At 45.5% G+C, this 144,179-nt stretch overlaps 2 long non-coding RNA genes across 2 annotated transcripts; both read left to right on the top strand.

Moving 5' to 3' along the window:
• The first annotated feature begins 12,421 nt into the window (after window positions 1-12,421).
• Window positions 12,422-83,233, top strand: LOC147343163 (uncharacterized). Its single transcript, XR_015157159.1, has 2 exons — window positions 12,422-12,719; window positions 82,632-83,233. It is a non-coding gene; the product is annotated as an uncharacterized LOC147343163 (long non-coding RNA).
• Window positions 83,234-120,331: 37,098 nt separating this feature from the next.
• On the top strand, window positions 120,332-122,354 carry LOC147343164 (uncharacterized). The gene is made up of 3 exons (XR_015157160.1): window positions 120,332-120,460; window positions 120,590-120,683; window positions 122,140-122,354. It is a non-coding gene; the product is annotated as an uncharacterized LOC147343164 (long non-coding RNA).
• The last annotated feature ends 21,825 nt before the right edge of the window (window positions 122,355-144,179 follow it).

A 144,179-nucleotide genomic window follows, 5' to 3' on the forward strand; every position in this document is an offset into this window, starting at 1 on the left:
TGCATTTTGGACTCTTTTGTTGACCATGATGGCTACTCCATTTCTTCTGAGGGATTCCTGCCCGCAGTAGTAGATATAATGGTCATCTGAGTTAAATTCACCCATTCCAGTCCATTTGAGTTCTCTATTCCTAGAATGTCCACGTTCACTCTTGCCAGCTCCTGTTTGACCACTTCCAATTTGCCTTGATTCATGGACCTGACATTCCAGGTTCCTATGCAATATTGCTCTTTACAGCATCGGACCTTGCTTCTATCACCAGTCACCTCCACAGCTGGGTATTGTTTTTGCTTTGGCTCCATCCTTTCATTCTTTCTGGAGTTATTTCTCCACTGATCTCCAGTAGCGTATTGGGCACCTATCGACCTGGGGAGTTCCTCTTTCAGTATACTATCATTTTGCCTTTTCATACTGTTCATGGGGTTCTCAAGGTAAGAATACTGAAGTGGTTTGCCATTCCCTTCTCCAGTGGACCACATTCTGTCAGACCTGTCCACCATGACCCTTCCGTCTTGGGTGGCCCTACACGGCATGGCTTAGTTTCATTGAGCTAGACAAGGCTGTGATCCGTGTGACCAGATTGGCTAGTTTTCTGTGATTATGGTTTCAGTATGTGCCGTCTGATGCCCTCTCACAACACCTACCGTCTTACTTGGGTTTCTCTTACCTTGGACATGGGGTATCTGTTTCATGGCCGCTCCAGCAAAACGTAACTGCTGCTCCTTACCTTGGACGAATGGCCTCTTCTGATCTTGAACGTGGAGTAGCTCCTGTCTGCCCTCCTGTGCCCGTGCAGCTGCCGCTCCTTGGACGTAGGGTAGCTCCTCTCGGCCTCGCTTCAAATTGTAATTAGCAAATGTAAAAAGTGTTCAATTTTCTTAAATAAAATGTCTTAAATGTTATTTTCTGAAAATTAAATCTTATCACATCATTGTAAACTATACTTCCAATTGCTAGTATTCAGCTCTCATCTAGTTGCTAATATAAAGGATCCATGTTCTGCATCAGACACGTTACAGTTAGACCTACAAAGACACCAATTTTAAGATGATGGGAATTGTGAGATTTTGCACCAGGTTCCCCAGCTGCCATGTGTGATTGTTGCGAATACCATGTTAATTTTTGAGTGTCTCCGGGAACAGGAATTGGAACAGGAAGAGAAGCACTGGAAACAGATGAGTGCGTCTACCGGGAAATGATAATTTCTGCTGCAAGAATCTGTTCAGTCACATTGGCCGAGGGGAAGCAGTTGACATGTTAATTTGTCTTTGCTCTCACCTGCCTGCATCTGCTGCTCAAACCCTCTCTGTGATCTGAAATCCTGTCCTGTCTCTAATCAGCAGCCACGGTAAAACTCAAAGGCCTTCGTGGCATTTGGAAGCAATGAGTTTCTCTCTTTTTCCCAGAGACCATGGGCAGAGATACAGAGATGTGATGGAGAAGCAGTTTCCTGGGGCCTGAGCCATGTTAGTTACAGACAAGATGTTTAGGGTTATGAATGAGGCTTTGGCAACAAAGAGCACAGATCCCAAGTGACTGCAGTGTCCATGGGAGTGTTAACAAAATTGCTTTTTTTTTTTGTATTTATGAATGAGGAGCCATCTAGGTCACAGGGCTCAGAGCAGAGTCCCTGAGTTTCCTGGTAGCATCAGTCATTCATATGGAGCAAGACCTAGTGATGCTTTCCCACTTGAGAGTGACTCTTCTTACCTCCTGCTCGCTGCCCCATCCCAGCTCTGCTCAGCCCACTTTCAGGGTGGGCTCTGGACAGGTGTCTTCCATCCAGGGTACGTTCATGGGCCATGGACCAGGAACAGTTCATTTCTGTCCTGGGATGGGGTGGGGTGGGATGGGCTGGGAGGTGGGAAAGAGGTTCAAGAGGGAAGGGACATATGTATACCTGTGGCTGATTCATGTTGATGTATGGCAGAAACCCAAACTAAGTAAATGAAAAAACAAAAGCAAAAACTTCTTTTTGAGAGTCTGACAGATGGAGACAGAATTTCCTGCTTAGAATGAGCATATAAGCAAAAACTGAAAAACAGAGGGATTGCATGAGAGACTTCCTTGGTGATCCAGTGGCAAAGACTCCATGCTCCCAATGCAGGGGGCCCAGGTTCAATCCTTAGTCATGGAACTAGATCCTACATACTGCAACTAAAGATTTCACATGCTACAATGAAGATTAAAGATCCTGTGTGTCTAAGACCCAGTGCAGCCAAATAAATACTTAATTTAAAAAAAGAAAATGCAAAGTGAACGCATGAGTCCATTGTAAGGCCCACACAACATTTTGGTGCTGTGTTAACATAACCAAGGGTGGTAGAATTCCACGTCTAGCCTTGTAGGATGAGGGCTGACTTCAGTCCTCTCTGATCACCTTGGCAAAGTCTTACAATTTGAAAAGACTCCCTTCAGTCACTTGGGATCTGTGCTGTCTCTTGGCCACCTACTGCATAGACCTGACTTATTGGAAAAGACCCTGATGCTGGGAAAGATTGGGGGCAAGAGGAGAAGGGGATGACAGAGGATGAGATGGTTGGATGGCATCACGGACTCAATGGACCTGAGTTTGAGCAAACTCTGGGAGACAGTGAAGGACAGGGAAGCCTGGCATGTTACCGTCCAGGGGTGGGTCACCAAGAGTCAGACATGACTTAGCAATGGAACAGTAACAAGAAGTCTCTTACAAGTCACTTACAATGAAAACACGTGACTGTGATACCTTCTGCTGTTCATCTGTCTGCTCTGTAAACTGAGCTTTGTCCTTGGTGACATTGGGTGCATTTAACAACAGGTTCAGACTCTAAGTTGTACTGTAATACAGTGATTCTCAAGGAGACCCCGATTTCTCCGGTTTCACTGATATTTTGATTGGATTTTCTTTTTAAGCTACCTCAGCCAAAAGCGTCTTCTCGCAAAAACAGTAGGTTCATTTCAATTCAATATTTCGCTTTGGACAATTGCTGGAATCCATTTAGCACCCCATATTGGAATGAGGGCTCCCCGGGACTCACATGCTTCCCACCCATTAGCATTTGAGGGAGCCTTGGCAGACAGACTGAGGTCAAGGGAAAGGCAGACCCCCATGGTCAGTGGAAGAGCAGAAAGCTGGTGCCTTCAAATTGTTGTAAATAGTGCTTTGCAAGCCATATGCTGCCCGAGACTGTATTTGCATTGTGTACCCGGCCTCTTGCTATCAAACACAGGAAGACACAACACTGGACAGAGGGAGATAGAGGCCCCAGTGAACTCCAGAGTTTCCACCATCCACCTGATGTTGACCGGGTGTTTAGTCTGGCAGAAGCTCAGACCAGAAGGTCATTTTTGGGAAACACGACAATGTCTTGTGTCGTGGGTGTTTCAGAAGGTAAGGAGGCTCTCTTTGCACCCTAAAGCAGAAAAATATTTGGACTTCTCCTGCCCGACTAGATTTTTCCTCTAGGAACTGGTGGGGCCCTGCAGGCCAAGCCCAGGTTAACTTCAGGGGCTTCTCTGGTTAAGCGCCTTACAAAGCTGAAATCCTGGGGTGCAGTTTTGGGACCCTGCTATGAGAAGATGTGGCTGAGACACTATAGCAGAGGCCAACCTGGAGCCCAGGGGTGCCTGATGGCCTGTTTTCCCAGGTGGGTGGGTGGGTGGCCGGCAGGGTCCTGACAACCCCAGATGCACGGTCATGGTGGGTTGGGGAGTGGGTGTCACTTAGCAATGCTGCTCTACCCGAGTCATTGCTCTGTGACTCTGAGGGACTCTTTCCCGATACAAGTTCGGTGGAGCTAAGTTTTTAGCTGAGGTTACCCTGTGGCACAGGTGAGAGAGAAAGACCCTTTCTCTGGCTGGAAGACAGCCCCTCCTCCTGCCCCGGCCTGAGAAGTGAGAGAGGAAGAGGAGGAGACCCTCTCCTGTGGCCTGGCCACACTCACCTCCAATTCACATGGATTAAGTAGGAGCTCTGTAGGGTCAGTCAGAGGGTAAGTGCAGGTTTGGTGTTCTGGGAAACCTGAGTTTTAAGTCTAGTATCTCAGTTGTTTGCCTTCTGTGCAGCTTGAGGTAAATTCCTTAACCTCTCTGAGCCTCAGATCCCTTACTCCTCAAATGGACAGCTGAATGAAGTAGTAGTGTGGCTCACAGTAGGAGCTGAGTAAAACGTAGTTGCTTTTCCTGCGTCTCCATCTTCGAGCTGGCCAAAGCCCATGGGCAACACATACTCCCCACCTCTGAAGTGTGTTCCTGTCCATCACAGACTCAAGGACCTTTGGCTCTAGTGTGAGTCACATGGACAGCCCTGCCTGTCTCTTTGAGGACAGGTGTGGCTCAAGAGTCCACCTGTCACCTGATTCTCTGCCAGGCCAGCTCAAAGTCCATAGCTTCTTTAGTGCTTGGGGACCTGGAACGCCTGTGACCTCATACCCTCGTATCCATGGCACTTGGCTTTGTCAGTATGTGTCATCTTGTCTGATGCTCCTGCTCTGCAGGTATCCTCCTCCTGCACTCTCCCCACCCCCCCTGCCTGCCTAGAGTCACCAGAGGAGACAAGAAAGAGGGTGGAGAGCAAGAAAGCCTCCAGTCTTCTTGACCTCAGCTAAAATCTCGGCTCTGCTAGTTATAAGCTGTGCAGGGGTAGGCATGTCCCTGAACTCCCAAGTCCCAGCATATCCTAGTCTGAACAGCAGGAATACTAATTCCTTCTTGGCAGGAGTGTTGTAAATATCAAAGGCAGTGACTTATCTGGCACTTGGGAGGTATTTGATAATAATATCCTTGTTATTCAGAGCAACGTTCTCATGCCCTTAAATCATTTTCTTGAAATAATTAGAAAATCGGTTCTCAAACTGTGGCCCCAGACCGGTAGCATCAGCATCACCTGGATCTTGTCAGAGATCTGCATTCTCAGGACCTGCTGGGGGGTGGGGGTGGGGTGGGGATGGGGGGCACACAGTCTGCTTTCATAAGCCCTCCAGGGGATTCTGATGTGTGGCAGAGTTAGAGAGCCTCTGAACTAGAATGTCTTTCAAACCCTCTCATGTCTTTCAAGGTCATTTCTTTGGCCTGCCTGATTATGCTCACTGGCTCCTGCCTGTGATTTGGGAAGGATTATAATTCAAGGGTCATCAAGGCTGGATTGATACCTGCAAGTTGAGAAGGGTATCACCTACCTCGATGCAACAGAAGGGCTCCAAAATCCTTGAGCCATATCCTCCTCTTGGTGTAGACAAGGGTCTTTGATTAAGGAATCAACATTCTGGGCTTTGCTTTTCATTCCCCAACACACATGCACACACACACTTTGCTTTTCATTCCCCCAACACAGACTCACACAAACACACACACACACACACACAAACACACACACACAAACACACACACTCTGGGAAGGCTGCTCTTCTGTCCCTGGGTAGCAGAACTGTGTAAATTCTGTGCTGATTTTTCTCTTCCAGCCTGAGCAAAGCTTCTTCCTCTTATCTTGGTTCTTTTCTTCCGTGGAAGGGACAGCCAGAGCTTGATGGATAGGTAACCAGCTAAGTCTTCGGTAGGGTGTATTATGAGCATAGATACCACCAGCGAGGGCGGACCAGCACTTTGCCTGAGCCCAAACAGTGTTATTAGTACCGAATGGAGGCTGGAACTGTAGGAGAAACCGGATGCCTTGGTGTTGCCATGTTCTGTCAGGCTGTCTTCCCAAGGATGTGCTGATTTCTTTCATGTGGCTTGTTATCATCATGCTCACAGAATTGCTGGATGGGGGCACATTCAGGCAACTGGCACAAACAGCACTTGATTTTGGGGTCTCTGACCAACTGCCCTTCCTGAGGATCTACTAGGTGCCAGTCACTCCACAAGGACTGTGAAGTATTTAGAGTCTGGGATGGCCTCTGTTTCTAAGAACAAAATATTTCAAACAGCTCCCCTGAGTTTTTCAAATATCCAAATATTTAGCATCATACATGAATCTGGCCTGAGTGTGAATCCTTACTGTTTCACCCCTCTTTTCGGAGGCAGTGTGATTTTGGAGATGAGGGAGACCTGAGTTTGTTGGATTTTGGTTCTGCCACTCACTAGCTATGTGACCTGGGGAAAGTTACTTAACGTCTCTGAGCCTCAGTTCCCTTATCCCTCCAATGGAGCTGAGAATTTTTGCAGAGCTGATGGGGAGATTATGAGAGATCTATAGTATGGTGCCTGGCGCATACTTATGGTAGGTGATCCATAAGCTGTAGTTGTTCTTTTGGAGTTTGCCTCTGGGCAAAGCATTAGAAAGATAATATATGTCATCCCACAGAAAAATAACTTTGAAGTAACTGTTTGAAAATTTTAATGGAAGAAAGATGGAAAAGCTTTCAGAACTAGAAAGCAGAGGTCCCTCCAGCAATGTTTGGGCTCCTCGTTTCATCATCTCTCCCAACACACCCCACTGGTACGTCCTGTAGGGCACTCTTTCTGGACACCAGGTGAGGGACGTGTGCCCACAACTGAGCCCATGAGCCATGGTCCAGCCTGTCAGCCAACTGTGGAACCGACTCAAGATGCTGAACTTGGCTGCTGTTTTCCTCTAGGAAACGTTTGCCTGGAACACTGACTGACGACGCCAGGAGCCTCGGCTGGCTGAGCCAAGAGTTCTAAGAACTTGTTCTTGACTCTTCACTGGGATCTCATAGGTCAGGTCATTCAAACTTTTCAAGTTCCACGAGAAAGGCATGGGAACAGAGCGACTCCCCCAAGGCTGATGGCTCAGACACGGGACTGGCCCAGAGTGGATGTTTGCTATTCCTGAGAGTGCTCAGCAAACCAGGCTCTGAATACAGACTTAGGAATCAAGTAAAATCGAATGGGCTCTGCTTAAATATTAAACACTGGCAGAATAAACCTGTAAAATATTTTAGATTCTTTGTAGCACGGTGACCTTTTTCTATTTCCTTGACACTTTTTCTGGCCTGATTTTTATTGTCGTATAATACACTGAACATAAATCGACTCTTTGGACCATTTTAAAGCATACAGCTCAGCAGCATTAAGTACATTCACACTGTACTCGCCACCATCCATCCGCAGAACTTGATCGTCTTCCCAGACCGAAAGTCCGTCCCCGTGAAATGCTAACTCCCTTTGCCCCTCCTCCCAAGCCCTGGAAAAATTGACACTGTTTATTCTACCCAAACATTTTTTGTAAAGACCAAAGGGGGCTTCTAGAAGACAGTAGAGTGTGCCACCAATAATCCTCCCCTTCAACAAGACATGGAAGAACTCTGTCTTCTTAATACCAGGACCTTTGACCCCCTCACATAGAGCGATGAAACAAAGGCTCCAGCACAGGCGGAAATATTTTGCCTCTCTGGAGTCACCCTGCATGCCTTTATTTTTGCCCTTGCTGAAAAGAGCAATAATATAATGTTTAGAAAAGAACACTTGCAAAGAAGAAAGACTTGGAACCAACCTCCGTCTTCCTGAGTTGTTGACAGCTGCTATTCAGTGGAACCTCAGTGGAGACAAAAAGAGACTGCAGCATTGTTTTGACACGAACATTGGAAGTGGCTTCCTTCCAGAGCTTGGCTGATTTAGGTACCTGGATCGGCGGCCAGAGCCTCCTGTGCTGTCTTGACTTTTTCCCCATGGCGATTGTTGATGCAGCTGTGGAAGGGTCTGGTGTGTATCCTGAATCTCCAATTGCTTCCTTTGTTTGGAGTCAGATGTTTCTAGGTGCTGTCACTGTGTCTTCCTGACGCGGTGCCTGCTCCATTTCTACGTTTTCTCTGTGTCGAGGAAAAGCGATTATTTCCCTGTTGAGAAGATGCTTCGGGCTTTCTCAGAATCCTAGCAGCAGGGTTGGCCAACACCTTGATTTTAGTGAAAGATCACTGAGATATGAAGATAGGAAGAATCTAGAGGCACTTAAGAGAAATTGAAAAAGGTTCCCCCCAGGAAGGGGTGTACCTCTACATCATTAGTTTCTATTTTTTTTTTAAATTGGTAATGATCTCTAGGTCTATCCATATTGCTGCAAATGACATTTTGGTTCTTTTTTATGACTGAGTAGTATTCCATTGTATCTATGTACGATATCTTCTTTATCTATTCATATGTTGATGCACATTTAGGTTACCTTCATGTCTTGCTGCTGCTGCTGGTGCTGCTGCTAAGTGGCTTCAGTCATGTCCGACTCTGTGCGACCCCATAGACGGCAGCCCACCAGGCTCCCCCATCCCTGGGATTCTCCAGGCAAGAACACTGGAGTGGGTTGCCATTTCCTTCTCCAATGTATGTAAGTGAAAGGTGAAAGTGAAGTCGCTTAGTCGTGTCCGACCCTCAGCGACACCATGGACTGCAGCCCACCAGGCTCCTCTGTCCATGGGATTTTCCAGGCAAGAGTACTGGAGTGGGGTGCCATTGCCTTCTCCAGCCTTCATGGCTTGACTACATATAAATAGTGCTGCAATGAACGTTGGGGTACATGTATCTTTTCCAATTATGATTTTCTCTGGATAGTCCAACAGAAATTAACACAACATTGTAAATCAATGATATTTCAATTAAAAAAAAATCTGGCAGTGTGCAGTTGGCTTGTTCTGAGCCTTTGATGCCATGTCGCTGACCTGCTCACCTGGCCTGGCTGCTGACTCACTGTGAGCCCCACTGAGTCATTTCACAGCTCATTTTCTGCCACCAATAATGGGCTAATAATGCCTGCCCTAGTTGTAAGACTCAGATGTGGAAACACATATGAAAGTGGTGTGAAATCATAACTGCTTTCCCAGTGAAATGCGGCCGGCCTTGCGGTGAGCCTTGTGCCAGCCTGTTGGGGCAGAGCCGCCCAATGGGGTGCCCAGCTATCAGAGGTGTGTGTGGAGGTGCTGAACCCCCAAGCCCTCGGCTGTGACTCATCTCCTGTGAATACTATCATTTCCTCAGAGGGCTGTGACAAATGACACAGATGACAAAAGTGACTGGGCAAATGCTGTCTGGGAGGCCGGGAGGAGAAGGCCTATGGGCACAAGAAGAGCTGAGATGGGTCCTGGGCCAGGGCTCCCATGACACACTCACTTGACTTATCCTGGTTCAAATGTCACTTCCTCCAGGAAGCCTTCCCTGAGCTCTAGGTATGTGGCCTGACCAACACTGCATAGGAATTGCTGGTTTCCAGTTTCCCTTGCAGTTCATAGATTCCATGAAGGCAGGACCATGGATTCCATCTATCTCCACTGTAACAGTAGTTCCTCAAATACTGATAGTTTTCTGGTATCCCCACTCAGCCACTCCCTAGCTGTGTGACTTCAGTTTTCTGATCTGGTGAAGGGGAATTGAAGTCACTCTCATGAGATCAGAGTGAGGACCGACAGAGCTGGTGGCACAAAGGCACGCCTCCTGAGAGGTGCTCTGATAGGGATCCTTTCTTACCCAGGTCCTGGAGGTGCCTGCCTGGAGAGACTGATGTCACTGTGCTGGCGTTCCTTCTCAGATTCTAACTCCTGCCACCATATTTGTTCTTCACCAGCCTTTCCACTATAGCTTCAACACATAAATCCTTGATCATTGTGTGCTCAAACAACGCAACCTTGGGGCTGAATCCTTCAAACCTGTGTTTACTTATGTCACCAAATTGAGCAATAGGGTTTATGGCTTTCTTTCATGGGACAAGGACATTTGACCAGCAGAATTTGGGAGGTGTGAGCAGTATGTAAGGGTAAGTTTGAGTAAGTGTGTCTATACATAGACTTTCCTCATGTAGATCTAAGACTGGATTTATGGATTCCTATCAGGGCACCCCTGAGGGTCCACATGAGAAAGTGTCAGGCCAGGCCTAAGTGGCCTCATCTCAGAGGGCATAGGGACTTCGGGTCCAAGCTGGGGCTTAGGAGTCCAGGACATAGAGAGGAGAGGGGCTGCTGCCTGGGTGAGGGTCTGAAGCTGGGAACCACCGTCCCTCTCCTGGCCAAAGACAGGGCCACAGAACAGGGGAAATTCTGGAACACTGAGAGGAGGCTTGGGGCAGATCATGGATCTAGGGAAGGTTTGGGGACAAGCCTGACAAGGAATAGGGAAGGGGTATGGAGGCATCACTTGGAGCCATGGTGTGTGAGAGATCAGAGAGGGGCAGGGCCCGAACCACAGTCCCCAGGAGGCCACATGGTAACCCTCACCTGGGCAGATGTCATCAGGAGCCACGAGGTTCTCCCAGCTTTCAGGGTCCCTGAACGCTGTTAGCGCTCTACTGATGCCTGAATCCCATTTATTTATTTATTCATTGGCTTATTTAAGGTTTTAAAAAAAGTTAATGGAATATCATTGATTTTCGATGTTGTGATACCTTCTGCTGTGTAGGAAAGTGAATTTGTTATACATATATATGTATCCACTCTTTTTTAGATTGTTTTCTCATATAGGTCATCAGGGAGTATTAAGTAACGTGCCCTGTGCTATACAGTAGGTCCTTAGTAGTTATCTGTTTTATGTACAGTAGTGTGTAGATGTCAATCTCAAATTCCCAGGGTATGCCTCTCCCTTATCCTGGGAGTGCTTGGAAAGTTCTTGATACTAGGAAATCCACCAGTGGGTGCAAGGATCTGCCTCGTTGTCCCAATTCAGTTCAGTTCAGTCGTTCAGTTGTGTCCGACTCTTTGCAACCCCATGGACTGCAGCACGCCAGGCCTCCCTGTCCATCACCAACTCCTGGAGTTTACTCAAATTCATGTCCATTGAGTCAGTGATGCCATCCAACCATCTCATCCTCTGTCGTCCCCTTCTCCTCCCGCCTTCAATCTTTCCTAGACTCAAGGTCTTTTCAAATGAGTCAGCTCTTCACATCAGGTGGCCAAAGTATTGGAGTTTCAGCTTCAACATCAGTGCTTCCAATGAATATTCAGGACTGACCTGTTGTCCTGCTGCTAAGTCGCTTCAGTCATGTCCGACTCTGTGCGACCCTATAGACGGCAGCCCACCAGGCTCCCCCGTCCCTGGGATTCTCCAGGCAAGAACACTGGAGTGGGTTGCCATTTCCTTCGCCAATGCATGAAAGTGAAAAGTGAAAGTGAAGTTGCTCAGTCCTGTCTGACTCTTCGCGACCCCATGGACTGCAGCCTACAAGGCTCCTCCATCCATGGATTTTCCAGGCAAGAGTACTGGAGTGGGGTGCTGTTGCCTTCTCCTGTTGTCCTGCTGCTGCTGCTAAGTTGCTTCAGTCGTGTCCAACTCTGTGTGACCCCACAGACGGCAGCCCACCAGGCTCCGCCATCCCTGGGATTCTCCAGGCAAGAACACTGGAGTGGGTTGCCATTTCCTTCTCTAATTCATGAAGTGAAAAGTGAAAGGGAAGTCGCTCAGTCGTGTCCGACTCTTAGCAACCCCAAACTCCCTTTTAAAATGGCCCAACCTTCACATCTACCCAAGTAACCACCTCCCAGATCAGGACAGAGCATATTTCCCAGGTCCCAGCAAGTTTCTTCCTACTCCTTTCCAGGGAGCAGCCCCCTATCAGCCCTAAGGCCTCTGCTTTCCTGATTTTGATCACCTTTGATTAGTTTCACCTGCTTTTGAGATCTGTATAAACGGAATGGGCTTCCTGGGAGGCTTAAGCGGTAAGGAATCTGACTGTAATGCAGGAGACTGAAGTTCAATCCCTGGGTTGGGAAGATCCCCTGGAGAAGGAAATGGCAACCCACTCTGGTATTCTTGCCTGGGAATCCCATGGACAGAGGAGCCTGGCAGGCTACAGTCCATGGGGTTGCAAAGAATCAGACGGACATGACTTAGTGACTAAACAATAAAATTAAACAAAAGAAATGGAATGACATAATCTTCACTCTTTTGTGTTCAGCACTTGCATCTCCTAGTAGGAAACAGCTCTTCGCTGCACTGAACCTCCTCTGGTGGGTACCACCCACATCTTAGCTCACTTCCCGGAGAGTCTCCTCCCAGGCACCCCTCCCCCAGCCCTACTTCCCGCTGCACCCCTCCAGGTCCTTGTCATCAGAGGGCGGAATGTGGTGGCCACAGTGCCAGGGCTCCGCTGATAAACGTTGTCTCCAACTGTCCTCAGAGGAAGTGCCAAGAGCGAGAAGTACTGGCTTTTCTTAACCCCCAGAAGGGGAAGGCCATGGCCTGGAGTTTGGAAGAGGCAAGCTGGTGATGAACTTGAATATTAGCTCATGATCTTGAGAAAGTCATTTGACCTTCTGGTTTCCTCCTTTCCAAAATAAAGGGGTGGTTTGGTTTAGATGCTCTTTAAAAAAATTAATTAATTCAATCCCAGGGTGAGGGCTGCTGTTGACTGCAGAGAGATGGATTTAGGGGATGTGAGGGAGGAGATTGTGGTGGGAAATGCCAGTGGAGGAAAGCCAGGCAGTCATGGAAGCAAGGCGATACTGCTGAGTCACTTGTAGGGGGTGGAGCCATCACCATAGCCTCTCTCTCCACACACGCCAGCATAGGCAGCTGAACAATAGAGAGGGTGGGCCATCAAACGCCTGACGCACTGAACTACAGAGTAGGACCCCAGCCAGGGGGCCCCTCTATGTGCCTGATGCGCCGAACAATAGAGAAGGACCCCAGGCAAGGGAGCCCTCTAAGTGCCTGAACCGGCAGAACTACAGAGAAAGACTGGCCAAAGAGGCCTTCTGATCGCCAGCTACAAGAGACTCGAAAAAAACTCTGATAGGGCCATAACTCCTGCGGTGGAGGCAGTCTTGTGTCCTTGCACACTTTGAGCTGCCAGGGTCCCTGCAAACCAGGTAGCTGCACCATTTTCACGCTCAACTATATTTATTCCTTTGTTTGTTTTTCCTACTGTTCTTTCCCCCTTGCAGTTAATCTTTAATGCATATAAATCTTTTCTATCTACCTCTATTTAACTTTGCATATCAATTCTTTCTTTCTTTTCTTTCTCTCCTTTCCTCTCAACTTATTTGTTAGTTTTATTTTCATTGCTTTACTCCCCAGTTGGCACTTGGCTTTAGTTTTGCTTTTCAGTTTGTGCTTTAATTAGTTTTGTTCTGGTAGGTATAATTTTTGGTTTCCTTGTTCACCAGGTAAATCTATTGTACTTTATTTTTGTTGGACTGTTTTGATTTTGAGTATGGATGTATATTTATCTGTGTATATTCAGTCACACTTTCTATTGTTGTTATAAATGTCTGCCTCCTCTATGTTGGGCTTTTGCAGTTCTGTGGAGTTTTCCTTTTTGTTTTTTCCTTTTTTCTTTCTTCTTCCATTTTTAAATTTTCTTTTTTATAACTTTAATTTTTAAAAAACCTATTATATTTTTTATATATTTATTCCTTTGTTTGCCTTTCCTACTGTTCTTTTTCCCTTGCAGTTAATCTTTAATGTATATAAATCTTCTTCATATACCTGTATTTAACTTTCCATATCTCTTCTTTCTTTCCTTTCCTCTCAACATATTTATTAGTTTTGTTTTCATTGCTTTATTCCCCACTTGGCACCTGCTTTAGATTTGTTTTCCAGTTTGTGCTTAAGTTAGTTTTGTTTTTAACTGGTAAATATATTTTTGATTTCCTTTGTTCACAGGGTCAACCTACTATACTTTTGTTTGACTATTTTGTCTTTTATAATGGGTGTATATGTATATGTTTATATTCCATTATTTTAACTATTATTTGCCTGATTTTGTAACTGCCATTTGTCTGGGGTTCATCTTTGGTTTCTCGGTTTTGGATATTTGTTTTAATCTCACTTAATGCCATAACAAACCACTTGTGAAATCTTCACTCCTGACCAGAAATCAAGCCTGAGCCTTTGGAGTAGGAGCACTGACTCCAAGACCCTAGACTGACTAACCCAGTTCAATTCAGTTCAGTCACCCAGTCGCGTCTGACTCTTTGTGACCCCATGAATCGCAGCATGCCAGGCGCCTGTCCATCACCAACTCCCAGAGTTCACCCAAACTCATGTCCATCGAGTCAGTGATGCCATCCAGCCATCTCATCCTCTGTCGTCCCCTTCTCCTCCTGCCCCCAATCCCTCCCAGCATCAGAGTCTTTTCCAATGAGTCAACTTTTTGCATGAGGTGTCTAAAGTACTGGAGTTTGAGCTTCAGCATCAGTCCTTCCAATGAACACCCAGGACTGATCTCCTTTAGAATGGACTGGTTGGATCTCCTTGCAGTCCAAGGGACTCTCAAGAGTCTTCTCCAACACCACAGTTCAAAAGCATCAATTCTTCGGCACTCAGCTTTCTTCACAGTCCAACTCTCACATCCGTACAAGACAACTGGAAAAACCATAGCCTTGACTAGACGGACCTTTGTGGGCAAAGTAATGTCTCTGCTTTTCAATATGCTATCTAGGTTGGTCATAACTTTCCTTCCAAGGAGTAAGTGTCTTTTAATTTCATGGCTGCAGTCACCATCTGCAGTGATTTTGGAGCCCAGAAAAATAAAGTCTGACACTGTTTCCACTGTTTCCCCATCTATTTCCCATGATGTGAGGGGACCAGATGCCATGATCTTCGTTTTCTGAATGTTGAGCTTTAAGCCAACTTTTCACTCTCCTCTTTTACTTTCATCAAGAGGCTTTTGAATTCCTCTTCACTTTCTGCCATAGGGTGGTGTCATCTGCATATATGAGGTTATTGATATTTCTCCGGGCAATCTTGATTCCAGCTTGTGCTTCTTCCAGCCCAGCGTTTCTCATGATGTACTCTGCATATAAGTTAAATACACAGGGTGACAATATACAGCCTTGACGTACTCCTTTTCCTATTTGGAACCAGTCTGTTGTTCCATGTCCAGTTCTAACTGTTGCTTCCTGACCTGTATACAGGTTTCTCAAGAGCATGGTCAGGTGTTCTGGTATTCCCACCTCTTTCAGAATTTTCCACAGTTTGTTGTGATCCACACAGTCAAAGGCTTTGGCATAGTCAATAAAGCAGAAATAGATGTTTTTCTGGAACTCTCTTGCTTTTTCCATGATCCAGCAGATGTTGGCAATTTGATCTCTGGTTCCTCTGCCTTTTCTAAAACCAGCTTGAACATCTGGAAGTTCACAGTTCACATATTGCTGAAGCCTGGCTTGGAGAATTTTGAGCATTACTTTACTAGCGTGTGAGATGAGTGCAATTGTGTGGTAGTTTGATGATTCTTTGGCATTACCTTTCTCTGGGATTAGAATGAAAACTGACCTTTTCCAGTCCTGTGGCCACTGCTGAGTTTTCCAAACTTGCTGGCATATTGAGTGCAGGACTTTCAAAGCATCATCTTTCAGGATTTGAAATAGCTCCACTGGAATTCCATCACCTCCACTAGCTTTGTTCATAGTGATGCTTTCTATGGCCGTCTTGACTTCACATTCCAGGATGTCTGGCTATAAGTGAGTGATCACACCATCGTGATTATCTTGGTTGTGAAGATCTTTTTTGTACAGTTCTTCTGTGTATTCTTGCCACCTCTTCTTAATATCTCAGCTTCTGTTAGGTCCATACCATTTCTGTCCTTTATCGAGCCCATCTTTGCATGAAATGTTCCCTTGGTATCTCTAATTTTCTTGAAGAGATCTCTAGTCTTGCCCATTCTGTTGTTTTTCTCTATGTCTTTGCATTGATTGCTGAGGAAGGCTTTCTTATCTCTTCTTGCTATTCTTTGGAACTCTGCATCAGAGAGTGCCAGGCTGTGATGGCACAAGTGCGCCCGAGAGGAGCTACCCCACATCCAAGGTCAGGGGCAGTGGCCGAGAGGAACTACCCCACATCTGAGGTCAGTGGCGGTGGCTAAGACGAGCTACCCCAAATCTGAGGTCAGGGGTGGTGGCCAAGAGGAGCTAACCCACGTCCGAGTTCAGGGGCAGCGAACAAGAAGAGCTACCCCACGTCTGAGGTCAGGGGTGGCGGACAAGAGGAGCAACCCCACGTTCAAGGTCAGGAGGGGCGATTCGTCCAAGGTAAGGAGCAGCGGCTGCACTTTGCTGGAGCAGCCGTGAAGAGATACTCCATGTCCAAGATAAGAGAAACCCAAGACGGTAGGTGTTGCGAGAGGTCATTAGAGGGCAGACACACTGAAACCATAATCACAGAAAACTAGCCAATTTGATCACACGGACCACAGCCTTGTTTAACTCAATGAAACTAAGCCATGCCATGTAGCGCCACCCAAGATGGACAGGTCATGGTGGACAGGTCTGACAGAATGTGGTCCACTGGAGAAGGGAATGGCAAACCACTTCAGTATTCTTGCCTTGAGAACCTCATGAACGTATGAAAAGGCAAAATGATAGGATACTGAAAGAGGAACTCCCCAGGTCGGTAGGTGCCCAATATGCTACTGGAGATCAGTGGAGAAATAACTCCAGAAAGAATGAAAGGATGGAGCCAAAGCAAAAACAATACCCAGCTGTGGATGTGACTGGTGATAGAAGCAAGGTCCGATGCTGTAAAGAGCAATATTGCAAAGGAACCTGGAATGTCAGGTCCATGAATCAAGGCAAATTGGAAGTGGTCAAACAGGAGCTGGCAAGAGTGAACGTTGACATTCTAGGAATAGAGAACTCAAATGGACTGGAATGGGTGAATTTAACTCAGATGACCATTATATCTACTACTGCGGGCAGGAATCCCTCAGAAGAAATGGAGTAGCCATCATGGTCAACAAAAGAGTCCAAAATGCAGTACTTGGATGCAATCTCAAAAACGACAGAATGATCTCTGTTCGTTTCCAAGGCAAACCATTCAATATCACAGTAATCCAAGCCTATACCCCAACCAGTAATGCTAAAGAAGCTGAAGTTGAACAGTTCTATGAAGATCTACAAGACCTTTTAGACCTAACACCCAAAAAAGATGTCCTTTTCATTATAGGGGACTGGAATGCAAAAGTAGGAAGTCAAGAAACACCTGGGGTAACAGGCAAATTTAGCCTTGGCATACAGAATGAAGCAGGGCAAAGACTAATAGAGTTTTGCCAAGAGAACGCACTGGTCATAGCAAACACCCTCTTCCAACAACACAAAAGAAGACTCTACACATGGACATCACCAGATGGTCAACACCGAAATCAGGTTGATTATATTCTTTGCAGCCAAAGATGGAGAAGCTCTATACAGTCAGCAAAAACAAGACCAGGAGCTGACTGTTGCTCAGATCATAGACTCCTTATAGCCAAAGTCAGACTTAAATTGAAGAAAGTAGGGAAAACCACTAGACCATTCAGGTATGACCTAAATCAAACCCCTTATGATTATACAGTGGAAGTGAGGAATAGATTTAAGGGATTAGATCTGCTAGACAGAGTGCCTGATGAACTATGGATGGAGGTTCGTGACATTGTACAGGAGACAGGGATCAAGACCATCCCCATGGAAAAGAAATGCAAAAAAGCAAAATGGCTGTCTGAAGAGGCCTTATAAATAGCTGTGAAAAGAAGAGAAGTGAAAAGCAAAGGAGAAAAGGAAAGATATAAGCATCTGAATGCAGAGTTCCAAAGAATAGCAAGGAGAGATAAGAAAGGCTTCCTCAGCGATCAGCTAACCCTGCTGCTGCTGCTGCTCCATCGCTTCAGTTGTATCCGACTCTGGGCGACCCCATAGATGGCAGCCCACCAGGCTCCCCCGTCCCTGGGATTCTCCAGGCAAGAACACTGGAGTGGATTGCCATTTCCTTCTCCAATGCATGAAAGTGAAAAGTGAATGTGAAGTCACTCAGTCGGAGTATCAAATAGTGAGAACTCACACAAAGTAAACCACCTGAATACAAGACCCTGCATCATCCGACCACCAGTAAGCACCCTGTGCAGGATGTCTCATCTAAACAACAAACAAAACAAAAATACAAACCCAGTCATCAGTAGACAGGATTACCACCTCACTCAGCCTTGCCCATCAGAGGAAAAACAAACAAACAAAAACTCAGCATAAATTTCACCTTATACAAAGCTCAAACTGCTGGACCAGTCTTAGGAGGGCAGAACCCAAAAGGAAGAAAGAATTCAACTTTCTTCAAAGAAAAAATTCAACTTTCCTGGAAGCCTGGGAAAGGAGACCTCAGACACAATAACTTAAAAATATTGAAAAGGCAGAGAAATACTGCACAAATGAAGGAACAAACTAGAAACACAGAAATCCAAATAAATGAAGAGGAAATAGGCAAACTGCCTGAAAAAGAATTCATAATAATGATAGTAAAGATGATCAAAACCCTTGGAAACAAAATGGAGAAAATGCAAGAATCATTTAACAAAGATCTAGAAGAATTAAAGAATAAACATACAGAGACACACAACACAATTACTGAAATTAAAAATACTCTAGAAGGAATCAATAGCAGAATATCTGAAGAATAAGAACGAATCAGTGAGCTGGGAGATAAAATGGTGGAAATAACTTCTGAAGAGCAAGATAAAGTAAAAAGAATGAAAAGAGAGATCTCTGGGACCATATCAAATGCACCATCATTCAAATTATAGGAGTCCCAGAAGAAGAAGAGAAAAAGAAAGGGTATGAGAAAATTTTTGAAGAGATTATACTTGAAAATTTCCCCAACATGGAAAAGGAAATAGTCAATCAAGTCCAAGAGGCACAGAGTCCCATACAGGATAAACACAAGGAGAAACATGCCAAAACACATACTAATCAAACTAACAAAGGCTAAACACAAGAAAGAATCTTAAAAGCAGCAAGGGAGAAGCAACAAGTAACATACAAGGGAAACCCCATACGCTTAACAGCTGATCTTTCAGCAAAAACTCTGCAGGCCAAAGGCAAATGGCAGGACATATTTAAAGCACTGAAAGGGAAAAATCTACAACCAAGATTACAGTACCCAGCAAGGATCTCATTCAAAACTGATGGAGAAATAAAAAGCTTTTCAGACAAGCAAAAGTTAAGAAAATTCAGTACTACCAAACCAGCGTTACAACAAACGTTAAAGGGACTTATATAGCCAAGAAATACAAGAGAAGAAAAAAGATCTATAAAATAAACCCCGAACAATTAAGAAAATGGCAATTCAGTTCAGTTCAGTCTCTCAGTTGTGTCTGACTCTTTGCAACACCATGGACTGCAGCATGCCAGCCCTCCCTGTCCATCACCAACTCCCGGAGTTTACCCAAACTCATGTCCATTGAGTCGGTGATGCCATCCAACCATCTCATCCTCTGTTGTCCCCTTCTCCTCCTGCCTTCAATCTTTCCCAGCATCAGGGTCTTTTCAAATGAGTCAGTTCTTCGCATCAGATGGCCAAAGTATTGGAGTTTCAGCTTCAACATCAGTCCTTCCTATGAACACTCAGGACTGATGTCCTTTAGGATGGACTGGTTGGATCTCCTTGCGGTCCAAGGGACTCTCAAGAGTCTTCTCCAACACCACAGTTCAAAAGCATCAATTCTTCGGCGCTCAGCTTTCTTCATAGTCCAACTCTCACATCCATACATGACCACTGGAAAAACCATAGCCTTGACTAGACTGACCTTTGTTGGCAAAGTAATGTCTTTGCCTTTTAATATGCTGTTTACGTTGGTCATAACTTTCCTTCCAAGGAGTGAAAATGGCAATAGGAACATATATATCAGTAATTACTTTAAATGTAAATGGATTAAATGCTCCAACCAAAAGACAGACTGGCTGAATGGATGCAAAAACAAGACCCACTGTCTACAAGAAACCCACTTCAGACGTCAAGACACATACAGACTGAAAGTGAGAGGATGGAAAAATATATTGCATGCAAACGGAAAGCAAAAGAAAGCTGAAGTAGCAATCCTCATATCAGACAAAAGAGACCTTAAAATAAAGAAGATTACAAGAGATAAGGAAGGACACTACATAATGATCAAGAGATCAATATAAGAGGAAGACATAACAGTTGTAAATATCTATGCATCCAAAATAGGAGCATCTCAATATATAAGACAAACACTAGCAGACATAAAAGAAATTGAGAGTAACACAATAAGAGTAGGAGACTTTAACACCCCACTCACACAAATGGACAGATCATCAAAACAAAATTAATAAGGAAACACAAGTCTTAAATGATACGTTAGGTGAGGTGGATCTCATTGATATCTTCAGCACATTCCATCCAAATGCAGAAGAATACACCTTCTTCTCAAGTGCACATGGAACATTCTCCAGGATAGACCACATCTTTTCTCACAAATCAAGCCTCAGTAAATTTAAGAAAATTGAAATTGTATCAAGCATCTTCGCCAACTACAACACTATGAGACTAGATATCGATTACAAGAAAAAAAATTGTAAGAAACACAAATACATGGAGATTAAACAACACGTTTCTAAATAACCAACACGTTACTGAAGAAATCAAAAGGAAAATAAAAAAATTTCTAGAAACAAATGACAATGAAAACTTGACAACTCAAAACCTATGGGATGCAGCAAAAGCAGTTCTAGGAAGGAGGTTTATGGCGATACAATCCTACCTCAAGAAACAAGAAAAACATCAAATAGACAATCTAACTTTACACTTAAAACAACTGGAAAAAGAAGAACAAAAAACCCCAAAATTAGTAGAAGGAAAGAAATCATAAAGATAAGAGCAGAAATAAATGAAAAAGAAATGAAAGAAACAATAGTAAAGATTAATAAAACCAAAAGCTGGTTCTTTGAGAAGATAAACAAAATTGGCAAACCTTTAGCCAGACTCATCAAGAAAAAAAGAGAGAAGAATCAAATCAACAAAATTAGAGATGAAAAAGGAGAGGATACAACAGACAATGCAGGAATACAAAGGATTATAAGAAAGTATTATGAATAACTATATGGCAATAAAATAGATAACCTGGAAGAGATGGACAGATTCTTAGAAAAGTTCAATCTTCCAAGACTGAACCAGGAAGAAACAGAAATTATGAACAACCAAATTACAAGCACTGAAATTGAAACTGTGATAAAAAATCTTTCAAAAAACAAAAGCCCAGGACCAGAGGGCTTCACAGGAGAATTCTGTCAAACATTTAGAGAAGAGATAATACCTATCCTTCTAAAACTCTTTCAAAAAATTACAGAGGAAGGAACACTTCCAAACTCATTCCATGAGACCACCATCACCCTGATACCAAAACCAGACAAAGACAGCACAAAAAAAGAAAACCATAGGCCAATGTCACTGATGAACATAGATGCAAAATTCCTCAACAAAATTTTAGCAAACAGAATTCAGCAACACATCAAAAAGCTCATATACCTTGATCAAGTTGGGTGTATTCCAGGAATGCAAGGATTTGTCAATATACACAAATCAATCAATGTGATACACCATATTAACAAATTGAAAGATAAAAACCATATGATAATCTCAACAGATGCAGGAAAAGCCTTTGACAAAATTCAGCACCCATTTATAGTTAAAACTCTTCAAAAAATGGGCATAGAATGAACCTACCTCAACATAGTAAAGGCCATTATGATAAGCCTACAGCAAACATTAGTCTCAATGGTGAAAAACTGAAAGCATTCCCCCTAAGATTAGAACAAGACAAGGGTGTCCAATTTCACCACTGCTATTCAACATAGTTCTGGAAGTCCTAGCTACAGCAATCAGAGAAGAAAAAGAAGTTAAAGGAATCCAGATTGGAAAAGAAGAAGTAAAGTTCTCAGTATTTGCAGATGACATGATACTGTACATAGAAAATCCTAAAGAAAGTATCAGAAAATTACTAGAGCTAATCAGTGAATTTAGCAAAGTTGCAGGATACAAAATCAATACACAGAAATCACTGTGTATTTCTATATACAAACACTGAAAAATCAGAAAGAGAGATTAAGGAATCAATCCCATTCACCATTGAAACTAAAATAATATCTAGGAATAAACCTACCTAAGAGGAGCCTAGAAGTCTGCAGTCCATGGGGCGCTGAGGGTCGGACACGACTAAGTGACTTCACTTTCACTTTTCACTTTCATGCATTGGAGAAGGAAATGGCAACCCACTGCAGTGTTCTTGCCTGGAGAATCCTAGGGACTGGGGAGCCTGGTGGGCTGCCGTCTATGGGATCGCACAGAGTCGGACTGAAGCGACTTAGCAGCAGCAAGGAGATAAAAGAACTGTAAACAGAAAACTATAAGACCCCCCAATGAAAGAAATCAAAGACAACATAAACAGATGGAGAGATATTTCATGTTCCTGGATAGGAAGAATCAATATTTTGAAGATGACTATAATACCAAATGCAATCTACAGATTCAGTGTGATCCCTATCAAATTACCAATGGCATTTTTCACAGAACTAGAACAAAAAATTTCACAATTCATATGGAAACACAAAAGACCCCAAATACCCAAAGCAGTCTTGAGGAAGAAGAATAGAGCTGGAGGAATCAACCTTCTTGACTTCAGATTGTACTACAAAGCTACAGTCATCAAGACAGTATGGTACTGGCACAGAAACAGAAATATAGACCAATGGAACAAGATAGAAAGCCCAGAAATAAATCCATGCACCTATGGGTACCTTATTTTTGACAAAGGAGGGATGAAAATACAATGGTGCAAAGACAGCCTCTTCAATAAATGGTGCTGGGAAAACTGGACAGCTACATGTAAAAGAATGAAATTAGAACACTTCCTAACACCATACACAAAGATAAACTCAAAATGGTTAAAGGCCTATTGGTGTTTATTTAATGGTGTAAGACCAGAAACTATAAAACTCTTAGAGGAAAACATAGGCAGAACACTTGATGACATAAATCAAAGCAAGATCCTCTATGACTCACCCACAGAGTAATGGAAACAAAAACAAAAGTAAACAAGTGGGACCTGATTAAACTTAAAAGCTTTTTCACAGCAACAGAAACTATAAGCAAGGTGAAAAGACACCCCTCAGAATGGGAGAAAATAATAGCAAATGAAACAACTGACAAAGGATTAATTTCCAAAATATACAAGCAGCTCATACAACTCAACACCAGAAAAATAAACAACCCTATCAAAAAGTGAGAAAAAGACCTAAACAGACATTTCTCCAAAGAAGACAAATGGATGGCTAACAAACACATGAAAAGATGCTCAACATTGCTAATTATTAGAGAAATGCAAATTATTAGAGAATTGCTCATTATTAGAGAAATGGGTGCCTAAATTTTGACAAAGGAGGGATGAAAATACAATGGTGCAAAGACAGCCTCATTATAGAAAACTATAATGAGATATCATCTCACACCAGTCAGAATGGCCATCATCAAAATGTCTACAAACAATAAATGCTGGAGAGGGTGTGGAGAAAAGGGAATGCTCTTGCACTGTTGCTGCTGCTAGGTCTGCTAAGTCACTTCAGTCATGTCTGACTCTGTGCGACCCCATAGACAGCAGCCCACCAGGCTCCCCCGTCCCTGGGATTGCACTGTTGGTGGGAATGTAATTGATACAGCCACTATGGAAGATGGAGATTCCTTAAAAAAAAAACTAGGAATAAAACCATCATATGACCCAGCAATCCCACTCCTAGGCCTATACCTGAGGAAACCAAAATTGAAAGAGACACATATATCCCATGTATCCCACGGAGAAGGCAATGGCACCCTATTCCAGTACTCTCACCTGGAAAATCCCATGGATAGAGGAGCCTGGTAGGCTGCAGTCCATGGGGTTGCTAAGAGTCAGACACAACAGAGCAACTTCACTTTCACTTTTCACTTTCATGCATTGGAGAAGGAAATGGAAACCCACTCCAGTGTTCTTGCCTGGAGAATCCCAGGGACGGGGGAGCCTAGGGGGCTGCCGTCTATGGGGTCGCACAGAGTTGGACATGACTGAAGCGACTTAGCAGCAGCAGCAGCAGCAGCATGTATCCCACTGTTCATTGTAGCCATATTTATAATAGCTAGAACATGGAAGCCACCTATATGTCCATTGACAGATGAATCGGTAAAGAAGTTGTGGTAAGTATACACAATGGAATATTACTCAGCCATAAAAAGGAACACATTTGAGTCAGTTCTAATGAGGTGGATGAACCTAGAACCTATTACACAGAATGAAGTAAGTCAGAAAGAGAAACATAAATATCATATTCTAGCACATATATACGGAATCTAGAAAAATGGTACTGAAGAATTTATTTACAGGACAACAATGGAGAAACAGACATAGAGAATAGACATATGGACATGGGGAGAGGGGAGGAGAGGGTGAGATGTAAGGAAAGAGTAACATGGAAACTTACATTTCCATATGTAAAATAGATCTCCAACTGGAATTTGCAGTATGGCTCGGGAAACTCAAACAGGGGCTCTGTATCAACCTAGAGGGGTGGGAGGGAAATGGGAGGGAGGTTCATAAGGGAGGAGATATATGTATACTTATGGCTGATTCATGTTGAGGTTTGACAGAAAACAGCAAAATTCTGTAAAGTGATTATCCTTCAATAAAAAATAAATTAACTAAAAAAAATTGTAGTAAGACAATGACACACCAGAATATCTACATGCCTCTCATATATTTACCTATTTGATCACCTCTCTATAAATTAAACTAGTAAAGTACTGACTAGGGTGCAATAAACAATGCAATGTAAAAAAAATTAATTAATTAGGCTGCATCTGGTCTTAATTGTAGCATGTGGGATCTTCCTTGTGACACACAGACTCTCGCTGAGGTGCTCAGGCTTAGCTGCCCTGCAGCGTGTAGGATCTTAGTTCCCCAACCACAGATCAAACCCAAGTCCCCTGCATTGCATGGCGTATTCTTAACCACTGGCCCACCAGGGAAGTCCCTAGTGCCCTTTAAATTTCCTTTGGTCCACAGTCTGTGGCCCAGAGTCCTTCCTGCTCGGAACCATTGGTACACCCAGAACTTACATGTAGTTCTCAAGTGAAAATTCTCGGTTGAGAAAGTGTGTGTGCGTATCCCACCTTGAAGTTCAAAATTGCTGTAGACCTAATTTATTTTATACCCTGGGTTTGAAAAGCAACCTTTCGACAGCAGGGAGAGCCGACCTCCTTGCATTGATTGATGCGGGGCTTTTTAAATTCCATCTGACCTCCGGTGCTTGCCCCCACCCACAGGCAAAGAGCTATCTGGTGGTCTTCTCTATAGAAATTTCCAGAAATGGATAAAAGGACAATTCTGTTTGGAGAGTATTTTGATGTCTTGGTTCCAGGAGTTTTAGAAAATCTTCAGACTCTGAAAAATCTATATTTTGGGATTCAGTTCAAAATGGGGCTCTTGGGTCCCCTGGCGAGGAGGCAGACTGTATAACGACCATGCGATCATCAGCGGCCAACAGCGGGTGAGCTCCTGGCTGCCACGGCTCAGTGTTCCCCATCTATAAAACAGGGAAACAATTTCTGATTTATCTTGTAGGGTAGTCCTGAGCATCAGCTAAGAGAAAAGCCCAGAGAAAAGGCACTGTCACAGTGCACCAGATGTCTTTTAATAAACCTTGGCTTTGGTCGAAGGCTCAGCCTGTTGATCAATTAATTCTGGTTTTCGTTTCCTGTTTCCCCGAGAGCCTAGCGCTTTTCGAGAGTTTTTTCAACCCCTCTCCATAGCTGCCATCCCTCACCTTTTCTTTTTCTCTGCTCTTCTTTTGTCTCGAGCACCGCCCTTTCCCATCACCCCTGCTGCTGGGGGCAGGAGCCTTCAAACTAATAAGCACCCTTTTCTCTCCGCCTCCTGTATCCATGGCTCCCTCGCAGGAAATTCACCCTGCTCCAGCCCCGGGGTCTGATCCGGGCCCATCTCTTGGTGCCTGTGTGGGGCTGCCCCATAGGTCACAGGTACACCTGGACTTGTGTCCCTCCTAACTGGCTTGGGATGTTTAGAGCTGTCATATACGACGGCTAGATGGGGGCTATGATTTCTTCATGATGAGATCCAGACAAGCCAAACCACCTGCCTCAGGCCCCCAGACAGTGTGTCTCCAATCTATACTTTGCGTTAGCTCCTTAAGCCTTCAGTCTCTGATCATGTCACACTCGTTTATGTGAGTCTCTTTATTTGAAACTTGTGAGAATCCGGTCTAAGCCTTACACAGCTACTCAATCTTTAAAAAAAAAAAAATTATTTATTTGGCTTCACCAGGTCTTAGTCGCAGCATGCAGGAACTTTCGTTGTCACATGTGGGATCTAGTTCCCTGACCAGGGATTGAACCTGGGCCCCTGCACCGGGAGCTCCGAGTCTTAGCCGTTGGACCACCAGGGAAATCCTGCTACTGAATCTTTTTTATCAGATCGAACAGTTAATAAATATTTGTTGCATTTAATGGAAGTCTGAAGAAATAGGTGTATCATGAATGCTCTAGCATAGAAATTACTTGACCAGGCCTAGCCTGTGGCCACAGGGCATGGAACCCCTCATACCCTCCAAACCCCCACTTTTGAGTAGTACCTTCTGCCATTTTGTATAGCAGAGAAGGTTAAGGCCAACAGTGCAGAGAAGGCAAGGGGGTTAATCTCTATCCTCAGGCTTCTTTCTTTGCCTCGTGTGCTCCGAACATTCTGGAAACATTACCTTCAAGTAATCTTTAAATCAAAATGTCAACCTGCTCTTCATTCCCATTTACCGTGCTGGCCCCCAGGGATGAAACGTGCCATTTTCACAGGGGGCGACATCCTTCCTAACACATCTTCAGTGGGTGATTTCATCTGTGTAACATCCCTTGTACCAATGACAGGCTCCAGGATAATAGAGGCCTGGATCTCACCCTTTCATGATGCCATTTGGTTCCCAGCTTTGGAAACTCAGAATCAAAACATAACCAAAGCACGAGGGAACGTTTTCTGAGTTTAGCGTGACCTCCGGGTTCCTGGTGAACGTGTGGAGACTGTCACGCGCCCAGGAACCTCACTGTACCAGATCATTAGTTGAAACTGAAACCAAAAGCATTTCTGTAGAGCAGTAGGGCTGCGGCATCCTCTTTTCACTGACACTGAATGCAAAGGGACTCGCTTCCATGTCCAACATGGGATGGTGTCCGTGCTTCTTGGCTGTCTGTGTAAGACGGTCAGCTCAGTTCAGCAGCTCTCTGGGTTGGCTCAGAAGATGATGCTCTGGGTCCCCAGGTTCCCAGCAGTGTTGGGAAGCCGTATTTCCCTCAACCACCAGGCTCATTCATAATTTGAGACCAGCCAACTCCATCTTTATGGATCCACATTAGACATGAGGCTGTTCATTTGCTTAAAATAGAGATACAAGTTCCAGATGAAGAGAAAACTGCCAAGGGTTATTTCGCAACCTCCTTTAAAAGATCTGGAGTTGCCTTTCAAGTCATAGAGACACAATTTATTTATAAGGGTTCACCCCAAACAGGTTTCCAAAAATAGCGGGGCTGTTACACAGTCAAGGTTGCCTCACCACCAAGGTCCATGAAGGTTCAGGACATGGGGCTTTCCCCTGCAGAGGTGGGATCTTACAACTTCTGTGGCTCTCTCAGGACCTCTCAGGCTGCTACAGGACCTGGGCTGGAAGTAGCCTTCTTTGCATGAATATTGATAACATTGAACATTCCAGGTCAAGCCGGCCTCTCCATCTCCCTTCATGCTCCTCTTTGGAAGTGGACATACGGCAGGTCATAGGTAGTGGGGAAGAGAAAAGAGCCTTTGTCTCAGTCAGGGCCCACCCACCCTGCCCTTAGTCTGGGCTGCTTACCCTCTGTGGAGGGCTCCTTTCTGTTCCTCAGGTGTGTGGCCTTGGGCTCCCTGTGCCATGGAGCTGGCGAGGGTAGTCAGTCATCTGCAGATTCTATCTTCCCACCTATACCCTACTTAGCCTGTCCCCTTCAGAGGCCCCATGTCCCACATCACGAACCCCTAGGCTGTGGGGTGTCTTGTCAGGTCCCTGAGCAATGCTGATGCCCCTCCCCTCATACCAGAGCTATCAAGTCTGGGAGAGCAGAGGATGTGGGACAGTCTGCTGGTCCAGCCTCCTCTATTTCTCAGCAGGGCGACATCTGCTCTCCTTGCCTCCTTTTGTTTTGAAACAATGTGATCCTCTTAGAATACTTGCCATCCCATGTGTCTCAGTCCTTTCAGGTTGTAATTGCTAACAAATTATAGTAGACTGTGTGCCTTAAACAACAGAAATTTATATCTCACAGTTCTGAAGGTTGGGAAATCCCAGATCAAGATGCCAGCAGATTCAGTGTCTAATGAAGACCCGTTTGCAGGTTCGTAGATGACTGTCTTCTTGCTGTTTTCTCTTGTGGCCAAAAGAGGAGCGAATTCCTGTGTCTCTTATTAGGGCACTAATTTCATTCATCAGGGCACCATCATCATGACCTAATCACCTCCCAAAGGCTCCACCTCCAGATAACGTCACATTGGGGGTTAGGGTTTCAACATGTGAGCTTTTGGGAGGATGCATACATGCAGTCCATAACATCATGAGGCAGGTGGAGGGGTGTGGAGTGAAGGTACTTCATCAGAGAGTGAGGGCAGTTCAGGGCACAGAATGGCTAGCAGATCACCAAGGATTGCCTCCAAGAGAGGCCATTCATCTCTGAAGCTTAAGAGGGCAGCTAAGGATACCATTCAGTTAAGGGATAGCTAAATACAATCCCCAAGGGATGCTTTACCTGTTGCACTGCCTGTTTTCTTAAGATTAAAATTAAAAAAAATTTTATTTATTAATTTTTTGGCTGCACTGGATCTTGGTTGCTGCACTGGGTCTTCACTGTGCTTGGGCTTTCTCTAGCTGTGGTGAGTGGGGACGACGTGCTAGTTGAGGCTTCTCAATGCAGCAGCTTCTCTTGTTGCAGAGCATGGGCTCTAGGACGCATGGACTCAGTAGTTGCAGAGCATGGGCTTAACTGCCTTGCAGCATGAGGAATCTGGATCAGGGATAAAAACCTATGTTCCCTGCATTGGCAGGTCAGATTCTTGACCATCAAACCACCAGGGAAGTCCCTCACTGTCTGTTATGAGGGCTGGTCTAATGCTGGCCTAGCCCTGCATATGTATGGATCTGCCCTTGGGATGCCTAGTGTGTAACTGTTGATGCGTTCTGTGATGGTCTTTGGGTCAGAGGATTCCAGAAGTCAGATCTGGTAACTGGACTAGTCTAGGTGTTCATCTGTGCATTTCTTCCCATGTTCAAAAGACGTTTATTAGATACTTGCTGTGTGCTCTTGGGAAACAACATAAAAACAAACATTGGTTGCAGCCTTTGTATAACTCACAGTCTTAAAGAGACTACACGCAAGGAAACAGGTGTACTGGCTAGCTCTTGCTGTGTTAACAAATAACTGCAAAACCTCAGCAGCACACGACCATACATGTTTATATTCATGGATTTGAGGGTCAGTTGGGGTGGCTTAGGTTCAGTCTATAGGTCTGTGGGTACTGGCGGGGCTCAGTCCTTGCCATAATTGTTCATCTGGGGTCCCAGCCTAAGGGACAGCAATGATCTGGCAGTAGACTCTTCTTCTAATGACGATGGGAGTACAAAGGGGCAAGTGGAAACATGCAAGACTCCCAAGGCCCAGGCTCAGGACTGCTGTTTGGCCTTTCTGTCCACACACTTATGGCCAATGCAAGTCACATGGCCAAACCTAAAGCCAAAGGGTGGCAAAGAGCATCCGTCCATGGCTGGGCTATGGGCACAGGAAGGCAAGAACAAGGCTGATAGTGCTATGCACTACCACACGGGCGATGGCCACAGGAGCAGACCACTGTGAGACCTGGGAGTGGTGGTGGTAGTGGTTGGGGCACTAGGGCAGGCCAGCATTAATCTAACATTAACTATGTTAGGTTTTTGGGCTGGGGAAAGCAAGATCTCCCTGCAAGGTCTGTATGGGTGCAAGTTCCTGGCTTTGGGACCTCTGGGTGCCTATGGCTATGCAAATTCCAGCATGCAGAGGGTGCCCGGGGACCAGTGTGACTGTATTCTTCAGGGCCTTGGCATGCTGCATGGAGGGGAGCCCTGGATTGTCCTGCTCTTGCTTAGGGAAGGGCAGGCTCTTCTCCCTGGCCTTTCTCTTCACAGTGGTCTCTGGACAGCCAAGACGATTTTCAAAACACTGCTGAGGCCTGATTCGCCTTTTTCACTCTCACTTTCTTATGAGTGTACAGTGGAGTTTCCCATTGGCTTCACGATGGGGCAACAGATTGAATTCAGAAGGAGAAATGAGAATTGAACCTGGGTGTCCTGCATTGAAGGCAGATGCTTTACCATCTGAGCCACTAGGGAAGCTCTAATATAAATAACACAATTATATGATAAATAATAATTATATTATGAATGATAAATTCATAATAAGAGAAACATTAACTCAAAGCCTATGAAACATAGAGGAAGAATTTACCCTGAAAGTGAGGAAAGAGGAAGAAAAGACAGTGGTATTTAGAAGAAATAGCTTCTCTGGGGTGTGGCCCTGACCCCCCATCTGTAAAGGCTGGAGGTGGGTTTTTACAGCTGGTCTGGTGGTTGGTCATACAGGGGCCTCACCTCCACCAGTCTTGGTTTAGGCAGCATTCAAAATGACAGTGCTTTTTCCACCCTTGCTTATCCAGCCCAAGCCTTGGGGCACAAGCGTGTGTGATGGGGCTTGACTTTCCCTGACAGAACTCTGGTGGCTGCTTCTGAAAAGCAAAACACAAAGGAAATACCCGCTCTGTCCTGGACGGAGCAGATCAGCCGCCTCTCCCTTTGTGGCTGCTCCCTGCTGTCTGCTTCTGAGTAACTGTTTCTCTGGCTGATGGAGTGAAACCAAGAGACGGCTTTGACCTCGGTGTATTTATAGCCAGGAAGTAGGAAAGTATCACGAGTAAAACCAGAGAGGGGAAACCATACAAGGTCCCCTGGGGAACGGTTCGAGTTTGTGTAAGCGTGTGTATGTGTGTGAGAGAATGATTTGGTCAAAGTCTTGATTAGAAGGAAGCCTGCGTGGCTAGGTCAAGTGAAAGATCAGCATCTTTTGCCTGTTCTGAACTTAGTGTCACTATCTGTGAGATGGGACGAGTGCTTGTTCTGTGCGGCCCCTTTTGGGCACATGAGGGGGTGGAAGTGACATAATTGTAAACTGCCGTCAACATGAAGTGTTCTAGAAGGCTTCCAACCCAATAAGAGAAACCACAGAATTGCTGGCTGAGAGGGAAAAATATGTTTAAACATTAACAGTTCAACTATCTGTGGCATCCCAAGCCTTCTTTCAAGTTTCTCTTGTCATGATGTGTTAACAGCTGAGAACAGTCAGCCCTGGGGATGAGGAGCTTCGGTCCATTCGGCACAGAATGTCCTTGGCTCCCGGGCGGTTCTCAGACGGAAGCAGCTCTGAGTGAGACCTGGGAGGCCCAGCTGGGGGCAGCTCTGGGTGAGGGGCGGGCCATGCTGGTACTGGCAGGGCTGAGCCTTTGGATGGAGCTGGATGAGCAAGGAATTGAGGAGAGGAAGGAACCGGTCTCCAAGGGCTACAGAACAGATCTGTGCCCCTGCTCCTAGGAGGCTGGTGAGCACGTCTGGGCCTGGCACCCTTTGATCCCCCTTGAAACCGTGTCCCGTCTTGCAGAAGTGCAATGGGGGTAACATCTGCATCAGATGATGTCTCAATGCAGAGGTTCCCAGGTGGTGCTGTTGGTAAAGAATCTGCCTGCCAATGCAGGAGACACCAAAGATGCAGTTTCGATCCCTGGGTCAGGAAGATCCCCTGGGATAGGAAATGGCAACCCATTCCAGTATTCTTGCCTAGAAAATTCTTGCCTGAAAATACAGTTCACTGGGTTGCAAAGAGTTGGACGCGACTGAGCATGCAATGCCAAGGCAATCCAGCTTGGCTATAGAGGTACTACTTGGCGTGGAGGGATGGTGACCGTATACTTTTTTGCACAGCTGGGGTGCTATTTTGAAAATAAAAGGGGGTGCTGTTAATGATTACTCTGGGTAACGAGAATAAACTGAAATGGCCTGGGTATAGGGAGCATGTGGTCACTCACCTAGAGGTCATGAGAGACACGCAGCTTATCCCGTGTGCTTTCCCATGGAAAGGCAGCCAGCCACTCCCTAAGGGTTAGAGAAAGAGTCCCAGTGATTCCACCTGTGACAGGCTTGGCCAGTTCTTGTCTTGGGTTTTCCCAAGACAACAGAAGGGTTAATGGGAGGTCTGGTTTAGAGACCCAAGCTGGAGTCACCATAATCTCTCCCGTTTTCCCAGAGTTTCATACTTTTCAAAGACACTTTCACAAGATCTACCATTTGATGGGAAAATCTTACCCAACAGAGCAAGAGTGGATATGGTGGCTTGTCATCAGAGGGGTGAGGAACTAGAGGAGCATTTGAGCCCAAAGCCATCAGCCTGCAAGGAGTGAATTCATTTCCCAGTACCTGCCTGAGGGGTGGTTCTCTCCACTAAGCTGCCCATCAGGACAATGGCTAAAGTCCAAACGTCTTATAATGCATTTCTACCCAACTGGTAACCTTTTTATAAAAATTATTACTTACTTTTCTTATTTATGTTTTGGCTGCATGGGATCATTGTTGCTTGCAGGCTTTATCTAGTTGCAGAGACAGGGGATGACTCTCTAGTTGTGGTGCTTGGGCTTCTCATTGCGGTGGCTTTTCTTGTTGCAGAGCTCGAGAGCTACAGGGCGGGCTTCAGAAGTTGTGGTGCATGGGCTTAGTTTCCCCTCGGCATGTGGAATCTTCCTGGAGCAGGGATGGAACTCATGTCCCCTACATTAACAGGTGGATTCTTAACCACTGGGCCACCAGGGAAGTCCTCGGCTGGTAACCTTTGAGAGAGTGCATAAAATCAGAAAGGACAAATCTCCGCTGTGCTTGGAGCAGAGAAGCCCTTTGAGATGGAGAGGGGAGGCTAGGAGCCTGTCTGGATGTGCGACCAGGCCTCCACAGGTCTTTTGGTGTCCCTGTGGTTTCACAATGGCAGTCGAGCCCAGAGCTGTCACTGTTAGAGGCCAGGGGGGCAGCTGGATGCAGAATGCATCAAACTACTGAGCCTCACCCCATCCTCCCCAGGAGAGGAACTTACAACCCCTGTGATTTCAGGAAACAGCAGGAAGTCAGAGCTGAAAGTGGCCTTGAGAACCACCTCCTCCAGCTTTCTTATCTAAAAGGTGAGGAACCTGGGGGACTTCCTCGTGGTCCAGTAGTTAGGAATCTGCCTTGCAATGCAGGAGACTTAGGTTCTATCCCTGTTCAGGGAACTAAGATCCCACATGCTGAGCAGCAACTAAGTGTGCGCACTCTAAGTAGAGAGTTGGTGTGCTGCAACAAAAGATCCTGGGTGTTGCAAGTAAGACCCGATGCAGTCAAATAAATAAATAAGTAAATATTTTTAAAAGGTGAGGAATCTGATGTGTAGAGGTGGAGGAGGAGGCCAAGCATGTTTATTTCATGCCAAGCATCTCACTTGCACGAATCTCAATTCCTTTGCAAAACCCTCTGAGACAGGAACTCTCATCTGAGATGAACTCTGTTGCCCCAACTAGTTAAGTGGGGAGGCAGGATTTGAACTCAGGCCTCTGCCTACTCTGAACCCACGCTCTTTGTACCCAAGGCCCTGCCTTCCTCTGAGGCGCTTTGTCTGGAAGTGGTCAGGCCAAGCTGAAGGGACACTAACCCCGGTCTAGATCTTTTTAGGTCAACTCTCATTGTAAATATTTTCCCTTTGATTTTGCAACCCTCAGCAATTACTTACCAGGGCTGCATGGTGAAGATAAGCTTATGAGAGAGGAACCTCCTGCCTCACTCAAGTGAACCATGGTGGTTTCAGGAAGACTGTCAGGTCGTTCAGGGCAATTAACCCCAGCAGTGAACACCGAGTCCACTCTGGAGATATGACCAGGGTTCATTGTTCTGTGATCTCAGAAAAACTGGGTGAGTCAGAGGCAAATCAGGCCTGAGATGAGGTGGTAGGATGTTTTGGCAGGGCCTGAAAGCCCACCCCACTGCAGCAGAGGCCCCTCCTGGCCCCGGGGGAGGTAAGCAGTTGTGGGATTGCACTGCCAGGACAGCAGCAGCAGATTTAGCTCCCCAGGTAGCCCACTCCCTGGCAGAGACAGTGCCAGGCAAGGTGGGATCCTGCCTGGGGATGGGAGGGGTAGTGGGGAGAGACAGGTGGATGGGGTCCTGGGCAAGTGACCCCAAGGCTTACTCTCGTGTGGTCATATCTGATCTATTTCTCTGGAGATGCTGGAGAATCCAGAGGAGAAGGAGCAGAGGGAACTACATCCCCAAGAAGACCACGTGTCCCCAAGAAGGAAGCAACAGTGCCTCACATGGGGCTGGTGGTCTGTCTGGACCGAGACTGGGTCCACCAGTGAAGGGTTCGGGGGACTGTCTGTCCTTGAGGCAAGAGTCAGCACTGAAGGTCCTGGTGCCCTCCCCCTCTGCCTGCATTCAGGGTCCGGTATATGTAGTCGTCTGCCTTCTCTCTTGGCTCAGCACTTACCGTATCCTTGAGAAACAGGCCAACACAGGTGGGTCTCTACCCACCAGGCTGATGTTTGGAGCTCTGATTCACACAGGGGCAAACAAACCAGGTTCCTGAGCCACCTCCAGCACTTCCTTGAATGAACTTTTTGGCCAACTCAATACATACTAGATTTTGCAATCTCTAAAAAAGATGGACATTTCAGATGTCATAATATTACTGTTCAAGACCTAAAAATATAAATAATTCCTTGCTTTCACCCAATACCCAATCTAGATGGAAATTTCTCTGATTGTCCCATTTTTTTTTTCTAACAGTCGATTCTTTTGAATCAAGTCTGTCATTTGAATTGGTTGAGGTTTTTAAAGGAATGAGGCCAGTTCTGCAGAAACCCCCAGACCTGGCTTTTGCCTTCCTCTCCCACACTGATGCTCACCTTACAGTCCTTATTACAGCTTCCCTCAGTTGTGTCCACAGCTGAACTGGCCTTTCTGCTCCATCTGCATCATGAGCTTTTATTGGGGACAGGTGCTTTGTATTCCTCATGGTTCCCAAGGGAGTGCATTGGGCATAGTAAGTGTTCTGTTTATTCTCAAAACATCACTGTATCAGAGGAACCACAAGGTTTTTCTGTTTGCCAACTTAAAACTTAAGGGCTTGAGATTTTTGAAACCCTTCCATGAATGGGAATGACTGACTGGGTCCAGAGATGTTTGTGCACAGAGCAGAAGGTAGACCAGATGAACTTTAAGACTCATGATGACTCTACAATACTGGCTGCTGTTTGACTTTGTCCTCCAACTTTGCTCTGGGATTCATCAATATTCTCATGGTTAGATTCCACATGCTGGCATGATCTGAGAAAAAAAATTTGGACACGCTTTCTTGCCACCACTTTTTACAGCTTGGCAAGGGGCAGAAAGGGTGCCCTTCCCTCCTTTCGTTGCTGTGTCATTTAGTGAGGTTGCTTGGAGCCAAGGTCTTGGCATGTCTGGGTGGTGGCGCCTTCTGCCCCTTGCTCTGCTTTTTGACCCAACTCTCTGATCTCATAGCCTCTGACTTATTTCTAGAGGTGTAATCTATATGCCATGTTGCAAGCGAATGAGAAAATATGGCTTGGATTATGGAGTGTATGATTTATTTATTCAACAAGATTTTTCTGAGAATCTATCATGTACTAGGTCCTGTGTTTCTAGGTTCTGGGGGTTTCAAGGTGGTCAAGATACACTTTATTGAGAAGGAGTTCACTGTTTAATGAAAGAGATAGAGCATCAGTGCCATGGTGGAAGGCAGCCAGAGCACTGTGGAAGACAGAGAAAGGCAACCATTTCAGTCTGGAGAGCTTCCTGGAGGAAGCAGATTCTAAGCTAAGTATGGAAAGACATATAGGAATTTGCTGAGAGAAAGGGAAGGAGAAGAGGGAAGAACTTTGTAGATGTATTCCAAGGAGAGAGAATAGCATGTGGATGGGAAACCACGTTTACTGCATATTTTCAGAGATGTTTGTAATTCACATTTCACAAATAATTAAAAAAAGACCTCAGGGAGGTTAAATGATTTAAGGTGGGGGTCAGAGAAGAATTAGAATTATGGTCACCGATTCTCTAAGAGGCAGTTTAGCACCCTGATTTTATTCCATGCCCATAGAGCACCCACTCCCTCCGTTCAGCAATTGAACCCCCTCTCCATTTGTGCCAGTCATGAAAGACTGGGCCAGGGGTGTTCAAGGGGTACACAGTTGCTGCATTTGGGTAAGGAGGGTTAGGCCTTGTCCACGTTTGGGGAGAATCACAGGGCTCCTTCACAGAATCCTCATGACATACCTGGAGACTGGAAATCCTATCTTAGGGAATGGGAAATTTCCTCTTTCTAAAGTTAATGCACACTGTTTTATAGTGGCTGCTTTTGAACTGTGGTGTTGGAGAAGACTCTTGAGAGTCCCTTGGACTGCAAGGAGATCCAACCAGTCCATTCTGAAGGAGATCAGTCCTGGGTGTTCTTTGGAAGGACTGATGCTAAAGCTGAAACTCCAATACTTTGGCCACCTCATGTGAAGAGTTGACTCACTGGAAAAGACTCTGATGCTGGGAGGGATGGGGGGCAGGAGGAGAAGGGGACGACAGAGGATGAGATGGCTGGGTGGCATCACTGACTCGATGGACATGAGTCTGAGTGAACTCCGGGAGTTGGTGATGGACAGGGAGGCCTGGCGTGCTGTGATTCATGGGGTCGCAAAGAATCGGACACAACTGAGTGACTGAACTGAACTGAACTGACAAACTAGATATACCAGACTACTGACCAGATAAGATTATTTGATGATATATATGTTACATGAAAACTGTGCTCAGTCGTGTCTGACTCTTTGTGACCCCATGGACTGTAGCCCACCAGGTTCCTCTGTCCATGGGATTTCCCAGGCAAGGATACTGGAGTGGGTTGCCATTTCCTCCTCCAGGGACATGAAAATTATGGTTTATTATATATACATTATATATATAAATATATATATATATATATAAATAGATTTGGTTATATATACATATGGTTAATGCAACCACAACCTTAAGGAAGACCATGGATTTTCTTCTCTATATCAGATGGTTAAAAAAAAAAAATCTCCAAAAAATTAGAAGCATTCCTCTAGAACAGATGCATGAGCTCTTTTAAAACCCCTTGACCCTGGAATATTTGGCACTCAAGTGATCACCATAGCAGTAGGCACTTTACTTTGAAGACTTTCTTAATTAGAGGAAACAAGGAAGCACATAATGATCCAGCACCTACTACATATCAGACATTATTCCAGAAAGTTCCACACACCATTCTATGTAATTTCACTAACTGTCAGAGACATTCATTACTAGCCCAGTTTTTACACATGAGGGAACACATATTCTGAGAGGTTAAATAACTTGTCACAGAATAAGCAGTGAAACTACAATTCTGACCCCGAAGTCTACTCTCCCCTCAGAACCATAATTATATTTCCATACATTAGAGGTGGTGCCTAAGATTTAGTTCTCATGTCAGAGTCTCTGGATTTGAATCCAGGCTCCCATAATTACTTACTCTGGACAAGTTACTTAGCTCCTTTTGCCTTGACTTTCCTGGTTGTAATGTGGGTAATAATGCAACTTTTTCAAAGAAGGACTCTGGAGTCAACCCAAGTAAAAGACTTGAAATAGTGCTTGGCACTAAAACAAATGTTAACTACTATTATAGAGATTGTTGTTTGAAATCAAGCTTACCTTTCACCTTGGTTTGTCTTCTTTGGGCATAGAACAGCATGTTGGCACAACTTTGAGGGCAGGATGGGTTGCCTGGACCCATCAGCCAGGAAAGCGGAGGACTGGCCAGGACTGGGCTTCTCTTCGTCCAGCCAGGAAGGACTAACCAGTGTGCAGGGGGTCCCAGAAGCCCTGAGGAGCTGGGCTGCCTCTGCCTGACTGGATCCATTTGATAGGCCAGGGGTGGGTGAGCATAGGGTTTGGGAGACAAAGGATCCTGAAAAGAATAGAAAGTTGAGAATCTCTCTAAGTTTAGTAATGCCACACTTTCCCAAAGGCCATCTAGGGGATTCAGACCATATCAAACCTCTATCTGCTGGGGCAGGTCAAAACTGACCCCAGAATATGCATAACAAGGCTCATATCATAAGCTGACTTACCCAGGAATTGGTGGCAAAAGTGGGATTTTGTCTGCTGAGGCTTGGAGGGGACGGTGATGCATAATGAGGACGCACCAGGACCTGAGTCTAGCTTGGCTGAAAGAGCCAGGCAGGGTCCGCAGGGCAGGCAGACAAAGGTCCAGGGTGGTGCTTAGTTGGTATCATGGGAGCTGGTCTGGGCAGAGAAGCAGGTGGCACTGGGCATGAAGGAGGATGAACTGAGCAACACTGTGAGGGCTTAGGGAGGACAGGCCCCTGGGTCCAGGGAGTTAAGTCCAAGGCAGAGCCAAGGAGCAGCAAACAAGGATAGGTCTGGGCTGTGACCTTTGCCCCATGTCAGACGAAGCTGGTGCTGGTGGGTGAGGATGGGGGTCCAGTGACAGAGGGGCCAACTGCCACTGTGGTGATAGGGCATGAAAAGGGCACTGTGCTTGGGGGCAGAGTCCAGGCCCACACCTAGCTAGATGTACACTTGGGGCCATTTCCTTCAGCCTGGCGGAGCCTCAGTTTTCCCATTATTAATTGGGGATAATGCTATCTGCTTTATGTGGCAAAGTACAGACACTAAAGGAAGGGACAATGCCTGTGCAGCCGCTTAAGGAAAAGGAGGGTGTGGTATGGGGAGGCCTCATCCCAGCCCTTCTCTGCATCCCAGTTATTCCTACCTACTCCTGCCAGCTCCTTGAATCTTATTCTGTAAAAGGTCATCTAATCTATAAAAGGGAGATAAAAATAACAACCTCACATTGATACCTACCAGGTTCTTGGCCTTCCCTAAGCAATAGAAATCGGAGAAGGCAATGGCACCCCACTCCAGAACTCTTGCCTGGAAAATCCTATGGACGGAGGAGCCTGGTAGGCTGCAGTCCATGGGGTCGCTAAGAGTTGGATATGACTGAGCGACTTCACTTTCACTTTCCACTGTCATGCATTGGAGAAGAAAATGGCAACCCACCCCAGTGTTCTTGCCTGGAGAATCCCAGGGACGGGGGAGCCTAGTGGGCTGCCATCTATGGGGTCGCACAGAGTCGGACATTACTGAAGTGACTTAGCAGCAACAGCAGCAGCAGCAGCAGCAGCAGAGGCCAGACAAGAAATTCAAGCAAGCTTTTCCTGGGAGGCCTCTACTGCAGCCATGAGGCATGGAAAACAAGTAACGTTTTTCCTTGCTCACTCCGATGGGGAGGCGGGAGAACTTGTTCTGTATATGGGATGAGGGTAAGGGTGTGCCCAGGGGTTGGGCTGGCTTAGGTGGTTTGCCCACCACTTAGGTGGGGCTGTGTGCAGGGGGCATGCTCAGTACCCTGGTTTGCTCCCAACAACCTGTTCTTGCTCTTCAGGCTCTTCAAAACTGGCAGTTGGGATTTTTGGTCTCTTTGTATCTTTTGGGTGCAGAATTTGCCCCAGTTGTACCTGCCCGCAGTTATTTTTAGTCCCACACAGTTTCTTTGTATCTTGTTGCTCAAGGAGAGGTGTGTCCAGGTGCAAGCATAGCAGCACTGCAGCAAAGGGTCCCAGGTCCCAGCCAGTCTCAGTCTCATGGTGCCTCTGAAGACTTTTGGTGCCAAAAATGTTAGAGGCATTAATCTGAGGCAGAGTGGGTGCTCCTTGAGGGCCCGGGGGACCTGGGAGGGAGCTAGACCCTGGCCGAGAGCCATGTGCCCTGCAGAAGAGCACTGCTGTCCAGCAGCTCTGAGTGGCAGGGTCTGGGATCCTGCTCAGTGACCAGGCAAGGCCACTCCGTGCTGGGGCCTCATTTCACCTTGAGCAAGTCAAAGCCTGCATGTGTTATGTCGGGTTTCACCTTCCATCAAGTCTCCACCACACTGAAATACAAGCATCTCCATCATGGGCTAGGGCAGCTGCCCTGTCTCCTCTGGGTGACACCTGCAAGGTGGATCTGAGTGTCCCTCAGTGTCCCCACAGGCCTTTGCACTCCCCGGACATGGGACATGGTGGCAGTTAGAGGGACAGGTAATGGTGATATATGCCGAACTTCATCAGCTCGGGAGGCAGGTGGCTTTAATGGCTATCTTGGAGGTGACATTCCATTAGGGGTGATTGAACTTAATGTTAATGGCAGGATGACTTACTGTTTCATCATCCTCTCCCATGCCTGAAGGTCAGTGGGAAAACTTTCTTTCCTCCAGGAATGATACTCCAAAAATCCATGTAACACCGTGCCAATCTGGCTTAATGCTCAAATACTGAGGGGTCTGGGAACTGTTTTGCACAAACAGATTTGTTTGTCAATGTGAATCTCTCAGTTCAGTGACTCCAGAGCCAGATGGCACAGGGGTCAATGTTGATCCCACCACTCGCTGGCTGTGTGGCCTTGGGAAACCTACTTAACCTCTCTGTGTCTCAGTTTCCTCCTCTGTAAGGTTAGGTGATGACAGCGTGCATTCCCCGGGATCATTGTGCAGATTACACATTTTGGTAGATGTAAAACAGCTCACAGTACCTGAAACATGGAGATTGCTGTGAAAGTGAAAGGAAAGTGAAAGTCACTCAGTCGTGTCTGATTCTTTGCGACCCCATGGACTATATAGTCTGTGGAATTCTCCAGGGCAGAATACTGGAGTGGGTAGCCATTCCCTTCTCCAGGGGATCTTCCCAACTCAGGGATTGAACCCAGGTCCCCCTTCCCATTGCAGGCAGATTCTTTACCATCTGAACCACAAGGGAAGGGAAAGGAATAAACAGTCGTTTATAAAACATGCTCAGACCCACAAGTGAACAAACAGTGGAGCTAAGGTGAAGGGTTCAGGAAGGAGTAGGTGAGTGTGGAAAAGTACCTCAGGAATGATCAGAGGGGTGTCAGAAAGGCAGGCTCACAGGTTTTGACCAAGTCCAGAATGATATATCCTTGAGTAGAGAGTTTCCAAATGTTTCCCAAGAGGAAAAGACAATGGGCAAGATGTATTTTTGGAGGCTCTTTCCTGACAGTGGGAATGGAAAGAAATCAATATATATGAGGGCCATTAGGAAGGAGGGACCTGCAGTACCTTGGGGGCTCGTAGGATGTGGGGTGAAGGGGCAGGAGAGGTCTAGGGTGACTTTGAGGCGTCACCACCAGCATGGGAGGAGCTGGACTGGAGGGAGGAGGGTGAATGGGTTTTTGGACAGCAGGAGGACGTGGTTGCTGGGGGCCACTCTGGAGCTGGGTCAGGGGTGGAGATGTAGATTTGGGAGTTGGCTGCTGACATGAGAGGGGTTCTCAGCTCTTGGGATGGGGGAGAGAGAAGGGAAAGCATAAAGCATTGAGGAGATGCACAGGGAATATTTGTGGGGTTAGAGGCTGACAAAGGAAAAAGCAGAGTGGGAAGAGGGCCAGAGGAAGAACAAGCTGCGGTGCTGGCGGCGTCAGGGTGAAGGTAATATGCTGCAGGAAGGCCAAGGTGGGGTGATGCAGAAGGGCAGGTGCTGCTCGATCAGCCTCTGGGCAACCAGTCTGGGTGCAGAGTTATAGGGAGGGGCTCGGCAGGAAGGATGCCTTCAGGGTGTTGGGCCGTCTGCAGTGGGATTCAGTTTTAAGAACTTCTGCTAAGTGCCAGAAATGACAAGATACTGTCTTCCTCTAAGGGAGAAATGGCGGCAGGCCGGGCAGTGAGCAAGTCCCATTTGTCTATTCACTGGCCTGCCTTCTGAAGGCCAGACCAGGAAATGGTGAACAGATGGAGAGGTTGGGCCTCTTAGTCATGTAATTTTGAGCACTCTGGGCCCCAGTGTCCTGGGGCGGGTGGTATTTGGACTGAATGGTGCCTGAGGTCCCCTTCTGCCCTCTCTGCCCATAAGCCCCATAGCTAAGTAGTTCCTGTGCTAGGCTGACCTCTGAGGGTCAGGTTCTAATCCCCAGAGACCACTTTCATTGGCACCGCAGCCCCCTAATATGTGTGGGTCATGTGACTCTCACTGTGATAGGAATAACTCATGACTACACAAACATTTACGGATTGCAAACTACTCATGAGTGTGTTCACATGTGAGCTGAGTGTCATCATCTTTTTTTTTAACCACTACAAAGCAAAGCTTTACTGTATTTCTCAGTGACTGAACTTAAGAATGTGATGGAATGCAACCAGAGATGATCATACCAAGTAAGTCAGAAAGAGAAAGACAAACACCATATGATACCACTTATATGAAGCTACAGTATCACATAAAGGAACTTATCTATGAAACAGAAACAGAATCTCAGATACAGAGAACAGACTGATGGTCGTCAGGGTGTGGGGGGCAGGGGTTGAGGGGCGGATGGAGTGGGAAGTTGGGGTTAGCAGTAGGCCTTCACGTATAGAGTGAATAAACAACAAGATCCTATTGTACAGCACAAAGAACTATATTCAGTGTCCTATGATGAACCATACTGGAAAAGAGTATATATGTGTGTTAGTGGCTCAGTCGTGTCTGACTCTTTGTGACCCCATGAAATGTAGCCCCCCAGGCTCCTCTGTCCATGGAATTCTTCAGTCAAGGATACTGGAGTGGGTTGCCATTTCCTCCACCAGGGTATCTTCCCCACTCAGGGATCGAACCCCAGTCTCCTGCATTGCAAGCAGATTCTTTACCATCTGAGCCACCAGGGAGCGAATAGAAGTGTGCAACTGAATCACTTTGCTGTTTAACAGAAATTAACACAACAGTGTAAGTCAACTATGCTGCTGCTGCTGCTGCTAAGTCGCTTCAGTTGTGTCCGACTCTGCAACCCCATAGACAGCAGCCCATTCTCCAGGCAAGAACACTGCAGTGGGTTGCTATTTCCTTCTCCAATGCATGAAAGTGAAAAGTGAAAGTGAAGTCTCTTAGTCATGTCTGACTCTTTAGCGACCCCATGGACTACAGCCCACCAGGCTCCTCCGTCCATGGGATTCTCCAGGCAAGAGTACTGGAGTGGGATGCCATTGCCTTCTCCAAAGTCAACTATACTTTGGTTTAAAAAATAACATGCTGGAGAATATGTTAACAATGCAGATTAAATTTAACAGGGTATGGCATGTGTCCATTCCATTGTGAATGGCACAAAGAATTTTTTAAGATAGAAAATTCTGCCAATGTTAAAAAGTTATTTCATAAGACAAAGTCACATTATTCAAAGATGAGTAAAATTCGAGCATCAGTTCAGTTCAGTTCAGTTCAGTTGCTCAGTCATGTCCGACTCTTTGTGATACCATGAATTGCAGCATGCCAGGCCTCCCTGTCCATCACCAACTCCTGGAGTTCACTCAGACTCACATCCATCAAGTCGGTGATGCCATCCAGCCATCTCATCCTCTGTCGTCCCCTTCTCCTCCTGCCCCCAATCCCTCCCAGCATCAGAGTCTTTTCCAATGAGTCAACTCTTCACATGAGGTGGCCAAAGTACTGGAGTTTCAGCTTTAGCATCATTCCTTCCAAAGGAATCCCAGGGCTGATCTCCTTCAGAATGGACTGGTTGGATCTCCTTGTAGTCCAAGGGACTCTCAAGAGTCTTCTCCAACACCACAGTTCAAAAGCATCAATTCTTCGGCGCTCAGCCTTCTTCACAGTCCAACTCTCACATCCATACATGACCACTGGAAAAACCATAGCCTTGACTAGACGAACCTTTGTTGGCAAAGTAACGTCTCTGCTTTTCAATATGCTATCTAGGTTGGTCATAACTTTCCTTCCAAGGAGTAAGCGTCTTTTAATTTCATGGCTGCAGTCACCATCTGCAGTGATTTTGGAGCCCGGAAAAATAAAGTCTGACACTGTTTCCACTGTTTCCCCATCTATTTCCCATGAAGCGATGGGACCAGATGTCATGATCTTCGTTTTCTGAATGTTGAGCTTTAAGCCAAAATTTTCACTCTCCACTTTCACTTTCATTAAGAGGCTTTTTAGTTCCTCTTCACTTTCTGCCTTAAGGGTGGTGTCATCTGCATATCTGAGGTTATTGATATTTCTCCCGACAATCTTAATTCCAGCTTGTGCTTCTTCCAGTCCAGCGTTTCTTATGATGTACTCTGCATATAATTAAATAAGCAGGGTGACAATATACAGCCTTGGCGTACTCCTTTTCCTTTTTGGAACCAGTCTGTTGTTCCATTTTATTGTCTTGTTTACATGGTCAAAAATTCAAGGTTCAGTAGCTTGACCATACTCACACAGCTAGGCAACGGCAGAGCTGGAATTTGAACCCAGACACTTACACTCTAAGTTTCCATCACGACACACTATTTTAAAATTTAAGTGGATTAGAATAAATTGTTTGAGTAGTGTGAAGAATTTTGTATGACTCCTTGAAATGTTTAGCAAAACTGATATGGCCAAATTTGAGCTAGTTGTGGGGCTATTTGACGTCTCCAGTATGGAAACAGTTGGTTTTAACCTTTTTTTCCTGTTTGCAGATAAGGAAAGCACAGCCACTCCGGATCAGCCTTATGTTGCTGCTTCTGGATCTGCTGACTTGGATGGTGACCGTAGTGACTCATGGGTGCTCAGCTTATAGCTGTCTAGGACCAGTGGGTGATGGTAGATTCCCAACAGTAGCATCTCTGGTTTGGAGTTCCACCTGCACAACTTCCAGAGCCCAAGCCCTTCCTTTCTGTGGAAGTTAAGTGTCTGGAGTGACCTCAAAGATTCTCCTTAGTGGGACATAGCTTTGCACGCTAGCTGTCACTCTGGAGTCCTTTCCTATTCTGGCTGGAGCTCTGCTGATCCACTGGGTTCCTGTCCTGCTGTTGTGGGTTGGCTTTGATGTGACCTTGAGATTAGCTGCTGCCACACGGAGGTCTATCTTCCTGGTGTTGACCACCTTCTCTCTGGTCCAATGCTTCCTGATGAAAAGGAGGGGGTAATCCCCTCCTGCAAGTCAAAGAACACTGACTCAGCTACTTCTCTGCCAGGTAATATCACTGGACTGGATGGAGGAAGGTCCTGTCCTCTGCTGGTTGGCCCAGGACCTCTCCGTGTGTGGTCTGGTTTCTCCAGATGGCAGTGGCATGTTCGCCTTGACTGATGGGTTGCCCTATTCCTTTAGCACTTTTGTGGGAAAAAACAGAAAAAACACTCTGCAGTGCCCTGTCCCCTCTGAAGAGTGGGTGAGTCTTTGTCTCCAGGGGACCCAAGATGGTTTTCTCAGTCACTGAGCTTGTGAACCAGGCCTGAGTTATCCTTTCTTCTGCAGGTTTTAATTAGGGGGGAAAAAAGTGTTCTTGCAGAAACTGGCACTGTGAGTTTGGATCTGGAGGGATCTTGGACTTTGGCAGCGCGGTTGGGGAGGGGGCCAGGGGGCGTGATCCTGCTTAATGCCTAGGGCAGCGGAAGTCCAGCTCCCCCATCTTGTCTCTAGAATCCCTCTGTATCCCCCATTTCAGGCCAGGTCATCACTTGACCCGGGCAGCACCAGGCGGGTGATAAATCCATGCCACCCATCAGTAACAGAACAAAAGCATTCTCCCTAGCCCGGGAACTGGAGCAGTCTGGGAACTGGAGCCTCCCCAAACCAAATCAGCTGACGTGAACGGAGCTCAGGCTGGTGGGAACAGGACATTTTGTGGAGACACTGGCGTCTGTTCCCTCCCAGAGCCCCACACCCCTCAGCGCTTTTCCTTGAAGTCCGAAATAGCGGAACGAGCATATTCTTTCCTGGGGCAGCTGCTCTGCTTACTTCCAACATGTTGTGCTTCCAGAGCTCAGAAAATCAGAGGCATCAAAGGAGAGAAGCTGCGAGTGCTCAGCCCGCAGGGATAGGCGGCTTTGGAGACTCCAGTTTGCTTTTTTCTTTCCATGTGCGTCAGATGTGCCGTCTCATCTTGCAGCGCCCGGCCAGCTCTCACTCTTCCGCAAAGCTGTGGCTGGGGCGCCCTTCTGGCTGGAAAAATGTTTAAAGTTGGGGTGACAGGCAGCAATCCCTGGCGCTGGGAGAGAAACGCAGATAACTAAACCAAACATGAGAGCAGTTGCACATGTGTCATCCTGACAAGATGTAAGTCAGGTCGGATCTGGGTCCAGCTGTAGCCCTGAAAGCTAGAGAGGGAATATTCTCGGCTTGGGAGCCTTCTCTTTCTTCAGCTGCTTGCGAACCCGTTGTTGAAGTTGATTGATGTCCTAACTCAGTGGCCATGTTGGCTTCAAAGCAGGCATTGGCTGCTCCTCTTGCTGATTTCATAGCATCCTCTGTTGATTTCAGCTTTTACAAATAGGCCAGGGACTGCATCCACGTGGGGCCTCCTTCTGGGTTTCCTGGTCTCTCCGGCAGCCATACTTGTCTGTTCATGTTTGACCTTGCCTTCCTCCAAAGTCAGGTTTAGACTTCGGAAAATGCTTGACAAATGCAAAAACGATAGGTTTAACAGGAGCCTGAGGCATCATTGGGAAAGCTTAATTTAGTTTACTTTTGTTTTAGGACAGGTCATTCATTTTCTTGGTTCATAAATCAAAGCTATAAAAATCCTGGCTTCTATTCTCGTTCCCATCAACCCCAACCCAAGCGAATACTTATATTAGTTTCTTGGGTGTCTTTAACAAATACAAGCAAATATGTGTGTATTTATGTATTTGAAAACATATATGCGCTTCCTTTCCTCTTTCCCAGAAAATAAAATGCAAATGGCTCATAAAAGAATGGAAGGCTCCTCAGTCTCACTTAAGAGAAATGCAAATTAAAATGACAATGAAATACTAGCGTGGCAAGGCTGACGAAAGTTAACATTCTGTGCAAACTGGTTTGCACTTTGCTCTTTTCACCTAATTGTATATCTTGGAGATCTTTCAAATCGGTGCATAAAGAGTATCTTCACTAATTTTTACAGCTTTATAGTATCCTATTTATGGATACACCGTAAATTTGTTTAACTAGTTTCCTATTGATGGACCCTTGGGTTGCTTCCAATCTTTTGTTACTATAAACAGTGCCAACCAGGACACTTCCTGTATGTGCTGGTACATCTGTAGGATAAATTTTGGCAAGGAGGACTGTTGGATCAAGGGATAAGTGTGTTTATAGTATTTTTAAGGTTTTCCAGATACCTTCAATGGGATTGTGTAGTATGTACAACTTTTCAGTTCAGTTCAGTTCAGTTCAGTCGCTCAGTCATGTCCGACTCTTTGTGACCCCATGAACTGCAGCATGCCAGGCCTCCCTGTCCATCACCAACTCCTGGAGTTCACTCAGACTCACGTCCATCGAGTCAGTGATGCCATCCAGCCATCTCATCCTCTGTTGTCCCCTTCTCCTCCTCTAGTGATAAATGAAGACCCTCCTTCCCCACAGCTTTGTCACAGTGGCATTTCATTGCAGTTTTAATTTGCATTTCTCTTATTCTAAAGTGAAATTGAGCACCATTCAATTCTTTTAAGAGCCATTTGCCTTTCCTCTTCTATGAGTTGCCACTGCATATCCTTTGCCCATTGAAACAAAAATTGTCTTATTGGCTTGGCCCCCTTTCCTTAATAACTCTGGGAACTCTTGATATGTTAAGGGAAGATTAGTTCTCTGCGATAGGAGTTGTAAATATTAACCCCACAATGTTGTCTTTTGATTTTGCTTACGGTGTGTGTGTATCTAAGTGAAATCAATTTTTAGGTGATAGAATATAGTAATCTTTTTCAGGGTTATGGATTCTGGATAAAAGAAAGGCTTTCCATACTTAATAAAGAAAGCTGAGCACCAAAGAATTGATGTTTTTGAACTGTGGTGTTGGAGAAGACTCTTGAGAGTCCCTCGGACTGCAAGGAAATCAAACCAGTCAGTCCTAAAGGAAATCAGTCCTGAATATTCATTGGAAGGACTGATGCTGAAGCTGAAACTCCAATATTGTGGCCACCTGATGCGAATAACTGACTCAATGGAAAAGTTGGACACAACTGAGCTGAACTGAACTGAACTCCCATACTTCAAGGTTCTAGAGTATGTTTTTTTTTTCTAGTACTTTAATGGTTTCATTTTTTTAATGTTTATACCTTTGGGAGTTGATGCTATGGAATGATCTTATAACATGGAGAAAGGCATATTCATCACTCGTCTGTTCCCTTGGAGACAGAAGGCAAAATGGAATTAGCAGGCGTCCTGTAATGACCCAGGGACTCCTGGGTGGTATAGTGGTAGAGAATCTCCTGACAGTGCAGGAGATGCAAGAGACGTGGGTTCAGTCCCTGGGTCGGGAAGCTCTCCTGGAGTAGGAAATGGAAATCCACTGCAGTATTCTTGCCTGGAAAATTCCATGGATAGAGGAGCCTGGCAAGCTACAGTTCATGGGGTCACAAAGAGTTGGATATGACTGAGCACTTAGGCACACAGCTGTGATGACCCAGTGAGAGACACTTACCACAATGGGCTCTGTCTTGGTTGTGGTCTAGGGAGGATTGGGCAGGCCCTACACCAGCACCCCAGTGCCCTTGGGGTCTCTCATAGTTTATTCAGCCAAGGACTTGGGGGTTTGTCTGAGACTCAGGGACCTTTCACGGAACAAAGTTTTGTTCCTTTTTCACTTTTACTGATTGCAAATAAGAGGGAGAATCTGTTATCAATCCCTATACATTACACTTGCTTTCATCCGTATGTCATCTTATCCTGTCCTCTGAACCGTTCTCCACAGGATTCTCTCTGATTTTACAGGTAAAGAGATGGAGGCTCAGGCAGGCAGTTGACTTGCCTAATGCCATTCATTTGGCTAGTAAGTAGATGAGGCAAAGTACAGGTCACAGGACACCTGCTAATTTCATTTTGCCTTCCGTCTCCAAGGGAACAGATGAGTGATGGGTCTCCATGCTTTTCTCCATGTTCTAAGATCATTCCACAGCATCAGCTCCCACAGGTACAAACATTAAGGTCCAGAACAGTCTCTGGGCAGCCCATTCCCCTTCTTTAATGATAGAAGCTCTGCCTTTACCTGGTTTGCTTATGGGTTTCAATTTAAGCTTTGGCTTCAAGAATGGATCTACTGCAAGAGTTTGTGTTCTCCAGACAGGAGAACATTTTTTAGTGCTTCTCATCCTCAGCAATGGGTTTTGGCTTGACCAGCACCACCCCACATCACTTCTGTCCCTGCTTCCATGCTCATGACTGTTACCCTCTCTGCCTAGTAGATCTGAAGGGTCCCAATCCACTGAGGGCATTACTAGGAGTTGAAAGCTCAGTGGGGTCTCAGGGCTGGGAGCTAGCAATGGCAGCTGCAAAGATGATTCCTCAACTGACTCAGCCCAGCTCTGGGCCTCCTCCAACCCACTGCCACCACTGGCTTCATGCTGGAAGACTCCCAGTACAGTAGAGCTGATGTTTTTCTCAAGGGCTGAAATATGGGGGAAAACTGCCACCAGCCACCCTCTCCGCTTTCCCTCCCTCCTCACACCACAACAAAATGTTGTGGGGTATCTCCAACCAATACCAACAGTTACTCAGTGATACCTTTGGTAAGAAGTAGAAACTAAGGTATTACTCAAAATCAAGCTGAGGGACGTTTACAGGTATTGATATTTGAGCTTATTATAACTTTTTACAGAGTGAATTTCCTTCTGCATTTAAGGACTAATAGGCTTTGATGCTTCTATCATCATTTCATTCAGTGGTGTTTAAGAATACTAGAAACAAAAACATTTCTAACAACATCATCATTATCATTATCCTTCAGCATCTAAGTTAGGTGGACTCTATCATGAATGGTTAAGTCAGCATCATCATTCCGATCACCATTACTAATAGAATAATATGGGGTTAAACAATCAGGCTTCATGGAAGGAGCTCAGTGCCAGAGGCTTGATACCAAGCTTAAAAAAACTTAGTTTTAGAGAAAGAATGCAAATCAAAACTACAGTGAGATATCACCTCACGCTGGTTAGAATGGTCACCATCAAAAAGCCTACAAATAATAAATGCTGGAGAGGGTGTGGAGGAGAAGGAACTCTCCTGTGCAGATGGTGGGAATGCAAACTGGTGCAGCCACTATGAACACTATGGAGGTCCCTCAAAACACTAGAAACAGAGCCCCCACACAATCCTGCAATCCCACTCCTGGGAGAGTATTGGGAGAAAATTTTAATTTGAAAAGATACGTGAACCGCAATGCTCATGGCAGCGCTATTTACAGTAGCCATGGAAACCACTTGGAAACATTCTAAAAGTCCGCTGACAGATGAATGGATAAAGATGTGGTACGTATATACAATGGCATACTACTCAACCATTAAAAAAGAATGAAATGATGCCATTTTCAGCAATCTGTATATACATGTCTGGACCTAGAGATTATGATAATAAGTGAAGTGAGATAGAGAAAGACAAATACCATCTGATATCACTTATATGTGGAACCTAAGAGAGATGCAAAAGAACTTATATACAAAACAGAAATAGACTCGTTGTTGCTCAGTCACTAAGTTGTGTCTGACTCTTTGTGACCCCGTGGACTGCAGCGCTCCAGGCTCCTCTGTTCACTGTCTCCCAGAGTTTACTCAAAGTCGTGGAAATAGACTCACAGACATAGAAAACACATTTAGGGTAACCAAAGGGGAAAGGGTGGGGAAGGATAGATTAGGAGCTTGGAATGAACATAAACACACTTGTATATATAAAATAGATAACCAACAAAGACCTACTGTGTAGCACAGGGAACGATACTCAATAATTTTCATAGCATATGGGGGAAAAGATGTATATTTATACCTATATCTATATATATACACACTGTAAATCAAGAATACTTGAATAAAATTTAAAAAGAGGGAAAATGGCCCTCTGTAGAGAGGAGGCCATTTATTTCACATTCCTTGCAGATATGAAGGCTCATTCTAGGAGAGCACCGTCCTCTGCTCCCTCTGGTGTTCCGGAGCAGTTTCAGCTTGTGAGGATCTTGCGTCCTGTGCAGAACCCTGGGACAGGATAGCTGTGTTTCATGATCAGCCCCTGGGCTGTGTGGGGGCAGGCAGGTGTGTTCAGAACCCAGAGTCCACTTTTTGCATCCTTCTCCTCTTGTCATGGACAAGGCAGTGCAGGAACCTTCCATCAGACTTGATGGGAACAGGCTTAAACTTTTGGGGATAGCAGTGCAAAAATGAGCAATGAGGTGTCACGCGGGGTCTGTAGCTGGGGACAATTTTTACTCTTCCTATTTAACAAACATTGGATAGTGGCGGTATGTCCGTGACCCTGTCTTAAGTTAGGCTCCTAGCAGCAGACCCTGAGAAGTGCTTCCTGGAGAAATGTGGTAGGAGAGATGGGGGAGTTGGATCAGGAAGGGAGCCCAGCAGAGGATGGCTCCTACTCAATCCTTCCTGGGAGCAAGCTTTTCAGTGACCCGGGGCCTATGCTCAGGGAGGCCCTGGCCTGGGACTAATGCTCTTGAAATTCTTAATCACTTTGGAACAAGGGATGTGCCTTTCCATTTCGCACTGTGTGTGTTAGTCCCTCAGTTGGGTCTGACTCTTTCTGACCCCGTGGACTGTGGCCTGCCAGGCCTCTCGGTCCATGGGATTTCCCAGGCAAGAATACTGGAGTGGGTTGCCATTCCCTTCTCCAGGAGATCATTCCAACCCAAGGATCGAACCTGAGTCTCCCACCTTGCAGGCAGATTCTTTACCATCTGAGTCACCAGGGAAGCCTTGCAAATTCTGTATACGGTCCTGGCCACAGGGGAACTCCTGAGTGTGGTCACCTCAGGGCTGCCCCCGCTGGGGGCCAGGGGACCTGAGCTTTATAGTTCTGTCATTAGCTATCAGCACCCCTTAAATATTCCCAAGTTTTTCTGGTTCCTTTTATAAGAAGGCAGAACTACTCTAGGGGCTTTAGGGCAGTCCTCTGAAAAAGAGCAGCCAGGGGGTGGCTGTTGGAAATGCCAGCATCTTGAAGGGGTGGCAGCTTCCAAATTCAGGGCCAAATTCTTCACACCTCTTGAGGCCAAGTTCAGGTCACGCAGTGGCTTCAGTTCTACTAGGAGTCCTCGGTCCTTCTCTTCATCTACCGCTTCTGATTATGGATAAACAGGGAAAGTAAAAGAATGATAAACAAGGTTAAATAAATGATAAATGATGCCAACTGCTAGGAATGCTGTGATTCTCCTTCCCAGGGGGACGATTCCTCACAAATCCACTGTGCTCAGGTTGGAACTGCGTCATTGCACCCGTCAGCTTTGCCTTGTTGTGTTCAGTTCAGTTTAGTTGCTCAGTTGTGTCTGACTCTTTGTGACCCCATAAATTGCAGCATGCCAGGCTTCCCTGTCCATCACCAACTCCTGGAGCTTGCTCAAACTCATGTCCATTGAGTCAGTGATGCCATCCAACCATCTCATCCTCTGTCATCCCCTTCTCCTCCTGCCCCCAATCTTTCCCAGCACAGGGTCTTTTTCAATGAGTCAGTTCTTCGCATCAGGTGGCCAAAATATTGGAGTTTCAGCTTCAGCATCAGTCCTTCAGTGAATACGCAGGACTGATTTCCTTTAGGACTGACTGGTTTGATTTCCTTGCAGTCTGAGGGACTCTCAAGAGTCTTCGCCAACATCATAGTTCAAAAGCATCAATTCTTCAGTGCTCAGCTTTCGTTATGGTCCAACTCTCACATCTATACATGACTACTGGAAAAACCATTGCTTTGACTAGATGGACCTTTATTGGCAAAGTAATGTCTCTGCTTTTTAATATGCTGTCTAGGTTGGTCATAGCTTTTCTTCCAAGGAGCAAGCGTTTTTTAATTTCATGGCTGCAGTCACCATCTGCAGTGATTTTAGAGCCCCCAAAAATAAAGTGTCAGTGTTTCCATTGTTTCCCCATATATTTGCCTTGATGTGATGGGACTGGATGCCATGATCTTTTTGAATGTGGAGTTTAAAGCCTGCTTTTTCTCTCTCCTCTTTCACTTTTCATCAAGAGGCTCTTTTGTTCCTCTTTACTTTCTGCCATAAGGGTGGTGTCATCTGCATATCTGAAGTTATTGATATTTCTCCTGTCAATCTTGATTCCAGCTTGTGCTTCATCCAGCCTGGCATTTTGCATGATCTACTCTGCATATAAGTTAAATAAATATACAGCCTTGACATACTCCTTTCCCTATTTGGAGCCAGTCTGTTGTTTCATGTTCAGTTCTAACTGTTCCTTCTTGTCCTGCATACAGATTTCTCAGGGGGCAGGTCAGGTGGTCTGGTATTCCCATCTCTTTCAGAATTTTCCACAGTTTGTTGTGATCCACACAGTCAAAGGCTTTGGCATAGACAATAAATCAGAAATAGATGTTTTTCTAGAACTCTCTTGCTTTTTCCATGATCCAGCGGATGTTGGCAATTTGATCTCTGGTTCCTCTGCCTTTTCTAAATCCAGCTTGAACATCTGGAAGTTCACAGTTCACATATTGCTGAAGCCTCGCTTGGAGCATTTTGAGCATTACTTTACTAGCGTGTGAGATGAGTGCAATTGTGCGGTAGCTTGAGCATTCTTTGGCATTGCCTTTCTTTGGGATTGGAATGAAAACTGACCTTTTCCAGTCCTGTGGCCACTGCTGAGTTTTCCAAATTTGCTGGCATATTGAGAGCACTTTCATAGCATCATCTTTCAGGATTTGAAATAGCTCAACTGGAATTTCTTCATCTCCACTAGCTTTGTTCATAGTAGTGCTTCCTAAGGCCCATTTGACCTCGCATTCCAGGATATCTGGCTCTGGGTGAGTAATAAGACCATTGTGGTTATCTGGGTCATTAAGATCTTTTTTGTATGGTTCTTCTGCGTATTTTTGCCACCTCTTAATATCTTCTGCTTCTGTTAGGCCCATACCATTTCTGTCCTTTATTGTGCTCATCTTTACATGAAATGTTCCCTTGGTATCTCTAATTTTCTTGAAGAAAATTCTGTTGTTTTCCTCTATTTCTTTGCACTGATTACTGAGGAAGGCTTTCTTATCTCTCCTTGCTATTCTTTGGAAATCTGCATTCAAATGGGTATATCTTTCCTTCTCCTTTGCCTTTGGCTTTTCTTCTTTTCTCAGCTATTTGTAAGGGCTCCTCAGACAACCATTTTACCTTTTTCATTTCTTTTTCTTGGGGATGGTCTTGATCACTGCCTCCTGTACCGTGTCACGAACCTCCATCTATAGTTCTTCAGGCTCTCTGTCTATCAGATCTAATCCCTTGAATCTATTTGTCACTCCACCATATAATTGTAAGGGATTTGATTTAGGTCATACCAGAAAAACATCCATTTCTGCTTTATTGACTATGCCAAAGCCTTTGACTGTGTGGATCACAATAAACTGTGGAAAATTCTGAAAGAGATGGGAATACCAGACTGCCTGACCTGCCTCTTGAGAAACCTATAAGCAGGTCAGGAGACAACAGTTAGAACTGGACATGGAGCAACAGACTGGTTCCAAATAGGAAAAGGAGTATGTCAAGGCTGTATATTGTCACCCTGCTTATTTAACTTCTATGCAGAGTACATCATGAGAAATGCTGGGCTGGAAGAAGCACAAGCTGGAATCAAGATTGCCCGGAGAAATATCAATCACCTCAGATATGCAGATGACACCACCCTTATGGCAGAAAGTAAAGAGGAACTAAAAAGCCTCTTGATGAAAGTGAAAGAGAAGAGTGAAAAAGTTGGCTTAAAGCTCAACATTCAGAAAACAAAGATCATGGCATCCGGTCCCATCACTTCATGGGAAATAGATGGGGAAACAGTGTCAGACTTTATTTTTGGGTGCTCAAAAATCACTGCAGATGGTGACTGCAGCCATGAAATTAAAAGATGCTTACTCCTTGGAAGGAAAGTTATGACCAACCTAGATAACATATTGAAAGGCAGAGACATTACTTTGCCAACAAAGGTCCATCTAGTCAAGGCTATGGTTTTTCCAGTGGTCATGTATGGATGTGAGAGTTGGACTGTGAAGAAAGCTGAGTGCCGAAGAATTGATGCTTTTGAACTGTGGTGTTGGAGAAGACTCTTGAGAGTCCCTTGGACTGCAAGGAGATCCAACCAGTCCATTCTGAAGGAGATCAGCCCTGGGATTTCTTTGGAAGGAATGATGCTCAAGCTGAAACTTCAGTACTTTGGCCACCTCATGTGAAGAGTTGACTCATTGGAAAAGACTCTGATGCTGGGAAGGATTGGGGGCAGGAGGAGAAGGGGACGACAGAGGATGAGATGGCTGGATGGCATCACTGACTCGATGGACGTGAGTTTGAGTGAACTCTGGGAGTTGGTGATGGACAGGGAGGCCTAGCGTGCTGCAGTTCATGGAGTCACAAAGAGTCGGACATGACTGAGTGACTGAACTGAACTGAACTGAATGGTCTAGTGGTTTTCTCTACTTTCTTCAATTTAAGTCTGACTTTGGCAATAAGAAGTTCATGATCTGAACCACAGTCAGCTCCTGGTCTTGTTTTTGCTGACTGTATAGAGCTTCTCCATCTTTGGCTGTAAAGAATATAATCAATCTGATTTTGGTATTGACCATCTGGGGATGTCCATGTGTCGAGTCTTCTCTTGTGTTGTTGGAAGAGGGTATTTGGTATGACCAGTGCGTTCTCTTGGCGAACCTCTATTAGCCTTTGTTGTGTTCAGTCCTCAAATATCTTCCCAACAAAACACTCAATATGTGCATTTTTCTATTTTGCCATCTCCTATGCTCCAGTGTTTTGGTCACGTGATGTGAAGAGCAGACTTCACATCTGCTCTTTATTGGAAAAGTCCCTGATGCTGGGAAAGATTGAGGGCAAAAGGGGAAGAGGGCATCAGAGGATGAGAGGATTGGATGGCATTACCAATGCAGTGGACATGAACTGGGGCAAACTTTGGGTGATGGTGAGGGATAGGGAGGCCTGGCGTGCTGCAGTCCATGGGGTCGCAAAGAGTCAGACATGACTGGGCAACTCAGCTGCATTTTTAAAAGAGTGTCCCCTCCTTTAAAAAATTTTTTTAAAATTTATTTATTTGTGGTTGCTCTGGGTCTTCGTTGCTGTGTGCAGGTTTTCTCTAGTTGTGTCGAGAGGGGGCTCCTCTCCAGTTGCAGTGCGCGGCTTCTCACTGCGGTGGCTTCTCTTGTGGAGCACGGGCTGTAGGTGCACAGGCCTCAGGAGTTGTGGCTCACGGGCTTAGTTGCTCTGCAGCAAGTGGAATCTTCCCGGACTAAGGACCGAACCCGTGTCCCCTGCATTGGCAGGTGGATTCTTAACCACTGGACCCCTAGGGAAGTCCTGCTAAGCGTTTTTAAAGAAAATATAACTCTTATGGTTTTGAATCTTTGTACCAAGTTCCTCGAACTATATATTTTTAAAAGTTTTTCTTCTTAGCTTAAAAATAAGATTTACAACACATTTGACCCTTGGCTGGCTGTGTCTCTGACTGTCTAGATACAGCTCCTCTGCAGATTAGAGACTGGCCCAAAAGTGACTAGCTTTACTGGTCTACCCAGATTTTACCATCCAGCGTTAGCTTGTGGAAGAGGCTAACAAATTCTTGACCTGAGAATTTGTCTTTTAAAGGACACAGTCATGCAGCCATCACTAGAAACTTCTAGGAGAGAAAAAGCATGCAGGCATATGAAATGAATCCTCTGAAATAGCTTGCACTGGCGTACATTTCCAGATGATGGATTCATGTCCTAAGAGCAGGAACTTCCCCACTTTTAACATTGTCCTGCCACCTACAAACATGCCCACGGGCTCTTATGTAACACGCATATCCACTAAATACACTAAATAGACAATAAACGCGAGAGCTCAGTTGTGCTACCTGCAACCTGCCACATTCTAGAAGTGTTTAAAAATTTCCTCTCTTTTACCATGTCTGAAAAATGCCTCTTTTAGCTTTTAAAGATTTTGATGTTGAAAGTTTGGTTCCTATGTCCTAAGCCTCATGTTTGTCCCTGGGTCACTGTTCTCACCAGTCACTATTAGCCAGTGACTCTTCTAGGAAGAGTCAGGAAATTGCTATCCTTTCTTCCCTCTGTCTTCACTGTCATCATGACCCATCTAACCTCATCTTGCCCTCTTCCTTTTCCTCTTAGCATTTTTCAGTGTACTTACCTTGGATTTTAATTAAGTCCAATTTGTTGGACTGGCCATGGTGAGATACTCATTTTGACAAAAGCACACCCACTCATGTGGTTGATCTAGGGGCATCTGGCTAAAAACCAACAAGCATGGCACCACTAAACCTGAGCCTTCCTTACATGGGAAACCAGCAAAAGCACATTCTCTCTCTCTTTTTCAATTTCCTCAAAATATACATTCCCAAAGCACACAGAGAAGTGCATGCTCAGAGAAGTGCCACTGTTTACTAAAGATGCCCCACAAAGCTGAAAGAGGAAGGAGAGGATGTTTGACTATCAAAGCCAATCTGGAGGAATCTTTAAAGGAGGAAGAAGAATCTAAGAATTGGGGCAGAGGCCACTGTGAGAAGACTCTTGATGTTTTTAGGCTTGTTCTAATCCTTAACATCTCCTGTTGAATCCTGCCAGGCACTAATGTCTTCTCCATCTTCCATCATAATTTGTCCTTGGAGAGAAAGAAACTAAGCCATCTTCAGGGAGTTCTCTGGGGAATGAAGGGAAAGAGGGAGTAGATGGATGATCGACTCAGGGGATGTGTGTGTGCGGTGAGATTGGAGAGCCCTCTCTGAATCCTTCGCTTCTGCCCTCGTTTTCCACTCCACACTGTGCCACACTGAATATACATCTCAGCTTGTGAATAGTGTCTTGGACTACTGAAGAGTTAAATTATTCTGAAAGACTTCCAAAGGAGACTCTGTACTCTCCCAGTATGAGAATGACTCACTAAAGGAAATCATTACTTATATCCAATTAGTTTCTTTACAAATGCTCATTAATTTAATTTCCTAGGCAATCTTCACTTTCTATCTCAACTGGAACAGTCATAGGTAATTCCTTTTTAGGAATCCACTACAAATTTGTCCCCATGACCCAGTATGGAACTGAAGCCATCATTCTCTCTGCCTCTGTTTCTTTTCCCTCTCTCGGTCTCCATCTTTTTCTGTCTTCTTCTACTTCGCTTTGGCTTGCCATCTAATTCCATCCTACCCCACATAACCTCAAAAACTGCAGATGAAATGTTTCCATTTTAATTCTGATACTACAAGACTATTTTGCAACTCTGAATTTTCAGTCCTAAATATGGCACTTTCTCCTAGATGTTTGATACTTTTTTTTTTTGGTCTAATGGATCAAGATGGCTGCAAATATAGTACAAATAGACCAATTAACACTGCTATTTCTTCCAAAGTCAGGGTAATATTGAAAAACTATTTTAATGGATAGAACCCATTATCATGTAAGGCCATAAACCTATATCTTTGAAAAAATAATAAATCAGGTACTTTCATACTAGTATGGCTCCTTTTTCCTGCTTTAGGCATCTTCTAATATTATCAGACTCTTCTGCGTGCATGCTCAGTTGGGTCTGATTCTTTGCTACCCTTTAGACTGTAGATGTCCAGGTTCCTCTGTCCATGGGATTATCCCAGGAAGGATGCTGGAGTGGGTTGCCATTTCCTCCTCCAGGGGTTCTTCCTGACCCAGGGATTGAACCCGTGTCTCCTGCAGCTCCTGCACTGGATCCTTTACCACTGAGCCACCTGGACTGTGGTTGTTTTTTAGTCCCTGAGTCATGTCCGACTCTTTGCAACCCCATGGACTGCAGCACGCCAGGGTTCCCTGACCTTCACTGTCTCCCAGAGTTTGCTCTATCTCATGTCCATTGAGTCAGTGATGCCATCCAACCATCTCCTCTTCATGTCCCCTTCTCCTGCCCTCATCACCTGGGAAGCCCCATCATATATCAATGCAGCACAGAATTGCATTTTTGGAATTAAGATTCTTAATTAATCTAACACTACCAAAATAAAATAATTAAACAATGGAATCCATCATGATACCTTTTAGAAAAATAATGAAATTAATTTGGCTGTGTTGGGTCTTACTTGCAGCAAGCATGATCTCCAAGGCTTGTGAGATCTTAGTTTCCTGACCAGGGATCGAACCCACATACCCTGCACTGTTAGGTGGACTCTTTACGACTGGGCCACCAAGGAAGTCCCTCGAGATACATTTTTACAGCAGCTTTTCCTCATCACCACCTGTCACAAGGCCCTTGTAACTTGAAGGGTTAGAGGAGGGACTTCCAATGATACTGATGAGTGTTTCCATCCATGTGTTTGAGAAAGATGATTTCCTTTCTAGAGACACCAGCTCTAAGTCTATCCACTCCTCTTTTATTGTTGTTGTTCAGCTCCTTGGTGCATTGTGCAAGTTACCTGGCTTAACAAATGTTTGCTTTTTGGTGATGTGCTTACTCTGTTTTGGTTTGGTCCCTGATAGAGCCTGGTTCCCCCTCTCCTCCTCATGTGCAAGGGACTTGAGCACTTGTAGTTGATAAATCCCATCAAATATGTTTGCGTAAGTTCTTCTTTCTGTCTTTCAAGATACAAGACCTAGATTTTTCTGCATGTTTGTTTTGTTTTAATGAACTTGACCACATGTCATATGGAATGCTGCTTGCTTACTTCTAAATAGTAGTAGGTCCTCAGGACCTGCATACACAACCAACCACATAATTTGTAGGGCCCTGAGAAAAATAGACCCACACAGATCTTGCTCAAAAATTATTAAAACTTTCAAGTTGGTGACAGTAGATCATTGGATCAAGAGCTCATCCGCCATGAAATCCATTATTCCTACATAAATAACTTATGACTAAACCTAGGCATGATCTGTGATTTAGCCTTGGTTTGTTTCTTTGCTATTTTAACTTCCAAGCTAAATATGATTGGTCTATATCTCAGTGCTTTGAGAATCTTCCACTGACCTCTCGTTTATATTGTTGCTATCAAAAAGTCTTCTGCCAAACTAACTTGTTTCTTTGAAAGTATTTTCCCCCCTGATTGATTTTGCCCCTTGCAGTTTTTCCTTACAATGTGTCTAGTTTTGTGTATCTAATTTTGCTTTGTGTGACCTAATTTTGCTTCCTGAACCTGATTTTCATCCTGTTTTAAAAAATTCTCAGCCACTAGCTTTTAAAATATTGACTCTTGACCTATTTTTTTTTCTTTCTGAAAGTCCAATATGATCCATGCTAGAACTTTTCATGTCTTTAACTTCTTTTTAAAACTGCTTTTCTTTCTGCATTGTCCTCTAGGTAATCTCCTTCCAAACCATTTTCTGGTTCTCTAATTCTCTCTTCAGCTATCTTACCTGATCTTTAAAACCATTCATCGAGTTTTTGTTTTTTATTATATACATTTCATTTCTAGAAGTTATATTTGGTCATTTTCCAAAAATGTCTGGTCTCTTTTTTAGGAGTCTGATTATTTTCTGATAATTTTTACTTCTTTTACATTTGGGCCATAATACCCAGCCTCTTTCTGATAGTTTCATTATCGGGATGTTCTTGAGGTTCCTGGGATTCGCTGTCTTATACTGTCTGCTGTTGTATGTCTTAACTCTGGTTCTTGGTGGAATCGTGGTCATATTTCCTAAAGCACTGTGTAGTTTTTGATTGTGTGGTTCTATCTCACAGAATTCTCACTCTGGGGATTTTGTGTGGCAGAGATTGAGGATCTGTTTCGATAGAGAAGTTTTTCATTTGCTTTACCAAATGCCCCTGTGATAGAATGAGATTGGGACTCTTCTTATGTTATTTAGTTGGTTTGGGATTCCTAGACTGTACAGGTGAGTGAATTTAAATGCAAACCTGTGTGAAGTGTGGCCTGTGGTTATGAAACTCAAGACAACTTTTCTTCCCTGCCAGAGCTCCCACTGCCGGGGCAGCCGAACTGTCAGCACCTGCTCTGGTGTTCAGCCTGCTCTGGTCTCAGGGATTTCCTGCACTGATCTCAGCCTCACTCTTAAAACCATGTTTGGTATTTCTGTAGGCATATCTAGGTATTCTGTGGCTGGAGGTTTTGTTAGATTCTCCTTCATGATATTGCCACAAATGACAACTCCTGTCATTCTGAATTTCTGAGCTCAGAAAAAGCGTTCTCACTATGATAACATATTTTGACATCTCTCTAGATGTTAGAAACATCTTATGAAGCAGGCCAGGAACCCTGACCAAATTCAAGGTGGTTCTTTTGTACTTATAAGAAAGTGCTCCTTATTTTTAAAGGTGGCTTTGATTTAGATGAAACTTTGGTTTTGTTCTGAAAAGAAAACAGCTAATGTACTTACTCTTTGCTAAAAACGACTGAAGTGCACAAATGGCTGGATTTATTTAGTATCAAAATGTGAGATGCTTAAAAAAATCTTAGGAATTTGAGGACACCGAGAGGGTTGCTCAGCACTGAAGGGAAAACAGGAGGAGAGAGGCATTTCGGTTCCCTGCGCCATGCGTGCTCTCTAGCTTCGAATAACACCAGGATTTCTCTCTGCTGTTTCTTCCTTTAGCTGTTGAAAAATTTCAGCCCCTTCAAGATCTGGTTTATCAGAAAATGAGAAAGTCTTCACCCAAAGAAGCACCAGAGAAGTGAAGACAGATTCCTATAAAAGCTTTCCTGGCTGAGTCAGCTGGGAGGGCAGCTGGTGATCATTTCCTGTCTCACCCTGCAGAAGGGAGCTACCCAGGAAAGGGATATATAAAGTGGAAGGATATTAGTTGGTTCCTGTACCTCTCCAAGGACCTGAAAGGCTCATGGCGTGGAATGCTCTGATAGCCAGACAGGGAAAATACAGCCCTGCGGACCAAGAAGGAAAGTCATTCATTTATCCATGCATTCAACACTTTTACTTCTCATTAAAGCCAGGGCTACATGGGTAATTTAGGTAGGAAACTTTCAATATGACTAGATATATATACTTAACTTTTTTCTTGTGTTTTTTTCCTGCTATTCGCTAAAAAATCATTTTCTTGACGTACAACTGATTTTTTGGTTGTTTTGGATTAAAAGCTTTATTTACTCTGAATGCAAAACATTCAATAATATTTATTGGTTTTGTTGTTTTTACTATTCTATGAACATCTTTTTCGGAGAAGGCAATGGCACCCCACTCCAGTACTCATGCCTGGAAAATCCCATGAACAGAGGAGCCTGGTGGGCTGCAGTCCATGGGGTCGCTAACAGTTGGGCACAACTGGGCGACTTCACTTTCACTTTTCACTTTCATGCATTGGAGAAGGAAATGGCAACCCACTCCAGTGTTCTTGCCTGGAGAATCCCAGGGACGGGGGAGCCTGGTGGGCTTCCGTCTATGGGGTCGCACAGAGTCGGACACGACTGAAGCAACTTAGCAGCAGCAGCAGCAGAACATCTTTTTAGAAAAAAACACCATGCAGTATTATGAGCTTTGTCAATGAGGGAATTCTGGTTGTTCATTTTTTTTTTTTTTTGGTTCAAATAACATCTATCTAGTATTATGCTCCTTCAGGTTTTGTACTAGGTTCTGTGGGTCTAAAAAGGTAAATTATAAATAGTCCCTGCCCTTAGGAATCCCAAGGTACAATGCCTTGTGGGGAGGCCAGTACATATACAGAAAGAAAGTACTAAATGAGACCCAACTAATCGTCAAATGATCTAATTAAAGAATTACAATGAGGGACCTCCCTGGTCGTCAAGTGGTTAAGACTACAAGCTTCCAATGCAGGGGACACAAGTTTGATTCTGAGTTGGGTAACTAAGATCCCACATTTGGAACAGCCCCCCCCAAAAAAATCACAATTAGTTCCACAACTTTTTGTGTGCATGATAAAGTAGACATAACATAAATTTACCATTTTAGCCATTTATTGGTGTTATCAAGTACGTTCTCATTGTTGTGCAACCATCACACCATCCATCTCTACAACTTTGTCATCTCCCCAAACTGAAACCCTGTACACATTAAATAACAACTCCCCATTTCCACCCTGGTAACCACCCTTCTATTTTTTGTCTCTATGAAATGGACTCCTTTCGGTACTTCCTACAAGTGGAATCATGTTGTATTTGTCCTTTTTTGTCTGCTTCACCCATTACTTTTTTAATCGAAGGAAACCTGTTGTACAAAAATGAACATCTCAGCCTTGTCCCTGACTGATTCACTACTTGGCTGGCCTGGTGTAAGATAGTCAACTTTTCCTAATGCCCTCGGCTCTGCAATTGCTCAACTGTTTTAGAACCGTTTTTTTTTTTTTTGGAAGAGTCCATCACAGTGTGTGATATTAATCAATTCAAGTCTGCTGACATTGTTGTAGTGCTTAAGAGACTGCTACTCCCTGGAAACACCGAACAGCCTCCCTCCGTGGGTGGTGGTGTGGTGAGGTCAGAGGCTCGCAGGTGGGCCTGAGCCTTGGCTCTGCAGGAAGCCTGCTGGGTCCCTAGGCTGTGCGTTTCCCAGGGCTTCACGTGTGATCATGTAGAGAGACCTGCTATTCCTTCAGCCCAGCTGCCTGCCAGAAACCAGGCCCTATGGATTCCCTCCAGACTTGGGCTCTGAGCTGAGCTGTCTAACAGCTTTCCACTGGGGCCAATCAGACACTTGCCAGAGGGCCATCTCACCAACTGCTTTTGAGTCACTTGTTCTATTTGAGATCTGTCGTGTGCTGGGAGCCCTCACTGGGCTTAGGGAAAGACCTAAAGTCAGTTGAAACTTGACCCGGGTCAAGTTTCCCAGCTGTATTTCTGGGGCACTTGTTTATGCAGTGAAATGTGTAATTTACAGTGGGCGTGGTCTGCTGAGCAGGAGTCAGCTCTGGGCAGCTTACTGCCGTGAGCAAAAGAACTCATTTTCTTGGGTTCACTTCTTTTTTTTTTTTCTATTCTTTTCTATTATGGTTTATTACGGGATATTGAATACAGTTCCCTGTGCTGTACAGTAGGGGCTTGTTTATCCATCCTATATATAATAGTTTGCATCTGCTAATCCCGAACTCTCAAGCCCAACCTTCTATTGATGGGGTCGACTACTTATTCCACCAGAATATACATTCCTCAAGGGCTGGTCTGATCTCTGCTATATTCTCATTCCAGAAGACAGCCTGGGATAAAGTGTGAATATCTCCTACAAATGGAAGGGAAACATTCTCTTGTCAGGCTATCAATGTACAGAGAATAATGTTGTTAGAAATCAGAAAAATGATACCATTGATAAATGCACTCATGCTACTTAATCAAAAAATAGTCCAACCTATTCTAGCTCTTTCAAAAAGTAGAATAGGAAAAAAAATCTTTTCATTTAAAAAAATTTTAATCATTTCATCTTAACATAATATTACTGATTACCTTTCTTCTTAAATTTCATAGGATCTTATTGATACATCAATGAATTATGTAGAATTGAAAAAGGAAATTAATTGCTTGAGTTTTCAGAATGTTTGTATTGGTTCTCTAGTAGAGTTAAATGCTAATATTACCCCAGAAAACTGATGCAACATTTGTGAAGCAATTGCTGTAACGGGGCCTCTGTGTAACATTTCCTTGTATAGGATTTTGAAAAAAAAAAAAAAGCTTAGGTCTTGGAAAATATTAGACAAGCACCTCTCTGCAGGCTTGCCACATAAGCACACGGCTTTCATTCCCCAGTGGACTCTGCTTTTGACTTGACAGTTCCTCATTTGTCTCGGGTTTGAGCCTCACTTCTGTTTTCTGACCACCAGCCAGCCCTGCCGTCTTTGTAGAAGTGGGAGGTGGCTTGGTCTTCACACAGATGTGAAGTCCATCACCAGCACACTCTCTCCCCCAACACTGTGCCATCCAGCAGAGCAGGCGTTAGTGAACAGCTCTCAATGTGTTCCCAAAGTCACCTGTGACCACTTGAATCTTCTCTCCTCCACTGGCTTCTTTCTTCTGATTTGAAGGGTTATCAGTACATATCCCTTTTTAAAAAAATTCTTTTTATGTTTAACATTTTGGGTCTATGTCCATTTTAGATAATCTTTGTATGCGGTGCCAGATATGATCAGTTGTTGTTGCTGGGTTTTTTTTTTTTTTTTTGCATAGAGTTATTCAGGTTTGTACGGATGTGAGAGTTGGACCATAAAGAAGGCTGAGTGCAGAAGAATTGATGCTTCAAGTTGTGTTGGAGAAGACTCTTTGAGTGTCCCTTGGACTGCAGGAAAATCAAACCAGTCAATCTTAAAGGAAATCAACCTTGAACATTCATTGGAAGGACTGATGCTGAAACTGAAGCTCCAATACTTTGGGCACCTGATGTGAAGAGTCAACTTGTTGGAAAAGACCCTGATGCTGGGAAAGATTGAGGGCAATATGAGAAGGGGGAAACCGAGGATAAGATGGTTGGATGGCATCACCGACTCAGTGGACATGAGTTTGAGCAAACTCCAGGAGATAGTGAAGGACAGTGATGCCTGGTGAGCTGCTGATCCTGGAGTTACAAAGAATCAGACACGACTTGGTGACTAAATAGCAACAACAATTTAAGTTTACGAGGCATGTAGGAGCTTAGTTCCCAGACTAGGGATGGAACCCGTGTCCACATTAGAAGGCCAATGGCTCTGCTATCCTGGCCCGACCTTCTATCCTCTGTGACTGGATGGTATCTGATGCTACATTTCAGCAGTTCTATTGTTTGGGGAATTCTCGCAGAGGTAGCAAATAAACCCTCAGATTTCAGGTCCTCAACACTGATGTTTATATCCTGTTCGGGGTGGTGGACAACTCCCCTCGGATGCTGATTTGAGGAGCTAGACTCCTTCTAGCTACAGCTCTCCCATACGCCGGGGCCTTGGAGACCTTTGCACAAGCTAGAGGGTGAGGGAGAGGGTACATTTCACCCTGTGAGCCTGAAATCGCTTCTACTCCATTTCCTTGAGCTGGGAGATATAATCCCACTGAGGCTTCTATAATGCGGACAGGAGAACGTGGGTGCTACTGGACACTTAAGTTTCTCTATCACAGTGATGGGCTGACCTTCCGAAGCCTCAATTTCCTCCTCTGTAAAACAGAGACAGAATCCATCTTCGAGAGTTCTTGTGAGGATCAGAGCTAATGTCTGGGATAAGACTAGCTGAGCGCTTGACACAAGCCGCGGTGGTGATTACAGCCAGTGAGTGAGGGGCTCGCTCACTTTGGGGAGAGCAAGGGCAATTCAGTCTCATCCCTTCCTGATTACAAATACTTTGTCCATGCCTGTACTTCTGCTGAAGGTTTCATAATGATTATTATGCAACCTGCATTCTGTATAATTATTATGTAAAGACAAGTATGTCATCATGATTATTATGTAATATGGATTATGTATTGTGATTATTATGTAAATACAAATGAACCTCTCACTCTAAGCATATGTCTCATGGACTAATATTCCTGGGGCACTGACATGGGCTTTAAAATATTTTCCCATTGTCTGCTACCATCTGAAAAGCTACTGTCATCAAAGAAATACAGGTCATTGCAAAAATTGCCAATGCACAGACAGCTCCAATGTGGGGCTTCTGCCGCATGCTGGGTGCCCCCTCCCCTGCCAGCCTGACTTGGGAGACTTGGATCAGCAATCATGGTTAACAGTTTGGGTAAATCCTTTCAGAAATACTCCATGTTTACTTACAAGCATGTATAAATGCTTTCTTTTTACATAAAAGCCAAATCATGCTGCAGCTTTGTCCACACTCATTCCTTTTAACAGCCACATGGTTTCCCATCATGGCCAGTTTATTTAACCAGAGATGAGAGTTTTACTGGTAAGTAAAAAGGCATCAAACTCTTTTCTCTGTATGAACTGGTTAACTCCCCAAGTTTCCTCCCCATCAAATTGCAGTCCCCCCACCCCTTCCCCTGCCCCTTCCTTCTGCAAATGCTTATGGGTGCATCCTCATGCCTCCTACAGGGCAACCCTCACCATCCCAGGAAATGGACCAGCTGCTTCAAAACTTCCTGCTTATTTTGTTAGGGAGGAGGCCGTGGGGGAATAATGTGTCAAAAGCCTGGAGGAACCCCTTCCCTGAACCTGTAGCCTCAGGCTGGTTCAAAATTGCAAAGCAGAACCCTAGTCCCATACACTGTGGGTGGGAATGCAAATTGGTGCAGCCATTACGGAAAACAGTATGGAGTGTCCTCAAAAACTAAAAATAGATTTGCCGTATGATTCAGTAATCCCACTCCTGGGCATATATCCAGAGAAAACTCTAATTTGAAGTGATGCATGCATTCTAATGTTCACAGCAGTGCTATTTACGATGGCTAAGACTTGGAAGCAACCAAAATATCCATCAACAGATGAATGGATAAAGATGTGGTACATATATACAATGGAATATTATTCAGCCATAAAAGAATGAAATAATGCCATTTATAGCAATATGGATGGACCTAGAGATGATCATAATAAGTGAAGTAAGTCAGAGAAAGACAGATATCCTATGATATCACTTATATGTGGAATCTATACAAATGTTACAAATGAGCTTATTTATTATACAAAACAGAAATAGACTCATAGACGTAGAAAACAAGCTTAAAGTTACTAAGGGGGATAGTGTGGGTTGGCAGTGGGGTAGAAAAATTAGGAGTTTGGGGTTAACATATACACACTACTATATATGAAATAGATAAATAAGGACCTACTGTATAGCACAGGGAGCTTTACTCAATATCTTGTAATAACCTATAATGGAAAAGGATCTGAAAAAGAATGTATATATAACTGAATCACTTTGTTGCACACTTGAAACTAACACAATATTTTAAATTAACTATACTTCAGTGATAAAAATAAAATTCTCATTGGAATAATTGGAAAAAAAGAGTTAAACAATCTTTGTTTTATCTCTAGGGCACTGGGAACACGTGCTCCCAGTTCAGGAATTTGGGTCCAGAGATGTTAGAGCAGAAAAGAATTTTTGCCTATTGTTCAATCTGGTTGAATTAAGACTTCCTAAGTTAGCCTTAAGTTTTCCTAAGTTTCTAAGTCTTCCTAAGTTTTCCTAAGAAAACCAAGTGGTTCTTGCAACTTTGCTGAGGTACCAGTCAGGCAGTAAGGTCATGGAGAGCTCAGAGATCTTGGTGGTTCTGTGTTCTGTAAAGCTGTGAAAATGATCTTGTGTGTTATGTGACTGACCCAAGCCATGGGAACCCAACTGGCTTCAGTCCTAGAATAATATTTTCCAATTTTAGCCATCTTTGTGCTACCTTCTGATTTCCTTTGTGTGTGTGTGTGTGTGTGTGTGTGTCATTGCATACCTCCTTTACCAATTTATTTAGTATTTATATATTTGAAGAATTGCGCTTACTATTTTACAACTGATTTTTAGATCTACCTTAATCCTATGGAACATCTTGGAGTTACAGGTTTGTTAAGTTATATTTTTTCTAACACACATCACAATATATACAACTCTTCTTCAAGATTATTGGGACTTCCTTGGTAGTCCAGTGGTTAAGACTCCAAGCTTCCAATACAGGGGGTAAGAGTCTGATCATTGGTCAGGGAACCAAGATCCCACATGCTGCAGGGCACAGCCAAAATTAATTAATTAAATTTAATTTAAAAAATCATTCATCTATGTACTGCCCAATATCATTGCCTATGCTGCACTTTGGCAGTTGCTGTTCTAGTAACTTCCACATCTCTTCAAGGGAGATGAATCACTTTGAACCACTTAAGAGTGACCCTAAGTAAGTCAAAAAGAGAAAAACAAATCTCATGTATTAACACACATATGGAATCTAGAAAGATGGTTTTGATGAATCTATTTGCAGGGAAGGAATGGAGACTCAGATAGAGAGAATGGACTTGTGGACACAGTGGGAAAAGGAGAGAGTGGGACAAATGCAAAAAGTAGCGTCGGCATATCTACACTGCGGGCATGCGTGCATGGTAGGCAGTGTCCGACTCTTTGCAACCCAATGGACTATAGCCTTCCAGGCTTCTCTCTCCATGGGATTCTCCAGGCAAGAATACTGGAGTGGGTTTCCATGCCCTCTTCCAGAGGATCTTCCGGACTTGGGGATCAAACCTGCGTCTCCTGCCTTGCAGGCAGATTCTTTACTGCTGAGCCACTGGGGAAGCCCATATAATAAACTACCATGTGTAAAATAGATGGCTGGTGAGAAGCTGGTATATGATCCAGGGAGCCCAGTCTGAAGCTCTGTGATGACCTAGAGGGATGGGATAGGGGAGAGAGGGAAGCTCAAGAGGGACGTGATATATGCATAATTATGGCTGATTTGCATTGTTGTACAGCAGAAACCAACAGAACATTGTAAAGCAATTTTCCCCCAATTAGAAAAATAAATTAGAAAACAACAACAGCAACAAAATGTATAAGTATAGCTGATTCACTTTGCTGTACAGGAGAAACTAACACAACATTGTAAAGCAACTGTAGTCCAATAAAAAAGTTAAAAAAAAAAGATACAACTCTTTAGAGATCTTTGGAACATGTAGGATTTATGTTATAAGAAAACAAACTCTGTTTATTCTCCTGCACCAGCACAGGATGATATTTTTGGCCATAGCGATCGTCATGGAATGCTTTCTCTTTTTCTGGAAAGAAAGTAAATGCCTCCATTCTCAATGACCCCTGAGGATAAGTAGTAAAGCATGAGGAAGCACAAGGGACCCTGATCTAGCAGATGTAGGCATCTTTTTATTGCTTCGTGCGCACTGGGCCAGGCTCACGTTAGTCCTATTTTTAGACTTTCGGGTTGACTTGGTGAATCTGGCCTCCTTTTCAACAGATCATATTAATGGCCTGCAGATGGGTCTGTAATTGATTCCTTTCCATCACAATTATTTCACATGCCGGCAAATGTACTCAACGTCTCCTTGGTGAATAGTCATGTAGTTTCTAAAACCTCTGCTAGGTCTGGGAACAGGTTTTGTCTTTGGCTTGGACATCAGAGGATAGACTATTCTAGAAGGATTTACTGAGCACTTGCATGCACATTCAGCGTCCTTGGCAGTTTTGTTGAGAATTCGAGTATGTTGTTGGCTCTGCATTCAGTTACATGGAGATGCTGGTACTTACTATCTTGGCGGTTGGAGGCAACGGCTGCATTACTGGATGACATTTAGAAACAATTCCCCAATGTATTAACATACTTACAAGTTCCATTATCCAGGAATCTGTCCAACTCTTTCCCCCTCTTGGCCACACCTTGAAGTATAGCCGGGACTCCAAAAGCATTTTAATTTTATGTTCCACAGACTTTCCCTTAAGAGGCTCTCATTCCTCCTTGAGCCCCCGTGTGAAATCTGGGACCCATTTCCCCAGTGTGACAAGCACTAGTGGGAGTCGGGAGTGGAACATGAGTTTGCATACATAACAATGTGAGTCACTGTCCATCCAGACTTCAGGGAGCCACTGATGTTGCTGATATCCTCATGAAGAATTACATGGCAGAAGACGTGACCAAGTCAACTAGGCAGTTACTCACCTGATGCAAAGGACCAAATGGAGAGATGAAAAGAGAAAATGAAACTTTAGCTATGTTCATACTCCAAACGTGTTCATTTCCTAGTGAGTTAACTAAATCTTGCTCATCAGATAACTGAGATTTATCCATGTTCTCTTCAACTTGGTGCATTATCCAGGGAGCCAGTTTTTCCTCTGGAGCAAGTTTCTCTATCAATCCAGGGTGCGTGTGGCCACATCCTTTCCACATCAGATACTTTGTGAAAGTGAAAGTGTTAGTTGCTCTGTCCTGTCTGACTCTTGGACTGTAGATGGTGTCAGATCCCATGGACTGTAGCCCACCAGGCTCCTCTGTCCATGGAGTTCTCCAGGAAAGAATACTGGAGTGGGTTGCTATTCCCTTCTCCAGGGGATCTTCCTGGCCCAGGGATCGAACCCGGGTCTCTAGTATTGAAGGCTGATTCTTTATTGTCTGAGCCACCAGGAAAACCATCAGATGCTTTGTACCAGGACACAGTTTAATAGATATGTTTATCTAGATCAATGTGTAATTTGAAAGCTGAAGCTTCTGCTTTAAAAGTTATGACTTCGTTTTCAGATCAGACCAATGTTACTATTATTATATGCCCTTTGAGTTATTAGAGCTTTTATTCATTAATGAGGTTACAGAAAGTTACCTTTTTAAAAAAAAATTGAAGTATAATTGACATGCAAAATTATATTCATTTCAGATATAATGTATAACTGATTTGGTATTTGTTATGTATTTCATTCAAATGTATAATGATTTGATATTTACATAATTGTGAAATGATCACAGTAAGTCTAGTTAACATCTGTCATCACATATAGTTACAGAATTTTTTTTTTTTTCAATGAGATTTCAAGATTTACACTCTTAACAATGTCCAAATATTCAGTATTAGTATTATCAACTATAGTTGCCATGTTGTACATTACATCCCCAAGACTAATTTATTTCACAACTGGAAGTTTGTATCTTTTAATTCCCTTCACCTAAGAGTTACCTTTATGATTTCCATTTATGACGTTCAATAACAATATCAAACTCAAGTAACTTTAACTTTTGGAGTTAAGAACTCATGTTACAAATATGTTCTGGGATATCTTTCAGGAAGGACCTGACCTCAGCTGCCTTACAATTCATTTGATCTCTTACAACATCTCCAAACCAACAGAATGGACAAAGAAAATTAGTCCCAAGTCTTGCTGGCTTTGAGATGAAAAGATAAATGGGAAATGGTGTCTGAGGTTGTTCAGGCAGGGAAACAGGTCATCCTCTCTGGGGACCATTCAACCCTCTCCAGGATGGTGCAGATGCCATGCTTGGAAGAGCCAGCCACTCTCCCCGCTTCTTCCTTGTGGCCTCCAAGCCCACTTATGATGGTCTTGATTGTTATTGAGCCTTTTACTTAAGGAAATGCAAGGCCTGTACCAAAAAACAAACAGCGATTTGCATTCATCCTGAATTAAATTACTAGGGTGCCCAACACTTAAGTATCAAGTTACTTTTGGACAGAATGGCCATCAGAAACCTTGTTTGCTCATCTTACTTCACTCCAGGTACCAAAACCTCTGAAGTCCTACAATAAGACTCTAGGAAGTCACTCAAGTTCTCATCATCTCTAAACGAAGACACTTAATGGATTAATGTTTTGTGGCTTAGTCTAGTTAGGGGATTTCCAATCTCCAGTGATAAAGGAGTTCATTACTTTTCTAGCACATGATTGTGAGTATTTACTAGCTTGGGATTATAGTTGGCCTGGATAGACACTAGTTAGGAGGAAAGAGGTGACATCAGAGTGGGGATAGAGCTTCATCACTGACATAAATGCTGAATGATAGGCTTGATTCTTATCGATTATCTTTAAATTTTTTTTAAAAATTTTATTTATTTTGCTGCGTGGGATCTTAGTTGCAGCACGTGGGATCTTTGTTGCATCATGTGGGATCTTTTGTTGTGGCACATGGACTCTAGTTGGGGTGCACAGGCTCAGTAGCTGCTTGCTGGGCTTGCTGGGCTTAGTTGGTCCACAGCATGTAGGATCTTAGTTCTCTGAGCTGGAGTCGAACTCGTGTCCCCTGCATTAGAAGACAGATTCTTAACCACTGGACCACTAGGGAAGTCTCCTTAAAAGAGCTTTTTAAGCTCAGAATTGGCTTCTGTTTCTTTGTTTTTTTTTTTTTTTTTTATTTTTTTTTTTAATTTTTCAGCACTTTATTTATTTATTTTTTTATTTGATAAATTTAATGCCTTTTATTGCCATACCTCATTTTACTGTGCTTTGCTTTAGTAAGCTTTATAGATACATGTTTTTTTTTTTTTTTCCTTGTTAATTTTCTGTTTAGTTGATCTATCCATAAGTGTGAGTGGGGTATTAAAGTCTCCCACTATTATTGTGTTATTGTTAATTTCTCCTTTCATACTTGTTAGGATTTGTCTTACATACTGCGGTGCTCCCATGTTGGGTGGATATATATTTATAATTGTTATATCTTCTTCTTGGATTGATCCTTTGATCATTATGTAGTGACCTTCTTTGTCTCTTTTCACAGCCTTTGTTTTAAAGTCTAATTTATCTGATACGAGTATTGTGACTCCTGCTTTCTTTTGGTCCCAATTTGCATGGAAAATCTTTTTCCAGCCCTTCACTTTCAGTCTGTATGTGTCCCCTGTTTTGAGGTGGGTCTCTTGTAGACAACATATGTAGGGGTCTTGTTTTTGTATCCATTCAGCCAGTCTTTGTCTTTTGGTTGGGGCATTCAACCCATTTACGTTTAAGGTAATTACTAATAAGTATGATCCCGTTGCCATTTACTTTATTGTTTTAGGTTCGAGTTTATACACCATTTTTGTGTTTCCTGTCTAGAGAATATCCTTTAGTATTTGTTGGAGAGCTGGTTTGGTGGTGCAGAATTCTCTCAGCTTTTGCTTGTCTGAAAAGCTTTTAATTTCTCCTTCATACTTGAATGAGATCCTTGCTGGGTACAATAATCTGGGCTGTAGGTTATTTTCTTTCATCATTTTAAGTATGTCTTGCCATTCCCTCCTGGCTTGAAGAGTTTCTATTGAAAGATCAGCTGTTATCCTTATGGGAATTCCCTTGTGTGTTATTTGTTGTTTTTCCCTTGCTGCTTTTAATATTTGTTCTTTGTGTTTGATCTTTGTTAATTTGATTAATATGTGTCTTGGGGTGTTTCTCCTTGGGTTTATCCTGTTTGGGACTCTCTGGGTTTCTTGGACTTGGGTGATTATTTCCTTCCCCATTTTAGGGAAGTTTTCAACTATTATCTCCTCAAGTATTTTCTCATGGTCTTTCTTTTTGTCTTCTTCTTCTGGAACCCCTATGATTCGAATGTTGTAGCGTTTAATATTGTCCTGGAGGTCTCTGAGATTGTCCTCATTTCTTTTAATTCGTTTTTCTTTTATCCTCTCTGATTCATTTATTTCTACCATTCTATCTTCTAATTCACTAATCCTATCTTCTGCCTCTGTTATTCTACTATTTGTTGGCTCCAGAGTGTTTTTAATTTCATTTATTGCATTATTCATTATATATTGACTCTTTTTTATTTCTTCTAGGTCCTTGTTAAACCTTTCTTGCATCTTCTCAATCCTTGTCTCCAGGCTATTTATCTGTGATTCCATTTTAATTTCAAGATTTTGGATCAATTTCACTATCATTATTTGGAATTCTTTATCAGGTAGATTCCCTATCTCTTCCTCTTTTGTTTGGTTTGGTGGGCATTTATCCTGTTCCTTTATCTGCTGGGTATTCCTCTGTCTCTTCATCTTGTTTAAATTGCTGAGTTTGGGAGTCCTTTCTGTATTCTGGCAGTTTGTGGAGTTCTCTTTACTGTGGCGTTTCCTCGCTGTGTGTGGGTATGTAGAGGTGGCTTGTCAAGGTTTCCTGGTTAGGGAAGCTTGTGTCGGTGTTCTGGTGGGTGGAGCTGTATTTCTTCTCTTTGTTCAGTCGCGCTATGGGGAGGGAGGGAGGGATGCTGCTAACAAATGACACTGGCGTGCGCTCGCAGTGCCTCAGCCACACTGGGTCTGCCCCCGCTCACGGCGCGTGTAGCCTCCCTGCCCACACTGCTCAGGCTCTAGGTTGTTCCGCCAGGAACAATCCGAGGCTGGCCCTGGGTTGCATGCACCTCCCAGGTCCAAGCCGCTCAGGTTCAGGCACTCAGGTAGTCCTCAGAGGCGCAGACTCAGCTGGGGCTGCGTTTTGTGCTCTTTCCAGGTCCGAGCAGCTCAGGTGATGAGGTGTTTGGCGAGCGCCAATGCTGCGACTTATCGCCTCCCCGCCACTTGGTTATCTGGGTGTAAAACCGGCGCACCTTCTCAGGCAGATGTTGACCGTCCAGACCCCCAATAAGATTTAGTTAGCAAAGAAGCCAGTTTTATAGATAATGTCTCTCTGGGGCTGCGATTGCCCCCTTCCGGCTCTGGCTGCCTGTCAGCGGAGGGGGAAGGTTTGCAGCCGGCTACCTCTGTTTAGTCCTTTGTTCCGTACGCGGGCTGGCGGTGTCTTAGGTTAGGGCTGGCTTTTCGCATGGTAGATATCCCACAGTCTGGTTTGCTAGCCCAAATTATTTCGCTCAGATAGCGCTCAGGGTATTCGGGCCAGATTCTTACTCTAAGCGATGCAGCCCGTGCCGCGCCTCCCTGCCCAGCCCCCGCTTGCTAATGGCGGATGCAGGCGTCTGCGCTGCTTCTCCGCTGGAGGAGTTACCGTAGGGCTCGCAATCTGCGAGTTTTAATTGTTTATTTATTTTTTCTCCCTGTTATGTTGTCCTCTGTGCTTCCAAAGCTCGGCACGGATTCGGCAGTGAGAAGGTTTCCTGGTGTTTGGAAACTTCTCTCTTTTTAAGACTCCCTTCCCGGGACGGAACTCCGTCCCTCCCTCTTTTGTCTCTTTTATTGTCTTTAATATTTTTTCCTACCTCCTTTCGAGGAGTTGGGTTGCTTTTCTGGGTGCCTAATGTCCTCTGCCGGCATTCAGAAGTTGTTTTGTGGAATTTACTCGGCGTTTAAATGCTCTTTTGATGAATTTGTGGGGGAGAAAGTGTTTTCCCCGTCCTACTCCTCCGCCATCTTGGCGCCTTCCTCGCTTCTGTTTCTTTGAAGTGGGAAGAACATCACTCTTTTTTCCACCCCGATCCTTCCTTCCATTTGCCATTGGCACTGATTTTCTTAACTAAAAATGCAATTTAATGGCACCCCTCCCATGACATCAAATTTTAATTAAAGAATGTCTCAGGCTGATCAAAGGTCCCCAGCCCCAGATGAACCTCACTGTCTCAGCAGACTCTTTTGCGGTGCTGGGGATAAAGAAGCTGAAGAATGGTGGATGAAAGTGCCCCAAACCTCCAGGTTTATGGACTTGGCAGATGAAAGGGCTTGGCAAGGGGCTTGGCAGATGAAGGCCAGCGTTGGCGTGTCTGAAAAATTCACACCTTCCACTCGTGTGAGCTCTTGTTTTTCAAATATATGTACATGGTTATAATTAATAAAACATACATTTATTTACTTGAAAACATACCTAAATTCATTATAGACTTTTGTCATTATATATTTTCTCAATCAAGAAATAAATACTTAACATACAACCACTATTCTCTATGAGTCTGCCAACTTGGGGGGAGTTTAAAAAGAGTTCCCAGATTTGAGAATATAGAGCTGCTAATAAAGAGACAAACCAAGGCCAATACCACGCTGCTGCGGCTGCTGCTAAGTCGCTTCAGTCGTGTCCAACTCTGTGCAGCTCCGTAGACGGCAGCCCACCAGGCTCCCCCGTCCCTAGGATTCTCCAGGCAAGAACACTGGAGTGGGTTGCCAAGTCCTTCTCCAATGTGTGAAAGTGAAAAGTGAAAATGAAGTCGTTCAGTCGTGTCCGACTCTTCGCGACCCCATGGACTGCAGCCTACCAGGCTCCACCGTCCATGGGATTTTCCAGGCAAGAGTACTGGAGTGGGTTGCCACTCCAGTACATGCCTTCTCCATGATGAGCCTTTAAACATCAGGCCCAGTGGAGCAGAGAACTGTATCCTGGGTGGGGTTGCAGAACCGAAGGACAGAAACAGGGTGAGCTTATATCTAATGAGACCTGGAAACAGCCCACTCATGGGGGCCAGCGGCTTGGCATCATGTTTGTAAAATTCCCACTTAATTTGTTGATTTTTTATTAAAACATTATTTAAATTGAAATATACTTCATTTACAATGCTGTGTTAGTTTCAAGTGTAGAGCAAAGTGATTCTGTTGTACATATATATTTACACATATTTTTTTCAGATTATTTTCCACTGTATTAATAGGTGATTGCAAGATATTGCACACAGTTCTCTGGGCAATACAGTAGGTCCTTGTGACTTACCTATTTAATATATAGCAGTGTGCATCTGTTGGGCTTCTCTGGTGGCTCAGACAGTAAAGAATCCGCCTGCAATTCGGGAGACATGGATTTGGTCCCTGGGTTGGGAAGATTCCCTGGAGGGGGGCCTGGCAACCACCCACTCCAGTATTCTGGCCTGGAGAATCCCCATGGACAGAGGAGCCTGGCGGGCTACAGTCTGTGGGGTCCCAAAGATTCGGACACGACTGAGCGACTAAGCACAGCACAGCACAGCACAGTGTGTATCTGTTAATCCCAATCTCCCAATTTATCTCCTCTTCCCTCCCCTGCTATCCACTTAGGTTATTTGTTAATATTTAAGTGAGTGTCACCTAAGTTCATTGTCAGGTTGCATATATCCAGTCTGAGTATGGACAGTTAGCCCAATAGAAGGGGAGGCACTGACTTGTTTTGCGCCCTTGGCCTTCTTGGGGGAAAGCAGGGATACTACCTAATGCGATGGTGGGGTAAAGCCCTCCGTGTCCCCGCTCTGGGCCAGGGAAGAGGACCCATTGGGTGTTGGGCACCCCTACATGTTTCCCACAGTTCCCTCTCATCTGTCACCTGGGGACCATCGCCCTCTGGCACGTAGATTCATGTTTCATTTTCTCTGCCAGAGGTTAGGCTTTGTGCATCTGGGGCTGTGTCTGCCTGGGTCCAGCATGGGACATATTTGCTGAATGAATACATCAGTGAGTGCATGAATACATGAATGGCTAGGCGTGACTTTGACTTTACAAGTTAGAGATTGAAAACATTTGAAGGAGATTTCAAAAGTCCAGATCACTACTCATGAAATATGCCTTTCATTTTTTCCTTTCTTTTGTTTTTGCCCACATGGATTTCTAGAAGGTCAGAGTGTTAAATGAAAAATCCTATTTTTTCCCTTGGTAATAGAGACAACACATGTTCATTGTAAAAGACTTAATTGCATAAAAGGGAGAAGGGAAAAGCTGACCGTCCTTCATAATCACAACTCCTAGGGTATGCATTTCTACCCTGTCCTGGGTGTGTCCTCTGTGGTCTCCACGGAGTCCCCAGACCTTCTCTGCCCTTCTCTGCCCTGCTTCATCCCAGAGGCTGGCCCATCAGGGCAGAATCCAGGCTCCTTTGCATACCCCATGCTGGCATCCTGTTACGTTCAGCCAGTGGCAGGCAGAGAAGTTGGAACACTGTTCCTTGCCTACAGTTCCCAGGGATATTCTGTCCTTGCTGATTTCAATTTCCACCTCTGGACCCTCCCGTGAGGTTTCAGTCCTAACTAGGCCTAGGCCCAGCCATCCCCCTCATTGCTCTTCATGCCCTTGGAGCCATAATGGCTTCCCACCAGGACTGGTCAGGGTGTCACTCTCCCACCTGTTCACTTAACTCTGCCCACAGTTCTTTTTATTAGTGGTGGCGGGGGGAGGTGATGCTGTACTGGCTTTTCACTGCTGTACGCAGGCTTCTTCAGTTGCGGTGCATGGGCTTACTTGCTCTGTGGCATGTGGGATCCTAGTTCCCTGACCAGGGATTGAACCCACATCCCCTGCACTGGAAGATGGGTTCTTAACCACCAGACCACCAGGGAAATCCCCGCTCACAGCTCTTAATGAGGTCTTTTCAACTAAACATGGAATGAATTCTGCTTCCTACCAGGACCCAGACTGAAACAACACACATAAACGATGCCTTAATATCTATTCTATCTTATTCATCTGGTTTTTTAAACTTAATACTCTGTTAGAGGAATCTTTTAATGCTATTAGATGTGATTACATTTCCTCATGATTTTGATAATATTTTAATAATGTTTGATAATATTTTCAATAGGGTTTAATTGAAGCCCACAAAGATTTACTGAGCACCTACCCTGTGCAAGATGGCAATCCACTCCAGTATTCTTGTCTGGAGAATCCCATGGACAGAGGAGCTTGGTGGGCTACAGTCCATAGGGTCACAAAGAGTCAGACATGACTCACATGACTTAGCATGCAGACGTGCATGCCCTTGGGGAGAGGGGGGCTTAAGTAAAATGTGGAAATAACTGGGCAGAAAAATGAGAGGTGTCATAAAGGAGATACTAAGTAAGAGCTTTAAGAGTTCCAAGGAGACAGAATGTGGGGCATTAGAAAGACTTCCTCGAGAAAGCAGTGTCCCTGATATGCCAGGGGGTGAAGACTTAAACCAAAGGGAGCTGGGAGCCTGACATACATCTAGGGCAAACAGGAAGGCAAGAGCCAATACCTTAAGCTGAGAATTTTCGGATTTTTCTGAGCAGTGAAGAGTCTGGTTGAGCTGAGCAGAATGGAATGTTCTCACAGGGCATTTTACTCATCTCCCCTTTAAAGCAGTTTTCTGAAATAATATCATTTTTCTGTCTCCCCTCTAGATTATAAATTCCTCGAGGCCAGGGATGGTTCCTTCACATCCTTGTATAAACACCACATGTAGCATAGGGAAGGGATTCCAGTGAAAGTTTGTTGAATGGATTTGGATGGACACCCTGTGATGGGAATGGAAATTCGCTGTCAGACGGTGGTGGGTTTCCAGGACCAGGCTGAGTAGTTTGTAGGAAATTCTCTGGACCTGATTCCTTCTGTTCATCTCCTCTCTCTTTTAGGCTTAATCGCAATCATAGATATAAAAATGATTTGTGGACAAGGACACAATCTTCTGACATGACACGTCCCCCTTTCCCATCTTCATTCTCTTAATGATGGGTCAGGGTTAGGAAGCCCAGACCCTCCTCATAGAAATGATTTTGGGGGAGAAAAATCTCAGAAGCTTCTGGCTTCCTGGCTCATGTTAACCAGGGAAGCAGTTAGCAACGGTTCTGCAAAATCAGGTTGGTCTTTGAAGTGGAGAGCAAAACAAGAGCTGAGTTTGGCTCCTATCCCAATATTAGAAGTTCAGAAAGTCGCTCTTTTTCTTCTGTCCCACCGCTTCTCTGACCAACCCAAGTCAGGCCAAGGAGCCCCAACTTCTGCCCCAGACTCTCCCTTTCTCGCTTGTCCTCCACATCCTGCCTGCTTTCTTCTGCTTGGAGGCTGAGAGCATTGATTGTATGGTAAGGGAATAGGACAGAGTTTGGGAAACTTGTAGGGTGCTTGTGTACTTTGTAGCGAGGTATAGATGATGGTGGGTTCCCTGGTAGATCAGCTGGTAAAGAATCCGTCTGCAATGCGGGAGACCTGGGTTCAATCCCTGGGTTAGGAAGATGCCCTAGAGGTGGAAATGACAACCCACTCCAGTATTCTTGCCTGGAGAATCCCAGGGACAGAGGAGCCTGGTGGGCTACCATCCATGGGGTCGCAAAGAGTCAGACACGACTGAGCAACTAAGCACAGCACAGCATAAATAATGGTGTTGTAGCAGCAGCGATAATGATAATACAGAAGCAGAGATGGACATAGCTGGATGTGAATGTGAGCTTCACTGGTCACACACTGGCTCTGGGTGACATTGCTATCTGGATGCTAACTTTGTTTATACTATAACAGAGTTGTGCAAATGAGGGAAAAACAGGGCAAGGGGAAGCACATAGCTTGGCACAGCAACTCACCATGTTTTATCCTTTTTTCCACTACACACAAGCACTTTATGTATTCCAAACTTCTGAAGGAAATACACGTGTATCTCTTTATCAGTGATTATCTATTAATACCCTATGCAGTGCAAATTCCAGCAGAAGTACGTAGCACTTTGGAAGATGTAGTTGGGGAGAAATCAGGTTTAGTTGGCTTTTCAAACAGTTCTCCACTGTCTCTTAATCCTAAAAAATTAATTTAAAAATCAAAAAGAAAGATGAGTGTCTGGCTTCCATTTCTGAAGCCAGTTGTCCTGTTAGCTCATGAATCACAAAAAAAGCACGACATATACACAGATGACCCCCTGCCCAAAGCATATAGCATGCTTCTCAGGAAGGAGAGGTACTTTGTCAAGTGAAACCAGTCTGCACTGATGGGACCTCAGGGTGTCTGGTTACAATGATCTTGTAAACATTCAGGCAAACCTGTTGACTGGTGAAAATCCAGGTTCTAAATACTGTTTACTCGGGAATAATTTGTAATTCCTTTCCTAGCTCAAATAACCATAAACTCCTACAAAGTGCTTTATAAACACTCATTACAGTATTACAAAAGTCTTTGGAGCGCCACGTGATGATCTCCATTTGGCAGTTGAGTAAACTGAGTCACAAAAGTTGAAAGATCTGCTCAAAGCTGTGCCAGGAGCAATGGCAGGGCGGGGCCTGAGCTCAGACTTCCTGGCTCCTCTTCTGCTGAGTGGTTCCGGGGGCTGTGCTTGGAGGAGGCATGCCCAGGCTTCTGACCACCCAGGGTCCCTCGTGGGCAACACTTCACTGAAGCCCATTGCCTGGGACTGGCCAAGGTCCCCTGGGTTCCCAAGACACCACCACCCTGGGCCAAGGCTCCACTTTGAAAAGGCAATCAAAACATCCCTACACACCACCCGCGCAATCCTTTCCTCCCCAGGAGCCTGGCCTCACCTATGCTCAAACACTGCCCACACATGGAGAGGCAGATAGAACAGTAAGATGCTAGCTTTCTGTTCTCCCACGTATTTACTGATCAGCTGAAAAGAGCCAGGCTTAGCTGGGGCTGGTCCACTGCATTGCAGGCAGATTCTTTATTGTTTGAGCCACCAGGGAAGTCCCGTGATATGGATGAGCTTAAATGTGAGGAGTTCATGTTGGAAAGATGGAGCGCCTTGTTCTCTGACAGTCCTGATCCCACATCAGCACAGTTGGTTGGCACACTGCCGTCATGTCCCATTGTGACCTCTCTTCCGGTCATTACTGTGACCAGCGTCATCACTGGCATTACTGTCCCAGGCACTGTAACCATCACGGTCATGACCAAGATAGCATCCACATGTATTCACCTCTTGCCTCCCTCTAGGCTCTTCTCAACAGGTTGTTCCCCATTCATGGTCCTCACCCAGTCTGGGTGCAGTCATGAGGCAGCAGTGAGTGGACAGTGATGATCACCACTGCCCTAGAACCCCATGTGCTTTGTCTGTCACACTCTTTCAGGATGGTGGTGCTGTCCAGGGCATCTGGAAATCTTAGAAAACAGCGTTTTTACCTATGGCAGTGCCTGTGGGCAGAATACAATTATAGACACTTAAAAGAAGATAATATAACAAAAACTAATATTTGGTGAATGCTTATTATGCAAAACCTCATTTAACCTTCCTAATATCCCTACGAGGAAGGTGATATCATTATCCCTAATATAAACAGGAGGCAACTGCACACAGAGAGGTTTAGTGACTCTCCCAGGGTCACCCAGCTCCAGGCAGTGAAGATGGTCTGGTGGTCTTTGCCGCTGTTTATAATATCTTGGCTAGGTGCCTGTGTGCACCTGCATGGCTTTCAAAGCTACCTCTTTATCACAAAGATATGGAAAGATCATAAAAATGTAGCTTTCCAGGGTCCACACCCAGAGAGTTTCATTAATCGTGTAAGAGAGAGGGTGGGGCCTTGGAGACTGAATTGTGAGCGAGCATCCCAAGTGATTCTGAGGGAATCTACCCATGGACAGGTAGTTGGGAGCCGGCTGCTGATGCAAGTGCACAGGCAGCCTCTCCCCTTTCTATGCACTTGGCGGAGAACATCTAATCACTGTGCTCTTTCCTGATGTGGTCCCAGAATCCTCAGTGCAGGTAGGGACCATCAATCATTTGGAGGTGGCTTCCAGACTAAACTCATTTGTCATCCTCAGCCCAGAGTATCCAGGAAGGGAACTGAAGAAGTTGAGTTTTATCACAGACAACTAACCAAACAAAGAAGGAAAATAATGGGATGTTTCTGTGCCTCGGGTTCCTTTCTACTGTGTCAGGGGTTGATAGTTAGAGAATTTTTCATTTTTAGTCTGGAGAGGGTGGATTCTTATCTCTAAATTGCTCTATTAGTTAAGGTAAAGCAAGTTATTTTAACATTTTATGACATTTTATAATGTATTGTAACTGTCACTGAAGCCATTCTGAGTTCTTCTTTTTTTTTTTTTTAAGCCATCCACCTGACCAGCTTCTGCCCCATGAACTGGAATAGCTTCCATGTGTTGGATTTATTCATTAAGGATGACTCTCAACAGCAAATCAGTTGTGTTCGACCAGCAGCGGAACCAGGGGAAAGAGTTTCATTCCAATGAGGCCTTCAGAATCCAGGCTGATGGAGCCTCAGACATTCTCAAGATGTGGCTTCCAAGATCAATCACCCAAGTATTCACATCCAGGAGACCGACAAAGATAAAAGACAGTGGAGAAATGCCCGCTGGTCGGAAGTCACATTGGCCAGAATACATCTCATTGGCCAGAACCTGGTCATGTGGCTTTTACTTAACTGCAAGGGAAGCTGGGAAATGGAGCCCAGCTTGCCCAGGAGGAAAGGGAGCCAGATTTGTTGTGCAGCTAGCCAGAGTCCCCTGTGGGCCAGGAGGGGCTTTGGGTGCACCAGGAGTGGGTGACTGAGCACCACGGCATCTAGGGTGGGTGCTGCGTGGGCCATGGTATTTCATTTTGTAACTCTTGAGCTATCTCCCCATTGGACAATCAAAATACATTCAATGGGACAATTTTCAAATTTTAAATAGTAAAATAACAAGAACAATGAATACTCTTTTTCTTTTTTTTTTTTTTTTTGGGCCACGTGTGGCATGTGGAATCTTAGTTTGCCACCAGGGATTGAATCTGTGTCCCTTCAGTGGAAGTGAGGACTTTTAACCACTAGACCACCAGGGAAGTCCCAGCAATGACTACTTTAGAATTTTCTCCAACATCTCAACAATCTCTTGTCATTTGAGAGGGGGATTCTTTGTATTTGTGACTTTAGAAATGCTTGTCTGGCTCATCTCATGGCTTTGTTCATTGTCTTTCAAACTGTTTCCTTGACCTCTAAGGGAAACCTGTCAGAATCTGTCCCTGGCCTTCTCCATATTCTGAGATGAAGACTAGAGGGATGGACTTCCCTGGTGGTCCAGTGGTTAAGACTCCAAGCTCCCAACACAGGGGGCTCAGGTTCGATCCCTGGTCAAGGGAACTAAGATCCCATATGCTGCAACTAAGATCCAGTGCGGCCAAGAAAAAAAAAAAAAGACTGGAGAGGTAAATGAAAGTTTCTGGCTTCTGAGCAAAAATGGTGGCCTGGTCCTAGTTCTCAGAAGTAAGCATCCTGGTTGTTAATGTACAGGCTCTGGGATCAGAACCCAGCACCACGCCCTCCAGTGGGGGTCCTTTCAAATGCATTCACCTTCTTATACCTCACTGTCCCAATTTACACAGGAGGACAAGAATACCGACGTCTCAGGACTGCAGTGAGAAATAGCAGAGGTGGTGCCCGATGTACAGGAAGCACGAAGGCTGGTCTGTGCTGATATTATTGTGGTTAACTCCAGAGGCAACCAGCCAGCTGCTGGATCTCAGGTGTGCTGTGTGGGTAGGATTTACACCGAGGGCTCAGAATCTGTACATTTCCCTCAGAACCAAGCTGTGGTCGGGACTGCTCTCCCACCGGCCACCAAAGAGCTGGTCTTTGAAGCAAACCCTGCAGGCTCTCCAGCCCTCGCCCAGCTGTGACTCAGTTTCCCCACCCACTAAAGGGGGCAACAAAGACAGTTCTGAACTTGTTGGTAAGACATGTTGAGAACCTTGAAATACAGATGGTATTTAGCATGAGTTCAAAGCATCATGTAATGATTTTATTGCCCCTTTTATTCCTGAGATCTTTCTGTTTGCTTAGCTTCCAAACCCAAGCCAGAGCCATAAAATCACTTTTATGCAAGCGCCTTTCACACACATTTTGTACCAAGCGCACCTTTCAGATAATGCGGAAGGTGCTCGGAAGGATGGGGGTGGAGCCGTGAGGGACAGGGACACTGGCCAAACGGAAGCCATTACTGCCCGCTGTCACTGCCATTGGTGGTCAAGCTTTTCCAGGTGTCTGCATGACCAGCTTCAGCCCCAGGGAGTGGATTAGCTGGCACATGTTGGATCTGTTAGGATGGCCCAGACACCAAATCAATTGTGTTTATCAAAGCTTTGTCCTTTCTTGTGGGGTCAGAATCTATGCCTTATCAACATTCTATCTATAGTCCCCCGACCTGAAACCACAGGAAATAAAGGATCTCAAGTTGGAAGAGACCCTTGAAGTTGGTTGGCAGGTGTAACTGATCACCCAGGGTGGGAGTCCATTTCATGGCATGCCAAGTAAGCGGTGGCACAGTCTTTGCTGGCAAACATGAGACACACCTTCTCTGTGTTGGGAGACATCCCATTCTATCCTTGGATGGATTTGTTTGTAAAATGTCCTGACGACAGGTTGGCTGTGTTCGGGTGAGTCCCAGGATGTGCTGGGTTCCCATCTGGCCATGGAAGATGCAGGAAATGCTGAGAAAGCTTTTAAGCCCCTGGGTAGGAAAAAAAGAAGCATAAGATCCAAGGAGCATTTCCAGTCAGGTTCCTCCTCTTGTCTGTTTACAGTCCTTGGCAAGTGGGAGCCCACTGACATGAGTCAAGGCCTAGCGTTAATTTACAGGGATTGAATTTTCAGAGGCTGCGTCTTTGTTGCTGTTCTGTGCCTTCCACTTTTAGTCCAGACAGGGAACAGCAGGCCCCCAGGTGAGGCAAGAACAAGAAAACCCCTTCAATATCTGTCTACACCAGCAGGAGTTAAAAGTGAATGATTTAGTTCTCAAATCCACTGAGTAAGTCACCTCTTCAGTTGCCATTCAACAAAACCCTGTTGTGTAAACAGCCCTACAGAATATAAGGGAATTCAGATCCTGATGCTTGAGATACTTACAAACTCTTTAGCGAGATGGAAATTTTACCTGGACTTCACAACCTCACCCCCAGGAACTCCCATCTTAGGCTATTGGGGTGGTTATTGGCATCTCTATCCTTCCTCCTCCCTTTAGTCTCTGTGTGTCCGAGGCACATACACACCACACACAGACCAGAAAACAACTTCCTTTTGCCTGGAAGTTCCCTCACCCCTCGCCATAGACATAGAGAGTGAGGGAACATGTGAGTGGGTTTTGGGGTGCAAGACAGGCACCGCCTGACTCTGCGGGGGTGGGGGGTGGTCCAGCCAGGAAGAGCTGGTTCTGGGGTCAGACCGTGGCAAAACACCTGGGGCTAGTGGTTGGGGGCCCATTATAAACACTCTGTAAGTTGCTATGGGTTAAATAAATAAATGCCAATGAGTACACGTATCTAGGAATCTATCCCATGTCTATACATGGTCCCAAAGTCCAGTAGCAACTCAACTCCATTCTTTTCCTCCTGTTGCAGACTGCTTTTGTCTATATCATTCAGGAAAGGGGATTTTAAAACTACAATATTCTAGAAACAACTCTTGCCATCTTACAACCCTGGATATATCCTCAGACCCTTCTCCCAAAAGAGATTTTGTAGAGCAGAGGATTCAAGAACCAAAGTCTTGTGGGATTTTTCTCTCTTTTAATCTCTCAACAAAGATAGGCAGAGGAATTTATTATTATCCATTTAAGTTGACTGGTGTCCAAGAAAATCTAGCAGTGAGTGCGCTAATGTTTAGGAAGTTCCTTTTAACGTCAGCCCAAAGCACTTGGGGAAAATGTTCTATTCATAGTGTCCAAGTGAGGCAGGCAGATGTCAAGAATTATTATTCCATTTAACAGATGGAAAATATGAAACCTTCATTCACGGAGCAAGTGGAGAACAGAGCTCAGGAGAGAAGCCATCTCTCTCTGCCTGCACAAGTAGTGAGTTACCATATGAGTGTCACGTGCTCTTGGGACATGCCTCCCTGAAGTCAACTTTCCCTGGCCTGTGTCCCTCCAGGAACTGGATGAAAGGAGTGGTTCCAAAGGTATCTATACTATCCACCATGTCTTTCCAAGTTTCTGGGAGGGAAGTGGGTAGTCTCCCCAGTGTGGTCCCCACGGCATTGCTCCAGTGCTGCCCAGAGCCTTTTGACCATCCACACTTATCACACACTCTTCATCTTGGCTGTCATCTTCTTGGGCCATCAACTCATGCCTCACCTTACTCTGAGTCCTGCAACCCAGCTCTCTTCTCCACCCTGTCTCCTCCAGGTGATGACCATTCGACTGTAGCTACACAGGAGAATTAGGCTTTAAAAAAATACACATGCTGGGGCCTTCCCTGGTGGTCCAGTGGGAAAGAATTACAGGGGATATGGGTTCAGTTCCTGGTCGGGGCAGGAAGATCCCCCTTGCCAAGGAGCCCTCTGTGCCACAATTAGAGAAAGTCAAGGTGCATCAAAGACCCAGCCAAAATCAAATCAATCAATCAATAAAAGTAAGTGCAGGGCATCAAGTAGAAACCTCATCAATGACACAAAAATTTTTTTAATATACAGGCTTGTGTGCTGCACCCAGAAACTTTGGTGGGGTACCTGGGAGCTGCCTGCGCAAAGCAAGAGTTTTGCTCCTGTGTCCTCCTGTGTCCCGGGCCAGGCCTGCTGTGAAACCTCTCATGGGAACCAGGGCCTTGTGTCATAACCTGGCTGCAGCAAACAGGCTGACACTGCTTTCCTCCAGGGCAGCAGATGGGCACCTTCTCCTCTAGGTGAGGCTGCCCAGGGGCCCAGCAGGATGATTGGAGTGGGGGATGAAGGCACTGGCTAGAGGGGCCCCCAGGAGAGGCTTCCTGGGACGAGCCTTCTGGTCACCCTGACTTTCTCCAAGGGAAGGCGGGGTGTCTGGGCTCCTCTCCTCTGCAAAGAGGCCCAAAGAAGAAGTCATGCAGAGGACACACTCAGCTGTGGGAGGCTGGAGAAAAAGAGCCAATAAAATTGGCTTTATTTATAATGTTCCCGCGATTGTTATTTTGTTATCCCTACGCTGTTTCCTCAGTGCAATGTAACAAGGCAAAGGATTAAAAAAAAGTCCCCCACTCTAAGCATGCATGAACTTTATGGCCTCACTCTGCTCCCTCTCCTCCTCTGTCCCCACCAGGCTCGCCTTGCCTGTGATTTCCTCTCCCAAACTGCGTATTTTCCATACTAACTTTTATGGCATCTTCCTGGATTAATGGTTAACAGTATTCCTTTTCTCCCCTCCGCCCCCATTATCAAAGAGGGCTTGGAATGACTATTAACTCTCTGGTTAACAGAAAGAAACATGTTAATCATCTACGAGCCCTTGGACAGGAAAATTATTCTTTGTAACCTTCTCCCAACGGCAGGAGAGCCCCTTGTCCGCCAGCAGCTGACCTTCAACCACACCTGGGTCTGGAAGCTTGCAAAACCCCGACGGTAATCGGTAATCGTGTTACAAGGGCTTCTGAGTAAAAGTCAAGGTCATAAACCACCGCCCCCCCGCCCCACCCCCCACTCCCGGCTCCCTCCAGCGGGAATGACGCTGGGGCTCTGGTGTCCAGGGAGGGCGCCTTTCCACCCAGCTAACCCTCCTTCCACGACCCTATAAAGAGACCACGCTGCATCTCTTTAAAAAAAATTGTTTTGCAAGTGAGGGCTAATCATTCTTTGTTGTACATTCTTTGTTGCTGGGAGACTCGGGGTGGCTGTACAGGCTGTTCTTTCTTGCAGCCATAGTTCAAAAGTGCTCCTTTTGACCCAAACACACACGTGTTGTAATCCTGCCCTCCCTTGTGTGGGGCTGGGAGGCAACCAGGAAGCGTGGATTCCCAAGCCAGACCCAGATGCTGGGAGGGTGACCTCTTTCTGAAGTTAGAGGGGCGGTGCCTTTGCAGGGAGGGGTAGGCAAGAGCAGGAGAAGGTAATACTCAGGGAAATGGGCGGGGGGGGGGGGGTGGGGGGCGACCCCACCCCATACTCAACAACGGGAGCGTGGAGTATGCCATCTTGGAGAAAGTGTCCCTTTATTCATTCACAAAGCCGATCTTCTGCGGAGAGGGGAAGCCTGGGGAAAGAAGGCTGGCCTCCACCTCTGCTGGGTTTGGCTTGCTTGTCTCCCCTGCGGCCCGCTCTTCTTAAATAAGACCTGGGAGCAGGCGAGAGGTTGTTCTGCCGAGAGAGAAAGGACACAGGCATCGCCAGACTTATTAGGAAAGACGCTGTCGGGGTCTTGGCAGGCGCGGCGCTGCGGACCACGTGGTCCTCTGCGCGCCTGGTTACTGTCAGCGCTGAGCTCCGGCCCCCGCCGGCCGGGTCTCCTCCCCATCGGCCTGCAGGCTGCCCCCAGCGCCTGCCCCTCTCGGATCCAAACATTTCCACATTAGGCAGCCTCGGCGCTGGGCTCCCCGCCTCCGGCAGTGACCTCGGGTGACCTCCACGCCGGGCTCCGCGCCAAGCCCCTCATCACAGGTGCACTGGCAGTTTTCTGGGTCACCCTTGTGATCGGGTGTCCAAGCACTTGGCAAAATTTAGCGAATGTTCCTCGGTGCTCTGCATCATCTTGACACTGTTTGCACAGACACCCTTGGGGACGCATGAGAGGAGCTGGTGCCTCTCATTCAATCTCTGGTTATAGAAGAGCCAGGCATGCTGGCCCCTCCAAAGGAGATCAGGATGACCTGATCTCCCTCTGTGTCCCCAGCCCGCTCCCTCTAAGCTGATCTGACTTCTCTCTTGGACTTAAGAATCGGAGCAGAAGTTATGGATCCTTCTACACACACCCATAGCTAGATTTGCGCAGCCATATATGGTATCCGCCGGGGTCTGTGGCTCTGGAGCCTTGAAAATGGGGCTGCTTCAAACTGAGATGTGCTATGATGGCAAGTTTCACATGGGATTTCGCAGACTTATGTGACAAGAGAACGTGAAGTATTGAACGTGTTGAAATGATCATGTTTTGGAAAAAGTGGGTTAAATAAAATGTTATTAAAATTAATTTTATGTTTCTTTTAATGTGGCTACTAAAAATAAATGCTGCATGTAAGACTCATGTTGTATTGGTCTTGGGCAGCACTGGTCTTGACCATCCCACTCTGGAGGTTCCTTCTGTGCTTCACTAACAGCCTGCATTTCCCTGACAGCCAGGGTGATGCAGCTTCTGTACCTACTACTCCCTCCCCGTGTCCCTCCTTCCTGCCTTCCTCCCTGCAGAATTCCTAGCCATAGCCCTGGATCCAGGCCTAGAGTCTTCTACCCAGGCAGCCTCTCCGGCAGACATTGGCTTCGAGGCCGTTCTTGCCCCTGCATTCTGAGTCTGCCTGGCTGTCACTAGGCCCTGCTGGCCTCCAGGGCAGCTTGTGTGCCCAGGGTCCCTGGCAGACAACACGCGAACACATGTGGGTGTCCAACCATAGGTTGGTGAGTAGCCCTAAGCAATGGGGCAGTTAATATCTACAATTTTGATTATGAATTTGCATTTTTTCCTGTTGAGATCTGTTTGAGTGCTTTAGATATCTTGAGGACATTTACTTCATATTAGTTTATAAATACTACAGCTTCCTGATAAATAAAACTTTTTCTCATAAAGAATCTGGCTATATTTATTTTTCCATTGTGAGGGGCAAAAACTGATTAGCCTAACATATGATGCTTTGATTCCAGTTCTCAGCATTAGAAGGAAAGGGCCAACCAAGGCTGCTTGGTACTCTTCAAAAGACATTTTTAGAAAATCTTATCTTATTAAGAATGCGAGCATTTTAAATCAAGTAAGAGTCAAACATCGCAGTTTCATTTATTCTATGGAAAATGTTTCAGGGAAGTCAAAGTGTTTTGAGGGGGGAACATCATCTTCAGAGACTATGTGTCTAATATGGTGCTTGGGAACTTGAAATGTGGCTGGTCTAAATTCACGTGTTGTGTGTGTGTGCACGCTCTGCTGCTGCTGCCAAGTTGTTTCAGTCATGTCCGACTCTGTGTGACCCCATAGACGGCAGCCCACCAGGCTCCCCCGTCCCTGGGATTCTCCAGGCAAGAACACTGGAGTGGGTTGCCATTTCCTTCTCCAGTGTATGACAGTGAAAAGTCAAAGTGAAGTCGCTCGGTCGTGTCTGACTCTTAGCGACCCCACGGACTGCAGCCTACCAGGCTCCTCCGTCCATGGGATTTTCCAGGCAAGAGTACTGGAGTGGGGTGCCATTGCCTTCTCCAGTGTGCACGCTCAGTTGTGTCCAATTCTTTGTGACCCCATGGACTGTAGCCCACCACACTTCTCTGTCCATGGAATTTTCCAGGCAAGAAATATTTCCAGGCAAGAGTGGGTGGTCATTTCCTCCTCCAGGTGGTCTATATTCATATGTGCCATAAATACTACAGATCTCTGGGTTTTGAAGCCTTAGTGTGGTAAAAAAAATCTCATTAATAATTTTTATATTTTAGAGATGATATCTTTTATATTTAATGGTGAAATAATATTCTTGGTCCATTAAGTTGTCAAAGTGAATCTTACCCGTTTCTCTTTTTAAACGTGGCGATTGGAAATTTAAAATGACACCCATGGCTCCCATTTTATTTCTCTGGGACAGTGCAGCTGGAAGGGGATGAGGTTTTGTTTACTTTGAGACATTTATCGGCATGTGTGAGCATCCTAGCCAGGTTTATCACGGCTTAGAAGCCTGGGAACTTTGAGTCTTCTAGTCATTCCCCAAAACAGGCATCCGGTGTTGTGTTTGAATCTTGGTTCCTCCAGCCAGATATTGCCTGAAAAGACCCACCCTGACTTACCCTCTGCCGAAACAGCCCCCACCGCCCCTCTGGGAAACTCCCCAGTTCTGTAGAGTCTTGCCAGGGGATAATTACAGGTGTGCAAAGACCCTCCTGCTTTATGCACTTAGTCATAATTATTTACCTTTACCAGGCACCTGAGGTGCGATGGGCGATTAGTGGAACAGAGAGAAGCCTCGGCAAGCAGATCACCTTGAAGTTGACCTGTCAGCCAGATTTCACAGCACCTGCTGTACCAGCCTGAGGGGCTGCGATTCATTCCTTGGGAAAGAGAGCTGCAAATAATTCTGTCTCCAGGCCATGGTCCAAATCCTTGCCATTCTCTTCCAGCTTCTGAAAGACAGATTAGAAGCATCTACAGAGCAGGGAAATATTTTTTCCAGGGAGAGTTTTCCACCTGAGTTAGCTTTTCTGACACCTTCAGGCAGTCTCTAAGATTTTGGTCTTTTAATACCCTCCCTTTACACCCTACCTTCACACATATATATGTAAATAAGTCCACATTCGAATGTACTTGCTCTTTGAGTCCCCTGGAGTCATGGTCCGTGAGTCATCTGGTCCCCTTCCCAGGCCCTGGGGAGCAGGGACTCCTGGATTAAAGGCAGTGGGAAAAATCCCGATAAATCAGGTGTTTCTGCCCATTTGCATAAACTGGGCACCTTGCCTGCCTAACCCACAGGCTGAATACTGCTTTGGAAGGAGAGAAGATGCATTTATTATAGGGGAGGAAAAATTAGGGCTTTTTCATTAAGGTCAGAAAATTTTTTGAGATTGGATCAGCTGGCCAGGTGCATGACCAATTTTCTTGGCTTCTTGGAGGCAGGAAAGTGTTTGAAAAATAATGAAGCCCTTGGTCCTATAAGTAAAGACCCATTTATCTTGGGAATTTGTTTTTTAAAGTGCTGGCAATGGAAATTTTCTGATGAGATGCATTTCTTCTCGCCCGAGTGTCTTGAATGCCTGCTGGATTTGTCTCCACTAAGCTAAGATACTTGTGCTTGCAAATCTGTGCTTTTCAAGGTGAGGAGATGAGAATAAAAAAAAGTCTGTGAGAAGTATTTTTGGGAGGGCCAAAAACAGGAAGCAAATTCGAACCACAGCATGTGGGGCAAGGATACTGGATTTGGGGAGGATGTTTGCTTATTTGGACTGAGAGCAAGTGTCCTGTCCCACCCACTGCTAGGAGCGCTGTACTTGGTTAACATCCCATGGAAACCAAGGTTGTCTGTGGGACTTGGTGGGACTGGGTTATTTTTCTCAGCTTAAAATGTTTTTATATGGTTACCCTCAGTACTCCTTTCTGTTTTGGGATATTTTCATATTTTTTATTGAAAAAAAAAAAAAACACCAGAATGTCTTGATTTTGAAAAGGCACATTCAGCCAAATAAGGTGCCAGGAATATAACAAGGTTGCCTCAATATTTCATGCGTCAACAGCCAATGTTCCCAGTATGAGCAAAAAAGTTTGAGAACAAGAAAGGAAGGAAAAGGCTCAGCCCTTGCTCCCTGGGTGTTTAAACACCTCCTGGTTCCATCTTTTGACCTCTCTTAATGACTTTCACTACTGCGGCTTTGAAGGGAGAGAACTCAGGTTGGGAAGAGGATGGTATTAGGTGTGCTGATTATGGAATGAGGCAATTCAGGATGTGCCTGGGGAGGACTTGGAATGAATGGGGGGTGGAGAGTTTGTCTGTGAGGGCTGCTCCAGCAATCTTGGTGACTGGAGCCTGAATGCACCCTTTCATGGCTCCCAACAGCTCACGAAACTGTGTTGGTACCATCTCACAGAAGGGACACCAGGGGACATTCTAGAAGTTCTTCATCAGATTTGGAAGGTGGAGACTCTGAAGTCACAGAACATAATTTTACATCTAGAGAGTCCCAAAGAGGCTGCACATAGTAAGCCAGTGGCATGGGAACCTCTTGTGTGGGCTCAGCCTTGGGTGCCATTTTGGAGTCCTCATTATCGGTGTTTCCCATACCCATCCAGTCCACTGAATCTCATCACTCTCCCCTGAATTGTCTCTATCTTCTGTCCCTTTCCAGCCTCATCATTAAAACCCTCCAGTAGCTCCCCTTTGTACTTAGAGTAAAATCCAAACCTGTAATAAAGCTCTTGTGATCCAGCCCGAGCCCCTCCTCTCTGGCCTCGTTTTGCTCCTGCTTCCCTATGCTCACACCACTCCTGCCATTCTCTGTTCAGTTCCTTGAACACTGGCCAGCAACTTTACTGCCTCAGGACCTTTGCACACACCCTTCCCGCTGGCAGGATACTGCTTTCTGCATCTTCTCATGGCTCCTTCACTTCTTTGAAGTCTCAGCTTGAGTGGACCCTTCTCAGGAGGAACAGTTTCTATTCACCTCACTCTGAAGGGCTGGCAACAGGCTTCATACACACAGAACCAGTTAAAACCGAGTGGTTTGGGATTTCTGGGTGAAAGGAGCTCTGTGGGTTCAAAATGTTCCTGGTGAACTTGCCAAGGTGGGAAACCTTTCAGCAATACTGCTTGGCAGTTCTTTTTTGGTGACCATGCAGTTTTGTGTTCATCTGGGCAGAGGGCTGGGAAACCAGCAACCAAGCTGCTGGTGAACGAGGGTGGCCGTGCCAGGGGATGGGTGTGTGGCAGCCTCGGTCCAGCCCAGCTGGCAGGGCACACACATTCACAGTGGCTCTAGTCTTGTCCTAAAGCTCTGACTGGCCTCTGGTTTGTTATTGGAAGTTGCCCTGATGATTCCCTTTAAATAGATCCTAAGCAAACCTCACAATTTGTTTTTCTTGAAATGGTCCTGAGAGGTGCTTTCCAAGAAACAAGGGGGAAAAAAATGAATTCACAGTGGTGACTTTGAGTCTGGAGAAGGCAGTCCAGGTGGAGGGGAAATCAGTGGCTCATTCTCAATGGCAAAGCCTTTCCTCCTGGCCTAGTGTGTGCAATGTGGAAGAAATGGGCTGTGGAGTGGGAAAGAGGCATGGGATGAGGGAGATAATTTGAGACTGCTCCTGCAGCATCCTTGGGCAGTCCTTCTGGCACCCCCTGGGGTATAGGGTGGTGAAGGGGTTATATTCATTTCCTAGGGCTGCTGTAACAAAATACCAGAAACTGGGTGGCTTAAAACAGCAGAAATGTATTCTCTCACATTTCTAGAGGCCAGAAGTCTGAAATTGATGTGTCACAGGACCCTGCTTCTTTCATAAGCTCTAGGGCAGACTTCCTTTCTTTTTTCAGCTTCCTGTGGATCCTGCCCGTCCTTGTCTTACTTGCATCACTCCAGTCTCTGCCTTCCCTGTCACATGACCTTCTTTCCTCTATCTCTGTGTCCAAATCTCACTCTCCTTATGAGGACACAATTCACTAAGTTTAGGGCTAGTCTAATCCAGGGGTAAAGAACCCGCCTGCCAGTGCAGGAGACGCAAGTTCGATCCCTGGGTTGGGAAGATCTCTGGAAAAGGAAATCACAGCCCGCTCCAGTATTCTTGCCTGGAGAATTCCATGGACAGAGGAGCAAGGCAGGTTATAGTCCATGGAGTCATAAAAGAGTCAGACACAACTTAGCGACTAAATAACAACAAATCTAGGAAGACATTGTCTGAACACCTCTGCAGAGACCCTATTTCCAAATACGACCCCATTCACAGGTATGGGGTTAGGACGCTGACATATCTTTTGGCGGGAGACACAATTTAATCTACCAGAGAGGGGGTAGCAAGGGGGTCCCCTTGCTCCTCTGCAGGTGATCATAGAGCATGGACATGTCTGAATGTTTATTCAGAGCTGATGAGAAAACATCCTCTCCAGTTTGAGTAAGTAAGATGTGATTTCAAAGACATATACTTTGTAAAAATACCTTGAGGTTTGGAGTAAGAGATTGCTAGTATTTAGGAAACCTAATTCATTCAAAGATTTCCAAATATGTGTTACTTAGGTCATTGTGGCAGGTTGAATAATGGACCTTTAGTGATGTCCACAACCTAATTACTGGAACCTCTGAATGTTCCTTTACATGGTAAAAGGGAATTTGCAGGTGCAATTAAATTAAAGATTTTGAAGTGAGGAGATTACCTTGGGTTATCTGAATGGGTTCAATGTCATCACAAGAGTCCTTATAAGGGAGAGGCAGGAGGTCAGAGTCAGAGATGTGACCGGAGGAGCAGAGATTAGAAATGGAGGGTTTGAAGATGTTACACTGCTGGCTTGGGAGTTGCCGGAAGGGGCCTGGAGCCAGGGAATATAAGCTGCCTTTCGAAGCCAGAAAAGGCAAGGAAATAGGTTCTCCCCTCATAGGAAGGAAACAGCCCTGCTGCTTGAGCTTAGCCCTGAGACACTGATCTTTCACTTAAAAAAAAAAAAAAAAAAGATTTTGTTCTGATGTGGAACATTTTTAAAGTCCCTATTGAATTGGTTACAATATTGCTTCTGTCTTATGTTTTGTTTTTTTTTTTTGGCCTCCGAGCATGTGGAATCTTAACTCCCTGACCAGGGGTCGAACCCACACCCCCTGTATTGGAAGGCAAAGTCTTAACCACCAGACCACTGGGGAAATCCCTCACTTTTCACTTCTGACAAATGCATTTATCTTATTGTAAGCCACTGGATTTGTGGTCATTTGTTACAGCAGCCATAGAAAACTGATACAGTCCCATAGCCCAGTTCAGTGTCTTTACTAATTTGACAAACTATCCCTCTGTCTGTTGTTTGTGTTGACTAACATCTAGAAGATTATGTTGCACTTGGAAGATACTTAGGAACTATCTATTGGATGAATACATTGAGAGCTTATTTTATATATAAAATAGGATGCTAGACCCTGGATACATCACTGTCTTTAAACCTGTGAGTATAGAGATGAAGTGGATATTAAACAAATACCTGTACAAATAAAGCATACGCAGATTATGTGGCAAGAGCTATGACAGAGAGCTCCAGGAGATGATGACAGAGAGAGCAACAGGCCCTAACTCAGATCCCAGGGATCAGGCAAAGTCTCCCGCGTGCACAGTTGAAAGGAGGACCAGACATACCTTCTCTCGATTCCAGTTTCAAAGATAGAAACTTTCTGTCCATCAGAAAATGATTTTATTGAAGCACTCATGGTGTCCATTATTTTTCTTTAATGGTGTGATGCATGTATGTTAAGTCGCTTCAGTCATATCCAACTCTTTGCATCCCCATGGACTGTAACCCACCAGGCTCCTCTGTCCGTGGGGTTCTCCAGCCAAGAATACTGGAGTAGATTGCCATGCCCTCCTTCACGGGATCTTCTTGACCCAGGGATTGAACCCGTGTCTCTTATGTTTCCTGCTTTGGCAAGCGGGTTCTTTACCACTAGTGCCAACTGCGATGAATGGTGTGAGGTTACTATTTATTCACAGAAGGACTGTGGGGTAGGCTAAGCCTGGCTCTGAGCTTCAGGGGGTCGTGCATTTTTATCTTCATTTTGCGGTTAATGCAGTGATCACCCTTCAATTCAACTCCAGGCCTCCCCACATGCCATTTGCTCTCTGGCTGATAAAGGACGGTCTCATTGGTACTCTGCAGGGATGGGAACCAAGTAAGGATGACAGAATGGGAAGAAGAACCACTGCCTCCTCTCCACCGCCTTCCTGAGTCTTGGGCATGCCTTATTTGGGCTGCTGACACTTTCTGAAGTGGAACTAGAGCCCAGGGGTAGATGAACCCTCATCAGCACCTCTGTATGAGGGAGGGGGACACAGCTGGGGAGGTGATACCAAGCAAGGCAGAATTCCTACACCCAAGCATTGGTGATGTGCTGGAGAGGTGAATGCAAATACTCAGAATACGAATCCTGGAGAGTTATCACAGAAACATAAAGTGAGACTTGACAAAGTCTGCCCAAGGAACTTAGGGGGACAGAAAGGAGCTCTGGAAGGAGGGTAGCAGTCACCATTTCTTTTTTTTAATTTTAAATTAATTTATTTTAGTTGGAGGCTACTTATTTTACAATATTGTGGTGGATTTTTTGCCATATATTGACATTAATTAGCCATGGGTGTACATGTATGGATGTGAGAGTTGGACTATAAAGAAAACTGAGTGCCGAAGAATTGATGCTTTTGAATTTGGTCCCAAGGTGAAATGGCAGCTGAGAAGTAAAGAGGTGGGGATCTGTTTTGGAGCTGGGCCAAGGAATGTAGCGGGGGCAGAGGAGGGGTACCACCCCAGCCTGCACTTCCTCATCCTGATGTGTTGGAGAAGACTCTTGAGAGTCCCTTGGACTGCAAGGAGATCCAACCAGTCCATTCTAAAGGAGATCAGTCCTGGGTGTTCATTGGAAGGACTGATGTTGAAGCTGAAACTCCAATACTTTGGCCACCTCATGTGAAGAGCTGACTCATTTGAAAAGACCCTGATGCTGGGAAAGATTGAGGGCAGGAGGAGAAGGGGACAACAGAGGATGAGATGGTTAGATGGCATCACAGACTCAATGGACATGGGTTGGGTGGACTCCGGGAGTTGGTGATGGACAGGGAGGCCTGACGTGCTGCGGTTCATGGGGTTGCAAAGAGTCGGACACGACTGAGCGACTGAAATGAACTGAACTGAACCCCTCTCTCCCTCCCTCTTCATCACCCCATCCCTCTGGGTTGTCACAGAGCACTGAGCAACCACCGTTTCTTGAGAGTTTTCTATGTGGCCAGCCCTGGTTAGAAGCTAGGCATATGGGGACTTCCCTGGCAGTCCAATAGTTCGGATTCCAAGCTTCCACTGAAGGGAACATGGGATCAATACCTGGTAGAGGAACTAAGATCCTGCATGCTACGCTGTGCTGTGCTTTGTCGCTTAGTCATGTCTGACTGTTTGTGACCCCATGGACTGTAGCCCCCCGGGCTCCTCTGTCCATGGGATTCTCCAGGCAAGAACACTGGAGAGGGTTCCCATGTCCTCCTCCAGGGGATCTTCCCGACTCAGGGATTGAACCCATGTATCCCACATTGCAGGCAGATTCTTTACCGTCTGAGCCGCCAGAAAGCCCTGCATGCTATGCAGCGCAGCAGCAAAAAAAAAAAAAAAAAAGAAAGAGAGAGAGAGAAGGTGGTGGACACACAGCATTTCCTCCATCCCCGAAACAGCACCGCCCCATCCTTGTTATCACCTCTGTCTTTTCAGGTGTGTCTCAGAGGTGCAGTCACTGCTCATCCAGCCCCAGTAGCTGCTAAGATCTGAGTACCATCTATATACATTCACACCCGGGCTCTCACCACCATGTGGAGGGTGGATTTGTGGGAAAGATAGTGATCAGGGTTCCTCTTCCCGCCCCCACCCCACTTATCCACACCTAACGTTTCTTAGAGGAGTGTTTCCTGGCTCAGAAGGGAGCCGAGTCCTGGCAAGTTCAGAACTGGCCCTGGGGTCACAGGACCTACACTGTCCATTTTAGGTGACTCCCAGGAAAGCTTCTGAGGTTAAGCCAGCCCCTGTTGACTGCAGAGGGCTTGCGCCCTCCCTCTATTGCAGGGCCAGCCCTCCAGATGGGAACACTGCATGCCCCCTCCGGATGTGAACCTGAAACCCTCCTCTGGGTGCAAAGCCACTTGAGCACAGCAGCACAAGGGCCTGGGGTGCCAGGAAGTTCCACAGGCAGCCACTTGCCGCCTGCCAACCAGCAACCCCGAGCTCCCCTTCACCTACCCTCCTAGTCCTGCCTTATCAAGTAGGGTCTTGTAGGAATGGCTGGCACTCTGGCAACCATGGGGGAAACACCTTAATCAAACAAAGGCTCTTGGAGCTTTGGCGCAGAGAGAAGAATTAGCCCCTGGCTATGGCCTTCTGACAGCACTTCTTGCTCAAGCTTTTACAGAGGAGCCAAACACCCTCCTCCTCAAGGCCCTCCCACGGCCTGCTGGTGAATCGTTCCCTCCAGGCACCCATTTGAGGGAAGAACTTGGCCCCAAGGTGAAATGGCAGCTGAGAAGTGAAGAGGTGGGGATCTGTTTTGGAGCTGGGCCAAGAAATGTGGGTGGGGCACCACCCCCAGCCTGCACTTCATCATCCTGAACAACCTTTCTCTGCCACTGGGTAGGAAGTGCCCCCCACCCCCAGGAGGCAGAGGGGAAGGGAGTTGTGTTCCGGAAAGACCAGAAGGAACCAGTGTCTCCCCACTTGACTAGGGAGGCAAGACCCAGACAGGATCTTCCCTGGCCTTTGTTCAAGCTCCCTTCGGTTCTGAGTTGGTCTAGAGGGACTCACGTGGCCTCACTTCACTGCCCTTCATTCCATTGTGAACCAGCTTACCTTAAGGCCAAACCATGGCCAGTACGACAAAGCTGAGGGCCAGATGCTCACTACTTGGCCCTATGAGGTATCCTTAGAAGTTTGTGTCACCATGGCTGCTGCTGCTGCAGGGTCAGCATAACTGGATATGCCAATGAGGGCTCATTTGGGGGTTTGTTGCCGATGGTCTGGAACCTTGGGTGTAATGTGTGTGACTGAGGATGTGGAATGGGATGAAGCAGGAGGTGCTAGGCAGGCCACAGATTAGCCCCAGAATGTCCTAGAACTTACCACCCCATCTGACATTGCTCGTCTACCTGCTCATCCCCTGTGAAGGACCATGAGCTCCATGAGGAGAGAGGCCAAAGTCTTATTCTTCTTTGGGCCTCCAGCTTCTGCAATATCCCCACATATCCATAAATATTGCTGACTGCACGATGGATGGTTTACAATGAAATTGCTGAACAGAATGTTGTTGAGGGCACCACAGTAGCTTGTATCTTTTGCATAGGAGGGAGAGTTTAGCAGTGATGATAACCAAGCTGGAGGTCAACCAGGTCAAAAGGGTGTGGACATCTACTGGGTCAGAGTTGTGTATTTCACGTGGCTCTGTTTACCTCTGGAATAACAACAATATCAGTGAATTACCCCATGCCAGGTCCTACACTGGAGAAGGAAATGGCAACCCACTCCAGCATTCTTGCCTCAAAAATCCTGCGGATGGAGGAACCCAGTAGGCTACAGTCCATGGGGTCGCAAAGACACGACTGAGCAACTTCACTTCACTTCACTTCAGGTCCTACATTGACTTTTCATATTCGTTTTCCGTTTAAAAATTTTAATGAATTCGTTTCTATTTTGAACAAGCTCTATATTTCTTTTTAAATTTCAATTTATTTATTTTTGCACATATGCTTTCTTTTTAAAATTTCAATGAATTAACTTATTTTTGCACATGCTTTTCTTTTAAATTTTTATTTATTTTCGCATATGCACTTCCTTTTTAAAATTTTAATTATTTTCTGCACATGCTCTTTCTTTTTTCATTTTTATTTATTTTTGCACATGAAAAAAATTTTTTAATTTTAATTAATTTTTTGAACATGTCTTTCTTTTCTTAATTTGAACTTTTATTTATTTATTTTTGCACATGCACTTTCCTGTTTAAATTTTAACTTCTTTATTTATTTCAAGGACTTCCCTGTTAGCTCAGTTGGTAAAGAATCTGCCTGCAATGCAGGAGACTCCAGTTTGATTCCCGGGTCGGGAAGATCCACTGGAGATGGGATAGGCTACCCAAAACAGGCTCTTTCTAATCCTTGTGAAGACATCGTAGGGTAGGTGTTACTAACTTCAGAGGAGGTGGGGGTAGAAGGAGCTGTTTCAGGAGGAGGAAGTAATCAGCTGGCTCAAATGATGCCGGGTCACCTAAGATGAGGACTGAGATGCAGCCCAGCTCCATGCAGCACCAACATACTGTGCGTTGTTTAGTCCCTCAGAAGTTGACCAATGACAGAAGCTGAAGACTGAAATAAACAAACAAAAATCACAAACCCCAATCCATAGTCTAGTTACTTAACATTAGGTTTCACTAAACCACCGCAGTGCTCCTCAGACACAGCTGGGCTCCCTTCAAGTTCTCACGACCTGACGTGCTTCCCACCCCACAGCAGGTGCCTTCCTGAAAACAGAATGGAAAAGCAATTATTCCAGAGATTATTATATCATAATTGCCCCAGAGGACCTTCAAGGAAGTCTTTTGCAAACCTCCCCCTGCTTTTTAAAGAGAACTGTCGCTCTCTAATTTCTCTGTTTTATAATACAAGGTGAGCAGATAATGAGTGAAGTTTACCTGCCCTGGGGTTTGACCTATATTAGAACATCACTGAGCAGCCCAGCACGTGGTACTGGAGGAGAAATTCTCAAGGCAGCCGGAACAAGAGGTGGGTTCAGCAGGAGTGACCAATGGAAGTGATCCTCAGAAAGGAGGGAATCTAGGTCAGCCTTGGTTCTGGACTTGGTCACATGATCTTAGGTAAATCATGGATTGCATTTTGCTCATCTGTTAAGTGGGAATAACTATGATTCCCATTACATGTACCTCACAGAGAAAGAATCTGGTTAAGATGTTGTGAAGGCCTTTTTAAAGTGGAAAACGCATGTGTAAATGCCACTGAGTGCTGAGCACCAGGCCAGGCACAGCATAGGGGGCAAATCATTGGAAATGGTTCTCAACACTTCTTGTGCATTTTGCATGAAAATATGAAAAGCAAGAAAAATCTGAAACATGCTGGGAAGGGGTGAGGGGTGGTGAGCGCATCCTGTGAGTCTGGGCTTATCCACCACTGGGAGACTGGCTATTGGTCCAGGTCCTGTTCTACAGAGGATGGGCTTAGAATTTCTGTAGATGGTGCTCACAAATGTGGATTTCTCCCTTGCCTACCAGCATAGCTCCAATTAAAGATTCTAACTCACCAGTCTTCTCATCCAAGGATGCTAAGGGAATTCACTGCTCCACTAGAGAGACAAAGTGTTCATCCAGCATCACATTGCCATCACCACCAGCATTGCTGTGGCCGCTAGGATGGTTGGCAAGGCAACAAGTTGGTGTCACTAACCGGCCTCACCGTTAGTCCCCTTTTCATGATGGACAGTTCTGGAACCAAAAAATGAACCCTTGAGGAGCTTGCTTCTTCAGATCTGTCTCAGGCTGCACCTTCTTTTTCCCTTTCCCATTTGTACTACTGTCGGGGGTGATGCCTGCCTCTGAAGGAAATTCAGTGACATTCCTAGGTAGTCTGAAACCCTGCATGAGCATCAGTGGTTCCCTTTGTTTTTCCCTATTGCCCTTTCTCCCTGCCCTTTAGGTCCTGTGCATTTGTAGATTTTTCCTTCTCCTCTGCCCAGCTTTGGATCACTCATTCATTAGCTCTTGTTCCAGGAGAGGTATGTGGTCTTGCTACTCACCTCCCTGCTTAATTAGATATGACTGCTTACCCCCAGCCCCAATCACCTTCTTCCGCCGGAACTGAAAGTGGGCTGGGCACATGGCTGTCTAGTTAAAGACCCCATTTCCTAGGATCTCTTGCATCATAAGAGGGTCAGAGGATTCATTCCTGTAGATGGAGCTTGTGCTAAAGTGGTAGGTGCCATTTCTGGGCCTTTGCGGGGAGAGATTTGTGTCTCTCATTCTTCTGCTCCCCTCACTTTCTTCCCCCTTGTTGGAAGGTAGACCCAGTGATGAACCATCTTGGACTAAATGGATGAGGACAGCATCCTAGATGGAAGGTACCTGGGTCTCTACATCCGAGCTCTGGACTCTTTATACATACATGGAAATGTGAGAGAGAGGGGAAGTTCCAGCTTGTTTGAACCCTACTAATTTGAGGTTCTGTTAGAACTGAAGAACCTTTCTTCGCTTTGACTGACATATGGGACTGTAGGTTCCTTGGGGACAGAGAGCATACTTTACTCACTATTGGGTCATTGGGGCTGGCACAAGGGCTTGGCACATCGTATATGCTCGATAAGTTGTTGAAAGTATGAAGGATTTATTGTTCTACTCGGCATCCTGACTTCTGCTTTCCAAAGACTGAGAGGCTCTTGACCACTTTCTCACTCGGAAGAAGGCGGCCTCTGTCATGGGCCAAGTATGTAACATCCCCAGGAAATGAAAAGTCAGAGGAAGAGCCCCCATCCAGCCGAAGGGCTCTTTGGGCATGTGAGCCTTAATCAAACTGAAAGACGTCACTTTCTTCTCTGCTAGGAATCCAGTTGATTCTTCGCTCCCTGCGGTCCACGTGACTTCTTAGCTCCCTAGGGATGATGCCTTATCCATGCAGGAGGCCCTTTTGACAGAGAGTGCCAGCAGAGGTAGGGTGCCCATCAGGTAGACCTGTGAGGGTCAAACCACCCAGAAGGGCCTTATGGATTTTTCAAAGCTCTAACCCTTCCAGGGAACAGCAATCCAGAGTTCTGGCCTCTCTCAGCCTATGGTTTCATTTTTAAACAACATTTTATTATTTTAATTCATTAATTAATTTCTGGCTGGGCTGGGCCTTCGCTGCTGCCTGTGAGCTTTCTTTAGTTACAATGAGCGGGGGCTCCTCTCTAGTTGCAAGGCACAGGCTTCTCACTGCGGTGGCTTCTCTTGCTGCAGAGCACTGGCTCTGGAGCTTCAGTAGCTGTAGCTCGCAGGCTCTAGGGCAGCTGGGCTCAGCAGTTGTGGTGCCTGAGCTTAGCTTCTTTGCAGCTTGTGGAAGCTTCCTGGACCAGGGATTGAAACTGTGTCCCCTATACTGGCCAGCAGATTCTTAACCACTGGAGCACCAGGGAAGTCCAGCTTGTGGTTCTTTTTGATCCACTCAGTGAGTGTGACCCCAGTTGCCTGCTCTTCAGGATTTTCCTGCCTTGAGCCTTTACTTCTGAGCGGGGCAGCACACAAACACTAGCCATATACCCCGATTCCCACATTAGAGGGACCAGGAGTAACATTTTCAGCCTCTGCAGACTAACCCAGGCTGTAGTGATAGTCCTTTGACATCAGGGCCATGTGATCCTGTCCCCTCTGCAGGAATCCTGCTCTCCTCTTTTCATCCCACACTTGTCTGTCATAGCTTTCTTCTGTGTCACTTCCTTGTCTTATCCAGAATGGCTCTTCCTCCAACATGCTCCCAAGCATTCTTGCTACTCTGTTTCCTGTCTTAGGGCCAGTCTGTGTTCTGGTCACTTGCCTTGGTGCCTGGCTTCTGGAATTTTCTCACTAAATATTTGTTGAACAAAGGGGGAGACACCTAAGTGTCCTTCTCGCTTAGTATGACCTTAATGCTATTCTTTTTATGTGGCCAGTCCATGGCTTTGAGTCCCCAGTGAGGTTTCCGGCTCTTATTAGCAGTGAAAAATATTGTTAGACTCTTGATGACTGCCTTGTTTGCTGATCCATCACCTAATCCAGTCCCCTAATCTCTCTGCCGATTCCTGGCATCATATTGCTGCTCCTTGCCCTATGGGTTTTTCAAAGCTCTGAGCCTCCCAAGGCACAGAAATCCAGAGTTCTGGCCTCTCTCAGCCTTCAGTTTCCTTTTGTAAAAATAGTCAATTTACTTATTTTAATTAATTAATTTCTGGCTGGGCTGGGTCTTCATTGCTGCGTGTGGACTTTCTTTAGTTACGATGAGTGGGGGCTACTCTCTCTAGTGGTGTATGGGCTTCTCGTTGTAGTGGTTTCTCTTATTGCAGAGCTTGGGCTCAATTTTTGGGCTGGGAGGCGGAAGCAATTGAATAGTTCGTTAGCATCTACTTAAAACCGCTCTTTCAACTCCATGATCTCAAGGAGCTGTGGGCAGAACCGACCCAAAGATCAAACCGGCATCTCTTGTGTCTCCTGCATTGACAGGCGGATATTTTACCACTGTGCCATCTGGGAATCCCATATATATTAATGCATCGCATTTATTAAGGTGTCTCTCTAACAAATTAACTAAACTCTTGGGAATGAAGAGTCATGCCTCAGAGTTTATGGATCCCCAACATCTGATTCATTGGACTCTTCTATATTTTTATTTTTAACATAAAGTAATACTGTCATCGTGCTTTTATCTGCGAAATTACAGATCCTGGTGCATTACACATGGGTCATGCTTTGGGTTGTCTTTCTACAGGGTTGATGGATTTGCCTGGATCTGGCCCTTCCATCGCATGTCTTGCTAGAGACCAGTGGCTCATCTTTGAGGCAGATGGTCAGGGTTAAGGGTGGAATCTGAGGCCATGAGGCAGAGCGAAATTAACTGCTCCCTTCACATGGGGATTGAACCCCTGACCTTCACCTCATTAGCACGGCACTCCAACACAGCAATTCCCAAACTCAATTTTATATCACCCTGGGGTGTTTCCACTTATCTCAAGAGGGAGCTGTGGAATTCCCTAAACAAGATTAATTTTAATTTGCTTTTATTTAGACATTAAATATGAACTACATAGACTACTTTGCAAGACTTCAGCAGAATGGCCTATATTAAAAAATTAAGCCACCAAAATACGCTGGTACCCCAACACACTGAAACACCCTCTCTAACCCACTGAGCCAGTCTGGGGAAGCATGTTAGCAACAGGCATAGAAGGCTTTTAGATTATGGGGGAAAATTCATCCCAATCCTATTGAACAACTGCATTTCATAGGGACAGTTTCATGGGGTCATCTAGGAGCTCTCTGACTTTACCTAGTGGCCACAGCTCAGCTCCTATCCATTCGGGCCCTCTTTTTCTCTTCCTAGAGACTCTGATGCTTTGCACAATCTTAGGAAGAATTCCTGAGAATTCTTTTTTTTGCTACAGGAACAATATGTGATTTACTAAGATAATAAATTGGGCTTTGTTGTTGGGGCTTTTTCCTGGGTCAATACACAAGATTTATCACCTCCATGCCCTCCTGGGCCCAAGTTGTTCCAGTACCTTCTGGCCACTGGCTTGTTTTGGAGGTGAGTGGGATCTCAGCAGGCCCTTTGCAAGGTAGGCCGGCAGCCTAAGTATAATGCAGTGGAAGAAACAGTGGGCATTAGTTATTTAACAAGTATCTTTAAAACTCTTCCTGGTAGTCTATTGATAACTGTCATAGGCATTCATTAAAGCATAAAAATTATAGCTCCTTATAAGGTCTGTGTACTTCGTAACTTATAAAGGGCTTTCACATACATTATCTTATTTGTTTATTCTGTACATACCTGAGAAGAATTGCTATCTTCATTTTATTGATGCATAAACAGATTCAGAAAATTTAAGTGACTTGCCCAAGGTCACACAGCTAATAAATCTTGGATGCAAGACCAGGTCCCATGGCTTCTCCTATTCTGTATCCTTTTCACTATCTTGTTCTTATCTCAGTTTATTATCGACATCCATTTGCTTTTGGCAGGAAAGGGGCTAGTATCTCCATTTTGCAGAAGAACAAATTGACACCAAGATGTAATTACACTTTTGGGCTCCTGCCTCTCCTTCTTCTGACGGTATTATGTCCCTTCCTTGTAGAAGGACAAGTAATTCTTTTGCAGACTAATTTCTGCTGTCAGAACCCCAAATCTCCATGGTCACTGTCACTACCATGATGGTCATATGGTTCCCAGTGAGCCTGGGCGTCCAATGGAGGCTTACACTGGCTACTTTTGGGTTGGAAGGAAGAAGCAATTGAATAGTTATTTCACATCTGCTTAGAACTGCTCTTTCTACTCCATGATCTCAAGAAGCTGTGGGCAGAACCCTGTCCTTCTCAGTCCTTGAAAGGATGGGCTTTTTGTTCTAGAGCTTTCTTGCAGTCACTTTCTGTGAAATTCTGCTCATACAGTGAGCTTGGAGAACACTTTCCTGATTGGGCCTTTAGACACCCAGCTTCCCCCTAAATGACTAATTTCTCCAAGACCCTTTTTAGATAAACGCATGGCTACCCATGCTCCCCACCTGGAAGAGAGTTTGAGCTCTTCTGAACATCTTTTCATTCATTATCCAGACTTTGATAGGAACTTAATGATGTAGTACAAAACTATCATTTAAAAACTTCCCAGTATCTACATTCATTTTCTAGGTTGAAGGAGTTCACTGTGGGGCACATAACAGCCTGGCCAAAAGCGTAGGACCAAGCTTGGCCCAACCTGAGTGAGTGAGAGATGACCCCACTAGGATGTCAGCTCCACAGAGACAGAGAGTTTTGCCTTTTGGGTTCATGTCTGAAACCCCAGTTTTAGAACAGCGTCAGCCTGCTACACGATTATTTATTCAGTGAATAAATTAATGATGCAAACAAAGATGATGAGATTAGAACTGGCCAAAGTGGTGGAGGCAGTCCAGCCATCACGGCTATGTTCCTTAAAGGCATTAGATTGTTTCTACTTCCTGGATCCCTTGGTTTAAGGCCATTTACTAAGCCTGTTCCTCTAACCTTCCCAATAATTCCATTTTCCCCTTAAGTTATCCAGAGTTGGTTTCTAAGGCATGTAACCAAGAAACCTGATGATGTATATGGGAGGTTGATTAACCATGTATAAACATTTTACCTAACTTAGCTTGTAAATTTACGGAAGGTACCATATCTCACTGGAGAAGGAAATGGTGACCCACTCCCATATTCTTGCCTGAAAATCCCATGGACAGAGAAGCCTGGCAGGCAACAGTTCATGGAGTCGAAAAGAGTCAGACACGACTGAGCAACTTCACTTCACCTTATGTCATTGTCCTATAGATGGTGCTTTGCAAATAATGACAAGGCGTGTTTGCGGACAGTGATGAGGATGCTTCCATATAATTTTCAAGGCCAGGTGTCCAAGAGGCTGGGTGTCTGAGGACTGTCTTCTCTATGAGCACATGTGTGCACAGTTCCACATTCACACACGCATGCATTTCTCATTTCTGAGACACCATTTGCAAGAGGCCATTTGGATAATGCCGTGGGCTCACTGAAACCGGAAGAGATCCAAGGCCATGGGCCAGCTACACCACGGAAACCCCACACTCAGCCAAACATTCTCACTGGCAAATCAAACCTGAAAGCTGTCACCAAATTCTGCTCCCTGGCAGTCCCAATGCAACCATGAGCCGAGAGACAAAAGAAGGAGAAACCCAAGAGAGATCCCCAATGTGTTTTTTCGAGCAATCAGCAGACTGCACAGAGGGTCAGCACAGACACCGGCAGAGAAGAACATTCTCCTGGCAGGACTCTATCTCCAAATTAGGCGCCACTTCAGAGAATCTCAGCCTCGTACCTTATGGGATTTAATTTTTTAAAAGATCTAACATTTGTTCTTAGTTATTCTTAATAAAACTCTTTCTGAGTGTATCGTCATTTCTTTACTCACTCACTAACTTGTTCATATTTTGCTTCATTCAATGAAACCCTTGTCATCTGTCTGCTGGGCCCTTTTTCTGGCCTATGTGATGATAAGAGCCCTGGAAAGCAGATAAAGTCTTCTCAACTGTGCATGTGAAAGATGAAGAAACCCAATTAGTTAGAGCCATCTCCCACAGCTCATTGATACCAAAACTGAGACTAAGACTCAGATGTTCTAACTCTTTTTAAAAATTAAAGTGTCGTTGATTTACAATGTTGTTTGTTTCTGGTGCACAGCAAAGTCATTTGATTCTATATGTACGTGTGTTTGTGCATGTTAAGTTACTTCAGTCCGACTCTTTGTACCCTATGGACTGTAGCCCACCAGGCTCCTCTGATCATGGAGATTCTTCAGACAAGAATACTAGAGTGGGTTGCCATGCCCTCCTCCAGGGGTCTTCCCAGCCCAGGGATTGAACCAGTCTCATGTTTCCTGCATTGGCAGGCAGGTTCTTTACTACAAGCAGCACCTGGTATATATTATTTTTTATATTCTTTTCCACTATGATTTATTGCAGGATATTGGATATATTTTCCTGTGCTATACCTAGACTGTATATTAAAAAGCAGATATATTACTTTGCCAACAAAGGTCCGTCTAGACAAGGCTATGGTTTTTCCAGTGGTCATGTATGGATGTGAGAGTTGGACTGTGAAGAAAGCTGAGCATCAAAGAATTGATGCTTTTGGACTGTGGTGTTGGAAAAGACTCTTGAGAGTCCTTTGGACTGCAAGGAGATCCAACCAATCCATTTTAAAGGAGATCAGTCCTGGGTGTTCATTGGAAGGACTGATGTTGAAGCTGAAACTCCAATACTTTGGCCACCTCATGTGAAGAGCTGACTCATTTGAAAAGACCCTGATGCTGGGAAAGATTGGGGGCAGGAGGAGAAGGAGACAACAGAGGATGAGATGGCTGGATGGCATCACCGACTCGATGGATGTGGGTTTGGGTGAACTCCGGGAGTTGGTGATGGACAGGGAGGCCTGACGTGCTGCGGTTCATGGAGTCGCAAAGAGTCAGACATGACTGAGTGACTGAACTGAACTGATACAGTAGAACCTTGTCATTTATGTGTTTTCTAACACATTTTATGTGTTAGTATTTCTGTTTATCCCAAACTTTTAATTTATCTAATTTGTCCTTCCTCCTCCTTCCCTTTTGGTAACCATAAGTTTGTTTCCTAAGTCTGTGAGTCTGCTTCTGTTTTTTAAATAAGTTCATTTGTATCATTTTTTGTTTGTTTTTAGATTCCACATATAAGTGATATCATAGGACATCTGTCTTTCTCAGTCTGACATTTCACTGAGTGTGATAATCTCTAGGTCCATCCATTTTTGTTGCAAATGGCATTATTTCCTTCTATTTCATGGCTATTGTGTACGTATGTACCACTTTAGCTAATCTATTCAGTTCAGTTCAGTTCGGTCGCTCAGTTGTGTCCGACTCTTTGCGACCCCGTGAATCACAGCACACCAGGCCTCCCTGTCCATCACCAACTCCCAGAGTTCACTCAAACTCATGTCCATCGAGTCGGTGATGCCATCCCACCATCTCATCCTCTGTCGTCCCCTTCTCCTCCTGCCCCCAATCCCTCCCAGCATCAGAGTCTTTTCCAATGAGTCAACTCTTTGCATCAGTCTATTACTAACTCTCAATTATGAGCAGTAGCTCCTGGACAAATGATTATTGAGAAATACTGACAGGGAAAAGTACTCTTACCTGGCAGATAATGTTATTTTAATTAGTAACTCTCAAGATGCTATTTCAGATGTGCGTAGTGATTTTACAGGATGGCTTTGCGTTACTTCATGGTATTACCAATAATCCCAAAATTCTCAAAAAAAAAAAAAATACATTTTTGTTTGAATTCTGTAACATGTCATGTAACTGGATTTCTTCCAGTTAGGATGTGAAACTGTAGTAGAGGACACTGTCTCAGCATCATAGGTGTGCAGGTAAGGCTCACGGCTACAAAGGTCCTGACTGGGACCTGCACAAGAGAAGAGGTTTGATAACTTGGGATGGACAGAGCTAGGAACTACCATTAGGAGAGCTTATTCCACAGAAAAAGAGAAACTTGGGAATAAAGGGAGGGCGGTTATCCTAAGTGGGAAGTTAACAGAAAAGGTTCCAGGTTGGAAGATTGATTTCCCAATTCGAATGACCATCAGAATCCCTTGGGGCTCTTTTTACAACTATAGATTCCCAGGTCTTCTTCCTTAACAATTTTATTCAGTGAGTCCAGGTTGAGGCCAAGGAATATGCATTTTCAGCAGAACTCCCCAGTGATCTTTTTCTACTCAAGGAAGATTTAGGTAGACCCTGGGTTTGAAGGTGTTACCTCTCAAACTGAAAAAGCAACTTGACAAAGCCAGGTCTCAGAGAGAGGGGTCTGCCCCCGAAGGCAGGAACCAAGACAATATGAACCTGTTAGAAAACAGGAATTGGCCAAAAGCAGTTGTAGTCCATATTTCATCATCTCCCATGAGTTTCAGAAATAGCCGAGTCTGCGGTTCCCTGTTCTCAAGCAGGATGAGTGGTCTGTGTGCTCCAGGCCATCGCAGCACCCGCATTATTATCAAGGCACTCCACTGAACCATTCCCTTTGAACGCCCCATCACGCAAGTCCCAGGCTGGGTTTTCCTTGGGCTCTCCCTTCTCAGGGACCGACAGTCTGCAAGGGCTGCTGCCTACCCTCCCTCTCTCTTTCATTCAAGTCTCAGCTCTACAGACTTCCTCTGGATCAAATGACTACATTTCCCTGTCTAGGGTCCTCCTGGAGACCCGGCTCTGGGCCTCCTGTGGGGAAGCCAGAGGCTTGAGCTTGTCTGGGATGACAGAAGCTTAATCTCCACCCTCATCCTGACCACACCCACAAGCAGCTAATCCCTCTGTAGGTGTGAGGACCACCAGCCTGGAAAATTCCCAGGTTTAGTGCTGACTAGTGTGCCCAGGAAGGGAACTGGCTGCTTTGGGAAGCAGCTAAACCCAGATAATCCCAGAAGTAAACAATGAAATGGCTGAAATCCTTTAGAGTGATAACAAAGCAGCTACTGTTTATTCAGCTCATCCTCTGCTTCCCTTTCACATATATTATTTCATTTGTATCTCAGAATAATCCTTTGAGATGGTTGTTATATACCCATATTCTAAACAAGGACAGAAACACAACACACCTAAGTAAGTTGCTACTGTCACACAGCTAGTAAATAATTTTTTTAAGACTGAAGTCTAATGGACATAAAAAACACTTTACTGTGCTACTTAATAGATTATCACAAATGTAAATTCATCCGTACTGCCCTCACCCAAAACAAGAGCTAGAGTACTACTGGAATCAGAAAAATCTCTCCTCACCCTCCCTCTCTAATAATCACCTCTTCCCCAGTGATAACCATTTTTGTCACCAAACGTTAGATTGCTGGCCTGTTGATTTTGTGAAACTGTAATTGTACATCCTGCATTCTTTATATCTGGCTTCCCCTCTGCCCCCTCCCCCCACTCAGAATTTTGTCTGCAAATTCGATATAATGTTGTTAAGGCTACAAGTAGTTTTCTCATTTTTAATGCTTTATGAGTTTCCTTGTCACCCTGCTTATTTAACTTATATGCAGAGTACATCATGAGAAATGCTGGGCTGGAAGAAGCACAAGCTGGAATCAAGATTGCTGGGAGAAATATCAATAACCTCAGATATGCAGATGACACCACCCTTATGGCAGAAAGTGAAGAGAAATTAAAAAGCCTCTTAATGAAGGTGAAAGAGGAGAGTGAAAAAGTTGGCTTAAAACTCAACATTCAGAAAACGAAGACCATGGCATCCGGTCCCATCACTTCATGGGAAATAGATGGGGAAACAGTGGAAACAGTGTCAGACTTTATTTTTTGGGGCTCCAAAATCACTGCAGATGGTTACTGCAGCCATAAAATTAAAAGACACTTAACCCTTGGAAGAAAAGTTATGACAAACCTAGATAGCATATTCAAAAGCAGAGACATTACTTTGCCAACAAAGTTTCATCTAGTCAAGGCTGTGGTTTTTCCAGTGGTCATGTATGGATGTGAGAGTTGGACTGTGAAGAAAGCTGAGCACCTAAGAATTGATGCTTTTGAACTGTGGTGTTGGAGAAGACTCTTGAGAGTCCCTTGGACTGCAAGGAGATCCAACCAGTCCATTCTGAAGGAGACCAGCCCTGGGATTTCTTTGGAAGGAATGATGCTAAAGCTGAAACTCCAGTACTTTGGCCGCCTCATGCGAGGAGTTGACTCATTGGAAAAGACTCTGATGCTGGGAGGGATTGAGGGCAGGAGGAAAAGGGGACGACAGAGGATGAGATGGCTGGATGGCATCACCGACTTGATGGATGTGAGTCTGAGTGAACTCTGGGAGTTGGTGATGGACAGGGAGGCCTGGCGTGCTGCGATTCATGGGGTCACAAAGAGTTGGACACGACTGAATGACTGAATTCAACTGAACTGAAGGTGTGCTTATGTTCAGCTTTAGTAGAGGCAGATAAATAGTTTTGCAATGTGCCTGTACCAGTTCATACTTATAACAAATTCTGGTGAGAGTCTGGGGGTGAGTAGGGAGGTAACTATTCACACCAACAATTGATAATGCTGGTCTTTTTTATTTTTGCCATTCTGGTGAATGTATTTTAGCTTGTATTTCCCTGATGACTAATAAAACTGATATTTTTCAAATATTATTGGTCATTTGAATACCTATTGCCTTGTTTGAGTCTTTTGCTCATTTTTCTGTTGGGTCGTGTGTTTTTTTTGATGATATGTAGGAGTTTTTGGTATTTTCTGGATATGAGTCCTTTGTCAGTCAAATGAACTGAAATATCTTCTTCTCTGTGGGTTTCATTTTACTTTTTTTTTTTTTTTTTGATGACAAGAAGGTCCAGATATTAATGTAGTCTAATTTCTTAACGTTTCCCTGAATTCTACTTTCTGTTTCTGTTACATAAAAAAATACAGATGACATGATTACATATGCAGAAAATACAAAATAATCTGTAAAAAAAAAAAAAAAGGCCAGAATTAACAAAAAATCAAGCAAATTGATATTTTTAATCCAACAACATTGCTTGATTTATTTATTAATTCTGACAGTTTTTCTACAAACTATTTTGTGCTTTCTACATACGTAATCTTATGGTCTATAAATGATGTCAGTTTAATTAATATTTTTTCTAATTCTTAAAATTTTATTTCTTTGTCCTGCTTTATTGCAAAGGCTAGGACTCCCAGTATAATAATGAATAGAAATAAAGACAGGGATCATCCTTCTTTTATTCTCAGTATTGGGGAAAAGTATTAATACTGAACATTAAGCATGATATTTACTAGAGATATTTTTGTAGCTACTCCATCATATTAAGCTGCTGCTGCTGCTAAGTCACTTCAGTCGTGTCTGACTCTGTGTGACCCCATAGACAGCAGCCCACCAGGCTCCCCCATCCCTGGGATTCTCCAGGCAAGAACACTGGAGTGGGTTGCCATTTCCTTCTCCAATGCATAAAAGTGAAAAGTGAAAGTGAAGTCGCTCAGTCGTGTCCGACCCTCAGCGACCCCATGGACTCCAGCCTTCCCGGCTCCTCCATCCATGGGATTTTCCAGGCAAGAGTACTGGAGTGGGGTGCCATTGCCTTCTTGCCCTTCTATTCCTAGTTTCTTAAGACAGTTCTTTTTTCCCTTTTATTATCACTAGGGGTTTCATTTTATCAAATGATTTTTTTTCTGAATCTATTGAGTTGATAAATTATTTTCTTTTTCATTTTGTTAATTACAAATGAACATTAATTGATTTTGAACATTGAGGTGATCTTTCATTTCTGAAATAAAGCCTATCTTTGTTGTGATGTATTATTTTTTCAGATATTGTTGGGTCCAGTTTGATAATATTCTGTTTAGTATTTGCACCCATGTCAGGAGAATGAGATGGCCCATAATTTTCTTTCCCTGTCAGATTTTGACATTCAGGTAATATTGTTCTCAAAAATGAGTTGAAAAGTCACTTGTTTTCTATTCTTTGGAATAGTTTGTGTAAGATTAATGTTATTTCGTCCTTAAGTGTTTGGAAGACTTCACTGGTGAAGCCATCTGGTCCTGGAGTTTTCCTTGTAGAAAGATTTTTCATTGTGGATTTCATTTATTTAATAGATATAAGACAGTAAACTGATTCAGAACAGCCTCCTATTTCATAGGTATAGGCTATATTGTGATGTCTTCTTTTTCATTCCTGATGTTGATTATTTGTGCCTCATTCTTTTTTTAAAGAAATCAGTGTTATCAGGAGCTTATCAACTTTATTAGTCTTTTTAAAATAAAATTTTTGACTTTGTGGGTTTTGTTTTATTATTGTTTTCTACTTCATTAATTCCTGATGTTGACTATTTCCACCCTTGTATTATTTTAGCATTTAACTTGTTGTTCTTTAACTAAAATCTTAATATAGAAACTTGGTTCATTGTTTCTTCATCCATGCTTCTCTAATGATGCACTTAAGACTACAGATTTCTCTTAAGTGCACTTTGGGTACATCCCATAAGTTTTGATGTGTTTTAGTTTTATTATCTTTTCATTAAAATAGTTTCTCATTTCCATTCATGATTTCTTTGTTGACTCGTGGATTATTCAGAAATGTATTTCTTTGCTTTACATCACACTGATTGAATCAAGGACTGAGCTTTTGAAAGATGATTCGAACTTTCTGCAGGCTGGTTTCTTTCTGGATTGTGCTTTTTCAAGGAGTCTCAGCTGCAAGTCTGAGGTGTTCAACCTGGCCCTCCCCTCTTGTGGGACCCTGAATTCCTTTTTTTTGTCACCCCAGCCCCATAGATTCCTAGAAACTGCTCAACTTTTCAGATATTGCTTAGGAATTGACAAATCCCAAGGAGAAAAGTGGCTGAGACTCCTCTCTCAGATCATGCATTCTTTTGGGGATCTTGGTTCCTTAGTTTGTAATGCCCTGGTGGTTTTTCGGTGGCTTGAAGTAGATTGGAAAAAAAAAAATGTGTCTTGTCCATGTTTTCCAGTATTTTCTGCAAGAGGGTAGTCTGTGATGAGTCAGTCTGCCATTATCACCAGGGAAGATGCCCTAGAGGCAGGATTTGGATGTTGGTCCCCACGTGCCCAGATCCGGAGCTGAGGCTGCCTCCTGGCAGCTGGAGGAGCGAGGGAGAGGGCAAATGTGGAATTCAAAGGCAACGTTAAGCCATCCTTGCTGCCCAGCTCTCTCCTTTATCTTCCTCATTACTATTGATCTAGTCCTTTGGATTAAGCATTGCCATTTATTGAACATCAGTTTTTGTTTTTTTTTTAATTGAAGGATACTTGCTTTACAGAATTGTGTTGTTTTCTGTCAAACCACATGAATCAGCCATAGGTATACATATGCTATGCTATGCTAAGTCACTTCAGTCATGTCCGACTCTGTGCGACCCCACAGACGGCAGCCCACCAGGCTCCCCCGTCCCTGGGATTCTCCAAGCAAGAACACTGGAGTGGGTTGCCATTTCCTTCTCCAATGCATGAAAGTGAAAAGAGACAGTGAAGTTGCTCAGTCGTGTCTGACTCTTAGCGACTCCATGGACTGCAGCCTACTAGGCTCCTCCGTCCATGGGATTTTTCAAGCAAGAGTACTGGAGTGGGGTGCCATTGCCTTCTCTGGGGTATACATATATCCCCTCCCTTTTGAAACTCCCTCCTGTCTCCCTCCCCATTCCACCCCTCTAGGTTGATCCAGAGCCCCTGCTGGAGTTTCCTGAGCCATACAGCAAATTCCCGTTGGCTCTCTATTTTACATATGGTAATGTAAGTTTCCATGTTACTCTCTCCACACCTCTCACCCTCTCCTCCCCATTCCCCATGTTTATCTCTATGCGTGTTTCTCCATTGCTGCCCTGTAAGTAAATTCTTCAGTACTGTTTTTCTAGATTCTGTATATATGCATTCAGATCAGATCAGATCAGTCACTCAGTCGTGTCCGACTCTTTGCAACCCCATGAATCACAGCACGCCAGGCCTCCCTGTCCATCACCAACTCCCAGAGTTCACTCAGTCTCACGTCCATTGAGTCAGTGATGCCATCCAGCCATCTCATCCTCTGTCGTCCCCTTCTCCTCCTGCCCCCAATTCCTCCCAGCATCAGAGTCTTTTCCAATGAGTCAACTCTTCGCGTGAGGTGGCCAAAGTACTGGAGTTTCAACTTTAGGACCATTCCTTCCAAAGAAATTCCAGGGCTGATCTTCTTCAGAATGGACTGGTTGGATCTCCTTGCAGTCCAAGGGATTCTCAAGAGTCTTCTCCAACACCACAGTTCAAAAGCATCAATTCTTCGGCGCTCAGCCTTCTTCACCGTCCAACTCTCACATCCATACATGACCACAGGAAAAACCATAGCCTTGACTAGACGGACCTTTGTTGGCAAAGTAATGTCTCTGCTTTTGAATATGCTATCTAGGTTGGTCATAACTTTCCTTCCAAGGAGTAAGCATCTTTTAATTTCATGGCTGCAAGAATATGATATTTCTCTTTCTCTTTCTGACTTACTTTGTACAATAGGTTCTGTGTTCATCCACCTCATTAGAACTGACTTAAAGGCATTCCTTTTAATGGCTGAGTAATAGTCCATTGTGTATATGTACCACAACTTCTTTATCCATTCGTCTGTCAATGGACATCTAGGTTGCTTCCATGTTCTAGCTGTTGTAAATAGTGCTGCAATGAACAATGGGTTACATGTGTCTTTTTCAGTTTTGGTTTCCTCAGGGTATATGCCCTGGAGTAGGATGAACATCAGTTTTAAAATGTGCTAAATACACATTTTCTAATGTCTTAACAGAATTCATCTTTTCTGGTTACTTCCTTTCTGATGTTTTTTCACAGGGTCTCTGCTATGTCTTTCCAACACTAATCCTTTCCTGGCCTGAAACCAATATGGAAAGGAAACCAAAGCAGAATTAAATTGTCCTGGAACTTTCTGTCTCCCTTGGTAGACTTGGTTGGCCCTTGAGTGGATTCTTCTGTACTGGTCCACAAGTCACTTTTCTTAAGGCTTTCCCACAGGGTTTCTTTTCTGTCAATGTGAGTGCCAGGACTAACCACATCTCCCTTTTTCCTTTGGCTGCCAGGAAGCCCAGAATGTAGAGTGAAACTTATGGTTCAAGTCTAGCAGCTACATCAGAGCACTAAGACTGAACGTGACTTTTCCCCTCTGGCTGCACTGTCACCTCTTATTTCTTTTTTCCCTTGCTCTGAATTTTCTTTATTTCTCTATATTTGTCATGTGATTGTTTCTCTCAATGTGTCTTTATATGAAACTTGAGTTACTTCAATTCTGTGAATCTCTTCTGTCAAACTTCAAGTCTTTATTTGTGTTTAAAATTTTTCCCCTATGGAGACATTTGGAAGAGAGTGGAATGGATTTTAGAGAAATAAAGATGTGGGCAGTACTGCAATTTCTAGAATTTATAGTGATTTTTTGTGACTTTTTGCCATGTGTATTTTAAGAGCTGTCAATATATCCATTGCTTTATAGGAAAGATACTTTTAAAAAAATATTTACTTATTTGGTTGTGTGGGTCTTAGGGCTTCCCCAGTGGCTCAGCGGTAAAGAATCTACTTACAATGTAGGAGCTGCAGTAGAAGTGGGTTTGATCTCTGAGTCGGGAAGATCCCCTGGTGGAGGGCAGGGCAACCCACTCCAGTATTCTTGCCTGGAGAATCCCATGGATGGAGGAGCCTGGTGGGTTACAGTTCATAGGGTCGCAAAGAGTAGGACAGGACTGAAGTGACTTAGCAGGGCACAGCATGGCCGGGTCTTAGCTGCAGCACTTGGGATTTTCAATCATCATTGTGGTATGAGGGGTCTTTTGGGCTTCCCCAGTGGTAAAGAATCCACCTGCAATGCAGGAGATACAGGAGACACGGTTTCAATCCCTGGGTTGGGAAGTTCCCCTGGAGGAGGAAATGGCAACCCACTTCAGTATTCTTAAGTAGAAAATTCTATGGACACAGGAGCCTGGTGGTTTTTAGCCCATGGGGTTGCAAAGAGTCAGACATGATTGATGCGACTGAGCATGCACTTGAGGGATCTTCAGTTGCAGCACATGAGATCTAGTTCCCCTACCGGGGATTGAACTCAGATCCCCTGCATTGGGAGCTCAGAGACTTAGCCACTGGGCCAGGGAAGTCCCTGGAAAGACAATTACCAAAATTAATAAATTATGTTCTTTCATTAACCAGGAGTAAAAGTAGATGACAAATCTGGCTATCCTGTCCACTGAGCATGAAAATTTCAAAATCAATTTTTCAAGTACATGGTCAAATGAAAGAATTTACCCATCAGAAACAGAAACTATAATGGTATTCCTCATTTTTGCAATAGAACAATCTGGAAATAAGTTTTTCCGTTTCCTCAAATAACACATTCATGCAACTAAAATGTAACTAATGTAATTATAGGGGCTAATCCATTGCATTTGCTTGGTACTGGAATATTTATTGTATTTTCTGTTTTTTTGGATAGGCATGACCATCTGCAGAAAAGGTCAGAAAAATACTATCCGCTTTTCTTTTCTAACCATTACTGTTGTTGCATTTATGATTATTAACGACAGTGACGTTGTCATATTGGAGCAGGGGTGAGGCAATGTGCTCTCTGGCAGTCAGTCCACAGGCGTGCCACCAGGCACCCAGTAAGGGCTGAAGAAACAGTTGGTAATCTGAGTTCTGGTGTCTTAATGCCTGTCCTGCAATGTGGTCAGCATTCTGCTTTCTCAAGGAGAAGGCAGTTCTCTGCACACGTTTCCTCAGGCTGAGGCTTTTGAATTTCATCTGTACTGGCCTTTGTTACTGAGTGCAATGTCCTCGCGAGTCCCCCCAGGGCCTGGCCAGGGCAGGCTCTGTGCGAGATGCTTTCTGTGTGTCATCTCCCAGCCATGGAGCTCCACTCAGCTGCCTGGGCCCCAGGCTCAGCCCAGCCCCTTCTTACTGTGTGGTCTTAAAGCAGGTCACCTCTCCGTACCTCTCTCGGTCAAACCCAGATAATAATACTTCCCAAATAAAGAAAGGGTTTTCTTTAAGCCCTTTGAGCTCCTCGGGTGGACCACACCATGGAAATGCCCAGCGCGGCCGGGGATGGGTTGCTGCAACCATGTGATTAGGTAATTTGAGATGATGCTCATTACCTTTTGTCTGGACTGAATGCAAGGCTGCACAAAGCGCTGAGAAATCTCCGTTACACCGAAACCCCGCCGTAAACTGGGATTGTCTTACACTCTCATAAAGCACACCAGAAAAGAGCAGCCGTGTCAACTAACCCAGTCCCCAATTCACACTCTCATTTGATTTCTTCTGCTGAGTACAAGACTATTGGTGACCCAGTTACAGGTGGCGGTGGCGAGAGCAAAACTGATGCTCCCAGCCCACTGAGCTGGGGGAGGTGCAGCTTCGGAGGAGGAGGCAAGCCAGACTGGGCAGGGCTGGGCCTTCTCCTTTGCTTTTTCAATAGCAATCCTATAGGCAACTCCTACAAGGTGCTGAGAACTATGTTAGGTATGTCCTTCTATTCTAAAACCTCCAGACAACTGTATTAAAACCTATTAATAGTCTAAAGACAAAAACAAACAAAAACCCATCCACTCAACTTTATGTATTTTTCATCATAATGAAAGCCTACCCATTTGGGTCCAGAAGTCTAAGCCTGAAATTTTGGCCTGGGGCCTCCCCGCTGATCCCGAGGCTTTGAGACCACACAGCTTGGATCTGCAGACTGCAAAGGGGAGGCTTACTTTTCTCATTCTGAGCCAGCCCTCCAGAAGTGTCCCTGCAGCCAGATGCAGCCTCCGTCCTCACACAGCCTTGGCTGGATCTCTCCGAGCCTGACAAACTTTTACCCAGAACCCTCTGATCCTGGTTTGACTAATGAAATTCAGATCCCACTGGGATCACTCATCTGGCTGCTGTATTGCAGGCCATCAAAGGTACAATCTTAGTTATGTTTTCTTTTGAGCTGGTTATGAACCGGGTAGGAGCAGGGTTGGGAGAAGGGGTTGTAAGGGACCCTGAAATCAGAAAAGATGAAGCAAGTATCTTTCTGGCTTGGGATTCTCCAGGCACATTTAGGCAAGTGTGTGCATGTGCTCAGTCGTGTCTGACTCTTTGTGACCCCATGGATTGAAGCCCACCAGGCTCCACTGTCCACGGGATTGTCCAGGCAAGAATACTAGAGTGGGCTGCCATTTCCTTCTCCAGGTGATCTTCCCAACCTAGGGATCGAACTTGCGTCTCTTGCATCTGCTGCACTGGAAGTGGATTCTCTACCGACAAGCCTCCCAGGAAGCCCTAGGTAAGTATGGTGTGCTTGAAAAGAGGGGAACAGATTGCTGAGGGATTGCTCTTGAAGAGAGAAAAGGGAGGTCCCCTAGGATGGGCTACTGGTGTCAGACCCCCTGTGGCCCCCCAGAAGCAGGAGCCCCAGAGATCCCAGGTGAGAAGACATATCTCCTGAGTGGTGAGGAATCTATTGTGTCAAGTGCTGGGAAACAAGCTTAGTTGAACTGACACTGTATTGCAGTGTGTGTGTGTGTATGTGATTCGTTGTTATGGAAACCATGGAAAGAAGAGAAGCAAAATGCTTTGGATGGGCGCGACACTCCTCTGGAGTCTGTGTGTTGATTGGCTGGGCCCTCCAGACGAGGTTGCACGTTATTCAGGAAACTGTTGTTGCCCAGAGAGCCCTGGGCTGACTTGCTCCCTTTGGAGCTGATGTTTAGGGAAAGGTGAAAGCAGCTGGTTTATGGAAGCATCAAACAATGTGAGCTACGGAACCCTCCAAATCCCAAACGTTCCTTGCCAAGAGCCGTTTCTTCTAGGTTTCCAACTCATCTGTGTTTCAAAAGCAATTTCACTTAAATGGCTTATTCCTCTGACTCCTAATCCTTGGGAAGCTGTAAGTTGCAGGCAATAAAGAGGGCTCCTCCAGATTCATTCAGTAAGTGTGCTATGAGCTAGACACGGGGCTGACATGGCTTGCCATCAGGGTGTGGTAGACCGAAGTCAGACATCTGATCCCCTGCAAAGAAACCAATGTGCACATGTGGGTGTCTGCAATCCACTGGTCAAGGTCTCAAGGCGCATAACTTTGCAACTTTCTATTCTAACTGAGCCGGCATTGTTTGTTACCCAGGATGCATCATTGATGTGCGGGGCCTGGGACTGTGTGGCATTTTATCTTACCATCTTCGAGGAAGCTTCAGAGGCTCCCTCTGTAAATGCTTCTTGAACCAATGCTTGAATGAACGAATGAATGGGCTCATTGTGTTGGTCATTAGCCAATGCAGTAGTTTCCTGCCAGCCCCGTAATTTCCACAGGGAGCCTCTGCAGATTCCTTGCAAAGAACGTGGTACTGAAAGAGGCTTATCATGTCTGCCTCTATCATCCTGTGTCTTGTCCAGACTCTAGGAGTTCTGTGAGAGAGCAGGGGGGAGAAAAGGGTGAAAAAAAAACTCAAGAGAAAGGCAAGAAAAAAACCACTGTAGGAAGATTCTGCTGCCTCCAGACCTTAGGAAAACCACTGGTCTAATTCATTCGCTATGGTGACTGTTTCATCTGCAGGCCTGGCACTGCCTGCTGTAGCTCAGTCCGTGAGGCCTCCCTTTCAAGTAAGCCCACTACTTGGCGCTCCTGACTGACAATATGGGGGGCAGATGTGGCACCCTCTTGGAGCACACTTGTTGGTGGGCCACAAAATCCAAAGGCAAACCCTCACAAATCTAACCAACGTATTTTTTTTTTTTTTCAGATTTCCAGATCCAAGTGCCCATCTGGTTCCCTCCTTAGGATTCTAAGACATCTGCGCGCCTGCGCTGGAAGAGACTTGCTGATGCTGAGTGCCTGTTATACCCTTGAGTTGTGCTAAGCCCTTTCCCGGATGCTGTCTCATAGAATCCCTCACAAATCCCTGCCAGGATGGAATTATTATTATTCCTCTTATAAAAATGAGAAAACAGAAGCTCACAGAGGCTGAGTTACTTGGCCACAGTCACAGAGATGGGAAGTGGCAGTTCCTGAGTTTGTATCAGGACAGTAACATCACCAAGGGGTGGTTTGGGAGGGTTTCTGCCCAGCTTCAGTAGCCGCTGATCCCCAAAACTCTCCCTGGCACAAATAAACATATTATCTAAGTGATGAGCATGCAGGGGACAAAATCAAACTCTGATATGTCTTGCCAGCCACCTCCCTTTCAGTGAGACTGCTCCCCAAGCCCTATCTAGAGTCCACGCTGAATCAAGATCTGTCTGGCTCCAAACCCATCTTCTTCCCAACATAACCAGGATGCCTGATCCTTTAGATTCCTACCAAGAAGGCTTTTGTTTTCTTGAAAACTTTACCCAGAAGAGCCAATCAATCAGTGGAGGATTCTCCTAATGGAGCCTGGTTCCCACATTTCACCAGCTTGCCCATTAAATGCTTCCCAGGGTACCTGACACATTGCTTCCTGGTGGGTTAGCATCACTGGTGTGAAAAAGCACCCAGCTAATGGTGCGGATTAGAGTTTCCATTTTCTTTGAAACATCCACTGGCCAAAATTAGTTGCAACTAATTTTATGTCAGTCTCTAAATGTAGACACCAGGGATATTTCATGTGGCTGTCCAACCCACCCTGCCTGTGTGAAATGGACCCAGGATTAAGGTCAGCCATGATCTTGTATTCCAGAAGGAAATTAGTTTTCACAGACAAAATGTTCACAAGTGAACATCGTGTTCCAGATCTGCTGGAAAACACAGAAACAAACTAAGATTCCAGGATTTCAGAATCGTAAACAGGTAGAAATGTTTCTACCATCTCTGCTCCTTTCTCCAAGGAGGTTCTACCCAAGATTGCTGATAAATGACACTCAGCCCTCCTTATAAACTACACAGCGTTTGTACATGTGGAACTCTACTTTGACCCACAAGTATTATTGTTCCATTTTATAGATGAGAAACTGGAGGCACCAGGAGAATAAAGCCAGTAAGTCATAGACGTGACAGGCTCAGATCTGCAGATGTCACGCCCAGCTCTCTTTCCATCAAACGCGAAGTCATTTATTTCACCACTCAGGTTCTCCCTAAAAGGACAAAGGGTAGATGTGATTTTTGTAGAGCCTCGTTAGTTTCATGGTCCTGGAAGGTTGCCTTTGTCTGACCAGACCTGGTGCTTCAGAGTTTAGCTTGGCAATCAGACACTACCCCTCTCTCTAGGTGTGGGCATAGTTTCTAGAGAAGATCGGCAGCAATTTCTAGGGACTTGCATGCCAGGTCATCTGAAGGTACCTTGTCAACTGCTGTTCGATGGGGCTGAGGGAGGAGGAGAAGAGAGAGCTGGTGCCTGGACTGAGCGATTATCTCCGTCAGCTTCTGAATCACCAGCATCCTCAATCATCCATTGGTCCAGCAGAAGCCTGAGAAGGTGGCAGTCTGTGAGGTGCCACTGAGCAAGTGGGGAGCCTCCCAGACCAGCTGGCTTTCTGCTGAAGCTGTGAGCTACTTGGAGCATCATCTCAGGAGGCATCAATTGCAGCCAGGGAGCTTCCCGAGCCACCCAGTGGACTGCTCTCAATGTGGACCCACTCCAGGTAGGGGCCTCTCTGGGGCTGGTGACTGCAGCTGCAAGGACAGGAGCTGAATTAGGCTGCATACTGGGTATGGCAGGGTTCGTCTCCTCTCTGTATGCCAGTCTTGACCAGCTGAGAGACAGGGTGTGGTCTGCCATCTCAGAGGCTGGCCGCAGGGAGCTACCTGAAGGTAAGCAGTAGCCCCAGGTACAGAGACTCCATGGCACCCCAAGGTTGTGGGAGGCCCCTGCTTCCTGCACTTTTGACTGCTCAGGCAGAGACCCCTGGAGACTCTCTTCTTTGCCTACAGCTCTGCTCCTCAGACTAGCACCCCTTCCTCCTCCCAGACCACGGTGTGCTCTTCTGATTTCAAAACACTTTCACTTCCAGGACTCCACGTGCAATGAATGCTCAAATATTCTGTGAATCAATGAACCAGTAACTCAGATCACACCCATACACCTCTGTGGCTTGGGTACGATTATCTTCGTTTTTCTGAGGCGGATGGTGGGCTCCTGGTCTTACAGGCTGCAAGTTGCAAATAGGAATCAAACTGAGATTTCTGCTTTCTAATTACACTGCGCTTCCCCCACCCCGCCCCCAACTGCCATCTACCAGATATCAGCTCAAAGTCTCATTGGCTCTGCAAGGACAAGGTGCATTCTTGGCCATCCTGCCCCTGATGTGCCTCAAGTCAGGATACACAGTAGATTTCGAGAGGCTGGTGAAGTAGCCTCGGGAAACGGCAGGGATTCCCAGGAACGCTCCTGGTGGGTCCTGTGAGAGTGAAGCCTGGCTTGGCTCATCGGAGCTGGGATAGAAGGTCACCAGCTGAAAGCAGGGGACTGGCTGTAGCACTGGCTGCAGGCTGCCAGAGGCACATCTAGGGACCTGGAATTGTCCCTGGGTGTTACCTAGAACCATTCCAGGGGCTCCAGGAGGGCTCTTAGGAAGTGCCGTGCTCTTTAGGGTGGGACTCAACGTCTGGATCAGCATCCCTCCCTTGCTCCTTGCCAGCCCTCTTCTGTTTGCAGTTGGAAACCCTGCCACAGCTCAGTGCAAGCAGCACTTCTGTGCCCAGTGGGGCACGGGGGCAGGGTTTGGGGTGGCTTGCTTTCCCAACTCTTGTGCGATTCATTTGGGTGGAGCAAGAGGGTCTTGGCAGGTCCTCTCCAAGGCGGAGAGAAAGTCTTTGCTGGGACGGAAGCCAGTTTAGAAACCTGACCTGTCTTGTTCACCAGTCCTTCCCCTCTGCCAAAGGGAGGCTGTTGACATCTTTAGATTCCTCTTTCTTTGCTTTGCAAGATGTCCTGTTTTTATTCAGCTTGGTGTCCAGATCCGGTGCATGGGCCCGGAAGTCAGCAGTGTTCCCACCATGGGTCAGTCTAAGTGTTCAAAGCCCAGCATCATCACATATGAACTTTATTTAACCTGCCTCAGTTTTTCATTGTAAAACAGGGGTAAGGACAGTATGGAGCTTGTTAGGTTGTCACAAGGATTAAATGAGTTAGCTCACATGAAGCTCTTAAAACATTGCTTGAGAGATTTCCTGGTGCTCCTGTGGTTTAGACTTCACCTTCCAATGCAGGGGCTGCAGGTTCAGTTCCTAAGATCCCACATGCCTCATGGCCAAGAAAACCAAAACACAAGACAAAAACAATGTTGTAACAAGTTGAGTAAAGACTTAAAAATAGTCTACATCAAAAAATAAAAAATAAAACACTGCCATACCACTTACTCTGACCAGCTTGGCTTCTCTTTTGGTTGGTGTCCATTTGCCTGATTATTTGACATTTGAAATTGTCAGATTTCCTGACAGCCAGGCAGGCCGATTCACCTGCAGGGTATATGTTCTGTGCCTTTTCCTCTTTCTGGAACTGAGTGATGTTCCCCAAGTTTGCCCTCCCTGGGTGAACGTAGCATTTTAACTGCCCGCTAGAGAGAGGCGTTTAGCAAGCTGATTCCTGAGACCCTCACAGACACCCGTGGTTTGCAATTGCTGGCAGGAGTAGATGTAGTCACTCGCTGGTTGTCAGGCTATCTTGTGGCTCCCTGCAGCCATCCTATGCTGCCTAGGTGGAAGGTCAGGCTGCTCAGTGCCCTGCATGGGAAGTTTCCCGGGGGAAATCCAGAGCTCCCTGGCTTCCCCACTCTTTCGGCATCACGTGCAGCCACTGCTGGCAAGTCAGTCCCTGGAGCCTGCGCTCCGTTGTCCCCGGCCCCTCATCCAGACCAAAGTGGGCTGTCCTTTATTTTATTTCTTTTTGACGGTGCTGTGTGGCATCTGGGATCTTAGTTCCCTGACCCGGGATTAAACCTGTGTCCCCTGCGGGGGAAGCATGGAGTCTTAACTGCTGGACCACCAGGGAAGTCCTTGGGCCCTTCTTTAAAGAACAGCCAGAACTGCCTGTGTGCCAGGCTGGTGCTGGGGAGACCCAGGTGACTTGAACGACGATCAGGCAGCCAGGCAATTGAAAGACGTCAAAGGTGATTCTGTGAATACAGCCGGCTGGTGCTCAGCTATACAATGTGGAACCAGCTTATTTGCTGTCAGCTTTCATTCAAACAAAGAGGCTGGAAAGGCACTCCCCTGACACATAACCCCCAGATGCCCTTGCGACAGTGGCGGCCTCTTTCACAGGTCACCAGCGCCGACCTCTCCACGACACAGGTGCCTCCCCTCTGGGTGCTCCATCTGTGAGCGTGGATCCCTCTGTCCTGCTTGCTGCTGGTCCTGGGGTGTGAAAGGCCCCTGGAAGGGACAGGCTCCTGGCGACATGGATATTGCCGCTGTGCTATCTTTCAGGGCCACAGGCCAGAGGATACCGTGATGAACTGAGGCCATGTTGTATCTGCTGCTGGGCTGTGCAGAGCTCACTCGTCCAAGTCCATGCAGGTGGTCCCTCAGCCCTACGGCCCTGAGGGAATTGTATGAGCAGCATGAGGGGTCACAAAGTATCCTGCTCTATAGATGACCTCTTAAGAAGGCCAACTTGATGACCATATTGATGCCAGGAGTAATGACGTGTAAGATGACACTCATAGTAACGACCATGAAGGAGGTCCCCTAGACTACCAGCTGTCGTGTGCTTCACAGCACGATCATCACTTCCCAGCATCCCCGTGATGTCTGGTCCCAACCAATCACCTTACCTTTGCAGTCAAGGAAACCGAGGCTCAGCTAACCTGAGCACCTTGTCAGAGCCATGAAGTGAGTGAGCGGCTGAGCTCCGTTTCAAACCCAGGCCTGCCTGAGGCTGCAGCTCACCCCGTGCTCCCCTACGACAGGGGGCCTCCTTTCACTCCCAGTGCTCAAGTTTCTGATGACAATCAGATTTGCAGGGGAATTGCACGAAGATGGCTTTTCTAGTTATTTGAGGGGGGAATCGGCTCTGTCACCTGGCATCTCAGGGCTCCAGGTGTTGGACCTAAGGGTTCTCTTCCTTTGACACTAGACTGTTTCCCCCATTCCTGCTGGCCTCCCTCCTTGGAGAAGAACCATCTTTCATCCCCCATAGTTGCTATTTTTCAAACATCAGTTTTAATTTGGGGCACTCTCTCTCTGGGAGATTGCAAAAATTAAATCGTTTTTAAGCAACCAAACAACACTTGTGGGGTTTGTAACAAACTTGTGAAATTTGCGGAACTTGGCAGTGGAGGTTCTCTTGGCTGATTTCCCTGGGGCCCTGAGGACCTTCATGTTGGCTCTTATTTCTGTCTGGTTTGGGGTCTTTCTTGCCAACTAGGGCCCGGCCGTTGCATCTCAGACTGATTTCTGAAAACATCAAGGGGCTGGAGGCAACTCCCAGTCTGGATGTCCAATTCTGCCTTCCGTTTGTCATTGTTGGAAGTCAAGAAGACATTGGTGGGTTGGGGGACCATCTGTGGGGGCAGAGGGTCACAGGGCCAGGATGAGGAGGAGGACCCAATCTCCCCGCGTTGAGTGTGCATGCTTTTCCTCCAATCCAGGGGACTCCAGGGTCCCCTCAAGGGTGGGACCATATTCCAATTGATGCCAGTTCCCACTCCTCTGCAGAAGGTCCTCTCCACTCAGGGAAAACAGCAGCAAGAGGATTTCCAAGCCCTAGCTGTCACCAGCTTGTATTGTCATGGTCTAAGCCAAGTATGCAAGGTTGCATGTGTTTCTGGCTCCTCCAAATTCTTAGCTGGAAACAGTTTCAAGTGGTCAGGACATGGATGGTGTGAGCCCAGCAGGATGAACAGAACTTTATAGTTCACCTTCTTAGCTGGGCTGGTCCTCTGATATAACAGGGAGCCCTCTCTCTCTGCAGGAGGACTTAAAGGGAACAAGGGGCAGGAGGACTTGCCCTGGGGGTTTGGAAGGTGATGTCCCAGGTGGCTCTAGTGCTAAAGAACCCACCTGCCAATGCAGGAGGTGCAAGAGATGTGGGTTCGATCTGTGGGTGGGGAAGATTCCCTGGAGTAGGAAGTGGCAACCCACTCCAGTATTCTTGCTTGGAAAATCCCATGGACAGAGGAGCCTGGTGGGCTATAGTCCATGGGGTTGCAAAGAGTTAGACATGACTAAGCAACTGAGCATGCACACAAGCCCTATATTTATCTAGAGAACCTGGAGTCTGGGCCAGAGGCTCGGTGCTAACCATCTTCACCCTTTACTGGCCATGGACATTCTCTGTATGGTTTCCTCATCTGTACAATGGAGTGAATAATAGCATCACAGAACTGTCATGAAGAATAAGTACAATGAGATGTACTTAGAACCATGCCTGGCAGATAGTACATATGCATAATGTCAATTACCTTATTATGAATGAGAAACTGTGTTATGCTCAGTGAGACTGACAAAGGATACTATGGACCCTCCTAGAATAGTGGCCACCAAACATGCCCCCAGCCTCATTCCCACAACTTAAGAAGATGTCAGGCTACTTGGCAAAGGGGAGTGGAAGTCGAAGAGGGAATCAAGTCTACTAATTGGCTGACTTTGAGAGATGGAGCTCACCCTGGATTCTCCAGGTGTAATCACAAGGGTCCTGGAAAGTGGGGGGAGTGGGCAGAATAGGGGGGTGAAGGATCAGGGGAATGGTGCCAAAAGTCCCCTCTGGAAGGGGCTGGGCACAGAAGCTCTCCTAGAGCTTCTGGAAGAACCGCAGCCCTGTTGTCCCTTGATTTTAGCTCAGTGAGACCTATGTCAGACTTCCATCCTACAGAATGGCAAGATAATAAATATGTGCTGTCTAAGCTGCCAAGTTCATGGTCATTTGTCATAGCAGTGTTAGTTGCTCAATCGTGTCCGATTCTTTGTGACTCCATGGACTGTAGCCCTCCAGGCTCCTCTGTCTGTAGAATTCTCCAGGCAAGAATACTGGAGTGAGTTATCATGCCCTCCTCCAGGGGATCTGCCCGACCCAGGGATTGAACCTGGGTCTCCTGCACTGAAGGTGGATTCTCTACCGTCTGATAGGAGACTAATCCTCATGCTGTCCCTTGGGTGTCCCATGGACTGCCTCTGTGACTGATCCCAGATGCTTCACCCTGTCTGTGCTATGCCTGGACACTGCCCTTCTGAGGAATTTGTACGTCACAATAAAACCCTCAAAGAATCCATGATGCTCTGAGCAATCTGACCTCTTAAGGAGCTGCTTGTGACAACTCCAGGATTTTCTTCCACCCAGAAAGTCCTTAGATTCCATTAGGATGGAGAGGCAGCTGGCATTTGAGACAATAGCAATAGTTCTTCATAGTTGGGGTGCTTTTGTGGCTTACACGGTTCCCAAGCAGTTCAAGGGTCATACCATGTTCTTGTTCTAAAAATGCTGAAGGCTGGGATTGCTTTTCTCAAACGACTCCACCTCTTCAAGAAAGCTGTCTACAACAGCAAAAACATCAGAGCAAAATGAATTCTTGCATGAATCTACCACTTTCCCAGTATCAACTGCTGGTGATATCAGAGACCGATGTTCTGGGAAGTCTTCCCTCCCCATAGAGGAAGCCAAGGTCTCCTACCACCACCCTGTTCCCATCTTCAGAAGCTCCACGCACCCCTCTTTGGGTTTCCTGTCCCAAGGAAGGTTAAGATTTATAACTTCTTTCAGAGCAAATTCTGGCTTATTTCCACCAAGTCCTTTTTTAAAAAAAATCCTTCCTCTTAAAGTCATTTTCAGGGCTTCCCAGGTGCGCTAGTGGTAAAGAATCTGCCTTCCAAGCAGGAGACCAAGGAGATGCAGGTTCAGCCCCTGGACTGGAAAGATCCCCTTGAGGAGGAAGGGACAACCCACTCTGGTATTCTTGCCTAGAAAATTACACGGACTGAGGAGCTTGGTGGGCTACGGTCCACGGGGTTGCAAAGAATCAGACACAACTGAGCATGCACATGAGTGAAAGAAAGTTATTTCAGTTCAATTCTGTCTTTAGTTCCCCTCCTCTTCTGTTCTTTTGGCCTTTGGAGCTAGTGGAGGAGGGGACTTGGGGACGCTCCCCACAGCTAATGACTTGGGTTAGAAGTTAGCTGACAGGGACTGGACTTTATTTCTTGTTGGGCCAAAGAGCCCCAGAGCTGGGTCCCTAGTGAGCTGCCTGAGGACATCTCATGGCTCCATCTGCCTGCCCCCTACCAACCACTGGCCTCCATTGCTGCTGTTGTTGCTGATTTTTTTTTCTTTTTAAGTTTTTGTTGATTTTGTAAATTCGCTAGCTCTGTGCTTTTCCAACTTGGCCTGCTAGCCTAAAAAGCAAAACCAGGGCAAAGAGAACAAAGAAAGGCTGGCAGGAGCCTGGGTCACACTGAGCAGGGCCACTGAGCTTCTCTCAGGAGGGGTGCGGGCCAAGATGCAGCTGAAAACTTCTCCTGGCTTCAGGGTTTAAAATACCTACACTTCCTGCTCCTTGGAGAGGGTATGCACAGAATGTGAGTGACTCACCGCGGTGGTTTTCAAATGTGTCTGTCATAAGGAGGGAACATCAAAAGCCCGTCCTGTTTCAGATGTTATTTTTTCCACTCTCAGCTATGCAGCGCTAGAAAAGCTGAATGCCTGAAACCAGTGTTTGTTTTGAGTGCAGAAAGTGAAGGGCGAAGTCATGCACCACAGCAAGTAAAAACCCAACTCTTAAGGAAAAAAAAAAAAAAAAGAACACAACAAAAAACAACCGGTGTGTCAACAGGGAGGGGATTGTGTTTCAAAGCCCTGGTTTTCAAAAAGTTTAATTATATTTCAACTCAAGCCAAACTGTCAAAACATGGGAGGGGGATCTGCCTGCTTTGAAAATGCATTAGCCCGTCTTATGTAAAAGCCCATAATTGATATCCTAGATGAAACCAGAGCTGGGGTGGGGGTGGGGACGGGAGGACGGCCGCTCAGAACAGCTCTGATGGACTTCCCTATTGACCACGTGCAATTTTACAGATCTCAGTTCCTGAAGTGGGAAACTGGAGAGGAGAACAAAGCACAACACCCTTTGCGAACAGAGAGGGTTTAAAATATCAGGCCTGGTTTACGCAACGTGTGTGCCCTGTGCATTGTAAACTGTCATTTACATAAGGGGAAACTTGGTAGACCGCCTCTCAAGCTCCATGACGGTTTATAAATAACAGCAGGCTGCACATTCTGCTGCCTGAGAACCTTTTTCATCTGCTCTCAGGTCTGAGGGTTGTCTGGGGTGGGCTGTGGGGGACCTCACTTGTCTCCAGGCAGAGTACTCCCATCTGCCTTGTTGGCAGGGGGAGCACTGCTGTCTTTCCAGACTCCCCTTGGCCATCTCCTCCAGAAGAGGAAGGACCCTGGGGGATTGAGACTTTGCCTTACTTGTTCTGCCTGTCCTTCTGGAATCTTCTAGAACTTTCCAGTTTCCGTGCAGAGATTCTGAATCTTCTCCTTTGTCTGAGCATGTTCTGTGTTTGTAAACCTGTTCTCAAATAAAATTAAACTTGAACTAAATGAAGACTAAGGCTGTCAGCCATCTAAGGCATAATGAGGTGGAACCAGAGTAGCATCAAAGCAGACCATGGCAGGAATGGAGGGACAAAAAGGGCTAGGAATTACTGACCTAAGGCTTGCACCCCCCCAGATTGGCCTGTGTCCTTCCTTCTCCTTCTTTGGTCAAGCCACTGGCCTCTGGGCAGACCAGGCTCATCCATAGGTCCTGTGGCCTGGAACCATGTTGTCATTTTCCCCTTGCATGCTGATTTGTCTGAACAAGCCAAAGTACCTATAACATGGATGCCTTTAGATTTGAGGAGTCTCTCTTTTTCATCCTGGTGACACAGGACAGCCATCTCTGTCTTCCCCTTGGCTTTGCTGACCTCTCCCAAATGGGATACATTCCACACAACCCACTCTTGGGGACAGCAGACTTTCAGGTTTGTGGTCTGGGACTCTCTGTGGACCTCAGAAAAGAGTTTGCCAGATAAAATACAGGACATCAGGTTACATGTGAATTTCAGGTCACCAAAGAATCGTTTTTGTAATGCAAGTATACATGGTATATTCTTAAAAGTATACATGCAACACTTAGGACATACTTACACTGAAAGTTATGCGGTGTGTCTGAAGTTCACGTGAAACTGGGTGCCCTGTATTCTTGTTTGCAAACTCTGACAGCCCTCCTGAAGTCCCTCTGTTCTAAATGGACCTGGGCTTCATGTGAGGAAGTGAGTTCTAACCAGGATCAGAGCCTGGTGCCGCGATATTCTCCCCACAGGGTTTCAGTGGTATAGAAGAAGAGCCCATGGGATGGGGAGGAGAGAATTAACAGCAGAACCCTAGGCCACGTCTGGACAGTGGAGGCCTCCCTTTGACCACCTCTAAATGACTGCAGAGGCAACAGAAGCCACCATGCAGCTCACATAATGATAGCTTTCTCCTTTCTCATTCCAGACAGTTTGGATTCTTGGAAAAAAAAAAAAGAAATTGCTTTTGGGAAGCGGCAGAGGGTGCGGGGAAACTTAGAAACTGGCCGCCAATGGAAAACAGGAAAGCAGCGCCTCTAATTAAAAGCAGCCGGCTCCCCCTCCATCTGCAACGCTGGGAGCCCAGCTGACAAGGGAGGCTGTTCCCTTGCTGGCTGGCGCTGTGGGCAGGTGGCCGGGACAGACCCTACCGGGCAGTACTCAGGGCCCTGCGTAGAGGAGGGTCAGGGTGTTGTCAAGCCCTCTCCACAGGATGCTTGCATTCTCGGACCCCTACCAGATTCCTTCCTCCCCCACCAAAAGGTGACACTGGGCTCCAGGCTGGGTGCTCAGATGCACAGAGTTGCATGAGCTTAGATTTGCTCAGAACCATCTTCTGTTCCTTCCATCACAGACAGAAAAGTTCCCTTTCAATTTCTCCAAGAAATGCTCTCAGCACCGGTGTCTACTTGAGCACCATTCCTGGATTTCCAAAATCTTTCTGCAATTACATATACATTAGAATACAGCCACAATGCATTCAGGTCAGCAGTATCGTATTTATTCTTATGGATCCAAGAGAAGGCCCAGAGATGGTGAATAGTTGGCCTAGGGTCACACAGAAATTCTCTTATTACCATAACACAGGAGTGTTAAACACCATGGAGGCATTAGAGAAACAAAAATGAAAACGATATCCCTAGTAAAATTGTAAGGAAGGCAAATCGTGGTGGTCAAAGGGCCAGCTGGCCTGGGGCATGTGGTGTAGACAGAGAAGTACAGGATTAGCTGTCAGGAGAGCCGAGCCTCGTTTAGTCCCTGACATTAGCAAAATTTGGGCTGGCCATCTTACCTCTCAGGGTCCTCACCTGGGTTACACATCTGAAATTGTCTGCCAATGTAGAAAATGCGGGTTCGATCCCTGGGTTGGGAAGATCCCCTGGAGGAGGAAATGGCAATCCACCCAGTATTCTTGCCTGGAGAAACCCATGCACAGAGGAACCTGGTGGGCTATGGTCCATGGGGTTGCAAAGAGTTGGACACAACTAAGCACACACATACACACACACAAAATCTCTTAGAGCTCTAACATTCCAGAATTCGCTGTGAAGCTCTTGACCCCACCCATCACACTGACTCAACAGCTTTGGGAGCATGATTGATGAAGTCGATCATTCAGTGACTCAGCTGAAATTTACTGAGAGGCACCTACTATGTGCACCCCTGACAGAGCCATCAAGCTGTAGAAAGCCCTCTTCTTCGGGCTCAGGTCTCGCTGGTCTCTGCATGTCCGCTCACCATCAAGTCTGCTCACCTGGCAAGCATAAAGGGATTGCTGGGGAGTTGTAGACTTGAAGCCTCAGCCGGCACTCGCTTTGATCTTAGCAAAGTTGCATTCTGCAGCTCTGGTGCTCTCTGCTCCTCCTCGAGGCGTGGGAACAAACCTTTATAAGAGACCAGTGTAAGCGGGACCCTGCTGAAGAGATGTTTCCAAAGCGTGTGGTCAGGGACCTAGGGCAACACCAGCAGGGCCAGGCTCCTCCACCAGACAGCCAGCTCACTGAGAGCAGATATTCATATAGCACCCAGAAGGGGTCATTTCAAGGGGCCATGCTGTGGAAAATCTGTGGGGGTCAGGAAAGAGTGGTTGAAATCAGCATTCCTCTGCTGATATTTGAGGGAGAAGACTCAAAGAAGAATTTAGACCTTTAGAGAAAGGGATTAATTAGACCTGGGCACAGGGAAGGAGCAGAGGGTGGCAGGGACACCAGCAGCAGTGATGAAGCTGTACCCTCTGGTGGGGGCAGGGCTAAGAATTTCACTTCCTTGTTTGGTGCATTAAAATGCTAGATCATCACTCAACTCCTCATGGTTAGAAAAGACAGCAAGGAGACTATGCATCCTGTTAACCCCGACAGTCCAATCCCCACTGTTGTCCCAGAGTAACTGAAGTGTGTGTGCGTGCATGCTCAGTCATGTCTGACTCTGCAATCCCAGAGACTGTAGACCACAAGGCTCCTCTGTCCATGGAATTTTCCAGGCAAGAATACTGGAGTGGGTTGCCATTTCCTTCTTCAGGGGATCTTCACAACCCAGGGTTGAACCTGCATCTCCTGCATTGGCTCATTACCAGCTGAGCCACCAGGGAAGCCCCTTATTCTCAAAAGCGCATTTGCTTGAACAATAAATTATAGGGTCAGTCTTGAAGAGATGAACCCAGTGACTATTAGAAAACTCAAGCGGAACTTCCTTGGTGGTACAGTGGATAGGAATCTGTCTGCCAATATAGGGGACACGGGTTCGATCCCTGGTCTGGGAAGATCCTACATGCTAAGGAGCAACTGAGCTTGTGTGCCACAGCTACTGAGCCTCTGTGACCTAGAGGCCATGCTCTACGACAAGAGAAGCCACTGCAATGGGAAGCCTATTCATTACAATGAAGAGTAAGCCCCACTAGCCGTAGCTAGAGAAAGCCCCCACGCAGTAACGAAGACCCAGCGCAACCAGAAATAAATATTTTTTTTTTAAAAAGAAGAAAACTCAAACAACTTGCATAGGGGAGACAAGGCTCTGAAAGAATAATGCCCAGTTCTGGCCTCATTCACGTTCAAGAAGCTCAAAGTGCTTCTCGGTTAGGACCATTTGTCATCAGGTCTTCCCATTTCCTGAGACCGGGTTCACACTGAAGTTCTGGACCTTAGGACAAAGATTTTTCAAGCCCAAAATAACTTCAGAGCACTTTGGAAGCCATTTCTGATTTTGCTTCTCCAGTCTCTGCCCCCTCCACTTCTTCCTTAAGTATCGCTCACTCCACTCCTTATCTGGTGATCTTAGTGCTCCGAAGAATACAATCCATGAGGGAAGTGCTGCCCAGAGCTAGCCCCAAATACTCATATTCAAAAGGAGGTCAGAGGGCCTCAGTCAATTCAGTTGCTTAGTTGTGTCTGACTCTTTGCGACCCCATGGACTGCAGCATGCCAGGCTTCCCTGTCCATCACCAATGCTCGGAGACTGCTCAAACTCATGTCCATTGAGTCAGTGATGCCATCCAACCATCTCTTCCTCTGTCGTCCCCTTCTCCTCCTGCCTTCAATCTTTCCCAGCATTAGAGTCTTCTCCAGTGAGCCAGAGGGCCTCAGGAGGTGGCCTAATCTGACGAAGAGAACATGGACCCTAGAGTCCCGGTCCTGCCACAGTGGCTGGGTGACTGAAAGCCACCAATATGTTAGGGTCTGGAGCTGTTTGTGGGCCTGAAACCTTCCTAAAGCACTGAAAGTCATCTCTGTGTGCACTCTGGACTCTGTAAGTTAAAAGTCGCAATGGTATATTACTTGACCGTAAAAAAGAACAAAATAATGCCATTTGTAGCAACATGGATGGATTTAGAGATTATCATACTGAGTGAAGTAAGTCAGACAAAGACAAATACATGACACCGCTTATATGTGGAATCTTAAAAAGGGTACAAACGAACTTATCTACAAAAAAGAAAGAGTTATAGACGTAGAAAACAAACTTATGGTTGTCACAGGGCGTGGGGGAGATTGGGATTGACATATACACATTACTATATATAAAATAGGGAACTAATGAGGACCTATTGTATAGCCAGGGGACTCTATTCAATACTCTATAATGGTCTATATGGTAAAAGAATCTAAAAAAATGTATATAACTTATTCACGTCATACAGCAGAAATTAACACAACATTCTAAATCAACTACACTCCAATAAGTTAAAAAAAAGGCGCTGGGTGCAGGGTCTGGGAACCCCAGAACCCTAAATCTGCCCAGGTGTCAAGGAAGTGGATTTCGGCACTTTCTCCTCTCCTGGGTCTGCAGAACTGAACTGCCTAGAGACAGAGATGTGCTGATGCTAATGGGGAGCAGGGACCCTATCCTGTGCCACAGGGACATGGCAGCCACCAAAGCCTCTCCCTGTCCTCAGGGAGCTTACCCTCTGGAAGGAGAGATGGAGAATCAGGTACTATGCCATGTCTATGAAGAGGAATGAAGTCGAATTAGAAGGCTGGGAGGTGGGGCTGTTATCCCAGATAGGATCACTGCGGGGGAGCCACTTAGAGGGGCTGGCATTGTAATAAGCTGCGTTAAGAGTTATGGGAAGCATCTCCCAAGGTCAAGACCCCAAGGAACCAGCTAACCAATGTCTGAGGAAGAGTCAAGGCCAGATGGGCGGGTCGGGCAACAGTGGTTGGATGGGAGGCCAGGCAACGGGCTTGTCCTCCGTTGGGGGGGTCAAGCCTCCTACACTCTGTGACAACTATAAGTTTGTTTTCTACGTCTATAACTCTATTTCTCTTTTGTAGGTAAGTTCATTTGTACCCTTTTTAAGATTCCACATATAAGCGATGTCATGTATTTGTCTTTGTCTGACTTACTTCACTCAGTATGATAATCTCTAAATCCATCCATGTTGCTACAAATGGCATTATTTTTTTCTTTTTATGGTCAAGTGTGTTGGGGGGGGGTCGTGTGTTTTTTCTGATTGCGATAAGAAGCCTTTGGAAGTGTTGATTAGAGGAGTTGGATTGCAATCCAACTGACATTTAAAATGAATCCCTCTAGCAGCTGGATGAAAGTAGCGAGGTAGAAGGACAAGAATGAGGACATCTTGGTACTTTCCTTGGGGTCCAGGGCTAAGACTCTATACTCCCAACACAGGCACCAGGGGTTCGATCCTTGGTCAGGAAACGAGAGCCCACGTGCCGCAACTAAGCGGTTGTAAGCCACAACTGCAGATCCCGCATGCCACAACAAAGATCAAAGATCCTACCTGACTCGACTAGGACCTGGTGTGGCCAAATACATAAATAAAAATACTTAAAAGTGAGTGAGGACGTTGTGGGGTGCTATTGTAACAGTTGGGGTGAGAGGCAGCGAGGGGACGGACCTAGTGGTAGCAGCAAGGTAGCAAGAAGGGATTTGGTTTGGGCCCTGTTGTGAGAGTAGAGTTTATAAGGATTCACTGATGGGTTAGCCGTGGAGAATGAAAGAAAGAGGGGAGTCATGGATAATGCCAAATGTTTCAGCCTTGGCCACCTTGGTGATTCCATTTACAGAGGTGGGGAACACTGGGGAGGAATAGGACTGGGGGAAAATCAAGACTTTGGTTTGAGATATTTTGCCTTTGAGATGCTGACTAGACAGCATGTGGGGATGTTGAGCCTCACTTGTATTTATTTTATGGCAGGTGTGCTATTTACAATATTCAACAGTTGCTTAAAAATTAAATATAGAATGACCATATGATCCAGCAATTCAACTTCTGGGCATATACCCAGGATCTCAAACAGATATTTGCACACCTATGTTCATAGCAGCATTGTTCACAATAGCCAGGGAGTGGAAGCAACCCAAGTGTTCACTGCTACTCTGGAGTTACTGGTCACAACATCTCGGGAGAGAGTGTAGGCTAAGAGGTAAAGGAGATGCTTGACCCTTCCTGTGATCAAAGCTCATGAACATGAAGCTCGAAAATGAAGCAGCTGGACTCCATTCTTGCCCAAGTGCACACATCCACCACCAAGTGCACCAATTTATGCTTTGTGTGTCGCTCCTGCAGCTCAACACACAATATTCTTCCTTCCATTCTCTTTGCTATCTGAATACACTTAGCTGCCAAATCAGCTGTCTCTCGGTCCCCTCCATGCCGTTTCCAAGATTACCACCCCATGGAGACCCTTTGCTTCTTCCTGGAATGAAGCCACCACATCCTCTTGCCTCCTGGCCTGGGAAGACAGACAGCAAGAGTGTTGGGGGAGGTGCGGTTGATTAGGAGCATGTTGCTGAGAATTGGTACCTGGAGAGGATCGTGACAGTCTGTGGAGCACAGTTCCCAAGACCTTGACCCCACAAGGTAAAACTCGATCAAGGTCACATCCAAGGGTTTACAGGGTCAGAACAGGAAGAAGCTTCAGCACCCCCCAGGACTGATGCCTAGTGAGTCAAGTCACTAGTGAGTCAAGGAGTATATGTTTCTGTCAAATGTCTGTCGCAAAGAATTCTAAAACACAGGACATGGCAGCTGATGCCTCTGAGTTGGTCTCCCTGCCTCACATCCACCCCATCCCAAATTCACTTTTCCAGAATTTGACTATGATGGGGAGAGAGAGGGGCTGTCCCCAGCCTCGAGTCTTGGGCAGATCTTCAAAGCTTCTTGCTGTACAGTTGACATCAAGATGTCTCACCCCAACAGTTGCAACCCTTTGTGATTTGCACTTGGCCTGCCTTTCAGATATTCATTCTCTCCACCCTCTGGCCCACAACTGTTTCCTCAAATGAGCTTCTGCTCACCACATAGTCCTGAGCATACCACATCTCTGCTACAGCTTTGCTTTCTGCTGGAATACTTGATTTTCTTTATTCCTTTTATCAACTGTTGCCAAATTCTATTCTCAGAGATGGGTACCAGGAGGTTAATAAAGTTTAACCTCAGGCCCCCTCACTTGCACCATCCGTTCTGTGGACCTTGAGGCATCATAATAATCAGCTCACATGGGCATGTGCTTTGTAAAGTTTGCAGAAGCAAGATAAGTAGGTTAAGACTTTTGTCTTTTTCCAACCCTACTTTGCCTTGATACACCTTACTATTTTCTCATGGTGTTGAAGTGGCTTTGAGTATTTTGGGGATATGGTGAAGGGAAAATTAAGTTGGGAAGATATTGAGTTTGGACTGAGGGATATTTATCAGTTTGCAGTGTCTTCTATATATATCAAATGATTCCTAGCTGTTCTGATGTAGAAATGGCTTCCAGGGTTACTCCTCCTGGTTCCCATCCTGGCTCAAGGGGCATCATCATCTAGGCCCCTGTAGGGCCTGGGGTCACATCATCATATAAACAGATCCTGTGGCTTCTGTGTCCAGAACCTGATCCACAGGAAAGTAGAAGCAGAATTTGCAATGTGTGGAGCAGAATCTTGTCAGCCCAGAGTTCTTTCAGTTATCAGATATGTCAAATCATAAGGAGAAAATTCTGTTTTCACTGACAACTAAACAGAATAGAAGTCCTCTCCTCTTAGGAAAATGCCCAGTAATGCAGCAAATCCCATTGTGAATGCACAGAACTGAGTTACAGAAGCCAGGAGGACCTCACAGAGCCTGCAGCGGATGGAGACTTGGGTGGCTGTGAAGTCCTTAGAGAACTGTGGTTATGTGGTGGGTGTGAGTGTGTGGGTCTTTAAGTTGGAACACACCATCCACATTTTGTATATATATGTATGTGTGCATGCTATATATATATACACACATACATACATATGTTCGCCATATGTATAAATGAGGATCTGTATACCTAATGGATATATAATGAATTATGTTCTACAAAATTGAAGGAACATGTTGTAGAAACAAGGGAACCAAAGGAAGCCCGATGGTTTGGCACAGAAGCTGTAGAAATTGAGATTCTTGATTCAGTCCATCCACAGGTAGGGTTTTCCATACCCCCGGGGCAGGCTTGAGGAGCCATTCTACCTTCCTTTGGAGTCCAGAAGGGGCTTACAGATGAGGGTGAAGGAGTCCCTCTGTTGATTGCTCCACACGACAGCCCTCCACCTGCCCCCCGTGACCAGTGAGGGTGCCAGAGGGGAATGGGGTTTGCTCAGAACTCTGTGGCCAAATCATGGAGCAGGGCACATGGAAAGCAGCAGGGAATAGGCAGCATTCCAGTACATTCGAAGGCAGATCTGCCCGCACATTCAAGAGCATCTCATCTACCTGAAGGCTGAAGTGGGCCAGGAAGCCGCAGGAAGTGGGCAAAGCCATGGGGGCAGGGACACAGTCCCGTCTGAGCTCCAGAATCCCAAGCCTCTCCTAGGAGGCAGGCGAAGGCTGGAATGATTTTAGCTTCTGAAAACTGTCAGTCTGCCCAAGTGTTGGTTTGGCTGACAGGCTGGAAAATTCTTAGGGTTAAAATTCAAATGAGAATAATAGCATTGGAATCATGAGTATAGTTTTTATTGAAATTATGTCCCCAGACCTCTGTGAAGTCAGTCCAAAACATAATTAATACTGGTTTGGTTTTTTTTTTTTTTTTTTTTTTCATTTACTACAGAGGATAAGTTTTTCTTGTAAGGACACAGACACACACACACACACACACACACGAGTGCCCTCATGGTACAATGCATACACATGTATTTGTCATGAAGAAGTAATTAGAAAGATGAAAGATATCCCCCAGTTGACGGTAAATGTCGAGTAAAGAAAACTGTGACTGTGTTCCAGGCGTGGGCACCTCTGAGCTGCCCACATGGAGTGCCCTGGCCTGGGGAACATACAGGACCCCCAGGCCCACATCGCCACAGCCTTAGCCTTATAAGCCCAGCACACCTCCTCCCTCCTCTGTCTTCCAAGTTAGAAAGAGGTTCAGGTCCAGCCCTGTACTGCCATCTGCTCTCTCTCTGTGTCTCTCTCTCTCTCTTTCCCTCTTACCCATCTTCCCAGACCTGCATCCTGCCCTCCTCCTGGTTTTGAAAAGTAGGTACCCCGCATTTACACCTGCTTGTCATTTGGAAGGAAGGAAGGGATGTGGGAGAGAATCATCTTAAGACCTGGGATGCTCATGGAATAGGAGCACAGCTTCAAAAGGGTGACACAGATGAGGTGACTGGAAGAGAGAGAGCATTTGGGGGAGCTGAGGGGCTGGAACATCTTAATCTTTGGTCGTCCTGGGGAGCTGCCGGTCCTGAGGAGTGAGCGAGAGCTTGCTTTTGGGTGTGATTGCCTTTCACCGGCAGTGGCCTCTCTCTCTATGCTGCTCCATTCAGCCCTGGGAAGAGCAGGCAAGCTTGTGTTTCTGGTTACACTAATGCACAGAGCTCTGGATGGGACTCGGGGTGAAACTGAGAAAGCAGGATGCTGGAGCCCAGGGATCCTGGAATACCTCCTGGGGCCTTTGTGTCCTGGAGCAGCCAGCCTTTCCCTGAGTCCAGGATTCCTCATCGTACAACCTTCTTCTCTCAGCTCTAGCTCTGTCCTTGGAGAGCTTCAGCCTCTGTAAGTTTGCACACAAAGTGGGTCCCCCTACTTGCCCACCTGGCCCAACTCCTCAGCTACCTAAGCAAGAGCTGAAAAGCAGCAATGGGGAGCATTCCCACAGGAGAACATGAAATCATGGCTAGATGTGCTCTTTGGAATATGGTCTGTGAAACTCCTACATCCTGCTGTTGGAGTGCCCCCAAATGGAAGGGTGTGCAGCTCAGGTTTTCATCAGAAAGAACCATCTTCCTAGTCCGAGTGAAGTGAAAGTCACTCAGTCAAGTCCAACTCTTTGGGATCCCATAGCCCACCAGGCTCCTCTGTCCATGGGATTCTCCAGACAAGAACACTGGACTGAGTAGCTATTCCTTTCTCCAGGGGATCTTCCCGACCCAGGGATCGAACCTGGGTCTCCCACATTGCAGGCAGGTTCTTTACCGTCTGAGCCACCAGGGAGACCCAAAACCCAAAACCCAGATGAAACCACCACCATCCATGTTTCAGAGCTCTTCTCCTCAAATCACCTTCCATCCAGAACCCTTTCCAGCTGGGCACCCGAGAATTCCTCACCTGGTCCACCTCCTAGGTTTCACCTGTTTCTGCTCCTTCTGGTTGACGTGGCAAGTCCCCTTCTTCTGGGTCATCCCAGTCCCCAGAGACTGCCCAAACACCAGGGCAGTCACTTTTGTGAGATGGAACTTCCTGCCACCAATAATGAGGCTAAGAAGTTTCAGGGGGAGAGGGGCTGAGGGCTGGCCCATCTCCCAATGATGCAACTGGGATGAGTGAGCTGTGCCATCCAACAGGAGGACAATTTCCAGGGATACCAACTCCTCTGGGCATGGCTGAATTACTTCATCATTCTTCCCAGCAGTGCCTGAGGAAGATGGAGCCCTGGGAGGTTGCCTTCCAACTCAAAATCTAAAATGATTTTAGAAGAAAATTAAAATGTCCTATCTGTTTACAGCGTGTGTTTTCCTTTCGCCACCACACGGCATTGAACACCCAGATTGTGAGATCTGAAAAGGAAGGTGGTCACAGTTAATCCCCCATCCATGACTCACACACTGGGAAAGTGACGGGGGGGGGGGTCCCCAGGTGGAGGAAATTGCCATTATGGTCTAAGGCCAAGAGAAGGAAGGGAAAATATAAAGATGGGATGAGGTCACCAACACTTTCTGATGATCAGTTATGTGCTAGTGTTAGTCACTCATTTTCATACCGTGTTTAATCCACACAGCCACTCTCAGGACCCAACAACTCTGCTCATTTTACAAACCGGATGAGGAAATAGATGCAGAAGAGGGCGTGTCTCAAGGTCACCCAGCAGAGCCGGGTCCCTCCGGATCAGCAGAGGAGAGGAAGGTAGGAGGCAGACAGCAAAGATGGAAGGAAGAGAACAGGCTAGGAGCATTTGCTGGAAACCTTTCAGAGAGTAGTCGCGCTCCAGCCTGAGCGGCGTCGTCAGATCCACAGCCTGTGTAGAGAGAGGATGCTGCCTGTGGTCGGGGCCATGTGTGAGGGGTGATTCTGCTGAATGTTTTGAGGTTCTCGACAATCAGCCACAGCACTAACCTTCTGTTTGCTGTGTGTTTCCTGTTGTTGTGTCTTCCAGGTTCCCTCTGCTGTGGGAGATGCTTTTCTGCTACTCCTATCTAGGACTGAATGCAGGAGAGGCTTAGAACCTTCCAGAAAACAATTTTGTGTGTGTACAATGGAGAGAGTAGGAAAAGAAGTTTTGATGTTAAACAGGCTCAGGCCTTGGCCCTGCTGCTGACTGTGTGACTTTGGGCAACTTACTTAACTTCTCGAAGCTTCAGTTTTCTCAATTCCAAAACGGGGAGAATAATAGTGTTCCCCTCCCAGGGCTCTTTCAAAGACAGAATGGGGTCCTGTATATAAAACACTTAGCACCAAATATGGCATGCATTAAATGCTCAATGTTCATTGACTGCTATTAATTTTAGTATGTCCTGATGAAATGGCCTTGATCTAAGGAGCATCCCATCAATAAAAGTTTCCACCAAAGCAGTATATATGGCTGAGTCCCTTTGCGGTTCATCTGAAACTGTCACAACATCGTTGATCAGCTATGCTGCTGCAGCTGTCGTTTCAGTTACGTCTGACTGTGTGCCCGCCAGGCTCCTCTGTCAATGGGATTCTCCAGGCAAGAATACTAGAGAGGGTTGCCATGCCCTCCTCCAAGGGATCTTCCCAACCCAGCAATCGAACCTGTGTCCCTTATGTCTCCTGAACTGGCAGGCAGGCTCTTTACTACTAGCGCAACCTGGGAAGCCCCCTTAATTGGCAATACCCCAATACAAAATAAAAAGGTCAAAAGGAAAAAAAACCTAAAAAACAAACACGTTTCTACAAAAGAA

This window comes from Bos grunniens, chromosome 28 (genome assembly GCF_055505025.1).
Source record: "Bos grunniens cultivar Pamir isolate PY7600 chromosome 28, Bosgru_T2T1.0, whole genome shotgun sequence".
Taxonomy (NCBI): Eukaryota; Metazoa; Chordata; class Mammalia; order Artiodactyla; family Bovidae; genus Bos; species Bos grunniens.